Genomic DNA, 144179 nt, shown 5'->3' on the forward strand with positions numbered 1-144179 from the left:
ACGGCACAAGTTGGGAGCACGTAAGACCACTGTATTACACTGGATTACAGTAGTCAAGGCGAGAAAGGACCGTGGAATTGACCAGCACCTTAGTTGCATCTGGCGTTAAGTAGGGGCGGATGTGCGCAATGTTTTTGAGATGGAAGACTGAACATGAGGCGTGAAGGAGATGTCAGCGTCAAAGAGAACACCTAGGCAGCGAGCCTGTGTGGTGGAGCTGATGGTAGCACCGTTGACTTGGAGGGAGACAGACACAGGAGTAGCAACAATTGAGGGAGGAAAGACCAGAATTTCAGTTTTGGTCAAGTTGAGTTTAAGGAAGTGGGCAGCCATCTAGTTATAAAATAGCAGAGAGGCAGTCAGAGACCCTAGTCAAGAGGGATGGGGAGAGATCAGGAGAGGACAGATAGATTTGCGTGTCATCCGCATAAAAATGATATTGGAATCCAAAGCAGCTAATGAGTTTTCCAATGGAGGAAAACAGTAGGAGACCAAGGATTGAACCTTGGGGTACACCAACAGAGAGGAGTTGGGGAAAAGAAGCAGAGCCAGAGAAAGAAAACACTGAAAGAGCGCTGGGAGAAGTAGGAGGAGCACGAGGAGAGAGCAATATCTTGTGGACCGATATTGCGGAGGATGAGAAGAAGCTGTTGATGATCAACAGTGTCAAAAGCCGCAGAAAGGTCAAGGAGAATTAGGATAGAGTAGTGATCACGAGATTTTGCCGCACGTAGATCATTGGATACTTTGGTCAAAGCCATTTCTGCAGAGTGCTTAGCGCTGAAACCAGATTGAAGCGGGTCTAGCAGAGAGTTGGAAGTCTGTCAATCTCGCATACACAACTCTTTCAAGGATCTTGGATGCAAAAGGCAGTAGCGAGATAGGACGGTAGTTGGATGTGGAGTTAGGGTCAAGGTTGGGCTTCTTTATAATTGGGGTTACAGTTGTATGTTTGAAGGGTGATGGAATAATGCCAGAGGAGAGAGAGAGATTGAGAATTTTAGTGAGAGGTAGAGAAAGAGAAGAAGACAGAGTATGGATGAGATGCGAGGGAATTGGATCTAGGGAGCAGGTGGTGGGGCGGGAGGACTAGAGCAGAGCAGAAACCTCTTCCACTGTAGCAGGTGCGAATGAACATCAGAGGGAGTGAGGTTGGGGGAAGTATTGTAAGGGGAAGAAGAAAGATGAGAGATCTCTTCCCTGATTATAGAGATCTTGTCAGTGAAGTGAGTTGCAAAGTCTGAGGCGGTCAAGTTAGTAGTAGGAGGAGGGACAATAGGGCGAATAAGAGTGTTAAATGTGTGAAATAGTCATTTGGGTTCACAGGAGAGTGTGGTTATGAGGGTTTGAAGTAATTTACTTTTGCAGAGGAAAGAGCCAAGCTATATGAGCGCAGCATAAATTTATAGTGGAGATAGTCAGACGCACAGTGAGACTTTCATCAATAGCGTTCAGCAGTTCTGGAGCATTTTTGGAGGTATCAAGTCAGCTTGGTGTACCAAGGTTGTTGTTGGGGGCGCTTGCTGCGTTTAAATGTCAGAGGTGCCATGTAGTCTAGTTGAGTGGAGAGGGTGGAATTGTAGAAGGAGGTTGCAGAGCTAGGACAGGTGAGGTTTGAGATAGGTAAAAGGAGAGTTTGGAGATTAGTGGAGAAATGCTCTAGGTCAAGACATTGGAGGTTTCTGTGAGACTGATGTTCAGAGGATGTATTCTCCCTGCCCCTTCCTCCTTACCCCCCAGGTTCCTATACCCATGTATTAACCCTTCAATTGCTCAGCAATGTACAAGGCATACCACAGGTAGCTAAGAGTTAGTTAACAGCCCAAAAAAATACAAGTTAGTTAACAGCAAAAAAAAAAGGTAAATTAATTGAAATAGAATAGAAGTATTAGGTAGATTGCCATGCCCATAATCCATTGGAAAAGTCAATGAAATGCTGCACACATGTAAGTTTACGTGGGAGCTCTGTGGAAGGGGGTCCGCAGCCCATCGGGAAAAACTAAAAAAAGAGGTCCACAGGCGTCACAACGTAGGGTGAAGGCAAAAAAATATATTTATTGGAGATGAAAAAGGACAAAAAAAGATAAGTTTCGGCCTATAGGCCTTAGTCATGTACAGGAAAAGTAAAACGGATGAAGTATGGAGATGCACAGACTATTTTGCAAAGCAGCACCACAGCCTCCTACAGTAATTAGAAAAGCTTGGCTTATATTGCAACACATTTACTATGGTGTACTCTCCTAGAGAACTGTGGCCTACGAGTATGCGGTGTACACTAGCAGTGTAGTGGTTAAGCAGGATACATCTCTGATGTCTTGGTCACGAAGGGTTAAGTCCTGAGTGCTGCACCCTGGTCACACAAGCTGAGCCAGCTGTACTTGCCCAGGCATGCCTGTACTCTAAGGGTGGCTGTATGTGCTGTAATGCTGGACCACAAGCTATTGTTCAACAGCAAACACCCTCAATTACTGCTCTGCGTATGAGAGTGGGGTCAGGCACACACTGCATTCATTTTCTGTATCTTCCACAGATTCCATTCTTAGATCTGATTCTGTTACATCCTTTTGTGCGAGTGTGTGTGACGTCTTGCACTTGTAACATTCATTGGGGTAACATAGTTCCTGGTTGACCTATGACCCCTGTAGCAATCATTAGGAACTCCTAAATAATGAGTGACACATGACCTTTGTAGCAATCCCCAGACCTTTGGCACCCAGACCGTTGGCACTTTAGACGTTGATGACATGGCATTTTAATATAATGGATCACTAAACATTTTTAAATATTTTTGATCCCCCTTGTTATTTTATTTATTTTTTTAAATTAAAATATGTGATTGGTAACACAATTAAAAAAAAATACATAGATACAAAATGACAATTGTATTTCATGGTGTCTTGTGTTGCTGTAAATAAAAACCACACCTGGCTGGCACAGTAATTTGTATTATACCCACAATTCACCGCAATGTGTGCAGTGATATATATAACGGCCGCCTTCTGGCATTGGTTCCATGCATTGCGCAGTCATGTTGCAGCGGCAGAATGCATGTTACCCACGCGTTTGTTTATTATAGGTTCATTTAAAAACAGTTGTATTGAGCCTTGTTTTGGAGATTTCTTCCTGGACAAAGGATGAAGACTTTAGAAAATCTTATCTTAGCCCGAATTCCTTAATGCTCTTTCCTCTATCATATAAAACGTAATAACCCAGCGATATCTTGCGTTAGTTACGTACAGTCACAAAGTGCTATTATCCCATAATCTGTTAATTGCAAACCAATTTACTGCATTTGCCTAATATCCCAGTGAATAAACAATATCCTGTACTTTTTATTACCCTAGTAAGATCGAACTGCTGTCCAAACAGGTTCATTGTCCCTAGTAAACGTCTACTCCTCTAGCCAATATCCTGGATACACTACAATCTTCTAGTTAAATAATATAACTCCAGAGTGCTCTGGAAAGATTATACCTTATTGCTCTTGTAAATCTTAGATACTATAGCCTATAGGCTGGAGATCCGATTACCCAGGTGTTCCTTTTCTGCGGTAATATAGTTTCTGAGTGTTCTATACTGACTTGATCATGTGATTCAAACTGCTGACTTAACATACTTCCCAACAATTCAAATGGAAAAAGAGGAATATTTTATTTTAGGGGGTGTGATTTAGAAAAAAAACAATGAATCTTATTTACACAGACTGATTTCTAAACACATTTATTGTAGTTTTAAAGTACTGATAGCGGTACGAATACAAATCTGTATTTCTAACGTTATAGTGTCCTTGTCCATAACTTTGTAGGTCCCCCACCTCTGATTATAAAAGTTTAAATTTTTTAAAACTTGCCTGTTACCTCTGTGCTGGCTAGTTCTCTTCCAGCAATGTCACGGCGATGGTGGGACCTCATGTGCATGCGCAGCACTTGCATTAAAGCTTAATTAAGCTTAATTAAATCAATGCTTTCCTATGGGTATTTGAAGATGTTAGGCGTCCTCATGCAAAGAGTGATGACGTCCAACATCGTTTAATAAAGTAAAACTGTAGGGCCCCAGAAGCGCCTCTAGTGGCTGTCTTCCAGACAGCCAATAGATATGGTTTTAACCCGCTCAAAAAAATGATATATTTTACATTGTTGGGTTAAACATATGGGGCACTGTGGGTGCCTATGGTGTCTTTTTAACAACACATTACTGTGAGTATTTTTGCTGTGGAGCTCTGTGATACAATACAAAGCTCATAGAAAAGAGCAGCATTAGGATAGAAAAAAAAAAGGAACAACGGGATTTAGGCCCAATAATGGTCTGTCCCTCCTAGATAGGGACAATTAGGAGGTATGAAGGTCTAATGAACATCACTTTGTATTAACCTCTAAGTTGCATCACTGCCTCAAACTTATTACAAAGCATTCTGAATCCAGCATGTAGTGAGCAATGAGCTACAACAAGACTCTAAACAGACGTCTCTCCCTCTCATACACAAAGGTGGGTGGACTGTCTCCCCTACATTTGCCCATGTATCTTTGGCCCAGCTTGCCTCCCCTCATCACACAATGCCATGCCTTTCACTTGCTAATTATGCTAAATATTTTAAATCAACAAGCAGAATAAACAGTTTGGCTAATCTGTCCCTGTTTGGGAATGCTAATCTACTGCTTTGTCTGTCACAGCTTTCTCTGTACTAAGGCTCCTTCTAGCTCTCCCTGTGAGACAAATATTTCCCTCCCTCTCCAGTTCTTTCCCTCTCTCTCTCTCTCTCTTGACTCATCTTCTCGTTTTACGACAATTAAATAGATAAAAGGCCTCTTACTAAAGCAGAGTGCCTGAATTTAGTAAGTATGTCTAGGTGTGTCCAATTCATCTAACAAAAGTACAAAAGCAATCACATTGCTATATTATAAAACCAAAAACATATATAATAATAAAATAAACTCAACTAAGGTCAAATTAAACAATAAATAAAGCAACTAAAATAAAAGTCGTAGAATTTGCATTATAATACTCTTTAAGTACAATATATGTCACTTGTAAAACAAATCTAGTGGATTTTCTATGGAAGTTTTTTTACAGGCAAAGTATATTTTCTCAATTTAGTTTATTAGTAGAATGGTATAACCAACTCTTTTAACACATGTTTTGTTTTTCATATTTTTTTTAAACAGTGAAAAATATATGAAGGTAGTTGGGATAGTTTAGGAAGAAACACCTTTTACTTTTAACAACTTACCCAGACTAACTTGACGCAAGACGTAAATGGTGACAAACAGGCCACAGCTTTATTTAAAACAATACCATTATTAACATAACACATTAGCATGCCATTCATTAACCGCAACTTCCGTTACCAGACTCCTGCCAACTATTTAACATAACCTGGGCGCTTGCCTCCCCCCTTGTCCATACACCACAATTGGCCTTCCAACTGGCCTTCCAATACCATCCATGCTAACCACTGGCTTTGGCTCAGTGAGCATGTCCTTCATCATAACTTATTACCGGGCTAGGGGAAGGATCAGCCCAGAACCATTTCCACTGGACCACTGGTCCAACCCTGACTGGCAAGGACCTTCATCCGCCTGCTGTGACAAGAAAACACAATTAGCACAACAAAGAACTCCATCACAGAACATAACATAAGGTGGGTGGGTGGGTGGGAAGCTGTTCCCAAGCCAGATAATTAAGATGGCTAAGGGGAACAGAAAATGGCTCCCTCTATATATATATGGCCACTCCCCTTAACTTAGCCCCCCCCCCCCCTTAATACCAATAACTTAAAGGAACACTTCAACCCCATAACAAATTAAGATCATTTAAGTTGTTATAGTGGCAGGATCATATTTGCACTGTTTTCCCTTATGGATTTAAACAGTTTTTCAATAATAATTCAACCTTGAAGTTGGGTATTCAGCACCATTGCATGACACACACACACATACATACTGACGCACACAGAGACATACTGACCTGCCTATGAAATAATGTACATCATGGCTAAAAGTACGGTATTATGCTGCAGAATGCTGCAAACCCTTTTTCTTTTTTATTAAAACTCATTAGATTTAAATGTGAAAAAAAAACACAGCATTACTATGCGGTCCAAATTATGTTCAGGCCTCGAGTATCCTTTGAAGTTGTGTTGGTGGTTCCTTTAAAAGAACACTCCAGTGTGGTTTTACTATTCAAGCTTTTGACGTCAGGCAAGTTACTGAGCAAACCATGTGAAACCCTCCAAATCTTGCTTGGTTTATTCAAATACATCCTGGTCCGTGTCACGGATAAGGACGGTGCATTGTAAAGGGTCAAAAAGCTTTGTTTATCCTGGAAGAATGTAAAAGATAAGCAGGTGTGTGTTATAGAGATCAAATGCAAGCCTATATTCCTGGACTCTATGGTACATCAGGACTGAGAGGCAATATGCTTCCAGAGGGTTTCTGAACTCTGATAATAATTACCTCCATTCTTACCATGTATTTTTCACTCTTAAAGGAACCCACCAAGCACCATAACTACAACAGCACTGTATAGGGTATGTTGCCAGGTGTCACAAAATAACCTTAACCAGGCGCTCCCGCCACTCCTCCAGCCACGCGGGCAGAACGTACCGCGTGGCCGCATTGTCTGCTCCACGTGGCAGCGCGGCCTGAAAATTATGCTTACCTTCGGCCCGCGAACATCTCTCTCTGCTGGACGAACTGCAACCCCTAAAAAATAAAAGATAAAGCCATGACTTCATTACCTTAAAGGGACCACGTCATCTAGGCTACCCACTGCTGTTTGGGCTCGCAGAGATGACGTGGACCAATGGAAGCTCTTTTAAGACTAAAGACTATTTAAGGCTTGTTTTAGCCTCCATTCTTTGCCCTATCGTGATTCCCTTGTGATTTCCTGTGTCTGACCTCAGGTTCGTATTTGATTCGTGATTTCTGGTATCCTGACTCCGGCTTCGTATTTGACTCATTATTTCTGGTATCCTGACCCTGGCCTAGTATTTGACTCATTATTTCTGTTATCCTGACCCGGCTTTGTCTTGACTTCTGTTATTCCTGTCCTTGATTTATCTTAAGCCTGTTTCTTGTTGTATTAATACGTTAGGTATGGCCATTCTAAGGCTCGGTAATACGCCTTTTGGATCCACCTTTTGTGGGTTTCCTCTTTCCTGCGTTTTAGGGCACGACTCCCATGACACCAGGATTGCCTTGGCACCCCCCTTCCCCCCATATCGCAAATAGTCATACCACCATAAAACGGTTTTACGTCTTACCTTGAGTCATAACATCATCTGTATTTTCAAAATGTTACTTCTTCTAGTTTTGAGATGACAATAGTTCTTCTAATCTGCATTCGGTAACGGGGACAATTCAACCCCCAATAATTGCATAACAATCAATACTGCGATTTGCTATTTCATAGAAACAAGAAACAATGTAACAAAAGAAAAAAGTCAAACTGATAAAGTTTTTTGTGTGTTTTAAAAAACATATATTACATAGATATAACCCTTAAGCCAAAATATATAATACAAAACATTTTATCACAAATAAAGAAATTGTATAATTCATTGCAGTATTAACAATGTGCACAATATATTTTGTACTCCTATTAAGGTGTTAAAGGAACACGTTTAGAACACAATCCTGTATTCATAACCCTATAGTACCCCTGTCCCAGTGGCGTACATACCAGGGTCGCAGCTGCGACCGGGCCCGGCCCACCAGGGGGCCCGGCCGCCCCTGCGACCCGGTATGTACCCACAGGGCCAGCCTCTTCTGCTGGGGGGCCCAGGAGCCGGCCACCTCCGGGCGCCCCGAGGCTGGCCCTGCTGTCACCCGGCTGGCGGGCGTGCGAGGGAGCACTGTCCCCTGGGTGCTCCCTCTTCAGCTCCCTCGCGCACCGCACTGAAACCGGAGCCGGAAGATGACGTCATCTTCCGGCTCCGGTATCAGTACGCGGCGCGCGAGGGAGCTGAAGAGGGAGCACCCAGGGGACAGTGCTCCCTCGCGCGCCCGCCAGCCGGGTGACCAGCAACACCACTGGACCCCAGGGAATCCCCCCAGCTCTCACACAGGTAAGGAGGCTGGGGGGATTAAATTAAAAAAAAAAACAGAAAAAACGTGTGTGTGTGTTTAGTGAGTGTGTGTGAGTGTGTTAGTGAGTGTGTTAGTGTTAGTTAGTGTTAGTGAGTGTGTGTGTTAGTGTTAGTGAGTGTGTTAGTGAGAGTGGTAGTGAGTGAGTGTGTTAGTGAGTGTTAGTGAGTGTGTTAATGTGAGTGTGTTAGTGTTAGTGAGTGTGTTTGTGAGTGAGTGTGTTAGTGTTAGTGAGTGTGTTAATGTGAGTGTGTTAGTGAGTGTGTTAGTGTTAGTGAGTGTGTTAGCGAGTGTGTTAGTGTTAGTGAGTGTGTTAATGTGAGTGTGTGAGTGTTAGTGAGTGAGTGTGTGTGTTAGTGAGTGTGTTAATGTGAGTGTGTTAGTGTTAGTGAGTGTGTTAGTGTTAGTTTGTGTTAGTGTGTGTGTGTGTGTTAGTGTGTGTGTGTGTTAGTGAGAGAGTGTGTTAGTGAGTGTGTTAGTGTTAATGTGAGTGTGTTAGTGTTAGTGAGTGTGTTAGTGAGTGTGTTAGTGAGTGTGTTAGTGTGAGTGTGTTAGTGGTAGTGTGTTAGTGGTAGTGTGTTAGTGTGAGTGTGTTAGTGTGAGTGTGTTAGTGTGAGTGATTGTGTTAGTGAGTGTGTGTTAGTGAGTGTGTTAGTGTTAGTGAGTGTGTTAGTGTGTGTTAGTGAGTGTGTTAGTGTTAGTTTGTGTTAGTGAGTGAGTGTGTTAGTGAGTGAGTGTGTTAGTGAGTGAGTGTGTTAGTGAGTGAGTGTTAGTGAGTGTGTGTTAGTGAGTGTGTGTTAGTGAGTGTGTTAGTGTGAGTGATTGTGTTAGTGAGTGTGTTAGTTTTAGAGTGTGTTAGTGTGTGTGTCTGTTACTGAGTATGTTTGTGTGCGTCTGTCACTGAGTGTGTGTCTGTCAGTAAATGTGTGCGTCTGTTCATGAGAGTGTGTGTGTGTGTGTCTAAAGCACTTACCTTTCTCCAGCGCCGGGCTCCCTTGGCGCTGGGGATCTCTCCGTCCCGATCCGCCTCTCAGCTCCGAATGCACATGCGTGGCAAGAGCCACGCGCGCATTCAAACCGCCCATATAGGAAAGCATTACTCAATGCTTTCCTATGGACGTTCAGCGTCTTCTCACTGTGATTTTCACAGTGAGAATCGCAGAAAATCCTCTAGCGGCTGTTAATGAGACAGCCACTAGAGATGGATTAACCCTCAGTGAAACATAGCAGTTTCTCTGAAACTGCTGTTTTCAGCTGCAGGGTTAAAACTAGAGAGACCTGGCACCCAGACCACTTCATTGAGCTGATTTGATCTGGGTGTCTGTAGTGGTCCTTTAAGTGTATGTGTTTATGCATGCACTGGCGTACATACCGCAGTCGCACGGGTCGCAGCCCTGCGACCAGGTGCCCGTCCGCCATGTGTTGCGGCCCCAGCCCGCGCAGAGTAAGCGGGGTGGGGGGGGCCCACAGATCAGTTTTCGCACCGGGGCCCGATGGGTTGTGTGTACGCCACTGCCCTGTCCCTATTTAGTTTAGTCCCCACCATTTGTAATACAAATTAGTGAAATAAATCACTTAACTCTTTTATCCAGTGTTGAGACTTCCATCGTGAAGGCAGTGCATGCCAGGTACTTGATTAAATAAACCATTGCTTCTCATAGAGAGTGCTACACACGCTTTTCCTAGGGAAATAATTAGTTTAATGAGCACCATTTGCTCACGTGTTTAACCCTGCAGGGAACATTTCTACCCTACTGCAATGTTTTGCATCGAAAGGTTAAAATTACAGGGTCGCTGCACCAAGACCACTTCATTGAGATTAAGTGGTCTGGGTGACTTTAATGATCTTTTAAAGAAGATTGTACTATTTTGTTTTTGCCTTTTCTCTTTTTACCCTATTGGCACATATATTTTATTTATATTTTTAACTAAATCAATCATCAGAACCTAAGGGGCAACCAAAAATGTATACAGAGTGTTCTTATTTTATCTTGAAAATTGACCTCCATCTACCATAAACGTCTATCTTTTCACTAAGAGAATGCAAGTATGTAAAAATACACTCTGTCCGGCAGAGTTGTGATTTGTTTATTTTTGGATCAATAGATAGTAGCATATCACTTACTTGGGAGATATTCAGTTTGTACTCCAGACATGTATATTCAATATCATTACAATTTTAATGTTCATTGATTGGATATTTTCTTTGCTATAGTTACCTGTCTAGTAATTTAACAATTCCAGTATTAATAATGTGCTAAGTCGTTTTCTCACTGCTATGGCGGGTTGGCATTTCATCCAGGAACAAAGTTTTCTTGTTTATCAAGCCCCATACAAACGAAGAACGATTAATAATATCAACGGTTTCTCCATGCACACATTTCTTGGGGCTGTTGACCTGATATCTGATCAGGGGTCACTCACAGATTAAAGGAACACTATAGTGTCAGGAATGCAAAAGGTAATAAACCTCTGCGGCTGGCTCTGCCTCTGCACCACCTCTTTATCTAAGCTCATCAAATTTGATGATCTCAGCCAATCCAATGCTTTCCCGTAGGAAAGCATTGGGAGGCTATCGCGCATGAGCGGCAAAACATTGAATCAATGCATCTCTATGTGAAACGTTCAGCGTCTCCATGCTGAACGTCAGTGCTACATATTCTGCAGCATGGCCCTAGGAAGCACGGCACCTTAATTGGCGGTCTGAGTGAGAGGTGTTACTAAGCAATATTGTAAACACTGCCTTTTCTCTGAAACAGCAGCGTTTACATTGAAAAGCCCGCAGAGACAGGTTATAGATATTAGAACAACTACATTAAGTTGTAGTTGTTCTGGTGACTATAGTGTCCCTTTAAGCTAACAGTGGATGGATTTCAATTTCAAAAGAATTTAGAACAAAAGTAAGGTAACCATGAGATTTAAAGAGGAACTGTCACTTCTGATATTTACTTATTTTTGCAAGCGTGCCAAGACATAGCCTGGCATAGAATGCAAATTACTGGTATCACATGTTGCCAAGAAAGTACATACACTCAAGGCATAAGATACCTGAGGATGTATACACTCAGAAGGCAACACGGGAAGATGTCTGTGCCAGGATAAAGAAGCACTTGTGTATTTATACACTGCAAACCTGTGTTGTATTATATACAAAGGCGTACATAATGGGTGGCAGGGGTTGCAGCTGCGACCGGCCTGTTACTCCAGGGGGCCCGGCCGCCCTGCAGACTCCTGCGTCTGGGTGCCCGCCGTCATGTTTTACGACCCCAGCCCGCATGGCAAACTGCCGGGGCTGCCGTTCAAGGGGCCTATTGGGTGGCCCATGCTGTTAGGGCCACCCGGTGGGTATGGATTTTCAGGGGGCATGGTCAGCGCTGTGGAGCTTTAACAGCGCGACCAGGCACCCTGTGATGACATCACACGCTGGGAGGAAGTGACTGCCCGGTCACTCCTCCCAGCATACACAGATCCCGAGCGGGAGGAAGCAGAGGAGGGAGTCAAAGTGGGTACTCTGACTCCCATCAACCTGAGCCACCACTGGACCCCAGGGAAAGTCATCCTCCTGCACCTAAATGGTAGGAAACAGGAGGGTGACAAACATTTTGTATATGTGTGTGTTTGTTAGTTTGTTTGTATGTATGTATGAGTGTGTGTGTGTCTGTGTGTATGTGTGTGTCTGTATGTATGTGTGCCTGTCTGTTTGTATGTATGTATGTATGCTTGTGTGTGTGTCTGTCTGTATGGGTCTGTGTGTCTGTCTGTATGTGTGTATGTGTCTGTGTGTATGTATGTGTCTTTGTATGTATGTGTGTCTTGCGTGTGTCTGTATGTATGTGTGCCTGTCTGTTTGTATATATGTGTGTCTTGTGTGTGTGTGTGTGTGTGTCTGTCTGTGTGTATGTGCGCCTGTCTGTTTGTATGTATGTGTGTCTTGTGTGTGTCTGTATGTATCTGTCTGTCTGTATGTATGTGTGTGTATGTATGTATATGTGTCTGTATGTATGTGTGTGTGTGTCTGTCAGGGGAGGGGAGATAGGGGGAAGAGGGAGGGGGAAGAGGGAGGGGGAAGAGGGAGGGGGGCCCATGGATCAGTTTCGCATCTTGGCCCCATGGACTGTGTGTACGCCACTGGTTGTATACTTTGTCTCACTGTACACATCACCCCACCAAACATCTAGATTACCAGGGTGTCATCTGAGACCCAAAGGGAGCTTGTACCTGAAGCATTTTTACATATCCACATAGTTTATTACATATCACTACAGCTACATGCAGGTAAAGAGGGTGCATAGTACTTTCAGTTCTATCTCCTGTGCAAGGATGGAAAGTTGTTATGGTGTTTATGAGAGTCTCTAAGTTCTGAAAATTAACACGTCTGGTACAGATCCCATTTTATATTTTCATTTGGTTACAGAAGAATCCTCAATAATACCCCAACATTTTTACTTGAATCACATAGCCGGCACAAATCCAGTATTTCAAACCAGACTAGACAGTAGGCTTGCTTTATTGCAATAATCAAATTTGACCTGAGAAAGTTAACGGTTTGTTGATATAGGTATCTTGTGCTCCGGTAAAATCTCAAAGTGAGAAGACCCTCAGTTTAACCATGAGTTTTGCCTTTTTTTTGCTTTGGCCACTTACTTGTTTATTGGGTATTCTTATTGTTGTTTTAAATAAGATCTTACTTAAAAAATAAATCAAATGATTCTTTGTGATGCACATACAATAAAACAGCATCTTGGAAAATAGACAGCACTATCTATCGCTATCTGCAAATACTTCTGCTACTGCTCCACAAGTCACCAATCCTCTGTAAGACTAGTCTATTCTTAAAAAAAAAAAACACCTAAATTCACACAAAAAACTAAACAAAAAAAACACAACACAAGTGTAGACTGCAAGCTAGTTTGGGTAAGTCCCTCTTCACCAACTGTTCCTGTATGTCATAAATGTTTGGTTAAAATTAAATATTTGTTTTGTTTTCCTTTTGTACAGCGCTGCGGAATATGTTGGTGCTATATAAATAATTATAATTGTACTTACTGAATCAAACAATCCTTTAGAATGTAAGCTCATTGAGCAGGGCCCTCCACCTCTCTGTCCCTGTACGTCCAGTTGTCTGGTTACAATTACATGTCTGTTAGTCCACCCATTGTACAGCGCTACGGAATCTGATGGCGCTATATAAATAATAAAATTATAATATAAATTGATAACATGTACAAGAGGACTGAGATACAGTTGTAATGTATCACAAATAAACCTGTGGGTCGAATATTTGCGCCAGTAACATTATAATCCAAGGTGCGTCGTACTCAGTCTGTCTGACATAAACATTATAGATATGTATCTGTTTATTAGCCATTAATAACTGTAACTATTGGTAACTGTTGGACAGTCTGGTAAATTAGATAAATTAGATTTCCTTTGGTTTATATTTGGAATTTTGATTACATTCTAAACAGTTTAAAATTTGCATTTTATTATTTAGTATAACTTAGCTTAATACATTTTATTTTTCTTAAATTTTTTGGGGATCTTTTATACAGCTCTAGATACGTAGAGCTTGACACGGGCAGGATGTGTTCGAGAATAAGCTGAGGGCTATCTAGAACCGGTTTGTTTAGGGAGTAAAGAAGCTCAGAGACGGCCTAAGGCTTGAACAATGTGTACATTTGTGGATGTCCTGTCCATTCGCTGCCTTAGGGGTAGGTAAGTGAGGAGTGAGGTCAGGCATGCAGTCTGGCACAGCACATAAAGAGTGACCATTTACCTAGCAGTGATCACCTGTGAAGCCAGCACATGCTTTAATAGGTAATGGTGTGCATGAATACTATTAAAAGATCCCGATACTTAAAGGGACACTCCACTACCCAAATACAATTATAATTTTTTTTTATTCACTGTTTAGTAGATATACTAAACAAATGCATGTAATTATGCATTTTGATGGGGGTATATCTAAAACAGCTTGGAAAAAGCTGCATATTTCTTATTAGAAACCTTTTCAAGCCCTCCCATTCTAACCCCGTCCAGGCTTTCTGTGGCTGTCCAATCACAGACTACCCAATGCAGCTCAATGAGAAATATTTGCAAGGCAGGTGTGCGGAGCAATTGCTGCGGCTTGAGTTTAGCTCCACTGAGCTGAACAAACCAGGAAATAACAGGATCGGTTGTCTGATTGACAGCCATAGCTGTTACAAGGTTAATCTATCAAAGCACCAATTTATTTAAAATCTTCACTTTTTGCAAAATTAAAAAAAGGGAACATACTCTTACACAGAAAGCTTTCCAGCAAACTAAAGTGCTTTAGGCATCTGGAGTGTCTCTTTAACTTGCATTGTGCTGACAAACACACAAACGTTTCCAGACTAATGTTGGATGAAGTTTTACCCGGATACTGCATGTCCACTAATAACAGTATGAAAATGAACATCAAGCACTGCAGTTTTCAAATTCTACAAATAGAAATTTAAAGGACCAGCAACATTTAGAACTGGTGGAGGCTTTTGAAAAGCTTTGAAAAATACCTATTGGAAGTTGAAATGTTGTTGGAATAAAAAACCTTTTTGAAATAAAATGTCTGGTGCTGCAATCTTTAATTGACTTGTAGTTTTTCCAATATTCTAAATTGCGCAAAACTCAGTCATCTGACGCACATCTTACACTAATAAGGTATCTTGCAAAGTGTTATATCAGCTTATTGAAACTCCAAACCATTAAACTGCACCACATTCAATGATATGCAAATCTACATGAGGGTCCTTTAATCTGGTATATTTATAAAGATGCAATTGCTGTAGTGGCAATTCTAACAAATCACTAAAGATGCACCTTACATATATACTTACATACTAATTTTCCTGCATGTGGGATAAAAATGCATATTAAACTCATGCGGATTGCTTCTAGTTTTTTTGCCCCTACTTAAGACTGTCCTGATAATCTACAGTAAGGAATTCACACTGTGTAAACTACAAACTCGGCACTGCATGACCCAGTATGGGCAGAGCCTGTCCTGATAATCTGAAATAAAGAGGTTACATATATATATATTGGATGTAAACACATTTTTATATACACCTCTTTATACTTATTAACCCTTAATGGGGAACACATGGGATGAGCAGCAGCATTGTAACATAGCTGTGTGATAGAAAAAGTGAATACAAATACAAAAATACAGGTCCCGCGCTCACTCCCATCACTCCTGGGCAGCAGCAATGACCACTTTTTTTTGGTTTTTTACTGTATGTATTGGGGCTGATGTGTACTTTGGATCGTTGCTGCCACCCAGGAGCGATGGGAGTGAGTGCAGGACCTGTTTTATTTGTATTCACAGGAAGAACAGAGCCTGTACTGATAATCTGAAATGAAGAGGTTACATATATTATATATAAAGCCTGTATGGACAGAGCCTGTCCTGATAATATGAAATGGAGAGGTTACAAATATTTGTTCTAAACCCAGGAAGAACAGAGCCTGTCCTGATAATATGAAATGAAGAGGTTACATATATTATATATAAACCCTGTATGGACAGAGCCTGTACTGATAATTAGTGATGTCCCGAACGGTTCGCTGGCAAATAGTTCATGGCGAACATAGCTTGTTCGCGTTCGCAACGGACAGCGAACATATGCGATGTTCGGTCCGCCCCTATTGGTAATCATTGAGTCAACTTTGACCCTGTACCTTACAGTCAGCAGACACATTCCAGCCAATCAGCAGCAGACCCTCCCTCCCAGACCCTCCCACCTCCTGGACAGCATCCATTTTAGATTCATTCTGAAGATGCATTCTAAGTGAGAGGAGGGACAGTGTGCTGCTGCTGATTTTATAGGGAACTTGATAGCTAGGCTAGTGTATTCAGTGTCCACTACAGTCCTGAAGGACTCGTCTGATCTCTGCTGTAAGGACAGCACCCCAAAAAGCCCTTTTTAGGGCTAGAACATCAGTAATCTAATTGCAGTTGCCTGCCTGCCAGCGTGTGTGTCAGGCTCACAGCGTATGCTGTGCCCACTTGCCCAGTGCCACCACTCATATCTGGTGTCACAATAGCTTGCATTTAAAAAACAACAAACTTTTTTGACAGTAATATAATAGCAGTCAGTTTCCTTCACACGTGTGCATTTCAGGGCCTGCCAGGGCACAGTGTCACACCAGTGCAACTCATATCTGGTGTAACAGTAGTGTACATTTAAAAAAAAAACTAGAAATTTGACTGTGAAATAATAGCAGTCAGTTTCCTTCACACGTGTGCGTTTCAGGGCCTGCCCGGGCACAGTGTCACACCAGTGTAACTCATATCTGGTGTAACAGTAGTGTACATTTAAAAAAAAAAAAAAAAAAATTTGACTGTAATAGATTGAATAGCAGTTAGTTGTCTGCAAGCGTGTGTGTCAGGCCTACAGCGTCTACTCTGCCAACTTCTGCCAGTGCACAGTGCCACTCATATCTGTTGTCACAGTAGCTTGCACGCATAGTACCACTAATCGAAAAAAAAATTACAGACAGAGGCAGGCCACCCCGCAGGGGCCGTCGTGGTCGTGGTGCTGTGATTCCCTTTGGCCCTAGAATAATGCCCAATGTTCAGAGGCCACGTACCCTGAACTCGAAAAGTTCTGAGGACATAGTTGACTGGCTAACACAGGACACCTAATCTTCTACAGCTTCCGCTCGGAACCTTGACGCACCATCCTCCTCCAGCTTAGCTTCGGGCACCTCTCAAGTTACCACTCGCCCGCCTGCCGCCACCACCAACACTAGCACCACAACCGCTTTTTTACTGATTTACACATCAGTTGGTAGAAATGAGTGATGTGCAAGCATTATTGCCAGAGGATGTAGATAACAGGGATATGTCTCAGTCACGCAGCATTACACACATGGACATACGGTGTGATGATGATGATGTTGTACCCGCTGCTGCTTCCTTTGCTGAGTTGTCAGATACAAGTGAAGCGGTTGATGATGACGATGCGTCCGTGGATGTCACGTGGGTGCCCGCTAGAAGAGAAGAAGAACAGGAGGAAAGTTCAGATGGGGAGACAGAGAGGAGGAGGAGACGAGTTGGAAGCAGAGGGAGGTCGTCGCAAGGAGCTAGTGGCACAGTCAGACAGCATGCATTGGCACCCGGGGTCAGCCAGAGAGCACGCCAATCAATGCATGCTGTTGCCACCACCAGAATGCCGTCATTGCAGAGCTCAGCAGTGTGGCATTTTTTTTGTGTGTCTGCCTCTGACAACAGCGATGCCATTTGCAACCTGTGCCAAAAGAAACTGAGTCGTGGGAAGTCCAACACCCACCTAGGTACAACTGCTTTGCGAAGGCACATGATCGCACATCACAAACACCTATGGGATCAACACATGAGTACAAGCAGCACAGTTTGAGCGTAAGAAGCCAATGTCACAAAGTCACCCCCTTGCCCAGCGTCTGACAGCTGGCTTGTCTGAACTCTTAGCCCTGCCAGCTTTTACCATACAAGCTGGTGGAGTCTGAGGCGTTCCAAAAATTTGTAGCTATTGGGACACCGCAGTGGAAGGTACCCGGCTGAAATTTCTTTGCACAAAAGGCAATCCCCAACCTGTACTCGATTGTGCAAAAGTAAGTAATGGCATGTCTGGCACACAGTGTTGGGGCAAGGGTCCATCTGACCACTGATACCTGGTCTGCAAAGCATGGTCAGGGCAGGTATATCCCCTACACTACGCATTGGGTAAACCTGCTGACGGCTGCCAAGCATGGAATGCGTGGCTCTGCAGAGGAGTTGGTGACACCGCCACGACTTGCAGGCAGGCCTGCTGCCACCTCCTCTACTCCTCCTACTCCATCCTCTTCCATAACCTCCTCGGCTGAGTCCTCTTCTGCTGCTGCGTCTTGCTCCACATCAACGGCACCTCCCCAGCTCCCCAGGTACTATTCCACATCCTGGATACGGCAGTGTCACATCGTCTTTGGGTTGACTTGCCTGAAAGCAGAGAGTCACACTGGACCAGCACTCCTGTCCGCCCTGAACGCACAGGTGGATCAGTGGCTGACTCTGCACCAACTGGAGATCGGCAAAGTGGTTTGTGACAACGGAAGAAATTTGTTGGCGTCATTGAATTTGGGCAAGTTGACACATGTGCCGTGCATGGCACATGCGTGTAATCTGATCGTACAACGCTTTGTGCATAAGTACCCAGGCTTACAGGACGTCCTGAAGCAGGCCAGGAAGGTGTGTGGCCATTTCAGGCGTTCCTACACGGCCATTGCGCACTTTACAGATATCCGGCGATGAAAAAACATGCCAGTGAGGCGCTTGATTTGCGACAGCCCGACACGTTGGAATTCAACACTCCTAATGTTCGACCGCCTGCTCCAACAAGAAAAAGTCGTTGAGTATTTGTATGACCGGAGTGCAAGGACAGCCTCTGCGGAGCTGGGATTTTTTTTTGCCACGTTACTGGACGCTCATGCGCAATGCCTGTAGGCTCATGTGTCCTTTTGAGGAGGTGACAAACCTAGTCAGTCGCACCGAAGGCACCATCAGCGACATCATACCCTTTGTTTTCTTCCTGGAGCGTGCCCTGCGAAGAGTGGTGGATCAGGCTGTAGATGAGTGTGAAGAGGAAGAGTTGTGGTCACCATCATCACCAGAAACAGCCTTATCAGCATCGCTTGCTGGACCTGCGGCAACGCTGGAAGAGGATTGTGAGGAAGAGGAGTCAGAGGAGGAATGTGGCTTTGAGGAGGAGGAGGAAGACCAACCACAACAGGCATCCCAGGGTGCTCGTTGTCACCTATCTGGTACCCGTGGTGTTGTACGTGGCTGGGGGGAAGAACATACCTTCAGTGAGATCACTGAGGACGAGGAACGGGACATGAGTAGCTCGGCATCCAACCTTGTGCAAATGGGGTCTTTCATGCTGTCGTGCCTGTTGAGGGACCCTCGTATAAAAAGGCTGAAGGAGAACGACCTGTACTGGGTGTCCACGCTACTAGACCCCCAGTATAAGCAGAAAGTGCCTAAAATGTTCCCAAATTACCGCAAGTCGGAAAGGATGCAGCAGTTCCAAAATCAATTAAAAAGTATGCTTTACACAGCGTATTAGGGTGATGTCACAGCACAACGGGAATCTAACAGGGGAAGAGGTGAAAGTAATCCTCCTCCTCCCACGACCACGCCAGCAAGGACAGGACGCTTTACAGACGTGTTGTTGATGGAGGACATGCAGAGCTTTTTAAGTCCTACGCATCGCCACAGCCCTTCGGGAACCACCCTCAGAGAACGACTCGACCGACAGGTAGCAGACTACCTCGCCTTAACTGCAGATATCGACACTCTGAGGAGCGATGAACCCCTTGACTACTGGGTGTGCAGGCTTGACCTGTGGCCTGAACTATCCCAATTTGTGGCCTGCCCCGCTTCAAGTGTCCTGTCAGAAAGGACCTTCAGTGCAGCAGGAGGTATTGTCACTGAGAAGAGAAGTCGCCTAGATCAAAAAAGTCTAGATTACCTCACCTTTATTAAGATGAATGAGGGATGGATCCCGAAGGGACTGACAGTGGGCAATACATTCGACTAAAAAAGGCCTGATGAGGGGGACTACTTAACACACCACTCCTATCTGGTGGCACATTAGATTTGAGGTAGGAGGACCAACTGATAGGAATAGTACTACTTAACACACCTTATAATACCGCAGAGAGAGGCAACGCAGAGAGAGGAGTCTGAAGAAGAGGAGTCAGAGGAGGAAGGTGGCTTTGAGGAGGTGGAAGACCAAACACAGCAGGCGTCCCAAGGGACTTGTTGTCACCTTTCGGGGACCCTTGGTGTTGTACTTGGCTGGGTGGAGGAAGAGACCTTCAATGACATCAGTGAGGACAAGGAACATCATACCTGATGTTTTAAAGCACCTTATTCCAAACAATTTAGGAATGTTAGGTGATTTATGCCCTTTATGGATTAAAACCAGACTCTGCATCAACTATGTAATTTTCCATGGGAGTTTTGCCATGGATCCCCCTCCGGCATGCCACAGTCCAGGTGTTAGTCCCCTTGAAACAACTTTTCCACCACTATTGTGGCCAGAAAGAGTCCCTGTGGGTTTTAAAATTCGCCTGCCCATTGAAGTCTATGGCGGTTCGCCCAGTTCGCCCGTTCGAGAGCCTGTCCTGATAATGTGAAATGAAGAGGTTACATATAGTGAATATAAACCCAGGATAGACAGAGCCTGTCCTGATAATGTGAAATTGAGAGGTTACATATATTGAATATAAACCCAGGATAGACGGAGCCTGTCCTGATAATCTGACATGTAGAGGTTACATATATTATATATAAACCCAGGATGGACAGAGCCTGTCCTGATAATCTGAGATGTAGAGGTTACATGTATTATATATAAAGCCAGGATAGACAGAGCCTGTCCTGATAATCTGACATGAGAGGTTACATATATTACGGTATATATAAACCCAGGATTGACAGAGCCTGTCCTGATAATCTGAAATGTAGCGGTTACATATATATTATATATGAACCAAGGATGGACAGATCCTGTCCTGATAATCTAAAATTAATAGGTTATGTATGTTGGATATAAACCTCTCTTGATAATCCGCTGTCAGGAGATTAACAGTCCATTAGATAGAAACCCCCGGACTGCCTAACCCAGTCCCGATAATCTGCAATTAGAAGATTAGACACAATTAGATAGAAAGACAGCATTGTCTCTTATACACCTTTCCTAAAAATCTATGTCCAGTATGTCACAGTACATTAGTCGTAAAAGTTACAAGTGACAAGGCATCAGGAAATGTTAGATACAATCTCGGTCCTGTTCCACAGGGCCACTCTAAGTGGCATGCACCCTAAGAGGGTAATCCAACCTATTAATTACAGCCTCACTGGGAGACGAGGGACGTAAACAGATATAAACAACCTTCGTAGCATTGCAGTCCTTCAGTTATTTGATGGCATATTTTGCTCCTTCGACTGTGTCTGACCTGAAAGGAACACAATGGGGATGGCAGGCCCAGACCTGCCTGCCACTGAGGGAGGGGGGGGGGGGGGAGGCTGGACGCCAGCCTGGGGAGGCGGCTCTTCGGCCCTTTAGGAATGTCGACTGGCAAGAGGCTAATATCATGGGCGAGGGGGGGCGATCCTGCGTCATTGCAAAGTATAGACAAGTGACATGCAGTGTGACATTATGTACAAGCCAGTGTAAACGCAAACTGTGTTATCTTTAGACCAGCATTAACTCTATTATCAGAAATACAGGGCTGTGCTAAGCTATTTAAACACTGTTTATTCATCATACTATTCTTTAATCTATATTTTCTAATACAGCAACTCTTTTATTGTTGTTATATGTTTATTTACTGAGCACCAATAAATTCCGCGGCGTGGCTTAACTGATGGAAACAATGTATAAATATTTACATATTTAGGCTGGAGCGTAAGAGCAATATTCTGCTTCCTTGAACGTCTATACTCTATAGCGATAAGGAGGTAATGGAGAGATTTATCAAAATGTTGCTGAATAATCTGATCCTTTTTTTTTTTTTAATTCTTTATTTTGGTCACTCAGCATGTTAAAATTGCAATATAAAACAGTGCATGGGCTGTCGCCCTTAAAGTTCACATACATCACTAGGTATATAGGCGATGGCTGATACTTAGTCCCATGCTGAGACTTGAGCGCTCCAGGGGGGTAGAGAGCCCTCTCCGGGGATTTGCAGCCTTGAGTTATCATATTATCTAGCATAAAGAATGAAAGGGGGGGGGGGGGGGGAGAATCGGAGCTAGAGTTAGAGTGAACCTTTCTGGGCTGTAGCCGCGTTATATGCTGGCGCGTTGCCTATGACTGCTTAATTATTAAAGAAAACTGTAAACAAGGTAAAACATCGGCCCACTCTAGTATGTCTGGGTTCTTAAGCTACTAGGGGTTGTGATCTCAAGTGTGGCATGTCAGAATGTGAACCATTAAGCAAAAAGGGAATAATAAAACACATTTGTAACTTGGTAAATATAGTCACTGATTTTAGTGGCGGAATCCGTGGCATCCTTGAGGGTGACAAGTTGTCAGCTTGGTGCGTTATGCTCAGGTCATGTTGCCTGCTGGTGTAGCACGTTGAGACGAATCTGATCCTTTTTTATGATCGTTTTCTTGTGTGGATGATCAATTCAGATGGTCTTTTCCACTATTTAGTACTTCATTTTTTTTTTTATTACTTTTTCTACAGCACATTCCATTACTTAAAGGGCTACTCAGTTCACTCCTGGTCCATGGTTAAATTTACTTTATAATGCCTTAGTCGCATTGCTAACTAGGTCGCCCCCATTACACAACAGTAAATAATAATACATTCATCTGGAATCTAGGGCCGCCCTAAGAGCTTGACTCAATCCCACGCCTCAATCTGACGTCACCAATGGCCTTGCATGTTCCAATGTAAGGCTTTTCATAGAGAAGTTTTTGATTGTACCGTTTTGCCGAGTGCATGCGCGCTCTCTGAGCCGGCATGGAGGGTGGGGGGTTCTTTTTAAATTAATCAAATCAATCAAGAGCAATAGAGAGAGGCGGGAAGTAACATCCGTGGGAGGGAGGGGAAAGAAAGCTTCCCATTGCATGCGTGCCGCCTGCAAGGAAAAAGATGATTACATCTGTCGCTAGAGCACTGTGCGCACTGACAACAGAGGTATTTTTTGCACAGAACTGACATTCGGCAGTCTGGAGAAGTCACATGTACCGGCGGTGTAATTATCAGAAACACTGTACATACAGACGTCTACCACCATAACCACTTCAAAAAGCAGACGTCATGGTGGTTGTTGCAACCCTTTAATATTTATATCTTCTTTTGCACCAGGAAATGATTCTATTTTCTTTTTTCTGTTGCACACCTGTTTTATATTAGCAGCATAATTAGTAAGTGGGACTTAATTGATGAGGCACAGTAATCTATACAAATATACAGAGAAAAAAGGTGACATTTTTAGGCTACTTTTAGGGAGGAGAGCGCCCCAGTGGTCGCCGGTCTGCAGCTCTGCAGTGTGCAGAGCTGCAGACCATGTATCTCGCAAGACCCAGTGAGAGCATTGCCGTGGTAACCCGCGGCAACGCTCTGATTGGCCAGCTCTTGCGGGACACATAGTCTGCAGCTCTGCACACTGCAGAGCTGCAGACCGGCAGCCACGGAGGGGCCTCGCACCCGGCAGCATATCGAGCAAGCCGCCGGGCCCCCTCCTGGTGTCGGGCCCTCGGTCACTGCCTGAGGACCCAACACATTAGTCTGCCCTAAGGCGATTTAGGCGGCTGCGAGGCTCCAGAGAGCGTGAGGCCTTAGGCGGCCGCCTAAACCGCCTAATTGGAGAGCCGCCTCTGGATATAAAGTAGTCCCTACTTTGTCTCAGTATAGTTTTTGAGTGGATTAGAATTTCAGTGATTGGATTTAGATCTGGGGAATTTGGAGGCCAAGGCAACACCTTGAACTTTGTGTCATGTTCCTCAAACTATTCCTGAACAATTTTCCAAAGTGCCAGGGTGCATTATCCTGGCACTGCCATAAGGGAGAACCATTGCCATAAAGGGGTGTATGTGGTCTGCAACAATCTCTGGGTAGGTGGTCAAAGTAACATCCACATGAACGCCAGGACATAAGGTTTCCCAGCACAACATTGACCAGAGCATAACACTGCCTCTGTCGACCTGCCTTCTTCCCAGAGTGCATCATGCTGTCATCTCTTCCCAAGGTAAAGGGCGCACATGTAGCTGGCAATCCACCTGATCTAACGTTCACGTACCAATTGAAGGTGCTTTCGGCAGTGGAAAGGGGTCATCTTGGGCACTCTGACCAGCCTGTGACTCTGCAGTCACATTCCCAGCACGCTGTGATGTACTGTGTGTTCTGACACCTTTCTATAATGGCCAGCATTTTCAGCAATTTGAGCTACAGGAGCTCTTCTGTGTGATCGGACCAGACGGGCTAGACTTCGCTCCCCAGGTGCATCAATGAGCTTTGGGAACACAAGACCCTGACATCAGTTCACCACTTTTGGTATGTATGAACTACAGCACATCAGGAACACCGAAACAAGACTTGCCATTTTGAAGATGCTCTGACCCAGTTGTCTAGCCATCACTATTTGGCTTTGTCAAAGTCACTCAGCTCGTTTTGCTTGCTCATATTTTCTGCTCCAACACATGAAATTCAAGAACAGACTTTCACTTGCTGCCCAATATATCCCACCCCTTGACAGGTGCCATTGTAAGATTATAATCAATGGTATTCACTTCACCTGTCAGTGGTTTTAATGTAATTCAGAATCCCAATATTTTTTGAAAAATACTTACTAAAAGGGTTACATTATTTATGCATTTATTGAAACCTGCGCTTTTTGTAAAATGAAAAGGTATTTGTAGTGTTCCTTTAAGTTTGTTATATCGGCTTATTGGGCGCAACATCATGAAATCAATAAATAATTCATGTGCCAGGCAAAAAAAACCCAAAAAAACAAGAAAAACCTGTTGTTTTGCTAAAAATGTATTCCCCAATAAAAAACCTGTCACCTGTCAAAGTAGTGGATTATAATTGTGGATAATATTAGCAAACATCTAAATCCAATACTAAGAAGACGCAATTAATACCCTGAGTGGTGTATTGGTAGACTCCTCAAAGACTGGGTGTAGGGACCAGTTAGTAACCCACGAATGAGCCTATAGCATTAATCAATTTTTCTGCACAACACCATATGCGTTACATGAGGCAGTTGTAACCTGATTTTGTCTTTTGCAAGAATTAAATAAATTTTATATTGGAGCAATAATTTCTGGATTTCCCGGTGTGACCAATAATGCATCCATTTTTAGGTTTGGGTTTGGTATTTGGGTGCTGGGGAAACTGACATATATCTGCAGTACTGCATCCATAGTTATCAAGAACCATAACCACTGTAATAAGCTGCAGTGGATATTGCGCTTGTGTGTTCGAGTGTTCGTTTCAGATATTGTGAGACACATTCTACCGCAATGATATTGGAAGCACGTCATAAGAGTTTTATTTATTTATATATACATTTCTTGATAAAGAAATTGGCGGGTGGGCTGAACCAGACAGTCTCAGTCCAGAGGAAGGTGCAGCCTGTGCATTTATAGGCTGGGATTTCCACTCCCACAACTACAGGCCCAGCCTTCCATATATATATATGGAAAAATGTGAGAACCCGAAATATTTCAGGTAGTGGAAACTTCTTGGAGAAAACAGGCCACAGCGTTTATTAACACAACCAAATACTGTATAACTAATTTAACGTATAACAAAATAATAAATATCCTAAATTAACATAAAAAGTTTGCATATAGTCATACAGTAACCGAAGAAACCAATATAACTTCCCCAAGGCTCTCACCTCCCCCCTCCTCGGCATAATAAAAACATCTTCCTTTTCAGGGCTCCCCACCAGCTGGTTTTCCGCTCGGTGGGGCCCAACCATAATGCTCCCCACCGGTCGACTTACAACCCAGTGGGGACATGTCCAACCTGGTACCTCCTCCAGGTTCACCATAAGAGACAGGGGGAGGATGAGACCTGGCCATTATCCCCCCTTTTCATCTAATCTACCAAACCATCCCTTATTTGGCAAGGATACACCCCCGCCTCGCCGTGACAACCCCCCCGGGCCCAAAGCAGCAAAGGGAGGGTGGGCAGGAAACTTGTTGCTGGCCCGGCTCCTAAGTGGCACTGAGGTCAGTCTGATCTGTCACCACCCACTTCCTCACATGTCACACTCCCACACATAGCACATAGCCAATCATGCATCATCCATCCCACACTCATACATGTGCCCCTGTCCGCTAAGCAGCGCACTCTCCCTGGGGCCTGAATGACTGGCTTAGGAGCCAGGCAGAACCCCAGATTGTGTCAAATCGCTTACAAAATGATTTGATTTATTGCTCTATAAACAGTATAATGATTTATAGTGGTTATGGTGTTGTTGGTGCCCATTTAACCACCTGTTCAGGACCATTGATCAAATCACTGTCATGTCAATCTGGTTCATAAAATAACCTACTCCAACACTAGACTGCCTACTCTTTTAGTAGTATCAAGGCTCTATATTAAAAAAAATCAGGGCATTCAGTTATGGAGCAGATACTGAACAGTAAATATTGTAATGACGACAAACACTGATTTTTAGTCCTTAAGGGGTTAAATAAACATTTACCCGGAGTCTGAACCTAACAATATACTAGCTTCCTGCACATAATCACAGTAGGTTTAAATGACCGTTCCCCTATCCTGATGTCTAATTACAATATTCATATTCTCTTTCAGTTCTTATGGAGCTTTTATTTCATAGGTATTCAAATTACATTGTTTATGGCTTTGATATCGAAGGAATTCCTTTCTCTTTAGTCATTCTAAATCCCTTTTCATTCATTTACCAAATACGTACAAATAAGGCCGATTAGAAATAGGGAATCAGTAAAGGATTTGTAGATCCCGTTTGCAGATAATTTGACTTCTAATAATTATCCAAGTTCCCCTAAAGGTTTTGCTTATCCATGAAATTCCTGAATTTATTACCGCAAAGATTTATACACAATTTCAGCCCTTCTTTACTTATTTTGACTTAAATCGACACTCTTAGCACAATAACCATCACAGCACCATCTAGTAGTTATGGTGCAAATAGTCTTTGGGTGCTGTCCAACAATTTATTGTCAAATTATTGGCAAAGTGGTTTGACATAAATAAACGTTCTCTTGGCACCCTTAGAACTTAATAATGAGCTAAAACCAGCTTAAGATCTGAGCAAGGACCCACCGAAGGGCAGGCTAATTGAGCTGTTGTCCGTTCTCACCTCTCTTGCTACTTTTTTTTTCTCTCCTTAAGTTTAAAGGGCAATCCAGACGTAGACCCCTTGCTCACGGTGCCTTGAGGGATATTGGCTATACCTCACTGATGATACCTTACAAGGTTGAAACGATCGTCTGGAGTTGCCGTATCTTTTGTGTAGAGGGAACGCTGGTATTTCGGATCTGGATTGCCCGTATGGGTGGGACCAGTCTGATATGTTTCAGAGATGTTCTCTCTGTAATGGCACAAGATAAGCTAAAACCTGCTTGAGATCTGAGCGGAGACCCACCGAAGGGCAGGCTAATTGAGCTGTTGTCCGTTCTCACCTCTCTTGCTACTTGTTTTTCCAATGCAGAATTTACACTGAATTATAAATATCATTGCACAGCAATGGCAGGCCTGTGACACTGACAAATTGCCTTCATTGCCAGAACATTGACATCAGAATAGAGTGACATCTGTCACAGCACTCCTGTATTTCTCTGACAAAGTGTGATAGGCACCCACTAGAGCAGGGGTGGGGAACCTTCGGCTCTCCAGATGTTTTGGACTACACCTCCCATGATGCTTTGCCAGCATTATGTGTGTAAGAGCATTATGGGGGATGTAGTCCACAACATCTGGAGAGCCGAAGGTTGCCTATCCCTGCACTAGAGGGATAATCAAGTAACTACAAAGTTTGTTATGTAGATGTTGTGTGCGGTAAGAGTACCAACCATAGAACGGTTCTCCTGTCCTCTCCTGTCACCCAGTTGTCAGCATATAGAAGTATGCCAAGAAATGATTGACAGATGAAGGCGGAAACCATATTTTTATATTTTTTCTGCTAGCACAATGCAGAGATTACATTTTTTTCTCCATAATTGACACTTATGTATGGCAGGTACAGTTTAAAAGGTTATTCATACTCCACACAGCCTCCGTTACCATTTCAACTTTTAGACGTGGTCATGGAGTAAGCAATCTGGACATGCAGTGGCTCTTCGCGAAACGCTGCACATACAGAGATATTTGCACTTTTGTGTCGGGGGTTAATACACCCCTGTCACACATGACTTGGGCTGCATAATTCTATGCAAAACTTACAGCTGTCACTTCGGGATATATCTATCTGTGAAGCAGGGTAAGACTGAACACTCAAGCACTTTGGTCATGGAACATGTACTGTCAGCGCACTGTGTGCTGGGGATACACAAAATCAGCTTTTACCCTTGAAGACAGCGCATGTGCACCCCACACTCCCTGCCTCTCTCTGCTATGAGCCTGGAGATTGGTCCAATTAAATGCTTCTCTGTGAAGAGCCTTTAAATGTACGTCGGAAAGGCAAGAAGTGGTGCAGTGTGGAAAGGAACCTTGCCCAAAGCTGGATTTCTATTACGTTCATTGTTATTTCACAGGTTTTGGCACTAAAAAAAGGGGGGTAGACAAAGTTACCAGTGCCAAATAGGGTATTCAAAATTAAATAACATGAATAACAAAAAGGGTTGGAGTAGCCCCTTAAGGCAAGGAAATGATAGCAAGTTTTACTATTTATAAAGCACTAACATACAAGAAATACACAAATCGAACTAGTAGACAGTAATAACAGCTTACTTTTACGTTTCAAGAGTATCAGCTACACACATCTGTTCTTATCAGCCATCAGCTACAGCTACTCGATATATGTTCTAGTAATTAATAGTAGAGCAAATTATTAAGGGTCACTTATAAAGGACTGTGAAACCCTTCACCCCACCTAAGCCTAAAAGATTTGTTAGGCTACATTATATAAATAATCACGTGTCTTATCTGTTACCTGCTTCCCGTAAAAGGAACCTGTGCTAAGTTGTATGACAAGGTAATAGTGTTTAGTCAGCCTGGGTCCTATTTACGTGTATTCACTGTGAATCCCTGCATTCAGCGTGAATGATGTCAAGGCATGCCCGGGCAGTGGGTATAGTACAATACTCACACACACACACGAGTGGTTACGCCCACGCCTAGCCCTTGGCTGGGATCCACTGCAAATACTGCGGTCAGAGTAAACTTGTACAAAGGTGTGGGGCAGCTGTGAGAAGTAGCACCTGTTAGTTAACTTGATCCTTTCCAAAGCATTTGTACTGTAAAGGCACCCAGCAATGAGTTGAATAGACACCCCATAGGTATAAAAACAAAGGCCAATTTTAGAAGGGGGTGACGAATCGCCAATAACACTTTGTTCACTAGTGCCCCTCTCGGGCCTACTAAGCTACTTTAAAGAAACACTCCAAGTACTATAAACACTACAGTGCGCTGATGTGGTTATAGTGCCAGAAGTGCCCTGCCCCCCATTGTAAGTAGTCAAACCTGCTTCTATACTGGAGCTTCCATTAGCACTCCTGAGCTAAACCATAATGCTAACTATTCTTAGCCAATGACCGAAGTCCTGCACTGCTGCCTTTAGCTCACTAAGTGAGGTCCGGCTCGCCATAGGAGTAGTGAAGACGGAGAGTGGTGCCAGGCAGACTCAAGGTAAGAAGTTAAACCGTTCTAAAATGGTTTGACTCCTTACAAATGGAGGTCACCAGGGCACTTCTGCAATCATAACCCCATACTGCGTATTATTGTGCTTGCAGTACTGCATTAAAAGCTGAGGGTATGAAAACAACTGATAAATTGAATGTGTAAATGGTTGTCTTTCAGGTTTTGTTGTTTGGTTTGTTGAAGTGAAACTTACAGAGCAAATAACATGCTAATGGTCTGGATTATCAGTATCACATAATTTGTTTTCGTTACATTACTACTGTCCCGCAACCCAGCATTAAGCCTGCATTGTAATCATGGTAACAGCGGATTACTGATCATTTCATTTCATGGAAATTCATGGAAAAGGTGCATATACTGACATAAACGTTTGTCTCTTTGGCACAACCATGTACCTTTTCTGCTCTGTCTTCAGCAACTGGTGCCGTCATCTGCCAGGAGTTAAAGGGACACTATAGGCACCCAGACCACTTCAGCTCATTGAAGTGGTTTGGGTGCTGTGCCCCTGTCAGTTTAACCCTGTAATAGAAAATACTACAGTTATTGGGAAGCTGCTATAATTACAATAAGGGGGTAATTGCACTTCCGGGTCGATAAGCGACTTTTGGTCGCTTATGTGACGCTGGACGTCCTCACGCTATGCATTTAGACGTCCAGCGTCACCCAAAACCCCAATAGGAAGGCATCATACAATGCTTTCCTATGGGGCTGTCCTAACGCGCTCGCCAACGTTGGAGAAGAAGTCAATGTGGAGCCTGACCTTCAGGTAAATGACAAAACATTCTGCGCTGCGGTGGTGGGCACTACAGGGAGTTATGGCAATTTTGTATGCCTAACCTATAGTTTCCCTGCACGCATCCATGTGTCAAGAGCACAAAGCAGGTGAGCTTACAAGAAGGTGGCATTATAAATAGGTGATTTTGCATGTGCAGACTGAGATGTTTCAGACATCTATTACACTCCATACAAGAATACATCAATGTTTAACATCAGCTATTGCTCGCCATGGTTTATCTGGAAGTGGCAAGATGTGGTAGAGAAAGCTGCTTGAAGCACTGCCCATTACCACATCTTATCAAACTTAGATTTGAACACGAGCGTTAACCTTTTCATTAGCAGGATAATACAACATTCGAGGTCATTCGTGATTGAAACTAGAAGTAGAAAAGGTTTTTGCTTACAGCAGAGGAAAGGGATCTATACAGTAAGAACAGTATAGATGCGGAATTCTCTGGCCAAACAGATCTTATGAGATTCTGTATATATTTTAAAAGGTCTGGATGTTTTGGGGAAAAACAGAGTATTCAATTATATAATTAATATATGTGAACAGGTTATTAATCCAAGGAAAAATCTGATTGCCATTATGGAGTCAAGAATGTTTCAACCCCCCCCCCCCCCCCCCTTTCCCTTTTGTGTCATAATTGGAAATGGCTACAATTATTTTTTTTTGCCTTCTTTTGGGGTCAACAGCATAAAAGAACGGGCTTCACAGTTGGTTCTTTTTTTTTTTTATGTAACAAAGTACTCTCTACTTTGTCTTGTGTATATTTTCCTCTGGGTGCATTGCAATTTCATGAAAAACTCCAAAGTGCCGGTGCTGTTTAAATTATGACAATTGATGAAGGAAATATGACAAAAGGAGTGAATTGTGTCAGGAAGGGTGAGTTATGGCAAGTATGGATGAAAAATGGCAAATGTACCGTACTCACATATAACATGCATAGTTTTTGTAATATTGTATATAGACCTTTTAATTAAGTTTCGCTATGAATAAAATGCCACTTAACTTTACCCAGTTGTATACTTATACCATGGTCCTTTTGGGCTGTAAGCTGGCCTGTTTCTCGTATGTCCTACCAGTTACTTGATTGCTTGCCCAGCCATTGTACATTGCTTTGAAATTGCTGAAAATGTATAAATAATAATAAACACCGCAAAAGGATGTGCTAGGAACATATGTAGCTGCCCGAACGATCACTTTCACAATACTCTGCCAATGCATTGTGTTAAGAGCTTGTGTGTCAGCAGCTTCATGTAAGCTCTTTTACAATCCAATCTCCTAAGATCCAGAATTGGAGTCTGGCAATATTTAGAGTATATCATAGAGAGCCACAGCTGTAATACAGACGATAATTTGAGAGATGGATAATATGACCAATTCTGGGCCATTCATGCCATTAACATGGAGCAATCAACATGGATGCCATTACAACATTCCTGCTGAATTCATTTATAAAATTGTAAATTTTGCTACATATTAAAGGGATCATCTAAGAAGCATAGCCACTTCAGCGTCCTGTAGTGGTTATGGTGTTAGGCATCCCACTGTTAAGAGTCAAATCTTGATGCTTACTTGGGCAATATGAATTGTGTCAATCTTTGAACATAATTAATTGGTTAAAGGAACACTATAGTCACCTAAATTACTTTAGCTAAATAAAGCAGTTTTAGTGTATAGATCATTCCCCTGCAATTTCACTGCTCAATTCACTGTCATTTAGGAGTTAAATCACTTTGTTTCTGTTTATGCAGCCCTAGCCACACCTCCCCTGGCTATGATTGACAGAGCCTGCATGAAAAAAAAGAAATGGTTTCACTTTCAAACAGATGTAATTTACCTTAAATAATTGCATCTCAATCTCTAAATTGAACTTTAATCACATACAGGAGGCTCTTGCAGGGTCTAGCAAGCTATTAACATAGCAGGGGATAAGAAAATCTTAATTAAACAGAACTTGCAATAAAGAAAGCCTAAATAGGGCTCATTTTACAGGAAGTGTTTATGGAAGGCTGTGCAAGTCACATGCAGGGAGGTGTGACTAGGGTTCATAAACAAAGGGATTTAACTCCTAAATGGCAGAAGATTGTGCAGTGAGGCTGCAGGGGCATGTTCTATACACCAAAACTGCTTCATTAAGCTAAAGTTGTTCAGGTGACTATAGTGTCTCTTTAACCCCTTAAGGACCAAACTTCTGGAATAAAAGGGAATCATGACATGTCACACATGTCATGTGTCCTTAAGGGGTTAAGAAGCGTCAGTTGAAACTCTCAGCGAATGAATTCCATCCAAACTGTAACTTTAGATCAATGCAGTGGTTATGGTGCCAGGTGTCCAGTAACACCGCCCCACTCTTAACTTGGGTTCTCTGGGTTCCTATAGGCTGGCTCATCATTACAGATATCTCTGAAGAAGTAGCTCCCCTTTCGCTTAAGCAACATTAGTTTTGCACAATTTAGAGTGGAATTAACTGGTTAAGAAGTGTCAGGTGACGGTCAGTCAATGAATCCCATCAAAACTGGATAGAATTGACATTGCTCATATGGAACAGGAACACCTGTTTCAGACGGATCTGAGAATTTGATCTTTTGGATTTCAAATGTGTTACTAAGAAGTAAGCTTTAATTCTCTTTGGAATCTGCACTTTTACCGAGGGAAAAAAAGAGTGCTCTAGCATGCCTGTAACACCAAGTACAATCTTCTGTTTAATCACTCTTTACCCTGCATCTCTCCTCCAATTTACCATACTTCACTAACTCATTACAAAGCTCTGCTATCTTTCCTCCCACTACCTTCCAAGGCTGCGCATGTGCGCAGATTCTAATCTCCTTAAATATACAATAAATAGATGTAAACACATTAGTGAATGTGGATGCCAACTCTGTGTCTATTTAGCTTTGTGCACACAAAAGCTCAGAGCTTCCCCAGCAGAGTAGTGACGGGAGTGTGGGCAGTTTTATGCATTTTGTTGTTAATGACCGAGCTGGCAAACATTAACCAATGGAATGTTTAAGCTGGGAAAGGTCACAGGAACAGCTGTATGAAAGACTGGAGCCCATGGAGACAGTGGTGTATCCTGGTTTTGTGCTGCCCTAGGCAGGACAAAACTCAGGCGCCCCCCTCCCACCCACGCCACCCTCACCCAACCCTCCCCCCCCACCCGCGCCACCCCCACCGAACCCTTCCCCCGACCCGCCTTCTAAATACACACACACACACATTCACTGACAAATACGCATACACTAGGTAACAGAAACACACTCACTAGCAGACACACACACAGTCTAACAGACACACACACAGTCTAACAGACACACACACAGTCTAACAGACACACACTTACAGACACACACACTGACATACACACACACTAACACACACACACACACACACATACAGACATACATACACACACACACTAACAGACACACACACAGACACACTAACAGACATACACACACTAACAGACATACACACACACAAACACACACACAAACTAACAGACACACACACAGACCCACTAACAGACATACACACACTTACAGACATACACTTACAGACATACACACACACACACACACTAACAGACATACACACACACACTAACAGACATACACAGACATACAAACACACTCAATCACTCACATATTTAATACATTTTTTTTTTTTATTTAACCCCCCCAGCCTCCTTACCTTTGGGAAAGCTGGGGGGGGGGGATATCTGTCTCCCTGGTGGTCCAGTGGCTGCTGGGAAGTGCGGGTAGGTGGGCGGCCGGCGAGGGAGCACTTCCTCTGAGCGGTCTGCTCAGCTCCCTCGCGCGCCGCAGAGTGATGCTGGGAGGCGCTCCCAGCCTCACTCTGCGGCGCGCGAGGGAGCTGAGCAGACCGCTCAGAGGAAGTGCTCCCTCGCCGGCCGCCCACCTACCCGCACTTCCCAGCAGCCCGCCGGCCGCCCAGCATGCCTTGTTAGCCGCAAGGCTAACAAGGCATTTGCCCTGGGCATTTGGGGGCGGCTTTTTTTGCCGCCCCCTGAAAAATGCCGCCCAAGGCAAATGCCTTGTTTGCCTCGCGGCAAATACACCCCTGCATGGAGAGCTGACATGTCTGGGTTCACAAACACTATACATGCAAGCTAAGATACATCTTAAAGTCCGTGTTAATTAAAGGCACATCACCTTAAATAGTTACTCTAGGCATCATGACCATTTCAGTGATTTGAAGTAGTTATGGTGCCTGGATTCTTTGCTATGAAATTCTGCTTATACAGAGTTTAACCCTTGTGCTTCCAGAGGTGTAATTCAATCTCTGGCAGCATCATTGGGGTGTCATCCTTCATTGTACACAGGAATGGATTACACATTAGGCAGAGTAGGCATCTGTCTACAGACACGTTCTTTAGGGGGCATATATTTACAGAACTTATAATGTGCCTTTTTGGAGCTCAAGTGGTCTGTTGGGGAAATACAACTACTCTGACTTTTGGATATCTATGCATACATACCTCCCAACTGTCCCTATTAAGGAGTGACAGTCCCTATTTTGGGACCAAATCCCTCTGTCCCTCCTTACTTTCCTAATTTCTCTCTTTTCTGGGAGCTCCATATACTTGGTGTGTCTAAATGTATAACATGAAGTCCTTGGAGTGTGCTCCTTCATTTTATAATTTTCCATTACATTTTTTTATTTACACCTCTTTATCTGTGCAAGATGCATTATTGGGCTGGTATAAAAAAAATTCCAGGGGTGCTTTTTATTCCCAGTCAGGGCCTGATAGGAGACTTGATCAGCACTCAGGGGCTGTGACATCTGCTAATCTGGGATAACCAAGAAATTTTAGAACGGAAAAAAAGAGCAGTGAAGCAGAACACTTTTCGGTTGGAAAAACTGTCTGAAAAATTGGTAATCCATTATGTTGCCTATAAAAATGGCGTATATTGAAAAATTTGTTTTTTGGCTTAAAAGGTGCAACAGATGGGGAAAAAGACAGAATTAATAAATTGCTCCAAATACTAGCCACAAATTAGCCAAAAAAAAGTGTCCCTGGGATTTTTTTTCAAATCTTGACAACTATGGTTTGAAAAAACAGGATGTAAGAGAGTGAACTATAGAACAAAATCATTAAGAGATTAGTTTTACCGATTCTATTTTGTTAATTGATTTCAGAAGCCGATAACTTGTGAAAACTGTGAAAATTCACAAGCATTATTACGGATACGCACAAATGATTCTATTTGTAAAGGGTCTTCTTGGTAGTGAAAGGGATTATTGTGAAATGCTACCAGTGACAGTAAGTGATTAGCCGTTTTCACTGAAATGAAACTTGTATAATCTGTGTACTATTTGCACACAATGGACAGATCTGCAATGCTAAACACCTAGATAAGTGTTTACACAACTTCTCACATTTTCTGTCTTCCTTTCTAGAACCTGGAAGAGGGACTCGCTGACAGCCTGTTTAAACATATTAGTGTGCTGCTAATCAATGTATTGAATAACTGGTGTGAGCGACGGAGGAGAGGCCTTCTCACAATAAGCTTCTGTCAATGATTCCCAGTATTCCAGTCACGGCATTGTGGGCTCTCGGACATGAAACCCTCACTCCACATTGAATTAAATATTTAGTCCAGAGTAGCAGAAATGGAAAAATTCTTCAACTTCTCCAAATCCATTCTGTTTTCAGTTTGACTACTTTGGTCTTACATTTGAAATTCACTTTGAAATCTCTATTCTGTTTTTTTTTTTTTTTTAAGAATAAGCCTGAATATAGTGCAGGCATTTAGAAACTTCTATATTACTTTCCCTTTACAGTATTTATTAGTGTTGCAGGCACTGTTAAAATCGATGCAGATGTATGCTCCCTCCCTCTTATGTGACCTCTCGCAAAAGAATACCCCAGTCCAAAATAACATATATGCATGCAAACACAGTACAACTCTCAAAATATTTTTTGTAGCTTTCTATTAGGGAACAGTCAGACAGATGTGCTGCTACAAGTACGTTCATTCATGAAAAATAAAAAATGAATGAGTGTAAATACATGGCATTAGCACTGATCATTACACTAAGTCTGATAAAACAGTGACACTTTGTATGCTGTTGAGACTGAAGCTGCCTGAACTGACTCTTGAATTGGTAACAATGGGACATAAACGTAAACAGCTGAAATGAGGAATTGGTGGCTCATAACATAAAACTTTAATGTATTCAGAGTCTGTGACAGTTACATTGTGGACCCACATGCACAGAGTCACATACGCACACACACACACACAGAAAACCCATGTGATCTACATGTTTTCAATGTTCTATCCAACTCCCTGCGGCTAGAACCCATTCAACTTGTCCGTCATACACTCACATTCCAATAGACCAAGCCACTTCCTACTGACCTGAAGCAGCACTGTCAGAGTCTGTAATTAGTAACAGCTGTGAGTGGCAGATAACTGACAGGTCCGGATAGTTATGCTGCTCCCCCAACCCCTAGCCCTAACATGCTCCAATGTAAGTATGACCTGTTTAAAACCATGACGTGTACATGAAGTACGTGTTGTAGAGCAAATTACTTGAGTTCTTGCCCTCTGAGTAGGGTTTCCGCAACTTTTTATAAGAAAAAAGTAAATGATTTTAACAACGTTGAAATTAAAATGTGTTTTTTTTTTCATCAAATTCAACAAGAGCAGACATGTTATTATTATTATTATTATTATTTAGAAGGCACCAACATATTCCGTAGCGCTGTACAATACAACTGTATAATAACTTTGAGATAGAATTCGATGCGAACACTGCATATAGGTCTTATCTGAACTACACTTTAAAATTAATTTACGTAATACATGCAAATTATTTATAATTTACCAGAACAAAGAGGATGAGAACTGTCCGGCGGGATAAAAACTGGTCCCCTTGGCTTAATTAAAGAGGTTCAGCCTAAGGAATTTAACCCCTTAAGGACCAAACTTCTGGAATAAAAGGGAATCATGACATGTCACACATGTCATGTGTCCTTAAGAGGTTAAGAAAAGTTGTTTTTTCTCACATAGAGAACCACCCCTTCTCTTTTACCGTTTATATTTTTCTGTTATCACTATAGTGTCAGGAAAACAAAGCGGTTTTCCTGACACGATAGTGCCCTGAGGGTACCCCCACCCTCAGGGTCCCCCTCCCGTGGCGCTGAAGGGGTGCCCCTCCCTCGGCGCTGGTGACCTCTCCTCCCCTGCCAACGTCAGCTCCCCCGTCCGACGTCAGCGGAGCAGAATGCGCATGCACGGCAAGTGCCGCGCGCATTCAAAGTGTCCATAGGAAAGCATTTCTCAATGCTTTCCTATGGACGCTCTGCGCGATGGAGTCATAATATGCCTCCAGCATCGCAGATGCGGATCTAGTGGCTGTCTAGAAGACAGCCACTAGAGGCTGGCTTAACCCCAAATGTAAACATAGCAGTTTCTGTGAAACTTCTATGTTTGCATCTGAAGGGTTAAAACCTGAGGGACCTGGCACCCAGACCACTTAATTGAGCTGAAGTGGTCTGGGTGACTATAGTGTCCCTTTAAGCCCTTCTGTAAGTTTTATGTATAATATATAGCAAGTGATATCTTTATTATGCTATTTCCTACATACATTTGTCTGATCATACATAAAGAATAAAATGTAAAATAAAAATCTCAATTATGACCCTCTATAGAGTTAACAGCTAAATACAACTAACTCTACGTAATACATTTTTTTTAAACAGGACTTCTGTCTTTTTTCTGTTCACCTTAAATTGTTATATTTTATTTGATTTATTGTGTATACCATTGGACTGCACTACGTAATATGTTGGTGCTCTAAATATAACAAATTTATTATGTAACGTGTTTTTTTCCCCCCTCTCCATCCTCGTTGGACTGTGTCGTGTCCCTATTTCCAATTTTTAATGTTTTAATTCATGGCTGCTTTATGAAACATGTCTTAATTTGTAAGAACTCTGAATATATCCTATTTAAAGGCCAATAACTATTAGACTGACATTCACACTTCTCTTAGCAAGCAATGTTTTCCCAGCTGACACACACACAGATATACATACGTTTATTAACAGCTTTCGATTCACACCTACAGTAGCAGTAGTAAGTGTGATTACGTGAAGTTAATGTGTGAAGTATGGGAATTAATTCGAACTTAAAGAGCAATGTGAAAAATTGCTTGTGTGGGACCATGAATTGGTTACATGGGCTTTCACTAGGTGTGAAGTGTCATACCTCCTGTTGGGAGATAAAACACCCCACATTAAGAGGTAATGGACTTGCAAGTGGAGTTTCATGTGACAGCAAGTTGTTGATGACAAACTGACGGTGGGCTTCTTACCTGATACCCGAGGACAGAGCCCCAGGGCTTTTGAGAACAGGATTCAAAACTGGCTCTGTTTAAAGAACACTAACTGTGCACAGATTACACACACTATAAAGGTCTCTGCTCTACAAAGCCATAAATCTTAAAAGGAAAACGAGCTAATTATGCAAAGAAAGCTCTTCAATGTCAGTTTACTTTAGACAATAATTACAAAGCAGTATACGGTTGAGGCCTACTGAGGCTTTAGGCATTCAAAAATTCCACCTTGCGTTTCCTTTTCAAACCTCTGCCTTCTTCATAGTCATATGGGTGTGATTTAAATATTGCAGATACAGACTTAATGCTGTAACAAGCAGCCCATAAAATGGAGGGGAATTGTGTCTGCCAGGGATTTTTATTATTATTTTATTATTTATATAGCGCCATCAGATTCCGTAGCGCTGTACAATGGGATCAAGGTTATTTACTAAAGTGAAAATTTAAAGTGAATTTTACATTTAAGGCCAATGTACCTGAACGGAAAATATAGCTGATTTTGTTTCTGTTCGGTTATTTTTATGTATGTTTCCCTATTACTCTGTATAATGTTTTGCCTTCTTTTATTCATCAATCTAAGCTTTATATAAGGAATACCAAATCAAGTTGATAATATTTTTAATAAGTGATTTAGTGTAAAGCGTTCTGAGCACTCTCAAGCATGATAATGCACTATATATGTGTGATATATATTTACTATATTTATTAAACGATATATTATACAGGGCTTAAACGTTCCACTCACTCCACTGAAACAGTGCTCCCTAAATGCTCTGCCCTCAGTGAACTGGTTGCTTGATTGGCAGGCATCCTGCCCCCTTTCCATGCAGGTCTGCTCGTTTGGGCAAGCCAGCGACGCAATCCTGCAGTGGCTTTTAGGCATGGCTAGTAGCACAGATCTTGAAATGTTAAGCCCTGCATGGAGTGTAAGTATGTGTAAGTGTGTGTCCATTGAAAGGAATACTACGAGCACAATAACAACCATATAGAAGTTATGGTACCATGAATGCACAGACGCCCACACTCCTCCCCCCGTGTAAAGAGTCAAACTATTATTAAATGACTGACAGGCCTAGGGTCTGTCAGTGACTGCTCCCCACCTACACTTAAGTCACCAGTGCTAATCTCTGCAATGCGGGCTCAGCTCATTGGCTGAGAGCAATCAGCTGATACTTATAACTACTAAATACACTGTCGGCCTCCAGAAGCTGTGTTTAGAAGTAGCCCAAGAACTGCTCCCTGTAGCCACACGCTTCCCAGTGCCTCCAGAAATGGCTTAGTGAGCTCCACAGCCACTTTCCCTACACCAAGGGACTGCGTGTAGTAGGTGATGTAGGTGATGTATCCCGCACATTGCTCGCCCTAGGATAAATTCCACTCACTGTTCACTAGGGGAAGAGTGGATATCTTGTTGTGTGGAATTACGTGTATTATTTTCCTATTATCTAATTGTCTACTGTTGCCTTTGGCTTGTTACGGCCCTACAGTGTTCACATTAGTAGCCATCAGGGAGTACTGTAAGACATTCTTTTCTTTGTGGGGATCAGCAACATTGAATTTATTATGAGAGTAAAATAGTAAAAAAATAAGTAAAACCATGGATGGCAGTGACAAGCTGAGAGTTCTGCACGAAAGAAGAAAGGACCACAGGCACTCCAAATTGAAACCGTATGCAGATTTATTAGGAAAAAATGCAACGCCAAGCAACGTTTCGACCAACAAAGGTCTTTTTCAAGCTGAGAGTTCTGGGCTAATTCACAGTGAACATTCTCAGCCTATCTTTGGATAGGTTAGATGGGCTCGCACATGACAAAGTGGGTGCAGAGGAGCGGACTGTGGGTGCCTGGAAGAAGTCCATCTTTGTTGAAACTGCTGTATAATTGTGTGATACAAAAAAACAAGCGATAGAGCCAACAGACTTATAGCAGATACTGGTTATGCACCCGTTAAAGGACCAAATTCACTGTTTAGTAGATATTCCCCCAATGAATACATGCATGCAATTTTCATGCATGTATTCATTGTGGGTATGTCTTAGAAGAGCTTAGAAAAGCTGCATGTCTTATGAACTGCAGCCATTAGCAAGACCTCCTGAATCTTTGCACTCGAGCGCTAACCATCAAAATGCACCCGCATCTGATCTGAGGCTGTTTGATTGGCAGCCAGAGGGGGGTGTTCCATAACTTATTTATAAAAGTGCTGCTTTATCACAACTGTGGTTAAAATAGGATACTCCTCATCCATAAAGTACTCAAGCAAGATGAAGATAGTATACTCCATTTACAAATGTGTTACCTAATAATGTAGGGGTCTCACATTACATCTTACATCCGTGTCACTTTTACTAACTTCACATTGATCAATCGTTAGTCTTTAATTGCTGAATGTATTTGTGCATCTTATATATTGTAAGAACACATCATATTTCTTAAATAATACCCTCTACGAATAGTAGCTAAATAACTGCATTGAGAAAAGTTCCACATAGAGGGGCCCGATTAAATAGCTAGGGAAAGTTAAAGGGACTCTCTAACCCCCTTAGCCATTAAAGTGCATGGTAGTTGTTTTGGTTCCAGAAGTCCCTGAACGCCATCTGCTGGTAATCTGTCATACTGTATTCAAGCAATTTGACACTTGCTGTGTCAGGTCACGGTGCCTGTAGCCATTCCAACATGAGTTGTTTGATGTAGCGGCAGCTCATACTATCTAATTATCATATTAAATCATACCAGGTTTAAAACAGTATTTATTGACTGAGAATGTCAGCTGAACTATTGCTTTACTAGACCAGCTCAGACCGGAAGGACCATGGATACCTGACATAACAAGGCAAGTGTTAAACTGTTCCTAAACAGTTTGACAGACTACTGATGGATGGAGCCCTGGAACTCCTGGCACCATAATCACTACAGTGTACTGTAGTGGTTATGGTGCTAAAAGTATCCCTCTAAAAGAAAAGTCAAACTTGGATGAAACTGGCAGGAAGGCAGGCACACACATTGTGCTAGTGAACTCATTTGTATACATTAAAGTTAAATTTACCTAAGGACTGAAGTCTGCTTCCTCCAAAATGGCCACTTGAAACGCATGCGCCAACAGTGGTTTTAAAAAAATGAGCAGGGCATTCATAAATTCATGGTAAAATAACATTATACATTTGTGCGGCTGGCACAATACAGGGCTATACTTTTCAATAGTACAACTAGACCGGGGTATTTGCCAGCAGTTAAACAAGGGATCACAGGATCTCACCAAAAGCTAAGTAGAGAGGTCAGGTCACTATTTGCTGCTCTGCAAACGAAGTTCCAGTGCTCTGAGTACTGAAATGAAGAGGTAGAGTTGGCCATATGATGTTATGTCCCAAAAACATGAGAGTGTAAAGAACTTTTGGAGAAAGAAAATAGAGGAATGTACAAATAGGGTCATTGGGAAATATAGCAAATTTGTCTCACTGTGAGTCTCATGAGTCTCACTGTGCTTTTTTTGTTGTTGTAATTGTTTAAAGACATCTATGTCACATTTCTAAAATCAGACAAACTTTAAAAGATCAGTTTGATCACCATAACAAAAATGCTCATATTGTGTAGGAGGTCCCCTGTCATTATATATCTCTACACAGTGGTTTATAACTTCAGAAATGTGCAAAGATGGTTGCAACATTTATGACAGCGGAAGAAAATTGTTCATTTCTATTTTGTTGTCCAATATGTGCGTATGGCATGATATCCATGAGAACAGGGTTAACTGCCGAATTCAGAAACCTGCGAACAGGTCCTGCAAATACCATCAATAAGCAATCAGCGTATTCAGTTAAAATAAGTGGACAAAGCTTGTGCGATAAGATCTGGCACCATATACCAGAATACGAGACTCCTGATTGGTGGAGCCTCTTACTTGTCTGGGAAAGAACATATGCCTCTGTAGCATATCTGTGGATTGCCGTTTTATAAAGAGACAACATTTAATTTTGATTGATTGTACGTCAGATCAAGGGTACTGTGTATTGCAGAGGTTTAAAAAGAACAAACAACAAAAATTATTTTCTACACATTTTTGGTTATTATCTGGTCTCTTTAAAAAAAAAAAAAAAAATCCAGTTCCTCAAATAATGATTTTCATTTTCTAAGCACCAAGCACTAGAATGGACCATTATGGTATGGGGTGGTCTAATAGCAAACCCTAGTGGCTACATATGTAAACTGCATTGGTGTCCACCAGCCCAAAGACAACTAGCAAATATCCATAACACGATAACTCTACAGTGCGTAGTGGTCCTGATGCTAGGAGTATCATCATTGTAAGCTCTCTGTTGAAGCTAAGCCTGGCTGTAAGCAATTAGCTTATTGATTGCCAGCTTTCAGCCTATGAGCTAGCCCTGCACTGCTGGCTGTCTGCCGGATGTAGTAAAGACAGAAAGTTGCAACTGGTGAACATTGTGTAAGAAGTCAAACCATTCTAAAATGGTTTGACTACTTACAATGCGGGAGGAAAGAGGGCATCAGGGCACTCCTAGCAGTGCCACTACAGCGCCTTGTAGTGGTTACGGTGCTTGGAGTGTTCCATCAAATGTTACATTAAAGAGCATCTGTCACTCATTAGATTTTTGGCTAATAGCTAACTAAATGTTATCTAAAAGTCACTCTGTAATGGCACAAGTGAGCAAAAACTATTTTGAGACCTGAAATGGTATTTGCCGATGGGCGAGCTTCTGAGTTCCTCTAGACTTTTGTCCGTGTACAATGGTAGGTTCACTCTGTAATGGCCCAACTGATCAAAAACTATTTTGAAACCAGAGCGGGGGATTTACTGAAGGGCAAGCTACTGAGTTTCTCTAAGCTTTTGTCCGCTGTCAGAGTCTTCATAGTCTTTGTTTTAGTTACCTAAAAGTCAGCTACTTAAAAATTAACAATGAGTTCTGCAATTTATTTATTTCAAAAAATCTTGCTGTTATTTTTATTTCATTTACCTGCTCTGCAATCAGTAGGCAGAGTAGGGGCCTGTTTAACGGCACAAACAAAAAAAAAACCTACAAGGTACAAATTCATAGAATTGTCCTCTTAAAAGGATAAATAATATACTTTATATTAGGTTAATATATGTATATTAACATTCAGTATTATAGAGTTCAATAGATCTATCATAATTAAAGGAGTACTATAGGCATCAAAACAACTTTAACTTAATGAAGCAGTTTTAGTGTATAGAATTTGCAGTCTTACTGCTCAACTCCATTTAGGAGTCAAATCACTTTGGTTTATGTTTATGTAGCCCTAATCACACTTCCCCTGGATGTGACTTACTCAGGCCACATGAAATAAAATGTCTAATTTTCAATCAGTTGTTAATTTGCTTTTGAGGTTTTTATCTCCTGCTCTGTAAATATAACTTAAATCACACACAAGAGGCTCCTGTAGGGTGTAGAAGGCTATTAACAGAGCAGGACAAAACACATTTTTAAATTAAACAGAATATGCAATAAAGGAAGTTTAAACATTATATCTCTTTTTACAGGAAGTGTTTAGGAAGGCTTTGTCAGTCACATGCAAGGATGTGTGACAAGGGCTGTGTAAACAAAGTGATTTAACTCCAAAATGGCAGAGAATTGAACAAATACACCAAAACGTCTTCATTGTACAGTGCTATGGAATTTGTTGGCACGTTATAAATAATAATAATGATTAAAACTCAAGTTGTTTTGGTGCCTATAGTGATCCATTGTGTCTAATGATTATTAGTTATGTGTTTTTCTACTTAAAATACCTGACAGATAGAGGTAACACGGAGGCCTATGCCACTTTTATAGATAAGTCGATTCCTTAAATTTCCCTATGAGTGTTAACATGTATAGCTTGGAGGAAAGACGAGACAGGAGGGATATGATAGAAACATTTAAATACATATAAGGAATCAACACAGTAAAGGAGGAGACTATATTTAAAAGAAGGAGAACTACCACAACAAGAGGACATAGTCTTAAATTAAAGGGGCAAAGGTTTAACCCCTTCAGGACGGAGTCAATAGTGCACGTTCTGATCAAAACAAAACGTAAACAAAAACTGGAATTTGCGCTATATGTCTGTTCAACCGTAATTCACCTCTTTCATATTAAATGCACCCACACTTATTATGTATCATTTTGTTCAGGAGAAACAGGGCTTTCATTTCATATAAAATATTTATATATGAAACAATTTATTATGAATAAAATAAAAAAAAACTAAGAAATTAGAATTTTTTTTTAAATTTGTAGTTCCGCCTCACATTTTTGCTGTAAATGTCATAATACTGTTAGGTTTTACTGCAACAAAATGCACATATTTGTAATCAGCGATGTCTCACGAGTACAACAGTACCCCCCATTAACAGGTTTTATGGTGTTTTGGAAAGTTACAGGGTCAAATATAGAACGTTCCATTTTCAAATTGAAATTTTCCAGATTAGTAATGTTACCTTTGAGACGGTGTGGTAGCCAGGAATGAGAATTACCCCCATAATGGCATACCATTTGAAAAAGTAGACAACCCAAGGTATTGAACGTGGGGTATGTTTAGTCTTTTTTAGTAGCCACTTAGTCACAAACACTGGCCAAAGTTAGCGTTCATATTTGTTTTTGTGTGAAAAAGGCAAAAAACTAATATTTGGCCAGTGTTTGTGACTAAGTGGCTACTAAAAATGACTGGACATACCCCATTTGCAATACCTTGGGTTGTCTACTTTTGCAAATGGTATGCCATCATGGGGGTAATTCTTATTCCTGGGCTACCATACGGTCTCAAAGGCAACATAACTAATCTGGCAAATTTCAATGTCAAAAAAATGAAATGCGAGCCTTATATGTGACTCTCTAACTTTCCAAAAAACCATAAAACCTGTACATGGGGGGGTACTGTTATTCTCGGGAGATTTCACTAAACACAAATATTAGTGTTTTAAAACAGTAAAACATATTACAACAATAATATAGTCCATAAAAGTGCCGTTTGTTTGTAAAAAAAAATGCAAAAAAACTTCACTTTTACTTAAAATATCATCGTTGTAATACAATTTACCAGTTTTAAACACTAATATTTGAGTTCAGCGAAGTCTCCCGAGTAAAACAGTACCCCCTATATACAGGTTTTATGGTGTCTTGGAGAGTTACAGGGTCAAATATAGTGCTTGCGAATTAAATTCTCTGCACTTTCTCCCTGTGTTGTCAGGCATGTCAATCAAATTTTAATTAATTAAATGACATAATTATGTTAAAAAATTACTTAAATATACACGTAGAATTTTAATATATATGCATTTATAGGTATTTAAATTCTACGTGTATACTAATGTAATCTTTCATGTAATTATATGTATTTATCTATCTATATATATTTGCGGTTATTTGTATTTTATATATAGATAGATATATATAGAATGTCATTCTAAGTGTATTCTGTTTCCAATATATATATATTAATAACAAAATACAGTTAGAATGAAATTACATATGAATATATAATTTATTTTAAATTTTGTTTCAATATTTTATTTATTTATTTTATTATTTTATTTATTTATTATTGTAATTATACGTATATATATATAATATATATATCGAGATCTATTATATATATAATATATATATACATATTATATATGTAACGTCATTCTAAGTGTATTTTAATACTAATATTAATATTAAAATACATTACGTATGACGTTACATATATATAATATGTATATATATTATATATATAATATATATACATATATTATATATATATAAATACTTGTATTTTATTTTAACATGTGTATTTATTTATTTTTTTACACTACCTACCAGCAGGGGGACTCTCTAATATTTTAGACAGTCCCCCTGCTGGCAGATCCATAGCCAGCTATAGGGGGCCATGTGATCGCTCTTTGAGAGCGATCACATGGCCCCCGGGGGCCTCATTTGCCGGAGGGGGGCTGCCTGGGCTCTCAGGCAGACCCCCAGAAGAGGATCGCGGCGGAGGTAAGTATAGCTTACCTCCTGGGGGCTTCAGCCGTTACGGCGTTCTATGCCGCCGCAACGGCTTTAAAGCCCTTTAAAGCCGCGACGGCATAGAACGCCGTAACGGCGTTAAGGGGTTAAAAATAATATCAGGAAGTATTACTTTACTGAGCGGGTAGTGGATGCATGGAATAGCCTTCCAGCTGAAGTGGTAGAGGTTAACACAGTGAAGGAGTTTAAGCATGCGTGGGATAGGCATAAGGCTATCCTAGCTATAAGATAAGGCCAGAGACTAATGAAAGTATTTAGAAAATTGGGCAGACTAGATGGGCCGAATGGTTCTTATCTGCCGTCACATTCTTTGTTTCTATGTTAGAGTGCCAGTTCTTTCCATGTGGTGATAACACAAATCACTGCTAAAGGAATCTCTATTGTTAGGTATGAGGAAGGCAGGGTTACACACAGGTCACAGCTCTGGTTACCCCTACTGAACTGACCTAGTGATTAGTTATTTTGAGGGGACAGCACATTTACACTGTTATACAGGATGTACACTTACTACTTTACATTGTAGCAGAGTGTCATTTCTTCAGTGTTGTCACATGAAAAGATATAATAAAATATTTACAAAAATGTGAGGGGTGTACTCACTTTTGTTAGAGAGAGTGTGTGTGTATGTGTATATATATATATATATATATATATATATATATATATATATATATATGTTGCTTTTGTTTGAATTTTATTTAAAAAAATTTAATTCTAACTTTATTAAAAAGAAAAAAATTGAGAATGCAATTTTAAGGATCACTATAGTGTCAGGAAAACAAAGCGGTTTTCCTGACACTATAGTGCCCTGAAGGTGCCCCCACCCTCAGGGTCCCCCTCCTGTGGCGCTGAACGTGTTAAAACCCATTCAGCAGCTTACCTTATTCCAGCGCCGGGCTCCCTAGGCACTGGTGACCTCTCCTCCCCCGCCGACGCCAGCGGAGCTGAATGCGCATGCGCGGCAAGTGCCGCGCACTCATTCAAAGTGTCCATTTCTCAATGCTTTCCTATGGACACTCGGGGCGATTGAGGAAGACAGCCACTAGAGGCTGTCTGAACCCCAAATGTAAACCGCTATCTTTGCATCTGCAGGGTTAAAACCTGAGGGACCTGGCACCCAGACCACTTCATTGAGTGTCCCTTTAAGGTATGTATGTGTTGTCACTCATAGTTTTTTTTTTTAACCTTAAACAATATGTTTAACCCCTTAACCCCTTAAGACCGGAGGGCGTACTATTACGTCCTTTTAAAAGCGGCTCTAAACGCCGCCGGACGTAATAGTACGCCCTCCGGTTTTTAGTAACTTACCCGGTCGCTGGCGGTCCCACGCCGGCGATCGCGGTTCGGGGGACTCCCAGGGAGCCCCCCGCGGCACGTCCGCCCTCCAGGAGCCCTCCCGGCCATGTGAGAGTGAGGTCCTTGCGAGGACCTCACAATCACATGGCCGGTATAGCTGCCTGCTGCATTGCCAGCAGGGGGACCAACTGTAATGACAGCTGGTCCCCCTGCTGGCTGAAAATCAAATAATAAAATGTTAAAACAGTGTAAAAAAAAAAAATTATATACTTAGATCATATATATATATTATATATATATGATCTAAGTATATATATACACATATACACACATACACATACACCGTCTAGGTGTATTTTAATATTAATATATATATAATTATATATATATATTTATATCAAATTACACGTAGACTGATACTGATTAAATATATATATAATTATTGTTATATATATATTTATAAATAATATAAAAAAAATTAATATGTAAATACGTAAAAAAATTAAATAAAAAAAATAATTAAAAATAAAATATTAAAAAATATATAGATGTGTTTTATTTCGTTCTAACTGTATTCTGATATTAATATATATATATTTATATCAAAATACACTTATAACGAAATAATATATATATCTATATACATAAATATATACGTATATATCACTATATATATACCTATATATAAATAAAAATATAAAAAAATATATATATATATACGTATATATACACATATGTATATATATACATATATTAATTCTACACATATATTTATGTAATAATTTTACATAATTAGGTATCCTAATTAATTACAATTAGCGGGACCTGCCTGACCACCCATGCCGAAAGTATAGGGAATTTAATTTGCTAGCACTATATTTAACCCTATAACTTTCCAAGACACCATAAAACCTGTACATGGGGGGTACTGTTTTACTCGGGAGACTTCGCTGAACACAAATATTAGTGTTTCAAAACAGTAAAATGTATTACAACCATGATATCGCCAGTAAAAGTGACGTTTTTTGCATTTTTCACGCACAAACAGCACTTACAGGGACGATATTATTGCTGCAATACTTTTTACTGTTTTGAAACACAAATATTTGTGTTCAGCGAAGTCTCCCGAGTACAACAGTACCCCTCATGTACAGGTTTTATGGTGTTTTCAAAAATTACAGCGTCAAATATAAGGCTTGTGTTTAATTTTTTTCACATTAAAATTCGCCAGATTGCTTACGTTGCCTTTATGACCCTATGGTAGCCCAAGAATGAAAATTACCCCTATGATGGCATACCATTTGCAATAGTAGACAACCAAAGGTATTGCAAATGGGGTATGTCCAGTCTTTTTTAGTAGCCACTTAGTCACAAACACTGGCCAAAATTGGCGTTTTTTGCATTTTTCACACACAAACAAATACAAACGCTAACTTTGGCCAGAATTTGTGACCAAATGGCTACTAAAAAAGACTGGACATCGCTTATTTGCAATACCTTGGGTCGTCTACTATTGCAAATGGTATGCCATTATGGGTGTAAATTTATTTCCTGGGCTACTATACAGTCTCAAAGGCAACGTAACCAATCTGGCGAATTTCAATTTCAAATGTAACACGCTATATTTGACCCTGTAACTTCCCAAAACACCATAAAACCTGTACATAGGGGGTACTGTTTTACACGTGAGACTTTGCTGAATACAAATATGTGTATTTTATTGCAGTAAAAGCAAACAGTATTATGACATTGACAGTTAAAATGTCATGAAGAACGAAAAAAATAAAAAAAAATCTTATTTTCTCCCATTTTTTTCATATTAAATTATGTTTCATAGCTAAATATTTGATATTAAATGAAAGCCCTGTTTCCCCTGAATAAAATGATATATAATAAGGGGGGGTGCATTTAATATGAAAGAGGTGAATTACGGTTGGACAGACATATAGCGCAAATGCCAGGTTTTGTTTACGTTTTGTTTCGTTCACAACTTGTACATTTGGCTGCGGTGTTAAGGGGTTAAGGACACATGACATGTGTGATATGTCATGATTCCCTTTTATTCCAGAAGTTTGGTCCTTAAGGGGTTAAACATTTATCTAAAAAAAAACTTGGGATTAAACTGGTCTATTTTGTTTTCATACACAAGGCTTAAGCTTTCCACATATGTCTAAACAAACATCTGTGCTGTTATTTAACGAGCTGACGTATTACAACCTCTCCTCTGCCTATACGAGCTTCTGCCATTTGATATTTTTAAAACACCTAACATAGCCCCATCCTTTCTAATTACATTGTGCTGAGGTTGCCACTACCAGCATGGCGGCTGCAGAGTATCCTGGGTGGGGTAAAACGGAAGTCAGGGCAGATTCCGGACGGAAGTGGGGCACGGTGACAGCTTGTGTTTGCATTTGCCCGGAAGAACGAGAGATATCCATTTCTATTAATAATATTAAACGTTTTTTTATTTTATTTTTACTGCATTTTAACCAGAAAAAAATGATTCCCAACGAGGATATCGGAGGCAGGAAGAGGGCTATAGAGGAGAAGCTCAAGCAGGTTACATTATTATCCTTATATATAGTGCATGCATTATTATTATTTTCCTCCCCACCAATGACATATTTCTTCAGCTTCTCTCATTGATGTAATTTTAGTATTCTAATGTTATTCTACTTCATATTTCATTATAGTCATTTAAGGATACCAATATTATATTTCTCCCTATTGTATTATTGTTGTCATTTCAGTATGCATGTTTTTTATTTTAATATCTTATTAGCATTTATGTAAAACCAGCAATTTTTCACTTTACCATTATACACCAGGGTTATTTAACAAGTCCTACATAATGCTGCCCCCTCCCCTTGCCCCCCCCCCCCCACTTGAGGGTTTCTAAACTATCCATTAATTGCACTGCTTCATCAAGAAATAGCAAATTTATGAACAAAATTAAAAAGCCAGTAACAAAGCTGAGTATGGCATTATACTTTTTTGGGGGTGGGGGGAGGGGGATGTCTGATCATTGGTCTCATACAACTATATTCTTTTTTTTTTTTTTTTTTGTCACAGGAAGAAGAAACCCTGAACTTCATAAGGGAGAGTCTGGATAAGAGCGATCAGTTAACTAACAATATGGTAAGTGTGTATATTTAATTATGTATTATTATTAATATTGCCATGTATCATGGGGAACACCAGGCACCAGAACAGCAACCATGTACCTGATAAAGTATCATGCAAGAACAATACTTATTCATTACAGTATTCTACTAAAAACCAGAAATATATGAATGTTGCAAAAAGTAAACAAACAATCTAGCCATTCTATTTACCAGACCCCCCTCACCAGTAGTGACTTGTTATTTGTAGGTATGTAGGGTAGTGATGTACCGAACAGTCCGCCGGCGAACAGTTCCTGGCGAAATTAGCGTGTTCGCGTTCGCCGTGGCGGGCGGACACATGCGCAGTTCGATCCGCCCCCTATTCGTCATCATTGGGCAAACTTTGACCCTGTGCCTCTCGGTCAGCAGACACATTCCAGCCAATCAGCAGCACTCCCTCCCTTCCACACCCTCCAACCTCCCTCCCAGCATCCATTTTCGATTCATTCGGAAGATGCATGCTTAGTGAGAGGAGGGAAAGTTTAGCTGCTGCTGATTAGATAGGGAAATTGATAGCTAGGCTAGGGTATTCAGTGTCCACTACAATCCTGAAGGACTCATCTGATCTCTGCTGTAAGGACAGCACCCCAAAAAGCCCTTTTTAGGGCTAGAACATCAGGCTGCTTTTTTTTTCCCTGTGTAATGTAATTGCAGGTGCCTGCCTGCCAGCTTCTGTGTGAGGTTCACATTGGATACTGTGCCTACTTGCCCAGTGCCACCACTCATATCTGTTTTAACAATAGGTTAAGCTTTACATTTAAAATAAATATTTTTTTTTCACTGTAATAGAAGAGCAGTTGCCTGCCTGCCAGCTTCTGTGTCAGGTTGGATGCCTTGCCCATTTGCACAGTCAGTGCCACCACTCATATCTGTTTTAACAATTGGTTAAGCTTTAGATTTTAAATAAATAATTGTTTTCACTGTAATAGAAGAGCAGTTGCCTGCCTGCCAGCTTCTGTGTGAGGTTCACATTGGATACTGTGCCCACTTGCCCAGTGCCACCACTCATATCTGTTTTAACAATTGGTTAAGCTTTAGATTTAAAATAAATAATTTTTTTTCACTGTAATAGAAGAGCAGTTGCCTGCCTGCCAGCTTCTGTGTCAGGTTGGATGCCTTGCCCATTTGCACAGTCAGTGCCACCACTCATATCTGTTTTAACAATAGCTTAAGCTTTAGATTTTAAAGAAATCATTTTTTTTCACTGTAATAGAAGATCAGTTAGTTGTCTGCAAGCGTCTGGGTGTCAGGCCTACTTCAGCGTGTGCTCTGTAGACCTGTTCCAGTGTGCTTTGACAGTTGCCAATCATATTTGGTGTCTCTATAGCGTGCTTTTAAAACCAAAATTTGTTTTTCACTGTTATAGATTGAATAGCAGTTACTTGTCTTCAAGCGGCTCTGTCAGTCCTTCCTTCAGCGTGTGCTCTGCAGAACTGTTCCAGTGCACATTGCCAATCATATCTGGTGTCTCTATAGCGTGCTTTTAAAACCAAAATTTGTTTTTCACTGTTATAGATTGAATAGCAGTTACTTGTCTTCAAGCGGGTGTCTCAGGCCTACAGTGTGTGCTCTGCAGAACTGTTACAGTTCACATTGCCATATCTGGTCTCACAGTAGCTTGCACGCATAGTACCACTAATCCCCCAAAAAATGACAGGCAGAGGCAGGCCACCCCGCAGGGGCCGTCGTGGTCGTGGTGCTGTGATTCCCTTTTGCCCTAGAATAATGCCCAGTTTTCAGAAGCCACGTACCCTGAACTTGAAAAGTTCTGAGGACATAGTTGACTGGCTAACACAGGACACCCAATCTTGTACAGCCTCCGCTCGGAACCTTGACGCACCATCCTCCTCCAGCTTAGCTTCAGGCACCTCTCAAGATAGCACTCACCCGCCTGCCGCCACCACCAAAACTAGCACCACAGCCGCTTTACTTGGTATGTCAGAGGAGTTATTCACACACCCGTTTGAAGAAATGAGTGATGCGCAACCATTATTGCTAGAGGATGTAGATAACAGGGATATGTCTCAGGCAGGCAGCATTAAACACATGGAGGTACGGTGTGATGATGATGATGTTGTACCCGCTGCTGCTTCCTTTTCTGAGTTGTCAGATACAAGCGAAGCGGTTGATGATGACGATGCGTCCATGGATGTCACGTGGGTGCCCGCTCGGCAAGAAGAAGAACAGGGCGAAAGTTCAGATGGGGAGACAGAGAGGAGGAGGAGGAGACGAGTTGGAAGCAGGGGGGGGTCGTCGCAAGGAGCTAGTGGCACAGTCAGACAGCATGCATCGGCACCCGGGGTCAGCCCGATAGCACGCCAATCAACGCATGCTGTGTCCACCACCAGAATGCCGTCATTGCAGAGCTCAGCAGTGTGGCATTTTTTTTGTTTGTCTGCCTCTGACAACAGCGATGCCATTTGCAACCTGTGCCAAAGGAAACTGAGTCGTGGGAGGTCCAACACCCACCTAGGTACAACTGCTTTGCGTAGGCACATGATCTCACATCACAAACGCCTATGGGATCAACACATGAGTACAAGCAGCACGCCTACTCTAAGCCGCCATCCTCCTCCTGGTCCAGCATCTTCAGCCACGTCAACCACTGCTGTCCTTCTTGCCCCCTCTCAACCATCCGCCACTCCGTCTCCCGCCTTGAGCAGTTCCCGCTCATCTGCCCACAGTCATGTGTCTGTCAAGGACATGTTTGAGCGTAAGAAGCCAATGTCACCAAGTCACCCCCTTGCCCAGCGTCTGACAGCTGGCTTGTCCGAACTATTAGCCCGCCAGCTTTTACCATACAATCTGGTTGAGTCTGAGGCGTTCAAAAAATTTGTAGCTATTGGGACACCGCAGTGGAAGGTACCCGGCCGGAATTTCTTTTCACAAAAGGCAATCCCCAACTTGTACTCGATTGTGCAAAAGCAAGTCATGGCATGTCTGGCACACAGTGTTGGGGCAAGGGTCCATCTGACCACTGATACCTGGTCTGCAAAGCATGGTCAGGGCAGGTATATCACCTACACTGCGCATTGGGTAAACCTGCTGACGGCTGACAAGCAAGGAATGCGTGGCATTGCAGAGGAGTTGGTGACACCGCCACGAATTGCAGGCAGTCCTGCTGCCACCTCCTCTACTCCTCCTACTCCATCCTCTTCCATAACCTCCTCAGCTGAGTCCTCTTGTGCCGCTGCTTCTTGCTCCACATCAACGGCACCCCCCCCAGCTCCCCAGGTACTATTCCACATCCCGGATACGGCAGTGTCACGCCGTCTTGGGTTTGACTTGCTTGAAAGCAGAGAGTCACACCGGACAAGCACTCCTGTCCGCCCTGAACGCACAAGTGGAAAAGTGGCTGACTCTGCAGCAACTGGATATCGGCAAAGTGGTATGTGACAACGGAAAAAATTTGATAGCGGCATTGAAGTTGGGCAAGTTGACACATGTGCCGTGCATGGCACATGTGTGTAATCTGATCGTACAACGCTTTGTGCATAAGTACACAGGCTTACAGGACGTCCTGAAGCAGGCCAGGAAGGTGTGTGGCCATTTCAGGCGTTCCTACACTGCCATGGCTCACTTTGCCGATATCCAGCGGCGAAACAACATGCCAGTGAGGCGCTTGATTTGCGACAGCCCTACACGTTGGAATTCAACACTCCTAATGTTCGACCGCCTGCTCCAACAAGAAAAAGCTGTTAATGAATATTTGTATGACTGGGGTGCTAGGACAGCCTCTGGGGAGCTGGGAATTTTTTTGCCACGTTACTGGACGCTCATGCGCAATGCCTGTAGGCTCATGCGTCCTTTTTTTTTTTTTCTTTCAACGTATATTAAAATTTTTAGTATACAAATGTAAAAACATATCCCATGCTTTACCCATTTTACAGTACAACTGTACACATGCAACAAAAGAAATCACTGAAATTCAACAACACAAAGCTTACATGGGCTTTGAGGTGTTTGCCAAAATGCATGTATTTGTAGCCCAGATATAACAGTGGCTATAATTAACCTATGTAAACTTGTCACATCTGGCACACTTATACATTACTAAACACAGAATAGTAGTGAACTAAAAAACAAATAAAAAAATTCTGGTATTTGAAGAATATATTCAAATCATTCGTTTTCTGCCTACATTTTGTCATTCAGTTTTCAATTCAGTACAAATAGATGTTCAGTGAATAAACAGCTTAATATGGGGTTGTTGCTTGCTAAAAACAGACAGTTATGCTTTCTTCAGAAAACAATTATTGAACATTTGAAACTTACTGAGACAAATTAAAATTTCAGCTTTGATGTTCAGCACATTACATGTATTTTTTTCAATATTTCGCTAAAACATAACAGTTAAAAAAAACAAAAAAACGTAAATATAACAAAACTACAACATTTATGCAAAAGGTTGAGGTCCTGCAGTAAAATGTTGATCAGATAAGAAGTTAGGTGGTATTATTTGTGAAAGCGGGTAAGAGAAGAGATTGGCTGGGTCAATGGACAATGGATTTACTGCATGAGTAAGGGGCAACATACCATGCCAGCCAGGGTAGGCTGCTTCTGGATACAATGGAAAAGATGGATATGGGAGACCTGCTGGAACAGTATTTGGCACATGGAGAGGTGGCATAATATTAGCACCCTGACTCTCTCCTATAATTACAGAGAATTCTCCTGGGAACTGAAGGCCATTGCTCAAATTTTGGAGCATATTCATGATCTCAGGCATGCCAACTTCCTCTCCTGTATCCTCAGAATTCTGATTCCACTGCTCAAAATTTGGGAAACCTGGAGGAGGGAGCCCTTGCTCGGCCATTTGTCTCTCCTCTCGTTCAACATCTGCTAATATGTCAGAGAAAATATCATCTGGGATATCCAAACCTTCTTTGTTTCTTGGAAGATTTTTTGGGATAAGCTGTCCAGGAAGGATGGCTTGGAAGAAGCAAGATCAGAAGCAGAATAGGATGGTTGTCTTCCAAACCTGGACCTCCCAAAGGACGCAATCTTTGAGGGATGGGTTGGCCGGCAGGTAGAGGCACTAGGAACGCCTCCATGCCATGACTTCTGATGATTGCATATCTCAGCTTCCGATTAAGATAAGAATACAGCCGAGCATATGAAACTGCATCACTTGACGTTCTTTGATTCAGTCGGATCACACACATGTCCTTGGTGCACTCTGGCCAGATACGATCCACATATTCCCAAACAGACTCTTGCAAAATGCATCCTTCGGATGTTAACACTTTTGGTAAATCCTGGCAAAGATGACTGCTATAACCAGACTCTGGCGTGGCTGTAACTTTAAACTGCTTTATAGAGAACATGTGAAGGAATCCCTTCCACACACTTGAGTCTGCTGGATCTGTGAGTCTAGTATCTGGATCATACAATTTCTTGTTCTTCTTTTCAATGCATGAAGAATGTTGATTGCCATTAGTTATATGGTGTTTCCATATTTTCTCTGGTTTCTTGGTAATTACCCATTGGCTTAAGTCAGCATCACCTGGGGGGTTTATCAGCCCTTTGCATATAAGGCAGTCCTGATCTAAAAGGTGGCTCTTGTGTTGGGATGTTGTCCCTTTTCTCTGAGATGCAATCCTGCTGAGAATCCTGAGGCTGCCACACAGAATCAGACAGATCCTCTAGGGTCAAGTTCTGATCGGGCACGGTATCAATTTCAATTAACCCCTTGTGTGTCAGCTTTGTCATCTGAATCTGGTATGGCTGTCTTTCCTCTTTCTCGATTAGTTCCAGTGCATGTTTTCTCTTTTGAATTCTCCAGTTGGCCAGCTCCTGTGCAGCCATTTACGTTGCACTCATTAGAACCAAACACTGTGGGGTGATTTATGGCCCCCACCCACTGCGCAGGAGTGGGGGCCGAGGGGGGGAGGACAGTAGGTCCCCCCATTGTGATTTATGGCCCCCACCCACCGCGCAGGGGTTGGGGAGGACAGTAGCTCCCCCCAGTGTGTATCATGGGCTTTGAGGACAGGTGTCAATCCATACCTGCCAAGTGACCCTATGTAGGAGTAACAGTCCCTATTCTGCTCTGTGTCAGTGTGTATCATGGTCTCTGTGGACGGGGAACAGTCTCTATTCTGCTCTGTGTCAGTGTGTATCATGGACTCTGTGGACAGGGAACAGTCCCTATTCTGCTCTGTGTCAGTGTGTATCAGGGGTTTTGAGGACAGGTGTCAATCCATATCTGCCAAGTGACCCTATGTAGGAGGAACAGTCCCTATTCTGCTCTGTGTCAGTGTGTATCAGGGGCTTTGAGGACAGGTGTCAATCCATACCTGCCAAGTGACCCTATGTAGGGGGGACAGTCTCTATTCTGCTCTGTGTCAGTGTGTATCATGGTCTCTGTGGACGGTGAACAGTCTCTATTCTGCTCTGTGTCAGTGTGTATCATGGTCTCTGTGGACGGTGAACAGTCTCTATTCTGCTCTGTGTCAGTGTGTATCATGGTCTCTGTGGACAGGGAACAGTCTCTATTCTGCTCTGTGTCAGTGTGTATCAGGGGTTTTGAGGACAGGTGTCAATCCATATCTGCCAAGTGACCCTATGTAGGGGGAACAGTCCCTATTCTGCTCTGTGTCAGTGTGTATCAGGGGTTTTGAGGACAGGTGTCAATCCATATCTGCCAAGTGATCCTATGTAGGGGGAACAGTCTCTATTCTGCTCTGTGTCAGTGTGTATCAGGGCTGGGCTTTGAGGACAGGTGTCAATGTTGGGTGATTTCTGCCCTTTATGGATTAAAAGCAGACTCTGCATCAACTGTGCAATTTTCCATGGGAGTTTTGCCATAGATCCCCCTCTGGCATGCCACAGTCCAGGTGTTAGTCCCCTTGAAACAACTTTTCCATCACTATTGTGGCCAGAAAGAGTCCCTGTTGTTTTTAAAATTCGCCTGCCCATTGAAGTCGGTTCGCGAACATTTGCGGAAGTTCGCGTTCACCGTTCGCGAACCGAAAATTTCGGGTTCGCGACAACACTAATGTAGGAGACTGCCCTACTAAATAATCAGTGTCATATTAAGAATAAAAAAAGTCTATTGCCAGTAGTAAAAGAATAAAAAAAAAAAGCGTTAACTTGCATATTTCCATTATAAATTGTAAAGATATTGAAAATCTATAGAGCACTACAGTACAATAATTGAACCTCCCCTTTCTTAAAGCACAGTACAGATTGACTCTGATAAAGATGATGCTTGTCAGGATAAGTTATCGAGAACAACTGTGTTTGTGTATACCTTTGAAAAATTCCCCATCTGGAACCACAGGAAGCTGCCAGGATGAAAACCAATATAATTAACTACTAGGTTATAAGAGAATGTACAGAACAGGGGCTCCCAATAGGTTGATCCCCAGATGTTTTAAAACTTAAAAGCATCATGGTAGTTGTTGTTGTTCTACATCATCTGGGGATCTACTTTTTGGGCAACCCTGGTATAGAAGTATCTAATTCTAAAGCTCAACTGTAATACCAACATTGTGTGTTTGCCAAAAATGTTTCCCTCAGATACATGTACTTTTGTCAATGATAAAAAAGTGTTCTCCAATATCAAACTGTGGATCCGGTCATTTACATGGTTATTAACTGTAGTGAGAGGTGTGCCACACACATTTCTTTGCAGTGAACTGGTCATATCTCTAGTCCTCAAAGGGTTAAACAAAATATATATTTTATTTAAATTTTGACAGCCATTTTAATATTTCAAATTAGTCCAATAGATCAGGAGGGAGAGGGAGTTGAGTCAAATTCCATGGTTATAGTCTGGTGGCATATCATCTATAAACTTCACCAGCCGCTGTTTGCCCCTTTCTTTAACTTTCCAGGCCATAACCAAATGTTAAAGGGACACTTCTGGCCATTGGAGTGGTCTGGGTGCCAACTCCCACTACCCTTAACCCTGCAAGTGTAATTATTGCAGTTTACATAAACTGCAATATTTACCTTGCAGGGTTAACTCCTCCTCTAGTGGCTAGACAGCCACTAAAGGGCACTTCTGTGTGTATAGCACACGAAATGTGTGCTATAGCGTCGCTGGACGTCCTCACGCTATGTGAGGACCTCCAGCGTCTCCAAAATCCCCTTAGAAAAGTATTGAAAGCATTTTTCAGTGCTTTCCTATGGGGAGGTCTAATGCGTGTGCGCGGCAATGCATATTAGGTTTCCCCCGCCGGCGGCCGCTCATGCTCACTAGGTCTCCCCAGCCGGCTGATGTCGGCGGGAGAAGCGTGGGTGGACTCTGACCCAGCGCCGAGGGACATCAGCGCTGTATACAGGTAAGTCACTGAAGGGGTTTTAACCCTTTCAGCAACTTGGGATGGGGGACGGGAGGGAGAGAGGACCTGCAGTGCCAGGAAAATGGTTTGTTTTCCTGGCACTGGAGAGTCCCTTTAAGACCGTGGCCTGAAAATGGTCAGCTATAACTCCTGCTTACTGAATGATGGGTTCATTCAATCATGGCAAGCATACACGTGTACTAGCAATTCTTGCATACTTTGTGTTTTTCTTCCAGTAGCTGAGATACCATAAGTAGCTGCAATAGGTGTTTTTATAAATCTTTGTATTCATTCCTACTTGATATTTCCTATCCTAATGTTTCTAATACCCCACCTCCTATAGACTGTAAGCTCATTTGAGCAGGGTCCTCTTCAACCTATTATTCCTGTAAGTTTTCTTGAAATTGTCTTATTTATTGTTACATCCCCCCCCTCTCAAAATATTGTAAAGCGCTACGGAATCTGTTGGCGCTATATAAATGGCAATAATAATAATAATAATAATTTGTAATGCTGTCATAAACATTCTCTTTTTGCTGTGAATTTACTAGAAGTTGTTATTCTGTTTTCAGGTTATTGCCCAAAACTTCCAGAAAATGTTATTTGTCAGATAATTCCATATCTGATCTGCTGTGACTGTAAAACAAATTGATAATTAAAGGGACATTGAATGCCATATAACCATTTCATCCCATTGAATTGGTTATAGTGCCTGGAGTTCCCTGGCAATGTCCCTCCATTCAGTGTTAAACCATTTTCAATCCGTTTAAAACCGAATGAGGGTCCCTTGCTTACCAGAGCTCGGTCGACACTGGAGCTGTGGTTAAGGCAGAGATTGTATACTTTCTTGTTGCCATACTCATGCCTGCAATGACACTCAGGCAGAATTTGGTCAGCTGACACTCTCAGCCAATCACAGCTGCTCAATGATCTCTAATTAGCTCAAGCAACACCAGGGTGTGCGGGTTGCTGGAACTACTTATTTTGCATTGAAACTTTAAATACTTTTTAATATAGTACCTGCAGTGTCCTCAAATGAGTCTTATTATCTGTTCTCTGAAACATTTCTTTATTTTCATTTTACCGTCCTTCTTTATTTCTAGGTATCTATTCTGTCCTCCTTTGAGAGTAGACTGATGAAGCTGGAAAACTCTATTATCCCAGTGCACAAACAAACCGAGACATTGCAAAGGCTTCAGGAGAACGTGGAGCGCACCCTTTCCTGCCTGGACCATGTCATCAGTTACTACCATGTGGCCACAGAGACAGAGAAAGTCATCAAAGAAGGGTAAAGAAGAAGCTATCTTGCAGAGGCTCTGTTTAATTCTATTAAACAAATACAGAGCCGTGTATTTTGATATCTATTCACTAAAAACTGGGCAATCTAGAAAAACTATAAGCACATGAGTTGAAAATTGCAATTAAACTTGCCTGTAATCCAGAGAGAAGACCTCCTCTTAACAGTAATTTAAAGCCCCTAGCGGCTGTCTGCCACTAGATGTGGGGATTGCAAAAGAAATTGGTGCCATTTCTAAGAAACCGCAGGGCTTTCACCTGCAAGGCTGCAGGTGCTGCTTCTATGCACCCAAATCCCTTCATTAAGATCAAGTGGTTTTGGTGTTTATATTGTGCCTTTAAAACAATGAAAGTGATGTTGATGGGGAAGTGCATTGCACAGTGCAATTATTAATAGGAGGACAAAGATGAAGCAGGTCCTTCAAGTGGGTAATTTATAGGGACTCACTTTGTTTTAAATCGTTTTTATTTTATATGCAAAATGGTAGCAATTATGGAGCAAATTCAAAAAATCATTGCATGGATGCCTGCGCAGAGGCGTAATAAGTCAGGGTAAGTCACATACGGTATTTGGTCGCCTGCGCAGAGGCTTAAAAGGTTGAATATGCAGGCATCATTAAGTCTGTTACAGTTAACAAGTGTTAGCATAGGTTATTGTGCTGAAATGATTTAGTCTGGTTACAACATTTTACTAACATATAACGGCAACGCTAATAACAACCTATATGTTTACAGCAGCGTATATGGGAGCGTTGAACGCAGGTTAAACTGTATTCTGCACTACCATAAATCAGTATAGCATAAGTATCATGCTGTGAGTCATTCAGCCCAGGCTCTACTCCCTCATTCAGTATTGGTAGTCAGCGCAGGTCATGGACTGCCTGACCTGCACTCGGCCATGCGGCATATTAATGTGGTATTATGTCAATAAGTAAAGCCTATAATAGCAATAAGGAACTAAGGTTTAACTGATCACTGTGTAGTCAAGTGCTAAGCTGTCAGTAATTCCTTGCAAAATTTATAATAACGTAGAGAGCATTTGATCATCGTCACTGAGGCATACACATGACATCATGCAGATAGAATAGGCGCATAATGCGAGGCGATCGTGTGTGTGTGTTCTGCAGGCTGACAGGCTAGTTGTCGGGAGAAAGTAAAGCACGATTCTACGCGCCTGGGTGTGCTTATGTACCTATTTTTTTCGTGCACTCCGGGTAGGCCTGATGCGCTTAATGCGTTCCAGATATGTATTATATGTGTGGCGTCCAGTGGCCTGGGCGTGCCCATTAAAATAATAGAACCGCTGTCAGTGGCTATGTGCTATAGTACCTGGTGACAATGCGTGAGAAAAGTGCCAGCCCTAATTGTGTATTTTGGTAGGCGTCCACTGACTTATATAGGTCGCTGCTCGCGGGGAGAGGGCTTTAACTGTTTAAATCAGCCTGTGTGTAGCGCGTTGTGTAATAACAGTTAACTAGGGCCTCTGAGGGCAACGTAAAGCAAATAAAAAAAAAAACACAAAAAAACTTTTTTGTGCATATTAAATCAACAGTAGTGAATTCTCAGCGTGTATAAACTCAGTCCACAAGCATTGGGGGGGCCACGGATACGAGCCTTCCGAGCGGGGGAACCGGCTGCTGATGCATCTGTGGCTGATCCCAGGGGCACCGGTCCTCCGCAGCATCCCCCCAGGCTGCGCCAAGCCTCCATCCGGGAGATCCGCAGCACAGCGGGCACTCGGGGACCCACCAGTCCACAGGACCCCCCACCTAAAGTCCGTGTGCCTGCCAGTCATCCCCTGCACCCCCACCGCGCCACTGGGGACCCAGATGGTCGGGGTGAAGGCCGCCCTGTGTCTCACCATTCTCCGGCCACTCGGGCAAGCGCCAGCCTCCTCCCAGCCACTGGTCCGCCGGGGGCTGCCGCGCTCCACCCTACGAGGGCTCACAGCGTCGGGGACAGCTACCTCCAGGCCCTCCTCAAAACCTGAGGGTGACGGCACTTCAGTCCCCGCATGGCACAGTCCAAGGATCGCGGCATCTGGCCAGCGGGTCCCAGGAAAATCGCAGCAACATCCCGCCTGGCCCCCCCGCCCACGTGCATCGCCTCCAGGGCCCGCTTCACCCGCAGCTGTAGCATCCACGAGACAGCTTCTGAGGGTAAGACAGGGCTGTTGTAGGCCGTTAAGTCCAGGGTGTGTGTTGATCCTGTAGCACAGGCAATAATCGTCCCTTGACTTCGGGTCTAGATAGCAGGCGGCCGCGGTTAGGCAGTCATTGCCTGTACAGGAGGCCTGCGTGTACCCCGGGCGGCTGCGTCCGTCCCAGGGCTTGCATCCTCCATGAGGCCGGGATTACCCCCACCGGCCGGGGGGGGGGGGGGGGGCGGAGCGGGGCCGCTGCTCTCACCCGTGTAAATCTCCACCAGCGTCCACATAGCTGGTGTGCTTTTTCTTCCGGTCAGGCAATCAGGCATCTGTTCTCTGTCTGCAGCTGCCCTCAAGCAGGCTTATGCAGGTGTGTAGGCCGGGTTCATCAGTTTCGGTGCTCCCCGTTTTGGCCGTAATCTGGTATCACATGGGTGCTCGGGTAGTGCCCCATTGTATTGCAGCATGTAATCCGGTCCTGGGGCAGGTTTTTAGCAAGTTTTATGCCGTTTTTTAGGGCTTAAGCTCGGAGCCTCCGTGTTCTGCTGCCATGCTGCTTGGCGGCCCGGCCCCGCCCCCCAGGGACTCACTTTGGATGTGACCGTATCATGTACAAATTCATGTTGAACAAAAGAAAAAAAAACTATGGATAGGGTATAGATAAAATTTCCATCTTTAAAAATTATGTTGCTAATTAAATCACTGTTGTAACGGATCACCTGGCACCCCGACTGGGTACCTCCGTTGAAGGATGCTCCTAGCGCTTACAGAGGCCTCCAAGCGCTCTGCAGACACCAAAACCACCGCAGACCCCACGAACCGCCGCAGCTTGGTTGGGGTCTCGCCGTCTCCTTTCCACCCTGGACCTCCGACAAGGCTCCAGGTTCCAGTGGGTGATCCTCTCCTCCAAGAGAGTGAAGCAGGAGCAAGCTCTTACAAGAGCTTAGAAGTGATTAGCCAAGAGAATATGCAGAGCATAGCAATCCCTTGTAGTGATATAGCAATTCCCCCAATAAGAGACAGGACTCTAGATTGAGGGTGAAGAAGAACTCTGGTTTAATGACAGGGACTCCCCTGCAAGGCAGACTCCCACAGGCAATTAGGCATCAACCAATAAGATAACGGTTACATCCCACATATTCCCTCCCCGCTGCTTGGGAGAGAATTGAGTTTCTTACTGTATCTACTCAATTATCTCCAAGCTAAAACTTATACATTTTATAAATTTTTATAACTCCAAAACTATACATTCCATCTTCATAAAAACCACATATTAATAATCAGCATACTATAAACATAACCAAAAATCACACAAATCCATCCAGTGGATAAAAAGTTAGATGGAAGTCCTTTATGACCGACCGCAAGCACATTTTCCTGCCCAAAACAGTTCCATAGGTTTGGGCTGTGCGGTCGGTCAATTTCATGCAGAAAAACGGCTAAGTCCCATTCGAACCGGAGTTCGAATCTTCGAACGGGACTAAGTCTCCAGCCGCGGTGTCGAAGTAAGTACGGGTCAGCGGTGTTCGTGCATTTGGGTAGCCGCAAACAGTTCCATAGATTTGGCTTCACACATCGCTGACCGCGTTCGAATAAGTTAAAATGGCCGCTGCCACTTGTTCGTTTGTCGAATGGCGGCCACTTCGACACTTCGATGACTTCGGCACTTCGACTGCATTCGAAGTGCCAGTTTAAAGTTGGAACACTGCTCCAAAGTATTTAAAGGGCCAGGAACAGCATTATACAAATCCATTATGCCCAAATGCAGTTAAAGGGCAATACATCCCAGGGCCATAGTCGTAGGGCAGGAGGCTTGCAAACAGGTCCCTCCAAAAAACAGTGGCTAGGTTACTTTCGCCACAACCGTCAAAAGACATACAGGATGAATTGATGTCTCAGCTCCCTATGAGGGAATGTGTGCACGGATAATGAGTTACTTAGATTTGTTTTTACTGCTACACTGGTTTTATTAGCTTAAAGGGACACTATAGTCACCTGAACAACTTCAGCTTAATGAGGTTGTTCAGGTGAGAACTATAGCTCCCTGCAGCCTTTCTCATGTAAACACTGTATTTACTGATAAAATACAGTGTTTACATTGAAAGCTAGGAACACCTCCTGTTGCAGTCACTCAGAGTGAACCAGAGGGACTTCTGAGCTGATGGAGGCATAATATGCCTCCATCCACTCAGATCTGCTGTCAGCAGAGCTCAGGGCAGCACTGTGCATAGCATCCTGTGATTCAGTATCTCCTCCCTCTGCGTGCAGACACTGAACTTTCACTATGAGGAGATGCTTATTGGCCAGGACTGTGTTTGAATCATGCTGGCTCTGCCCCTGATCTGCCTCCTTGTCAGTCTCAGCCAATCCTATGGGGAAGCACTGTGATTGGATCAGGCTATCACATGTCAGCAGACTGCTTGTTTTTCCTGAGTCTAACAGCATGCAGATTTACAGCTTCTGGCTTGAATACAGTAAGATTTTTACTATATTTATGGAGGAATGAGGGGCCCAGGGGGGCTAGATGGTCGTGTTAACACCATAGGGTCAGGAATACATGTAGTTGCACTGGTGATTATAGTGTCCCTTTAACAATGCAAACTGTAGGATAGTGAGGTCATTTGAACCTGCCTTATAATGTTCGGTGATGGAGAATACTCACGGAAAGTTTGAAAGATGACCGATATCTGTTTCTATATAGTAGCACTGTTTACCATCTTATAAGCAATATCATGAAATGTACTGTACTGTTATTGATACTACAGCTCTCATACAGTTTCATTCGGTCTTGCTGTCACAGCCTGATTAGACTGAACAATTAATTTGTAATTGGTCTGTGCTCCAATGCAACAATATTGAACTTGTGTAATGATTGATGTGGTATAACGTATTCCTGTCTTTACCGATAATAAATATACAGCTCTGTACAGGTAATATAACAATGTCTTTGTCTGGTATCCTAAAGGTTTTATTCATTAACCTATGAGTTATAAACTGACATCAATTTAGAACAAAATAGGGATTTAAACAAAAATCAGTTCTGCTGACATGGAAATTATTTTTTGTTGCAAGTCCATATAAATAACTATTTAATTAATAACCCCTTAGAATAAGTAATTCATTCATGACTTACTAAGTATAATTTTACCCAGAATTTGACTTTACATTCCCTGCTGCCTCATAACCATTTTCTTTCTGTCTCTCAGGCCCTCGGGGCGATTGGAAGAATATCTTGGTTGTATCGCCAAAATCCAGAAGGCTGTTGAGTATTTTCAAGACAACAATCCGGACAGCCCCGAGCTGAACAGAGTTGTACGTTCTGTGGTCCTAGGCTTTGATGTGACAGCAAATTATGCATTTATAGTTTTTAATCGCTTGGATTTACAAAGTTTCCATTAAATCTGATTAGTTATGGGTTAGTTATGGGAGCTCAACATTAATAGCAGCTTGGCATTATATGGGGTGTTATAATAGGTACGTGGTATAGTCACTTAAAGGGACACTTTAGTCACCAGAACAACTACAACCTATTGTATTTGTTCTGGTGAGTATAATTCCCTTCAGGCTTTTTGCAGTAAACACTGTTTGATTTTTCAGAGAAAAAACAATGTTTATATTACAGTCTAGGGATACCTTCACTGGCCACTCCTCAGATGGCTGCTAGAGGTGATTCCTGGGGCAGTGCTGCACAGTGTGAAGACTGCATGAATACACTGAACTTTCCTCATAGAGATGCTTTGATTCAATGCATCTCTATGAGGAGTTGCTGATTGGCCAGGGCTGTATTTGGCTTGTGCTGGCTTTGCCCCTGATCTGCCTCCTTTACAAGCTCTGTTTTCCTATGGGAAAGCATTGTGATTGGCTGAGATCATCACTTCTGATGATGTCAGCCATGCAGCAGATCGGGGCAGAGCCAGCACCAGGAGACTAGAATAAAGGTAAGATTTTACTATATTTAGGAGGACCAGGGGGGCTAGATAGTGTTTTAACACTGTAGGGTCCGGAATACGTTTGTATTCCTGACCCTATAGTGCTTAAAATGTAATGATGGGTGTAATTGTTTCTATATGTTTGTGTGACCCCAGACAAGGACGTTTTAGCCGCTAGGCAAACAAGGCATTTGCCTTGGCCGGCATTTTCCAGGGGGCGGCAAAAAAAGCCGCCCCCAAATGCCCAGGGCAAATGTCTTGTTAGCCTTGCGGCTAACTGACATGCTGGTCGGGCTGATGGGCTGGCTGCTATGACGTCATATTCCGGCTCCCGGCCTCACTCTGCGGGCGGTGCACGAGGGAGCTGAGCAGACAGCTCAGGGGAAAGTGCTCTCTCGCCAGCGCCTCCCGCCCAGCAGTCAGCCCATCAGCCTGAGTGGCAGCCCCAGGGAGAGGGAGAACCCCCCCCCCCCCCCCAGCATTCCTAAAGGTAAGGAGGCTGGGGGGGGGGTTTAAAAAAAAAAAAAAGTGAGTGTTAATGTGAGTTAGTGTGTGTGTGTCTGTTAGTGAGTGTGTGTTTGTCAGTGAGTGAGTGTGTGTCTGTTTGTCAGTGAGTGTGTGTGTGTGTGTCTGTTAGTGAGTATGTGTTTCTGTCAGTGAATGTGTGTGTGTATTTAGAATGCGGGGAAGGGTTGGGTGGGGGTGGCACCTGAGTCTTGTCCTCTTGTCCCAAAACCAGGATACACCACTGACCCCAGAGAATAAATATATATATATATATAAATAACAAGGGCTTGCACTCCTGGTTAAATCCTTGATGCCTGGTGCAGGTCTGGCAAAATCATGTAGATATAGTAGAAAGGACCGCACTCCAAGGTCTTTGTGATAGTTTTCTAATAAAATGTAACTGTTATTTAATCCATATAAAAGTCAACATTTCAGCCCCCACATGGAGCTTTCATCAGGACATCTTGTCCTGATGAAAGCTCCATGTGGGGGCTGAAACGTTGACTTTTATATGGATTAAATAAGACCTTGGAGGGCGGTCATTTCTAATATATTTTATGTTCAAACCATAACAGGAAATTCACTTTTTAATTTCTGTAAGTTCAACCTATTGTCTTTTTGTTGTGATTCTTAGAGAGTGGTATACTGGTATATTTTTGGTCTTGTACTGCATTGGTGCAGAAGAAGTTGAGAAAGTATTGAGACAGCAGCATGTTTATCTGTCTTGGTCTTTGCAGAAATCTCTGTTTGAGAAAGGGAAAGAGTCTTTAGATGCTGAGTTCCGAGGCCTCTTGCAAAGACATACTAAGCCCGTGCCACCTATTCTTATCTTGGACTTGATTGGCACTGACGAGGAGCTGGATGCTCAGGACGAAGGAATCCTGGAACATTTGCCAGAAGGAAGTCTGCAGGATGTCATTCGTATATCCCAATGGCTAGTAGAGTACGGAAGGAACCAAGGTAATTTGTTTGCTGTATGAGTCAAATTAAAGTATTGACTTTAAACAGAAATCATCCTATTTTTCTCTCTATTTGTTCTCAGTTCCCTTGGACTCCTACTTATTCATTCCATTGATCCTCACTTTCAGATGGATCTCTGTTCTGTCTGTAAAAGTCTTTACATTTTTCTCATGTCTCTATATTTGCATGCTTTCTACTCTAGATTTCATGAACGTATACTATCAGATACGCTCCAGTCAGCTGGATCGTTCCATCAAAGGTTTGAAGGAACACTTTCGGAAGAATAGTTCATCTTCAGGAGTGCCCTATTCCCCAGCTGTGCAGAACAAGAGGAAGGACACTCCTACCAAAAAGCCAGCCAAGAGACCAGGTCAGACAAATGTTGAGATCACTTACAGAAGTAGCTTCTCAGAGCATTCTCAAGTATACACCTCCATATGTTTCTTTAGAACATTTTCTAATAACTTTTATTTTCTCCTTAAGGGGCAGACTATGCGTCATTACCATTGCAACACACAGTAGTGGTTATTACCAGCAGTGCCTTGGTACCATCCCATGCTAAGTAGTCAAATCATTTTATATATCCCATGGAACCTCTGGTCTAACCACCTATCCTGGCCTAAAATTTGCTTGTTTATACGGAATTCATTGGCTAACAAATATGGAATTGATAGAACTGTCATCAAATGAGGCAGAAACAGAGGTATCAGGGGCCCTGAAACAGTTGATCTGTTTGATTTCTTACTATGGGACAGTGCCAGGACACTCCTGGCACCAAAAACACTACATTGGGTTTTTGGGTTGTATTGATTAAGGTGTCTAGGCTGACCTGTTAATCCACGAGTTATGTTGTACTTCATTCCATCGTTTTTCTTCATGTGCATATAATCATTTCTAGCATGGGAACTGTGCACCGAGATGTGTGTGTGTGTGTATAAGTAACCTAAAGATAGTAATGTAAACCTCATAACAGGAGCCACGTGAATCAGACCTATAAAATTGGATAAAATCAGACCTGGAAAATTGGATTTATGAGAACAAAATGTGCTGGAGGGCACTCCTGTAAAAAGCCATTTTCTATTGGATGATTTTTTTTATATTAATAGTTACATGAAGCCCTACCAGCAAACTCCAGTGAGCAACAACGGTACCCTACTGTATGCTTGTGTCATAGTACAACATGTAATCTACACTATGGCTTATAGTGTGCTCATGTGTAATCTATAGCAGATGGTCCCTTCCCGATGCTCTACAAGAGTGGCATACTAGTGAGCAGGCAGATACCTGCTTATATTTTAGGAGAAAACAGAAATTATGATTATATTTCATCAGACATTGACCGTATTGTTTCTTTTTTTATATGTCCCGTTCTCAGTCTTCATACCAGGTAATGCATTTATTCCTTGCAGTGTGCTAAGGCATTAACCTAGATTAAGCATCATATAATGTCCATGCCGCCTCATTTAACACATCCGAGGCATGTGTAACACCAAGCTTTGAGCCAGCTTCTTTGTTTTAATATGACGTATCCGTGTTTTAATGCCATTATAGCTTTCTGTAAGTCTTTGCACTGGCAGAGGAGTCAGGCCATCTAGGATTTTCCTATTGGCAACACAAGACTTGTTTCATTCACTTGTGTTTTTTTTTCTGTTCTCATTGTCTTTTCATCTTTCTCTTTAGCAACTGTTCTTGTGACATTAATCCATTATTCTATCAGCCTGCAGCCACCCAAGAGAACAGGCCTCTCCGAGTGTCCAAATCTAGTGGGGGAAGGAGCCCTTTTCTGTTCCCCTCACCCCACCCCACCCCACATGAACTGGTGGCTTGAGTCTTTACTCTGATCCTAAATTTCTCCAGGGCTTTCTTTAATGCTCCAAGCATGCTGTCACTCTGTATAAAGGCAATAGTTTTATAGCTGTGGGTTCCAACCACAACTTTATAACCAAATATCTGTTATAATAATAGACGCACTTTAAAATCAAGGTAACTGTGAGTCTGCAATTAAAATTAAAGGACTACTCTGGGCACCATAACAACTTCATTGCAAAGAGGGTGCCATCTTACTTTAAGGCGATAAACCATTATAATACTCCGCAAATATTTGTTTTTATTTTTTTATTCTTTATTTGTTGTGCAATGTTTGACATATAACAGAATAACTCGCTGTGCCCCAATGGCATTAGCAAGCATATTAAATACACTGAATGACATAGTTGTTGAGAAGTCAGAGCAATGTGAATAAACAGTCTGCGTATGCTTATTTATACAGCTATGACTTGTACATGCTTGGTATGTATGCGTTTATGCACCGTGGCACTCAGGAGTAACTTGCACATTTTATAGTATGAAAAACAAGAAAAAGCATAGATAGGGTAAAACAAGATGGAGTAGAGTAATGGCATGTATGTTATATAGACCGGTCAAGTTTGGGTAGTTAGAACACTCCAGGCCAAGCTAGTGCACTGCTTAATTGAGATGTATATACACAGGTCAGCGAAGAGTCAAATAGCACAGCGAAGAGTCAAATTGCATCCTCTAGAGCAGGGGTAGGCAACCTTCGGCACTACAGATGTTGTGGACTACATCCCCCATAATGCTCTTTCACCTATTATGCTGGCAAAGCATCATGGGAGGTGTAGTCCAAAACATCTGCAGTGCCGAAGGTTGCCTATGCCTGCTCTAGAGTATATGAGCTGAGCTAATAAACACTAACTTACTCCAACTGGCATTAATGGTCATTATTATAGTGAGTACATGAGTAGGTATGTGGCGTTCACTGATTGTAAAATTAAGTGTGTAACAGGAGCTAGGCTCTTAGCAAATAAACAAGCTGAATAACTTAAGTGTCCCAGAACGTTTCTTCGCCCACGCCAGCAGCAGGTATGGTATTGTCCCCCAGAGTAGCATTGTCGGTGGTGTTCAGAATTATTTCCCACAGAGCGCCATTGTGTTCCACAGCTATGTATTTGACATTTTAACTCACAATCATGCGGTCTCATTTTTATGTAGACGTTAACGAGATTCTTTGCTAAGTGTGTCAAGTCATTCTATACTGTAATGCATAGCAACTAATAGGTTGGTCAGCATAGTGTAGATAGAGTTTAACGGTAGGCCAAGGAACATGCATGCCGTGTGTACTGTGGATAAGCAATATATCTCGCTCAGTAAAGAAATAGTCACAGGATTAACAAAGGGCACGTCATGCATTATAGTGCCACAGCAATAGTCACTGCTGGAGGCAGTGTAGCCGAGTGCTTTGGGTCGGTGGGGACCGGGATGACCCCCGCCGGTCCATGGTGGGGGGAATGGAACGGGGTTCCACACTGGTGTGTACAGCAAGGTGTTGTGGTGGTTGGGGAGCGGCCGTCTCCCTCGCACCATCCATGCTGGTAGGCCGTGTTAGTCGATTAGTTGAGACCGGTGAGTAACACCACATTTTCGGTACTCTCGTGTAGGTCCTCTGTCATTTGGGCAGCAAGATGAGCCGACTCTTGACCTTTATCAGTGCAGAAATCAGGCGATTTAGCTTGGCAGTGCTGGAGCTGCAGACATACACGTCTGTTCGGCGCTGCAGTCAGACCCCGCCCCTTCCACAAATAGTTTAACCCCACGCTTTGGAAGACGGTGCCCTAACACTCTTTTCAGATACTTCCTTTCTTGTTCCGAGTCTTCAATCAGAATACCTTTGACCGGGCAACGCTGTTAGACCGAGAGTGTCAGCCTATCACTAGCTCCCCATTCAGATAAGTGCGTGAAAAGAGTATATATCTTGCTCACTCACTTTTCCGAATGGGGAGCTAGTGATATGCTGAAGATGTTCGTCTCTGCCCGGTCCAAGGCTTCTCTGTTTTAAATTAAATTAAATTGTTTCTGGACTACATTTCCCATGATGCTCAGCTAGTTTTGAAAATGTAGTCCAAAAACAATGTATGATGTCAAGGTTAGCCATCACTGGTTTAAAGCCTCAGACCAAGAAAGGAAATAGCTGGTCAGATTGATCGAGCACCGTCTTCCAATGTCTGTGACTGAACCGCTCATTAGCGGTTTAACTCCTTGAAGTTCGTAGGCACCTGTGACGTCCTTGCACTATATCAACTTTATTGCAATGCAGTTGTTATGTTGTCTATAGAAACCTTTTAAGCTACCAATGTCAGATCTATTAAAGGACCTATCACTGCGTAGGATATTAAGTATTCAGAGATTCTTACAGAAACATTGCTTCATGCCCTAGATTATTTTTTTTTAGTTATTGCCAGAAATTCATATATTTCAGGCTAGAAATGTTATTAGATTAAGATTTACCTTGTCTTTTAAAAGAGAAGCCCTCGAGATGACATAGTTCCTGCATATCGATAATTTAAAAATGAAACACATTGGTAGAACAAAATATAGAAATTCACCAATGAGGACCTGGAATCTGCACATGTTTTGTTATTCCATGGGATGTACATTTCAGTTTAGGTTTATGGTTTTGTTTCTATATGGAAGGTGCAGTTTGTCAGATAGTGTAAGTTTCTGTGTTTCCTAAATGGAGTAGCGTCTCCTTTCTGCAGTTTTCAGCATGCTTTGGCCATTGGTTGCTACAGCACAGTGATGTTTTCGGAACTAACTCATTTTAAGATGGTCGTGTGATCTTGGGCTGGGGATTGTCTCTATCTCTTCTTCATTTTGGTGTCTGTGGGTTTTCCTGCTCACTCTCCAAGTTCTTGTTCCCCTCCCTCTTCTTTCTTTTCTACACTTTTTGGTGACAGGCACTATCCGCAAGGCTCAGAACCTCCTCAAACAGTACTCACAACACGGGCTTGATGGGAAAAAGGGAGGGTCCGGTCTTGGAGTCCTGGAAGGTAATTTGCATGTCTTTCATCCTTTTCTTGGGTGATTGGTTTTCAAGGGCCTTGCTCGCGTTGAATCTCCGATCAGAACACCTTCTCGAGTCGTGTTCTAGATGAAGATTTTAAATCAGTAGTGGTTGAACTCTGAATTAAATGGCATAGCTTTCAAGTGCAGGCTGCATCCTTTAGAGAAAACGTTACCTTTGCTCAGCCCATAAAGGCAAGGCAAAGTGTTAAAAAAATTATAGAAAAACTGAATTTGAAAATGGCTACATACAATATATTGTATACAAAAAAAAAAAAAAGACAAATAATGGAAAATTATTGCTATGTTGTCAATTGAAACGGATGTAGCCTGCAGGGTTTGAGAGTTATATTATCTGACGCTAGAGGGAGCACATCTTGCCTGCACGTCAATCCACCCAATTCCACCTTTTTCGGACACCGGACAGCCACTCTGAGTGACCTAGGCCTGTCTGTGACATGCCAGATAACTCTATCCCCTGCCTCCCCACTGAGCAGGTCATGATCAAGAATCTCGTGGCCGATACCACGGAGAGACCGTGGGAGAGAAACATGGGTCAGTCACTGGTAAGTACTTTGTTCAGATGGGACATACAGGATAGTCTTCTCACTGTGAGTCATACAAGTTTTTTTTTTTCCTAAATGTCTTGGAGAACATTACTGTTACATGACAGAGAATACTACTGCCTATAGGTGAATGAGCACAATACGACTGTGTTCCCTGAATTTTTATGATTCAATCTAGGTAAGGAAGATGTGCTGGATCTGGAAACCGACACCTACATATACTGTATCAGTGCTTTTGTGCGCCTTGCGCAAAGCGAGTACCTGTTACTGATGGACATCATTCCTGAGCACCACCAGAAGAAGACCTTTGATTCTCTCATTCAGGTGGGATACCTTCTACATTGCAATCCCCTTGATGCTTGTGCAAAAATGAGAACTTTCTTTGATCATGGACCTTATCTTTTAGCCCATTGAACCTACCTGTTTTTTTTTTTTCTTTACAGGAGAGCTTAGATAACCTCATTTTGGAAGGAGAGAACATTGTCTTGGCCGCCAAGAAAGCCAACTCTAGACATGATTTCACGTCTGTCCTTAGTATCTTTCCCATCCTAAGACACCTCAAGCTCACTAAACCTGAGTTTGATAAAGTTCTGCAGGTTCGTATTTAGAAAGGGGACATCCTCTTTAAATTCACAATGTCAAATTTCAAAGGACTCACAGAGTAGTGCAAATAGGAAGGAATTTTATTCAGGATCATGAGAACAAAATTCTATACAATGTTTCGGTGTCAAACCTTAATCATGTATGACGCCGAAACGTTGTATATAATTTTGTTCTCCTGATCCTGAATGAAAATCCTTCCTCTTTCCACTACTCTGTAAAGCCTTTGGAAGTTGATTTTTTAAAAATATTTCTAAGGGACTGTAGGTCCCTTCCCATGGTGCTCTAATGGGTTCTTTTTGGAATTGAATATATTAACAATGTATTCTCCCTTCTCAGGGCACTGCCGCCAGCACTAAAAACAAGCTGCCGAACCTTATCACCTCTATAGAAACAACTGGAGCCAAAGCCCTTGAGGATTTTGCCGATAGTATTAAGGTAAGGCACCCCACACATTGCGTGGAACATCTATCTACTCAGTGTTATAAGGTTTGGTATGACTTCAGAAATGTCCTTTCCGTTTCCTACAGAATGACCCTGACAAAGAGAACAGCATGTCCAAGGATGGCACAGTACACGAGCTGACCAGTAATGTAAGCACAAATCATTGAGATTGGATTTAATGTCGTTATGTGTGTGACAATACAAGTAACTAAGCTACTTACCCTCTTCTTCTTGTTGTCCAGGCCATCCTTTTCCTGCAACAGTTGCTTGAGTTCCAGGAGACTGCAGGTGCAATGCTTGCTTCACAAGGTAATCCTGTGCCACCCCTCCCTTGTCGCATGCTGTCCCTTCATCAATCCAGAGCAACCCTGGCTTTCTTTTTATGGAAAGTATGTTTTTGCTGTATGTTGTCATATAGGTCACCTCCTTCAAACATCAACTTCATTATTTGTTTGTATTGAAGGAATGAGTCATGTCGGGAAGCATCAATATAATATAAATTGAATTATATTTCTGTAAAACATTTTTAAATGTCCTTTTGAGAATATCATCTACTTTAATCTCATCATTCTCTAATAATAGGCGTCTAACTTTTTGTTTGTTTGTTTTTCTGATTCTTGACTTCTGACTTATCCTGTATACATAGTATTTTTGAAAATGAAGATGAAAAATGTAAATTGTTTCACACAATATGCACCTACCTCATATTATTTGTGTCTTAGCGGAGTCACTCATCGTTTTACATTTTCGGCTTTCTTTTCCTTCTCGTATCCATCCTTTCCTCTCGTACACTTTCTAAGTCACTGTGTTGACTATTTTTCTATTCTGCTTCCCCTCTGTGATTCACAACTTTTTAGTTTTACCTTGTCTCTCTCTCAAACTATGTTGCATATTTTCATCTAAGTGCTTTTGAGTCTTTTTAGCTTGTCTGTCTCTGTGCTCTCCATCCTAGTTGTCCTGTGTCTCGCTGTGCTTTCCAGCCAAGTAAACTATTTCTACCTCTGTGATTCCCAGACAGATACATTAGTCTCTATCTCTTTACTCTGTTGCCTGATTATCTTGTTTCTGTCTCTGTATCCTCCAACCAATTAGCCTTGTCTCTGTGCCCTCCAACTAAGGTGCATTGTCTCTAGCACTGTGCTCTCCAACCAAGTAACCTAGTCTGTGTCCCCATCCAGATTATCTCTAGGTCAGCCCTTTCTAACCAAGTCTTACTAAACATTTTACAGTGCAGGATTTTGGCATATCCTTATTTAAGCAAAGGTGAAGTAAAATAGTAGCAGCTCTCTGGCTGGATAGAACAGTGAGCTCACTGTCTCTGATGGCACTGCTTTCTGGTTTTACTGCATTGCCAGTCTGTGATATAAAAAGTGCCTTAGAATTCTATTGTTAGATAGACGAGGGTCATCATTGAGCTGTTAGATGCCACCCACGGCTGAATCGTTTATAAGTGCTGATTTAGACTGGGAGTTTCCGAGATAGGGTGACCATACCTGGTCTATGGACAGGATGTCTTCTGTTCATCTGGATGTTTGAGACCATGAACCTGTTATAGATATTATGTTTATTTATTGAGGGAGCGGGGAAACAACTGGTGAACATTGAATGTTGTTTGTTCCTCTTGTAACTTTAGAATCATCAAAGTCCAGGTGTCTTTAAATAGCACAGTCCCGGTTCCCCAATTTAATTTGCCTAACTTGTCTTCCAGTTCTCCAATGCATACTACAATCATAGGTTTGCAGATGAATTAGCAACACGCTGTGCATGCACAGTTAGTAAAACAATGAGCAGAAATCCCCTATAATGCACTCATAGAAGAGGCCACCGTACCCGTCCTTGCATGACTAGTCGGTCTGTTTGCTGGAAAGTACTGCATGTTTCTGCTCCTGGCAGTTATCCTGAATAGCAACTGTATTAAGTTTGTTTTTTTTCTTTTGTTTTTTTTGTATCCCACATTTGTCCATACAGCTGCCCCTTCTATTTTGTTTCACCAACATTGTGTTTGGTTTCTATACTCTTGCTTTCTCTTTATTCTATGTTCTCGACTCAGTTCCTTAATCTATTTCCATCTTACATCTCTCAATTTACATTTACTTTTCTGCCTTCCACTTGCCTTCTCTTACTGGCATCCCCTATATTATCTCCTTTCCGACTGCACCCATAACTTTTTGCTTTAGTAACTTTGTCTTTTCTATTTGCTGCACTAAACTGATTTATGTTCCTCCCCCTCTTGTTCTTCCGGACCCTTTCCCCACTTTGCTTCTCTCTCCTTTCTCTTCCTGCTCTATTCTCAATAGTTCTGGGGGACACTTACAATATTCCTATCGATCCTAGAGGTAAGCAGTGTAATATTCCTAGGGGTTCCATGAATTCTGTTCCCTGTTTACTATTTAAATTCCCAGTTTGTGGTGATAAAGAAGACATTAAACTATGTATATATTTGGCTCACTTGATATTTTATTTTATTTTTTTAATTTGTTCCCCATTGAGAAATTTTTTTTATTGTATATATTAAGTCTGCTGCCTATATATTTAGAATATAATTTCTCTTTCTTTGATCTGACCCCTGCCTTCCTAAATGTCAAGCTACGGACAGACACTCTAAGCACCATAACAACTTTAGCTTAATTAAGTAGTTTTGGTGTTTCGATCGTGCCTCTGCACTCTCAGTGCTCAGCTTTATCCCATCTGGGAGTTAAATTACTTTGTTTATACAGCCTTAGCTACACCTTCCTTGGCTTAGACTCTCACAGCCTTCCTACACACTTCCTGAAAAGAGCTATATTTTTATAATTGCAAAGTGTGTTTAATTTAGACATTTTTAATCTCGTGCTCTGTAAATTGCCTGCTTGAATCTGCAGCAGCCTCGTGTGTGTGTGTTTAAAGTTTTCAGGAGATGAATGCTGTCTGCACATGCTTTTTGAATTTAGTTGATCAACAGCTGTTGGACGTTTTGTCATTTGAACTCCCCATCATTAGACGTACAAAATAGGAGTGTGACAAGTATTCGTTAAACACGTGCATTGTCTGTTCTACAGTGATTGTCTTATATGCATACAATTTATAGGTGCTGTTATTTTGTAGTAAATCTACTACTTCTCTGTGACGGTTACTATAGAACATCTGCATCAGAAGCAGGCAGCCTTTGGCACTCCAGATGTTGTTGACTACATGTGCCATAATGCTGGCAAAGCATCAGGGGAGATGTAATCCACAATATCTGGAGTGCCGAAGGTTTCCTATCACTGATCTACATGTATCACTCCCACGCACTGAAATCAGTGCGTGGGAAAATCTAGCAATTATTTCAAAATGATTTAAATGTGTGAGAGCTATGTCGTAAGTCAGCCAGATTCTAATTTGTAAAGGATGTTATTTTTTTTTTTTTTGCTGCTAATTACCACTTTCTAGTTAAGAACAATAAGAATGTTTAGGCTGTGCATTGTACTATCCTAAATAACAAATGTTTGTTTTTGGAAGATGGAACAGTGGGTAAACTTTATGGACCAATTGCTCATCAGAAGTTGTCATTTCTATTAAGTACCAGAAGGGAGCAGTATATCACCACTCCTAATATGTGGCTTATGTGTTTTATGAGACTGTGATTTTAAACTGGTCTTATTTTCATGGGTAGGGGTGGGGGCAGTGTAGCAAATGGCTCTGTATTAAATGTGATTTGTATCTGTGTCTGGCAGATATACTTTGATTGCTCCATCAAATTCTAATTTTCTAGTAGTGAGCTAGAGTTGTCTTTTGATGCGCAAGGCTCTCCGGTGTCTGCAACAAACCTTTTCACCAAAAATATAAATTACCATACACTTTCCTTTTTTTTTTTTCTTGGTGGCTACGTTTTTGGCATTTCTATTACTGTTGGCCACTTCAGTCTCTCTTCCAAGTAACTGTATTGTTTAGTCGTTCAATAACTTTATAGGGTCTTTTTTTTGGTGATTGACTGCAGTGTCTTTCATTCCACCTTTGGCTATTTTGTTTCAGAAACCAGCACGAATGCTAGCAGTTACAGCTCAGAGTTCAGCCGCCGTTTGCTGAGCACCTATATCTGTGAGTATAATGGGCTTCGCTAGCAGGATTGGCGAACAGAACCCTTGTGGCACTTTGAGGTTATTAAATTATCCATTCCACCTGTCGCTAACTTCCTCTACCCCTTGCAATCCAGGTACATCCCATCTATCAGGGTTATTGTCTAAAGTAAAATTCCAAGTGAATTCAAGATGTACTTGGAATTTAAGGCCAGAGTAGTTGAACTGAATGCACAGCTAAGAGAATTTGTCCAGATCTATTTTGGGCTTAAATGTAAATTTCACTTAGAATTCTCACTTTAGCCAATGTGAGATTTATGGCATAGTTCACCCTGCCTATCATCCTTCTCTATCTCACTCTCTTGGCATTTTTGTCTTTTTTTTTTTTTTCCTCTGTTCTGAGCACTATTGACTATAGGACTTTCCTGTGTTCTGTTTTTCACTCATTTCTACACCCTATTATAATCTACCATATTTTATTTTATTTTTCTGCTATGTGTCTCACTTTGCATATTCTGCACTATATACAGGCAAAGTACTTGGCAACCTGCAGCTGAAACTTTTGTCCAAGTCCAAAATGTATGAAGATCTGGCCCTGAGTGCTATATTCCTTCACAACAATTACAACTATATTTTAAAATCTCTTGAAAAGTAAGGCAAACCTTCTGAATGATATGAAATATTTACTGGTTCACTATCGTTTTTTTTTGCTTGTTTTTAACCCCTTAAGGACACGACGTGTGTGACATGTCATGATTCTCTTTTATTCCAGAAGTTTGATCCTTAAGGGGTTAAAGAAAAAAATGTTTTGCTCTTAAATTGCTATTTTTTTTTTTTTTTTTTAAAGGACCCAGTCCAATGATCTAAATAGATCAACTAACCTTCTAATGTTAAAAATAATTGTATTTATATAAGCCAGTCTGCCGACACGTAGATGATATTTCTGGATCTGGCAGAAAAAAATGTTTCTCTGACAAATGAGACAGTTATGGAACAAAAGGAAAATAAATGGTTCTCTGCTTGATGAAGTCTGATTGTCTTGCTTTTTAAGTAAAAAACTAAATTTAAAACAAGTATATAAATTGTTGGAAGGCAAGAAGTTAACTCCATATTGCTTTTATTTTTTTCCTATCTCTGCAGTGGTGCTGGTTTCTAAGAATATGTTTCTTTCCATAAGAAAGAACAAAAGATAATTAAGGGGGGCGGTGAGCGGGCAGCCTTTCATAACAAATGTGTCCCCTAGGGAGCGTAGTTTGCCATGGGCTAAATTAGAATTGTAAGTGCGGAGCATATGAGTGGAATGGTATATAGATCTAAGTAAGCCACCTCACCTTTTAATGCATATAAATATAGAACTTATGTTTGCATTTTTAGTCTTGCAGTTTAATAATTTTAAAATCATGGATAAGATAACCATCTCCTGTTTAATTTTTCTCATCTTTTTTAAAGGGGCACTGTAGGCACCCAGACCACTTCAGCTCATTGAAGTAGTCTGGGTGATGTTACCCTTTTGCACTTAGTGCGGAAATGTAAAACATTGCAGTTCCAGAGAATTGCAGTGTTTACATTGCAGCACTAAGTCTCCCAGACAGCTACTGGGGGCGCTTCCGGAATCCTTGCAGACTTTTGGTCTGTTATCTGACACTGGACGTTCTCACGGACCTCCAACGTGAGATTTTCCCCATAGGAAAGCCTTGAATATTGCTTTCCTATGGGGAGGTCTAATGCGCACGCGGCCATTGCCGCACATGCGCATTAGATCTCCCCCACCGTCTGATGTCTTTGCTGGATTCAGGTTAGTGGCTAAAGGGGTTCTAACCCCTTCAGCCCCGAGGGAGGGGGGACCTATTAACCCTATAGTGCCAAGAAAACTGCTTTTGTTTTCCTGGCACTATAGGATACCTTTAAAAAGTAAAACATGATTTTAGAAGCTACATAATCATTACTGTGGGGATTTTTCGCCTTTCAGCCTTATGACTAGATTTAGTTTTGGTCAGATTCACTCTCCCCCCCCCCCCTCCCCTCCCCCCCACATTTCATACACCTAGAGTGTGTATCAATGCACATTTCAGTATTATACTTTCATCAAGGGCCTTTTAAATGATTTGCGTTTCTACTGAATGAGGGACCTTGCATGAAAGGTTGTCTTAATCTAAGAATTTAGGCACATCCTTTGTTCTCAATACAATCTCTTTGAATAATGTAATTCAAACCTAATCCATTCCGACTCTAGGAGTCTGTATACAGGGTCCTAGCTACAGCTGTGTGTGGGCTTGTGAGCTATCATGTTAATATTCTGTATAGTTCTCAGTTCTGTCTTCCAGATGCCTGGAAATAGTGATAACTATGCATGTGGCTGAGTGTCTGTGTATGTCCTCAGATCAGAACTTATGCAGTTGGTTTCTGTGACTCAGAAGAATCCAGACAGTCTATATCGTGAGCACATTGAACAGCAGATTCAGATCTACCAACGCAGGTAAGTTGAAATAAACATCCCATTTTCCTCATAATAATTTCTACTTTTTAGAACACCTTTTACATTAATCTTAAACGATTTATACTTGAAGCCCTGCTTTCTTTCTCCATCTGATATATTTCATGCAAGCATGAGAGTACAGCACAGAGGTCTGTGCAGTAGACCACAAGATCATGGCATTCTCTATACACCAACTTATGTGATTTGCAAGAAGATGATTGATTTCCAGAGCCATCGCTAGCTGTGACAAACTTAAAGACAAAAGTCAAGTTTTCTCCACGTCCTGCTTGATCACAAGACAAAGTAGTCCCTACTTTCTCGTACATCTTCAAATTGAAAAAAATAAATATCCAGGCACACCTGAAGTTTCTTCTAAAGGGCAGAAAAAATAAAACAATGAGACAGCGCTGGTCAACTTATAAGCAGCAACCCTTTAAAAGGAATCCCTCAAAACCATTTAAAACAAGACAGGTGTAAAACAATAGTAAAAAAGGTTGCGCCACAAAATACAAAGTAAAAATGTAAGTAATGGAAAAGTAGTAGTTAAAAAGTCTTTTGGGGGCGGGGCCTGACCGCAGAGCCGTGAGGACGCTCACCACAGCAGCTCCTGCTAAACTCGGCACTTAACGCTAATTTCACAGACCCACAGGCACTTAATTGTGAATGTAAAGCTACCACTCGAGAGCAGACACCGAGGGGAATAGAGAAAGATACCTCTCCAGCGACGAACCGAGCACAACTCACAATTGGGCCTACAAGCATGGCGGGCGCAGGGGAGACGGCCGCTCCCCAGCTGCAAAGCCACGCCGGGAATCTGTCTGCATGCCCTCGTTCCCCCCCCTCTGGACCGGTGGGGGTTATCCCGGTCTACCCCCAGCCGACTCCCTGGCAAAGCGATGGGCCAGTACCGGCTCCGTGGAGCCTGAAACCAACCGACCCAGCGGTCTTTAATATGGCGGATGCCTCTCACACCTCCGACGCATGGCGGGAAACGGAGATGAGGCTGAACAGCATCTTCGCTAATTTCTGGGACTCCCTGGAAGCCCGTATGAGAGCCTCAGAGTCTGCAGACCCACTCCAGACTTCACCACAGCGCACCTCACAGGAGGCCAGACGGAGACAGACAGCAGCGCAACCCCAACGACAGATCCCTCACAAGGGTGACGCTAACCCGAATCGGAGGGGGCAGAATCGAGTTACAAGGCCCAAAAAATCAGTAGCTGGACGGAAGTGGAGGGTCAAGTACTCTCACCCCCCATGCAAAGCAGTGACACGGAGGGGACCACCGAAGCCGAGCACAAGACCTCCCCAGACAAGGCAAGTGAAGCGGAGGGGAGCTCGATCAGGGGAGGTGACTGCCTCAGGAAGGTACATACAATGCTACCTCAGCCCAAGACAGGCGAACCTTACCCGACACACAGCTTGGTCGGAGCTACACTCAGTGCCTTCAGCAACTCTACCTGGCCCAGGGGATGTCAGCGCCTTCACACCGAGGAGACTGCACCAGCTGCACGGACCACCACATGAGGCACATACACAGCCCCAACAAGGCATCGGCTGACCCCCCAAAAGGACTGAAACTCAAAGCCAGGCATAGTACCATCTGTCACACAGATTAATACATTACTAGGCACGGCTATGTCCAGGCTAATATGCCCCTTGACATTTAACTCACACTCAGCAATTGTATTAATAATATGCCTATTGTACCTGACCTACTCTTGCTTCACTATAACTTATAGCCTATACACTCTTTGCAACTCCAAGTCAGTCTAACCTAATACCTACAAAATCGACTGACTGCACATAACTGTGTTTTTCCTACTGAAGTATAATCAGACAGTTACCTAGCTTGCCATCACCTTGAAACTAATCTCTATATGACACTGCATCTAGTTTGTTTTATAATACCTTACATTACTTCATCTGAATAATCGTCCTAGCTAGGCTATTTGATAGTAAAAATGCTTAGCGTAACTTGTGTATTTCACCTATGTCAAATGCTTAGCGTAACTCATGTATTTCACCTATGATGCTTAGCGTAACTCGTGTATTTCACCTATGAAAAGTGCTTAGCGTTACCCGTGTATTTCACATATGTAGCATGTTTAGCGTAACTCGTGTATTTCACCTATGTATAATGCCTAGCGTAACTCGTGTATTTCACCTCTACATAATGCTTAGCGTAACTCGTGTATTTCACCTATGAAAAGTGCTTAGCGTTACCCGTGTATGTCACATATGTAGCATGTTTAGCGTAACTCGTGTATTTCACCTATGTATAATGCCTAGCGTAACTCGTGTATTTCACCTATGAATAACGCTTAGCGCAACTCGTGTATTTTCACCTATGAATAAGGCTTAGCGTAATTTGTGTATTTCACATATGAAACACGCTTAACGTAACACGTGTATTTCACCTATGAATAACGCTTAGCGCAACTCGTGTATTTCACCTATGAAAAAAGCTTAGCGCAACTCGTGTATTTTCACCTATGAATAAGGCTTAGCGTAATTTGTGTATTTCACATATGAAACACGCTTAACGTAACACGTGTATTTCACCTATGAATAACGCTTAGCGCAACTCGTGTATTTCACCTATGAAAAAAGCTTAGCGTAACTTGTGTATTTCACCTACTAATAATGCTTAGCGTAACTCGTGTATTTCACCTATATAAGATGCTTAACGTAACTCATGTAATTCACCTATGAAGACATGTCAATACTATAAAAAATGTGCCTGTACATCAAAAAAAAAAAAGTGCAGTATTATGATGCCAAATTGTGAATATTGATACATACATTATGCGTGCTGATGTGGCACTTTACTCTTGTTTGTTATATCCATGCACAGAAAAAAAAAAAAAAAAAAAAAAAAAAGTCTTTTAATAAAAGATAGCAAAGTCCAAGTAAAAGCAGTCCAAATGGTTAATCCTTACGTATGATCTTGAGATCTTCAAGTGTGATAACGTGTCCACTTATATGAAAGATAAAAGACGGGGACAAATAATAGTGCAATATGTATGGCTCAAAAATGGGCATAGAAAGTAAGGATGGTAGAGAACTCACATTTACAAGAGCTATAATCCAGCTCTGGGGTAAAGCGCGTACAGCGGTATAATCCCCGCTTGTGGGATATGTCGCGGGTATCTCTCCGTTTCTGATGCAGCCAATAGTGCTCACCGTATAACAATGTCGATATAGGTGAAAAATAAAACGTACTTACAAATAGAGAGCAGACCGACTGCTCTATGATGTCAGCATAGGTGGATTGATCCCCACCTAGGATTTCTTTAAATACAGGAACCTTCCAGGCAGATATTTAAAACCAATAAAAATATATAAAAGTAGTAATAAAAGGCCAGGATAGAATATGAGTAAAATAATATATATATATATGTGTGTGTATCTAAAAAAGGTAATTGGCACAAATAAATGACTAAAATACTTTAATATTTAAAATACACAAAAGTTTCCATAACGCGTTTCGTCAACACTACCTGGCACATGGTATTATGTAAGAACATAGGTGATTTGAATTTTGGCGCCAAAATTGGTACCAGCCAATGAGAATCAGTTAAAACAAAATTAAATAACACAAGTTTAAAACACATATTTAATACTTTAGCTAGATTCTTTATAGTAGCCCAACCTATTTGGGCTTTAAATTTAATGAAAACGAGCGTGGGAAAGTATAAAATTTAGTGTTTAAAATCTGTCACGTGACTTGCGGCACTTCCGCATTTCGGGAGTTAGACCGCACAGCATCTTGGGAAATGTAGTGAAAAGCGGCCGTTTAGATTAGAGCAATAGAAATTTGATATTATTAAAAAACCAGATAAAACCATCTTGGGAGATAAAAAAGAGGATATATAAGAAGCCATATTAAAAGTGGCAGCTAAGAATTCGATATTATATATAAATAAAAACACATTGGATAATAACATAGAATAGAAGTAATTAAAGAGGTAGCAACCTAATTTAAACAACTAAGAAACATAATAAATAATAAAAAAAAAGAATCATTATAAAGACTAAAAGAGTATTATGCAATTATAAGAGATTATTTATATACATATAAAAGGCAGATTAATATAAAAGTATAATGTATATAATTATAAAAAATTGTGCAAATCAAAGTCTGCATTAAGACCATGGGGTATAAGGGTCTTAAGGTTATACACCCATTCCATTTCTGTTTTTCCAAGTATCTTTTTTTATATCTCCTCCACGCCAGGGGGTGGAACATTTTTTTTATTCCGATACATTTAAGTAACTGTGGGTCTTTATTGTGCACAATAAAATGTTTGGATACTGTATTATTCAGATATTAATTTTTAATATTTCTGCAATGTTCGCTCAGTCTTATCTTTAAGCACCTTGTGGTCATCCCCACATATTGGAGACCACATGGGCACTCAAGCAGATAAATAAAATTTTTCGTATTGCAACAGATAAAATCATAAATATTATACACATTATTGGTTATATTAGACATAAATTGAGTAACTTTTTAGATGGGACAGAAGGGTCTGTGGTTCTGCATACTATACATTGTTTACATTTAAAAAAGCCCTTTGTCTGAGGAAAAAAAGAAGAAAAACTTTTAATCGGGGATTTATTAGTAAAATTGGTGGTTAGAATTGATTTAAAATTGGGTGCTCCTCTAAAAACAATATTTGGGTGTGTTGGTAAAATAGGATTAAGTATCTCATCATATTTGAGTATATGCCAATGTTTTTTTATTATTTTTTTGACATTATTACTTTTATTGTTGAAATTAAAAATGACCGGAAGGGATATAGATTCATTTTTTTCTTTGTTTTTGTACATCAGGAGGTCTTTGCGTTCTTTTTGTTTTACTGTATTGATTGTATCATTTAAATCTGATTCTGATTAATTTTTTTCAACAAATTTATTTTTTAAAAGGTCTGCTTGTTCATTAAAGTCATTGATTTCAGAGCAATTTCTGCAAAGTCGCAAGAATTGACTTTTAGGGGCACTTTCTAGCCAAGGCTTATAATGGCAGCTCGATTTATCTATCGCCGTATTAGCGCTCACTTTTTTAAAAAATGTTTTCGTTTGGAGTTGTCCTTTTTTGATAAAAATATTTAGGTCTAAAAAATTCATAGATTTCTTGCTGTATTCGTGTGTAAGAATAATACCCCTATTATTAATATTTAAATGATTGATAAAAGCAACAAGGGTATCTTCTGTACCATCCCAGATAAAAAAAATAGGTCATCTATATACCTGAAATATGAGACTAGGTTTGCCCGCCATATATGATTACCCCAAATGGCTTGGGTTTCCCAGTCTGCCATAAATAAATTGGCATAGCTAGGGGCAAACCTAGTCCCCATAGTAGTACCTCTCTTTTGTAAGTAAAAAGAATCTAAAAAACAAAAATAATTGTTTTTTAAAATAATATTAATACCTTCTATTATAAAATCTATTTGGATTGCAGGAATTTTTGCTTCTGAAGCTAAAATTTCTCTAACAGCCTGACATCCGATATCATGGGGAATAATGGTATAAAGTGACTGGACGTCACAGGTAACTAATATAAAATTGGATTGCCAAGTAAAATTATTTAAAAATTTTAAAAGTGACATAGAGTCTTTTAAATAGGATTTCATAAGTTTGACAGAAGGCTGGAGAAGGGTATCGATATATTGGGAAAGGTTGCATAAAAGAGAACCTATCCCAGAGACAATTGGTCTACCTGGGGAGTGGTGTTCGTTCTTTTGGGGAGAAAATAAATTACAGGGGTAATGGGGAACTCTTTGTTTAAAAAATTAAATTCTTGTTTATTTAAAAAATATTTAAGTTTAATCCTTTATTTAAAAAAGTGGATAAAATTACTTGTATATTTTTTGTGGGATCAGATGTAAGTTTTTCATATACATTTGTATTGTTCAGTTGCCTATGAGCTTTGTCTATATACATTTTACTGTACTGTATAACTACTCCACCACCTTTATCGGCTGATTTTATTACAATTTCTTTATCTTTTTGTAATTCTTTAATAGCCATCCTTTCAGCATTTGTAAGGTTATTGGGATCATATTTCTTGTATTTGATTTTTTTCAAGATCTTTTTGAACAAGTTTTTCAAATAAGATCAAAGGGGCTGATTTGCAGTGGGATGGGTAGAATTTAGATTTTTCTCTAAGATGTGTATTTATGAAGGGCCATTGTTTATTTGTGATGATGGGAGTGGGGTAGAGATTTCATCGCTTTTACTTATAAAAAATCTTTTGAGTGTAGCTTTTCTAACACATTTATTTACATCAAGCAAAGCTTGGAATGCATTAAATGAAGAAGTGGGAGCAAATGTAAGACCTTTGTTGAGGACAGACAATTGAGCAGCGGATAAAACTTTATGTGAGAGATTAAAAATACCACTGTAAGAGTCTTTAGGGGGTATTATTATCTTTCCAATCTTTCTCTTTTGTTCCCGTCTTCCACTTCGTCTTCCTCTATACTTAAAATTGTTTTTTGGGAACGTGATGGGTGTGGCGTCTGTGCTAGTGAGGGCTGGTGGGTACGTATTTCTAAAAAATGATCCTCATTATCAAAATCTGAATCAACTGACAATAGTTGATACCTATTAGGGTGATTTGGGATGGTGGGTGACTTGGAGTAATTGGAATTTTCATTGTGGTCATTTGTGTATCGTGATCTTTGGGGTTTTGGTGAGAAATTGAAACCAGAGGAATTGTGGTATTTGGGGGATTGTGGTACAGGATTATAAGCGTGATGAAAAGGTTTTCTTTGCTTATAAGAAGGTAATTGATATATGTTGGTATTGCTTTGATAAGGTAATTTGGAAGGGGCGTTATATCGGTGGACTGCAGTTTTTGTAGGTCTTGTTGTGGATGGGGACTGATAGTGAGATTTCCGTGTAGCATAGTTTTGATATTTAGAGGGTTGTTGGTATGTTGTGTTGTTGTAGGAGTTGGAGTGAGTATACATATGATTTTTGTGATCATGATAGTTAGTTCTAGAAATGTTGTTATCTGAAGTATGCTTTTTCTTAAGATGATAAGTTCTCACTTGTTTGTTCGAGGAGTCAGTTATATCTCTGATGTATTTCTTAATTTTCAGATGTTTTGTGTCTACTTCAACTTTTTCGATTTTGTTCTGGATTAGTATGGAATTTTGTTTATATGCCTTGGTTTCAGTGAATGGAAGAAGTTTCTATCTAAGATCATTTATTTCAATGTCTAAAATAGACAGTTTTTTACTTTTCTTAATTATTAGTTATATTATCTTATTATTAGTTTCCATCAAACCAAAAGTGCATAGTTCTAATTTGCTATTCCATTCATCCATAAATTCAAGATCATCTTGATCAGAAGTGGGTAATTTGAGAAGTCTTAAACCACGGGGAGTTATCTGCTCGTCTATATATTTTTTAAACGTGGCAATTTCCCATTTAAGTTTTTATGGCTTCTTATATATCCCCTTTTTTATCTCCCAAGATGGTTTTATCTGTTTTTTTAATATCAAATTTCTATTGCTCTAATCTAAACGGCCGCTTTTCGCAGCTGTTTTTTACTACATTTCCCAAGATGCTGTGCGGTCTAACTCCCGAAATGCGGAAGTGCCGCAAGTCACGTGACATATTTTAAACACTAACTTTTATACTTTCCCACGCTCGTTTTCATTAAATTTAAAGCCCAAATAGGTTGGGCTACTATAAAGAATCTAGCTAAAGTATTAAATATGTGTTTTAAACTTGTGTTATTTAATTTTGTTTTAACTGATTCTCATTGGCTGGTACCAATTTTGGCGCCAAAATTCAAATCACCTATGTTCTTACATAATACCATGTGCCAGGTAGTGTTTGTAATTCCATTTGACAAAGTCTGTTGATGAAACGCGTTATGGAAACTTTTGTGTATTTTAAATATTAAAGTATTTTGGTCATTTATTTGTGCCAATTACCTTTTTTAGACACACGCACGCACGCGCGCGCGCGCCCCGCCCGCGCCCCGCCCCGCCCTTTTATTACCACTTTTATATATTTTTTTTATTGGTTTTAAATATCTGCCTGGAAGGTTCCTGTATTTAAAGAAATCCTAGGTAGGTGGGGATCAATACACCTATGCTGACATCATAGAGCAGTCGGTCTGCTCTCTATTTGTAAGTAAGTTTTATTTTTCACCTATATCGACATTATTATACGGTGAGCACTATTGGCTGCATCAGAAACGGAGAGATACCCGCGACATATTCCACAAGCGGGGATTATACCGCTGTACGCGCTTTACCCCAGAGCTGGATTATAGCTCTTGTAAATGTGAGTTCTCTACCATCCTTACTTTCTATGCCCATTTTTGAGCCATACATATTGCACTATTATTTGTCCCTGTCTTTTATCTTTCATATAAGTGGACACGTTATCATACTTGAAGATCTCAAGATCATACGTAAGGATTAACCATTTGGACTGCTTTTACTTGGACTTTGCTATCTTTTGTTAAAAGACTTTTTAACTACTACTTTTCCATTACTTAAATTTTTACTTTGTATTTTGTGGCGCAACCTTTTTTACTATTGTTTTACACGTCTTCTAAAGGGCAGTCTTTTCTTTTTTTTTTTTTTTTAAACAAGGAAGTGGAGAACAACGTTTTGGCTCCTCTCTGAGCCTTTATTAAGTCTCAGAGAGGATAAAGGCTCAGAGAGAATCCGAAACGTTGTCTCCACTTTTAGAAGAAACTTCAGGTGTTCCAGGATATTTCTTTTCTTCAACTTGATGTCTTCAGGGATTGACCCTGCCTTTCGGAAGCACCCTGCAGCAAGTATTCCCTTTTTATTTTGTGTGTGTGTGCATTTTTCTTTTTTTTTTTTTGCAAACAACTGGAATTCCGATTCAGTCAGAATGAGTATTTCATATTAACTTTATCTTGATAAAATACTCTCATAAAACTAATTTCTCATGACTTACCATTCCGTCTCGTTTTTTTTGAACTGCTGTGACGTTTGTTTATTTATACCTGTAGTAAAACATTGTTTTAATCAGGATCATAGCTGAAATCACTCCTTTTAACAAATGTAAAGAATCAGGATTTTCAGCTGGCTTATTTTTAAATTGATATATGAACGGCAAGCAATCCCTCTTCTTAACATATGACAATGCTCTCAGCTATTTAATACAGTCTAATGCTCATATGAATTGTTCTGGTCATTCTGTAATGTGAACTTCCACATTATCATAAGAATTCAGGATGATCAAGTGTACCCGATCGAGTGTCTATCGCTATAGTTGCACAGACTTGCTCCGAAGCCTCAAAAAATTTCTCTCTATGCCTGCCTCCATTGGACTCGACTGTGCTCCCCTTACCCATTAAGCCGACAACTCTTCAGACCTTATCTTCTTAATCGTATTAATTGTAAGTCTTGTTTTAACTTTTGTTCAGTGCTGTGGAGTATGTTGGCGCTATTTGTATAATTGTAAATTTAGAAACCTATATAGTACAATAGAAATTATGGTGGGGATGAGGGGCATTACCTTTTTTTTAATTCATGTGCAGAGATGGCTGCAAGAATTCGACGATTTGAGCGCATCGGTGTATTTTGTGCCATGATATATATATTTTTCATTTATAAATGTTGTTTTTTTCACAAAGGAACATCACATAATCACTGTACATTGTTACCATAAATTGTGATAGCATGACTAGTACTTCAGCAAGGGGAATCAGGTTTTTGAATGTGTTAAATGACACATTCATGTCACAACTGGTACAAGCACCAACTAGAAAGGACACTTATCTGGATCTCGTTTTAACAAACAAGGTTGATCTTTTGACCAACATTCAAGTAGGGGAGCATTTGGGAAATAGTGATCACAATATGGTAACTTTTGAAATAAACTCAAAAAAGCAAAAGCATGTGGGGTATATTAAAACGTATAATTTTTAAAAAGCCAATTTTAATAAGAGTAGGGCAGCTCTACAACATCGACTGGCATAAACTCCTTAGTGATAAAAACACTGAGGATAAATGGAAACTATTCAAACAAATATTAGAAAGGTACATTTCACAGTATGTACCATTGGGTAATAAATATAAAAGAAACAAATTGAAACCACTGTGGCTTAGTAAAGAAGTAAAACAAGAGATTAAAAATAAGAAAAGGGCATTTAAATCGGACAAATCCAAGGCATCCTATATAAGATATAAGGAAGCCAATAATGCTTGCAAAAAGGCAATTAAAGTGGCTAAACTAGAAAAATGAGAAATGGGTAGCCAAAGAATGCAAAACCAACACCCAAATATTTTGCAAGTACATCAATTCTAAAAAACAAAAAATGAAAGTGTAGGTACACTGGAAACAGAGATGGGTCTGTTTCTTAATAAAGACCAGGAAAAGGCAGACATTTTAAATAACTATTTTCTTCAGTATATATTAATGAGGGTCCTATGGCAAGACATATGCAAATGATTGCTGCAAGAACCTTGCAGATAACTTGTGATTGGATGACTCGAGACAAGGTGCTACAGCAGTTAAAGAAAGTTAATGTTAACAAAGCTCCGGGGCCTGATGGTATTCACCCATGAGTACTTAAGGAGCTAAGTGGGGAAATAAGTGAACCTCTGTATTTAATTTGTCCAGATTCTTTTGTTTCAGGTATTGTACCGGAGGATTGGAGGAAGCCAGATGTCATTCCAATATTTAAAAAAAAAAAAAAAAAAAGGGTTCAAAATCCTTGCCTGGAAATTATAGACCTGTGAGCTTAACTTCTGTGACAGGGAAAAAGCGCTATTAAGGGATAATATTCAGGAATTCATTGGGAAGAACTTTATTAGCAATAATCAGCATGGTTTTATGAAACTTAGGTCATTTCAAACTAACCTAATTGCATTCTACGAAGAAGTAAGTAGAAGTATAGATCAGGGTGTTGCAGTGAATGTGATCTTCTTGGATTTTGCCATGTCATTTGATACGGTTCCTCACAATAGGTTAGTCTTCAAACTAAAAGAAATTGGTCTATATGAATATTCTTGTTCTTCGGTAGAACATTGGCTTAAGGATAGAGTACAACAAGTTGTCATTAATGGTACATTTTCAGGCTGGACAAAAGTAGTAAGTGGTGTCCCTCAGGGTTCTGTTTTGGGATATTTAACATATTTATAAATGATTTTGAAATCGGCATTGAAAGCCATGTTTCAGTGTTTGCAGATGACACAAAACTTTGTAAAGTAATAAAATGTGAGCAGGATATTGCTTTACTGCAGAGGGCTTTAGATAGATTGGGGGGACTAAAATGGCAGATAAAATTGAATGTAGAGAAATACAAACTTTTGCACTTTAAGGTCAAGAATGCACAAGCAACTTACACCCTAAATGGTAGTGAATTAGGCATAACCACACACAAGAAGGATTTGGGAATTGTTATAGACCACAAATTAGGCAACAATATGCAATGTTCATTTGCAGTTGCTAAGGCCAGTTTTTGTCATGTTTTGTCATGTATAAATAGGGGCATAAATTCTCGGGATGAAAATATAATTTTGCCTCTTTAGAAATCACTGGTAAGACCAGACCTTGAATATGCTGTGCTATTTTGGGCACCTGTTCTAAAGAAGGATATCATGGCACTAGAAAAGTGCAGAGACGAGCAACAAAATTAATAAAAGGAATGGAGCATTTAAGTTACGAAGAAAGGTTAAAATATTTAAATCGCTTTAGTTTGGAAAAATGGCGCCTCAGAGGGGATATGATAACATTATACAAATATATTCGGGGTCAGTACAAACCATTATCTGGAAATCTATTCATAAAAAGGGCTATACATAGGACACGAGGTCACGCATTTAGGCTGGAAGAAAGGACAGTTCAACTAAGGAAAAGAAAATGTTTGTTTTTTTGTTTGTTTTTACAGTAAGAGCAATAAGGATATGGAATTATCTGCCTGAAGAGGTGGTTTTATCAGAGTCCATACAGATAGTTAAACAACAATTGGATAAATACTTGCAAAAACACAACATACAGGGATATAATTTCTAATTAGTGGGGTAACAGCTGCTTGATCCAAGGAGATATCTGACTGCTATTTTGGGGTCAAGAAGGATTTTTTTTCCTAGTTTGTTGCAAAGCTGGAAGAGCTACAGACTGGGTTTTTTGCCTTCTTTTGGATCAAGAGCAAAAACATATGTGAGGAAGGCTGAACTCGATGGACGCAGATCTCTTTTCAGCTATGTAACCTATACATGCAATCTAAATTGACATCAATCGTAACACTCGGTTAATGTACAATATAAATGTAGTGCTTGTTTGTTACATTCAACCTGAGACAATTATTATTATTTTATTATTTCCAAAGCGCTGTACAATGGGTAAAAAATTGCATCTTAAATCACATTTTTTTTTAAAAGGCTTCACAATTTGCATGTCCCTGTAACATAATGCATACTCTCCTAAAGTGAATGCACCATAAAGATCCATACATGAGGAAATGATTTAAGATTTAACAAAAAAATTGTGAATAAAAACTTTAAAACAGAACAAAACACAGCACTGTTCAGCTTCTCAAATATTTGTAACACTAAGGTGGGTGTTCACACTTTTCAGAGTAAATGTTTTGGGTAATAATCATCTATTCTGGTAGTGCTACTAGAGACCAGATAAGATCTCCTGTCAATGTATTCAAGTTGTCTACCAATTAACGTTGGGTGATATACTGCTGCCCCAATAGTTAGATCCTGGATATGTTGTCGTCCATAGTATTGTTCTTCTACTCCCTACCCCAATCCTTTCAGGGTTCCCCTCTGTTAGTATGGTACATGTGTCTTTTTTTTACAAGTTCAAGTATCCCCCTATTTTTATCAGTTGTAATATGCCCTTCTCCCCTTATGAGTATCCTTTGTTTTTTCCACGGTTCCCATATTTTGTCATATGTGTATAGGTTGTTATTTGAGGACCATCTAATTTCCTCCATAACCCTCAAGTTTTCTATTCTGGATAACCATGCCCCACGTGAAGGTTGGATATTGTGCCATGATATTTATATGCTGCTAAATACCTAGTCTCTAATACCTTCTCGTTTCTCCTGCAGCTGGCTGAAAGTCACAGATTATGTTTCGGACAGGAACATGCCAGCTATTCAAGGACAAAAGGTGACTAAAACGCACGTTGAATAGCACCTGCATTTCTTTGTTAATCCCAAATACATTGATTAAAACCCTCAATATGTCTCTTTTTCAGCTGAAGGATAAAGAACGACAGATGATTAAAGAGCGTTTCAAGGTGAGGAGAGAGTTGGGCGGGATATGGCCTAAGTCAACCATTTTTCTAATTTGCTGTCAATGCAAATACTGTATGTTAAAATCTATGTATAGGGCAAGTTGTTCGAACAAAAAAAATATGAAAAATTGTAAACTAATGCAGTCAGTAGAAGAAAAAAGTATAAGGATTTAAAATAAGCATCTAAAAGACTTACCTACCTAGTAATGATCGTAAAACGCTAAACCTTTTCAAGCCTGTATAGGAAATCCATCTTTCATCTGAGCTGATAATTGCAGACAGGAGCCTGTGTTCTTGTGCTGTAACATCAATTACAAAACACCTGGTGAGAAATACAGGGGCTCGCTTACATACATCATCGATGCAATAATCTCCTAACATACCAAGTGAACTGCAGTTCTCAGTGTTAAGCTTTAGATACAATGAATTAGCTAGTTATTACAAATGCTTTATTTATTTTTTCTTTCTTTCTTTTCTTTCTTTCTTACTTTTTTTTTTTTTTAATATAATTTTTATTATTTTCCAAGTATATGGGGTACAGAAGAGAAGGGAGGGGTTAGGGGGGGTAACAATCATAGTATGTCATATGATATATTAGTTTGTTATACAATAAGTAGTAATACTGTACACTAGTACGTTACACAATAAGCGTAATGCAGTATAACCGCTTAGCATTTGTAAATGTTAGCACAGCAAATCCTCCTTATATTATATAAGTGGTAACATCGTATGATAGCTTAGGACAACACAATTGTTAAACCTGAAGGTAGTATTGTGGTGAACAGGGGTGAACAGGACAAACGAGGTCGGATAAGGGTGGGGAGGGTCGTCTCTATAGGACCCTGAATACAAGAGTATAACCATTGAAGGCCTCAGGTCAGGTCATGTATTGTTAGGAGCCTTCTAATAGCTCGGTTCATGCCAATCGATTAGTTTAGGTTAGGTAGGGGTCGTGTCCCTGTCAATAGATAGGGTCTGATCTGTCAAGAAGTCACGTAAGGAGCGTTAGGGCACCCTATAAGGATTTTAAATGGTGAGTGCTTTAGCGTATAGTATTCGCCAGGGTTGCCACATAGATGTGAGTCGGTGTGTTTCGGCACTGTGGAGTGTCGTCATGCTTTCATATATATGGTACTGTTGGATCTTGTCCCACAGTTGGGATTTAGGCGGGCATGTCTGTGATTTCCAGTTCAGCGCTAGGAGGTTTCTGGCAGCTAGTATGGTGAGAGCACATATTTGTCTGTGGTCTTTAGGGAGGTTAGTAGGGAATAGGAGTAAAAGATAAGTTTTTGGGTTCTGGGGAAGGTTCTCGACGCCCAGCGACTCCAGCAACCTCCCGACCTCTGTCCAGAGGGGCTGAATCACTGGGCATGTCCACCAGATGTGGAAGAACGAGCCTGGCTCTTTGGAGCACCTCCAGCATGTCGGCGTCACAGTGGGGTAAATTTTGTGTAGCCGTAGTGGCGTCATATACCATCTATACAACAGTTTTCTGTGTGCCTCAATGTGGGTGTAGCATCTAGTGAGTTTTGAGAGATTATTGAGAGCTTGTATCCAGTCTTCGTCAGACAGTCGGAGTGTGCAGTCTTCCTCCCATTTCTGTTTGCATAGGGGGTGTTGTTGAGGGGCCACACTCTCCCACAATCTGTAGCATAGGGAAATGGTCTTAGGTTTTCCCGGTGTAGCCCAGCAACGGTCAATGATCCCCTCAGCTGGGAGAATCTTCTCCTGCTGATTGTCATGTTTGTGTACATGAGTCAGTATGGTGCCTTTGAGTCTGAGGAATGTGAATAGTTCCTCTGGTGGCAATCGCCATTTGGCCTGTATATCTGCGAATTGCATCACCTCTCTGCCTTTTAATAGTTGCTGTATGTTGGTGATACCCGCTGTAACCCACTTTGCTATGGGCAAGTCTGGCGTCGCAGCGCCGAGGGCTGACAGAGGCGCCTTGGCGTGATATAAGGTTTTACATCCTAGCTCGGACAGGAACGAGTCCCAGGTGCTGAGCGTGAAGGTGGTGGTGGGGAATAGGGCCATCCCAGAGGCCCTGAAGTGTTTAGGTGTCCACAAGGTGTCTACTATGTTCCCTCCCTGAACCTGTTTGTTCTCCATATCTACCCAGCTCAGTTCTCCCTTAGGGGAGTGCAACAAGATTCCAGCTGTCAGTGCTGACGCTTTGTAATATTGTGCAATATTTGGCAACCCTACTCCCCCTTGGTTGACCCGTGTGTACAGGAGTTTGGTAGGAATCCTAGGTCTTTTATTATCCCAAATAAAGGCATTGCATGTTGTCTGAAGAGCCTTAAGGAGGGGTTGTGCAATCTTTAACGAAAGCATGCGGAAGACGTACAAAATTTTGGGCAGTATGGTCATTTTGAAGGCGTTAATGCGTCCTAGCCAGGAGAGCCGTGTGTGTTTCCACTTCAATATCTCTTTCCTGCACATATTTGGGAGGGGCGAAAAATTTAGTTGCGTAATTTTGTGAACAGAAGTTGCAATTTTAACTCCCAAATACGTGAGGGAGGATGACCGCCAGTCAAATTGATGTTCCTGTTATAGAGCTAGTGTGCGGCTCGTGGACAGGTTGACTGCTAGGGCTTGGGTCTTGTCTTGGTTCAATTTGTAATGGGAGACTAGGCCAAAGTCTCTAAGGGTTTGTATGAGGTGTGGCAGGGACCTTTCTGGCTCCTCCAGTGTTACTAAAACGTCGTCGGCGAATAGCGCCAGTTTGTGTTCCTGTCCTAGTACTTGCATTCCCTTAATGCCCTGGTGCGTCCGTATTTTTTGTGCCAGGGGTTCTAGCGATAAGATATATAGAAGGGGGGACAACGGGCAGCCCTGACGTGTCCCATTAGTGATATGGAATTCATCAGAAATGAAGCCCCCATTTGAGACCCTGGCTGCCGGTGCGCTATAAAGTGCACTTATCCCGGCTATCATCTCTGGTGGGAATCCATAGGTCTCCAGGACCCTGGACATATATGTCCAATTGAGGCGATCAAAGGCCTTCTCCGCGTCCAGCGCAAGGAGGAGGCCTTCGGTGTTGTCCCTGTCAACTCGTGCTAGTATATTAAGAATGCGTCGGGTGTTATCCGAGCCCTGCCGGCCACGGACAAACCCCGATTGATCATAGTGTACTAGTTGTTTAAGAAAGGGAGCTATTCTATTGCTAAGTATCTTGGCATAAATTTTGGCGTCACCATTCAGCAACGAAATTGGTCTGAAATTTTTGCACTGTGTAGGTGGTTTCCCTGGTTTGGGAAGTGTTGAGATGTGGGCCAGGAGGATCTCTGCTGGTAGTGCCCCTCGATCGTTACTTTGTCTATATAGTTTCAGTAAGTGAGGTGAGAGGACAGTTTCAAACAGCTTATAGTAGGTATTGGTGAGACCATCAGGCCCCGGTGATTTGCCCGTAGGCAACGCTTTAACCACTGATGTGATCTCGTCTAACGATATAGGCTGTTGCAAGGACTGGATTGCAGTTGGGGTCAGCGAGGGTAGGTCTACGTCTGCCAGGAATTTGTCTATGTCAGTCTGCGTCGGGACCTTCGTTGTGCCATCATGCTGGAGGTTATACAGTTTACTATAGTATTCTGCGAAGGCATTTACTATCCCCTTGGGGTCAATAATCTTGTGGTTGCTGCCTCCTTGGAGGTAGGCAATCCTGGAGGCGACCGTTTTTTGCTTCAGTTGTGCTGCTAATTGAGCTCCTGCCCTATTCCCTGCTGCAAAGAATTTGTGTTTAGATTTCTGTAGGAGGTAGGTGGTTTTAGCTAGTTCCACATCTCGTAATTGAGATTGGAGCGCCAGTAATTTTTTCTGTAGAGCTATGGTGGGCGAATGTTTGTTTTCATGTGTGATAGTCTTGATCTCGTTAATGAGAGTCAAGTACCGTGTCTGTTGAGTCTTCCGAATGTGGCTAGCGTGTTTGATAAAGCTGCCCCTAATAACCGCTTTATGGGCTAACCAGACATATTCGGGGTTGATGTCCTGTCGGTCATTGTCCTCAAAATAGTGCTGTAGGTCTAAAGTGACTTGTTTGATAACGTTGGGTAGTGTCAGTATTTTATTGTCTAGTCTCCAAGATGTACGGCCGGTATTAGGGAACTTGTCTTTGAGTGTCATTGTGATAGGGGCATGGTCTGACCACGTGATATCCCCAATTCCTGTGTCTAGTATGTTTGGTAATGATGTGGTCCTAACCAAAAACCTGTCTATCCTGGAGTAGCTGTTGTGCACAGCTGTGTGGCAGGTATAATCAACTTCAGTAGGGTGCATGATTCTCCAGGGATCTACAAAATCGTGTGTCGCTAAGATGTCCCTGATGTTACATGATTGTGTGAACCGCCTCTTGGAGGTGGTGGTCGCCACCGTGTGTGAGGCAGACGAGTCCCTAGTGCTGTCTAATAAAAAGTTGGTGTCGCCTCCAAGAATTACCTCCCCAAAGCTATACAAATTCAACATTGCAAATACCCTACACATAAATTCCTCTTGGTTATCGTTAGGCCCATATATGTTCATGAGGGTGAAGGGGTTATTGTTTAGGTGGCATTGAATGATGAGGTATCTGCCTTTCCTATCGCTGATTTTCCGGACCATTCTCTTTCTTACTTTTTAATTTCTCTCTCTCTCTTTCTCTCTCCCTCCCTTCCTTCCAAGACAGCTTAATTTAGTATTTTTTGTTGTATATATCATACCACCTCTATCTAACTGCCTAGTTGTAATCTGGAATTCAATAAATGTGTTTATGCAGCCCTAGTCACACCTCCCCTGCATGTGACCTACACAGTCTCCCTACACATTTCCTCTAAAGAGAGATGCAATGTTTAAACTTCCTTTATTGCACATTACTGTTTAATTCAGAATTTCATATCTCCTGCTCTATTAATAGCTTTCTAGGGCCTGCAGTAGCCTCCTGTATGTGATTAAAGTTCAATTTACAGAGCAGAAAATTAAAACTTCAAAAGTTAAATACACAAGACTGAAAATAAAACCATTTTTCTGCAGGCTGTGTCAGTCACAGCCTCACAACCAGGTGAGGTATGGCTAGGGCTGCATAAACAGAAACAAAAATGATTTTACTCCTAAATGGCAGAGCAGTGAGACTTCCAGGGCATGATCTGTACACACAAACAGCTTAATTATGCTAAAGTTGTTTAGTGCTTAGAATTGTTTTTGGTACTTAGAGTATCTCTTTGGTACTTAGAGTATCTCTTTAATCTCCTTTGCTAAAAACTGATCAGTAGATCAGAAACAAAGTTGATGTTTTGAATATAAGCTCTCTCATTGCTTTTGTGTTTTGCTAATATCATTGAGCTATCTTGGTCCTTTTAAGTGGATTTCTATTAGCAGAATTCAAGAGTTGAGAATGTTTGTAGCGGATATATAGTCCTGTATCCATCCATTGTTTGTGCAAATTACAGTCATCTAAAGACATCTAAAGTCACCCAGACTACGTCAGACCCAGTGGCCTGTCATGCAGCAGCCCTCTAATTTTAACCCTCAAATGTAAAACATTGCAGTTTTGTCGAAAATTGCTATTTTCATATTGCAGGGTTAAACGCACCTCTAGTGGTTGTCTTCCAGACAGTCATTAGAGGTGCTTTTACAGCATTGACAGAGTGACCAATACAGCTCACAGGAAAGCATTGAATGTAATGCCTTCCTTTGTGAAACATTTGGATATGCGCTCGCCACACATGCACATCGGTCCCTAATGAGAATTATTGGATTGGACATCTGTGAGATAGCCAGGTAGCATTGCAGGCGAAAGAACGTGTGGCAGCACTGAGGGTCCATGTCACTATACTGTTAGTAGTACAGGTTTTATATTCCTAATGCTATGGTGCTCCATTAACTAGAAAGAGTGACATTCTAGCAAATGCATAAAATGTTTGGGGAAAAAGAACTAGTTGCTTTTTAACAAGTATTTTTTCTTTCTTTCTAATGTGGTCATAGGGATTTAATGATGGTTTGGAAGAGATATGTAAAATCCAGAAGTCATGGGCCATTCCAGACAAGCGTCAGCGGGAACGAATACGTCAATCCCAGAAGAGCATTGTGCAAGAGGCATATGCAGCATTCTTACGCAAGTAAGAATCAGGAGGATATTTGTTTTTTTTTTTTCTAATCAACAAAAACATTTTGCTCTTTTCCCAGGAGCCCATGATCTACCTCTTGATCAGAGCTCAGAATTTGCACTTGCCCAGTAGCTAGTAGTGATTGAGAATTCAGCCCTGAAAAGTAGAGATTTATTCCTGATGTGTGGGCCATGGACTCCCCAGGCTTCTAGTGACAAGTAACCTTTAGGCCTGTCTAGCAGCAGAAAACTTGACATTTTTAGCCTCCTGCTATTGATGTTCTCCAAGTTCTTTCTACTTGCCTGTGTTGCCCAAAACTTTTCTATTTTAATTGATGACTTTTTTTTTTATTGTCACAGTGTAATTCAAGGATTTAAAGACAAAACTGAGTTTTGGTATTGCTGCTTGCACCCCCTAGTTGTCGTGTTTGTTGAATCCATTATTCAACCGTATCTCATATCATTGCCGACATGTTCAGTTCAGAAAATGCTATTCTTCCTTATGCCCTCTCCTAGTTCAGCCACCCTCGTTCAGTCTTGCACACTGTTTTGCTACTTTTGAGGTCAGGTTTAGAAAAGGAAAAAAAACACTCCCAAGTACCTCTGAGTACTTCCAAGCACTCTACCAGACACATCATCACCGTAGTTCCCACTTCCAGCGTTACAGCTTGGCTGGGGTATCGGTGGCCTCCACCCACCCTGGACCCAAGACCAGGATCCAGCTTCCAGTGGGCAGACCTCTCCTACTCCAGAGAGTGTAGCAGGCTGCTCTTACAAGAGCAAGTGATTATAACCCAGAGGAATATAGTGATATAACAATCCCCAGAGGAGATACAGCTGTTCTCTCCCCCCCCCACCACCACCACCACCACACATACGATGAAACTCGATGTTGAGGGTAGGCAGGAAACAGGTAGTTTATTGGCAGCCACAACTGGCCTTATATTCAGGTCCCCATGCAAGGGGCACTCCCCCCTGAATCTGAGAGTAGACTACAGTAAAAACAACCACACAATGACATTGGCTCTCAGGTCCAGGACACTCCCACACACAAATAAAATAATCCCTCATCTGTGCCTGGGAGATAATTGGACTAGATTAGTACATTTCCTGGTTCAATTATCTCCAAGCACAGAAAAACATACTTTTTAACAGTACCCTGAAAGTACCCCCAAAACCCATGGAAACATCACAAAAGTTACATCACCTAATAGCCCCGATCCGGGTGACCAACATATCCAAATCACCCAGATCGGTTCAGGAATTTCCTGGAAGTCATAATTTTGACCGACCGCACGCATGGTCCCATGCCCAAAACAGTTCCATGAAATAAGTGCTAATGGTCGGTCAACTTCGGTAGTCTTTTACAGGTTTTCCTGCAGGGCCCATAGTCTGTGGGCAGGTGGCTGCATACAAGCTCCTCCAGGAGCTCGTGGCAAACTCACGTGGAAAGGGGAGTTTGTCACAAGAACCATCAGATAAGATGCGCTAGTTTGATCCTTGACTCCCGTTAAGATTTGGTTCTATAATACTCTGAAACACGAAGTGGCAAAATTGTTGACAGCCCTCCTCCACTTGTGTGTCCCACCACTCATCTGTCCTTGCTTTGTTTAGAATATCTAATAGAGTAACCTCAACCTAGTTATTACCTTTAATTGGCTAATTAAAAACCCCTGGTCACTCTTTGGATTAGCCAGGCTACTGTGGCTTTCACAAATGGTTGCCAATATTCTATATATTTATTTTTAAATTAAATGTAAATTATAATTCTTGTGCTTCTTCCTTTCTTGCAGGTATGGCACTGGTGTTAATTTCACCAAGAATCCTGATAAATACATTAAATATTCAGTGGAGCAAGTTGGAGACATGATTGAGAGATTATTTGACACATCTGCATGAAGATCTTAACTTCCTTTTGATAACTGTATATATTATATATAAATATTCAACCTCCTAAATCTGTATATACACTAAGAACATAACTCATTAAACTCTAACCTCATTTACCTGGTTCGGTCTGTGTATCTTGGTGTTCTAGGGGTGCAGGATGCAATAAATGATTTGAAAAATAGCCCACCTGGCGCATGTAGTGCAGTACTGGACATTTGATCTTAATGAAGGATATTTTGGATGTGGAAGTGCACAGGGAAACGACAAGATTATTATTGGGAGATTTATATGTCTAAAGAGGATGTTTTATCAGATGCTGTATGAGCAGAATATTCAACGATGTAATACTTGTGTAACTTATTATTTAGTTATTGTGGATGTAAAATTATTTGTAAGACAGCATCCCAAATTGACTTATACCTTCCTCCTTTCAACCGGCCCTATTTGGGATGCACATCAATGACCCTCAGAGCCTTACATCCCCTATGACACTGACATTCTACCTTTGTTGCCAGAGCATCATATGCCAAAACAAAAAACTTGAGCGTACCACAGAGTATAGCATCAACTACAGGGCATTGCCTTTCACATGCTGTGTTTATTTTTAAGGTAACAAGTTAATTCCGTCCCGACATTGGGGTGCTATGCTGTGCTACAATAGGGGGCTTTAGAGCCATTAAGGCGCATAGCACGCCATAACGACCTGGCCCTCCCTTTGGACCGCCTTTTTTATCCATGCTGCCGATCAAAATCAGGTACCTGCCTGGCAACTCAGGCAGTCTCCCTGCAGCCAATGCCAGTAATCCGAAGCACGTGATCACAGTGACAACCTGTCACCGTCATCACTGTTACTATGTCTCAGCCAATGATTTGTAACATTCTCTGCCCCTCTCTTTCCTCACTCTGATCTGATGCGAGAGACAGAGATGTCATTGCTACAGTGTGTGTGAAAAGTAATAAGATTAGTACTTTTAAAGGGACACTACAGTCACCAGAACAACTACTGCTTAATGTGAGGCAGAAACAATAGAGGCTCACCTTCAGCTCTGTGCCTAAATGGGATGCTGACACTGCGGTACCCAGTAAAGAAATATGTGTATGTTTTGCCTACAATGCACAACAAAAGCACAGTGCCAATGTCTGTCAGAGGAAGAACTGAGCAGCTGCAAAAACAGAAGCATATTGTAGACTACAGCAAGTATGCAGGGGGAGTAGACTTTGCTGATCAATGTCTACAGCCTTATCTAGTGAATGAAAAACTAGTCCTGGTATAAGAAAATAGCAATCTGTTTAACCCCTTAGCGACGGAGGACGGTTCAGGACCGTCATCGGCATTTTTGCGTTGCCGGCCGGTGACGGTCCTGAACCGTCCTAACGGTCTTAGTTACTTACCAGATCGCCGTTGCTCCCGGTGTGGGGAGACTGCCTGCAGCCCAGACAGTCTCCCCATGGTGGATTAGGACCCCTGGGGCCATGTGATCGCTCAACAGAGCGATCACATGGTCACAATAGGTGTCCTAGTGTCTGCCTGCAGGGGGATTGTCTGTGCTGACAGGCAGTCTCCCTGCATGTGTAAAATCATAAAAAAAAAATAAGTTAAAATTAATAAAAAAATATATAATTATTATATATGTGTGTGTGTATATATATATATATATATATATATATATATATATATATATATATATATATATATATATATATATATATAGACATATTATATCTATATAATATGCCTATATATCATATATATAATGTCATGCTAAGTGTATTTTTTTATTAATATGTACATATATTAATATAAAAATACACTTATAATTAAATTACACACGTGTGTGTATGTATATATATATATGTATATATAATATATATAATAACTATATATATATTGTATATATATATTATTATAAAATACAAATAAGTAAATTAAATAAAAAAAATAATAATTTAAAAAAAATTATATATCTATATGAAATTTTATTCTAACTGTATTTTGATATTGAAATATATATATTTATATCAAAATACACTTAGAATGAAATTGTATATATATCTATGTATATATAAATAAATAAAAATAATACGAATTATACATATGTCCATATACAAAATTACATAAATAATTATATAAATATACACGTAGACTTCAAATATATAAATATGCATATATATTTAAATTCTACATGCGTATTTATGTAATATTTTTACATAATGAAGTAATTTTATTAATTGCAATTTGAGGGACCTGCCTGCCAACCCAACCCAAAATTCCAGAGAATATAATTTGCTAGCACTGTATTTTACCCTGTAACTTTCTATGACACCCCAAAACCTGTACATGGGGGGTACCGTTTTACTCGGGAGACTTCACTGAACACAAGTATTAGTGATTCAAAACAGTAAAACCTATCACAGCGATGATATTGTCAGTGAAAGTTACTTTTTTGCATTTTTCACACACAAACAGCACTTTTACTGATGATATAATTGTTGTGATAAGTTTTCCCGTTTTGAAACACTAGTATTTGTGTTCAGCAAAGTCTCCTGAGTATAACAGTACCCCCCATGTACAGATTTTATAGCGTTTTTGAAAGTTACAGGGTCAAATATATGGGTCAAATATTTTTACATTGAAAATGGCCAGGTTGGTTACGTTGCCTTTGAGAGCGTATGGTAGCCCAGGAATGAGAATTAACCCCATGATGGCATACCATTTGCAAAAGAAAACAACCCAAGGTATTGCAAATGGTGTATGTCCAGTCTTTTTTAGTAGCCACTAAGTCACAAACACTGGCCAAAATTAGCGTTCAATTTAGTTTTTTTACTTTTTTCACACACAAATATGAACGCTAACTTTGGCCAGTGTTTGCGACTAGGTGGCTACTAAAAAAAGACTGGACATACCCTATATTGTATACCCTGGGTTGTCTACTTTAAAAAAAAATATGTACATGTGGGGTGTTATTCAGAGACTTTTGGCAGATAATAGCGTTACAATTTCACTATTGATAAATTTGAAAAAAATTTATGTTTTGAAACCGCAATATCCTACTTGTACCTATAGCCCTATAACTTGCAAAAAAGCATGTAAACACTGGGTATTTTAAAACTCGGGACAAAATTTTGAATCTATTTAGCAGTTTTTTTTTTTATTCGCTTTTGTAGATGAGTAAAAGATTTTTCAAGTAAAAGTCAAAAAACAGGTATTTTTTTAAATTTTTCATCATATTTTTTATTTATTTTTTTAAATTAAATGACATGGGATTATATAAATAATGGTATGTAAAGAAAGCATTTTTTGTCCTGAAAAAAAACAATATATAATTTGTATAGGAACAGTAAATGAGAGAGCAGAAAATTACAGCTAAACACAAACACCACAAAAGTGTAAAAAGAGGCCTGGTCTCAAATGTACAACATCGCAAAAACAGTCCAGTCCTTAAGCCAGGTTGCGATTATTAATTCCTATGTGCTATATAAAAATAATCAGGCAGACCATATCTATTTGTTGAGTTTTTGTTGAAACGTGTCTGATATTTTATTTACCAAATCCCTCACCCTCGCTCTTTGGAATCAGGAGATGTCCAGAGACTTGGTGGCAACCACTTTTCTTCCCGAATCCCCCACTCAGCCTGTGAGAAAGTGCTGTGTTTACTATTAGAAAATAGCCCTTCCCATCTCTACCTGGTGTCTGCATAACCGACTGCTTCAGAGTCTACCATACGGAGCTGAACTATTGAATCACTCGTAATGTGAATTTGTTAGTTATTCTGGATTTCTGGCCTTGGCTTGTCCTTACCAACTTGTTAGCTTGTTATACCGACTACTCTGACTTCTGGATTCCCCTGACTCTGACCTGTGCCTGTTTACAGGAAGTCCAGCCCTTATAAATTGATTCAAAATACTACGTTTAGAGTACTTGTTAAAATGGTATGCCATCATGAGTTTCATTTTATTAGTTAGGTTGCCATGTTCTCTTAAAGGCGACAGGCCCAGAAAATCACTTTGTCAATTTTACAAGTTGAAAAGGGAATCTTTATCTTTAAAGGAAAAATAGAGTGTGAGGAGCATAGACATCTATTTCTAACCCTATAGTGTTAAAAACACGATCTGGCCCCTTCCCCCCCCCCCCCCCCGCCCCCCTTAAATATAACACAATCTTACCTTTTATTCCAGTTTGCTGCTGCTGGCTTTGCCCCTGATATGTCTGCTTGGTTGACATAATCAGAAGTGATTCTCTCAGCCAATCACAATGCTTTCCCATAGGAAACCATTGAATTGGCTGAGACTGTCAAGTATCAGATCAGGGGCAGAGCCAGAACAAGCCAAACCAGCCCTGGCCAATCAGCATCTCATCAGAGATGCATTGAATCCATTCATCTCTATGAAGAAAGTTCAGTGACTCCATGCAGAGGGTAAAATAGGTAGATGCAGTCTCTGCCAACACAGTGCAGGACTCTGTGAGCCTCACAGCGTTACACAGATTTTTGTTACACTAGTGTAGAAAAATCCCCCTGGCTGTCCAGTATATTTCACTTCCATTGTTTTCCCCATAGACTTTCGTGTGAATTAAATGTTTGTCTAATGGTTCCCCTAAACTGTACTGAAATACGTTATTCACCATACGAACACAAACTACCGAACACCGGACCACCTTGATGCATAAGTGTGCCTTCAATTAACCTCCCTGTTCGCTTCATTGAAAAGCATGAACTTGTTGTTAAAGTCCCTGGGTGGCCGCCATTTCGGGAGCTGAACACGTGGCGGCGGCCATCTTAAACTCCCCAACAGCGGTGTTTTGCCGTTGAGTGTCGTGAACTAAAATCGGACACTCGACTAAGCAAACACCGCTGAGACCTCCAGAGCTATGGAAGAGACTGATAGAAACTACCAAACGGCCTGCCGTTCGGTAGTTTGAATCTCACTAACAAGGGGATTCATCTGTATGCAAACATAGCTCTGCATGACATTGAGTTCGGACTTTTTAGCCACAGAAAAGAGACCGACCGCAAGGCCAAAACTCATGGAACTGTTTTCGGCTACAGTTGCCTGTGCGGCCGGTCAAAACTTTACACCTCCATAACTCCCGAACCACTGGTCTGATCTGGGTGATTTTTGCATATGTTGCTAACCCAGATCCGGGCTACCAGGGGATACCACATTTAGGGGTGTACCTATCATATTTGGGGTACATCCAAGAATTGGGGAAAAATATGTACATTTTAATTGTGTTATCTGTTAAGCTGAGGGGAGGAGATGTGTGGGAGGTAACGTCTATGTGATTGGTTACTGTAGTAATTATTGTGGGTGTCTCCCTTGCAGGGGAGAACCGCATAAAAACAGGGGTTGTGGGATTAAAGAGCAGTTCTACTCCTGATACTGTGTGTCGTCCAGTTATTGAGAAAGGTGATGGGATATTACTGGATTACCTTGCTGATTGTGCTTGTTAACCTATTGGATTTACTTCTTGTTCCTGAGCCATTCTAGGATACCAGCGGAAATAGGCTGTGGGAAACCAGCTCTCTGCTACAACTAGTATTTTTTTTGTTTTATTTTTTGTGCTGTGGCCGATGTGGACACCCTTGTGGTTTTTGTTTTTGTTTTATTAACCCCTTAAGGACCAAACTTCTGGAATAAAAGGGAATCATGACATGTCACACACGTCATGTGTCCTTAAGGGGTTAAAGTAACTTTATTCCAGAGCAGGGACAGTCTCCTTACTCTAGCCCAATTCACTTCTAGTGACGTTATCAATCACAATGGTTTTTATCCAATCAAATGCTGTTCATAAAGACGCGTTGAGGGAACAGTGCTTGCACGGCAATCGCTTCAATCTGGCAATCCAGTCCTTCTTACAGAGAAATATTGGACGAACACAGTATCTGGTATCTGCATCTTTGGCATGCTGACACTAGAAGTCAAATAAATTCAATAATTGCACTTGTTTTTTCTTGGAAGCCTTCCTAGGGGGCTTCCTAGGGGTCTATCTGAGAGCCACTAGGTGTGTGGAGTTTGCAAAAAGTAAACAGTCTGTTTCTCAGAAACTTCAAGTTAATTTGCGAGGCTGTAGCTCAGCATCTATACCGCAAAATCACATTGTGAAGAAGTAATGTTGGTGCTTAGATTGTCCCCAGGAAAACCATCATCTTTTGCATTTAATCTTTAAAATGTATTTGATGAATAAGTAGCAGCAGGGTTACAAGATTATAAAGATTGATTGTGACATTTGGCCCCTGAGCTGTTGAATCATTCATTGTGCATATTCAGAATCTGTAGACAATATATTGAAAATCTTTGTGTCATACCTCTTTTCATAGCACTCCCACTACTTCTCGTATGCTATTTTATTATGACCAGGGGTGAAGACTTTGGTGCTTTTATAATTAAGGTACATCAATTAAGATCTTATTTTCACAATATTTTTATTAAATTTGTTACAATTGAGGAAAAATTTGTTATTTGAAATTCGGAACAATGAGAGAATCGGAACACAGGGCACTTTATAACTGCTGCGTAAATAGTACACAAACAAATGACTATAGAACTACTCTGCGATCATTTTTAGTCTTTGGAACCACAGGCAACAATGCATAATATAAACAGGTATTTAAATAGACTCTATAGTCACCAGAACAACTACAGCTTATTGAATTTGTTCTGGTGAGTAGAATCATTACCTTCAGGCTTTTTGCTGTAAACACTGTCTTTTCAGAGAAAATGCAGTGTTTACATTACAGCCTAGTGATAACTTCACTGGCCACTCCTCAGATGGCTGTTAGAGATCCTTCCTGGCTCATGGCTGCCTAAAATGCATCCAAACATTCAGTATATCCTCCCTCTGCATGCAGACACTGAACTTTCCTCATAGAGATTCATTGATTCAAGTCATCTCTATGAGGAGATGCTGATTGGCCAGAGCTGTGTTTGAATTGTGCTGGCTCTGCCCCTGATCTGCCTCTTTGTCAGTCTCAGCCAATCCTATGGGGAAGCATTGTGATTGGATCAGGCTACTACTTCTGATGATGTCAGCAGACAGCTTGTTTTTATGAGGCAAACAGCATGCAGATCTACAGCTTCAGGCTTGAATATAGTAAGATTTTGCTATATTTATGGAGGCATGAGGGACCCAGGGGGGCTAGATGGTGGTTTTAACACAATAGGGTCAGGAATACATGTTTGTGATCCTGACCCTATAGTGATCCTTTAATAATCACTGATTTAAACCAGGTGCTGCTGTTCCACACAGGGTTAAATAGATCCTGAAACTGGAAATTAGATCCTAGGATTTCTTGCAGAGCATTTTATGGAGAGGCACAACAAATGCTTAATGTTTACAAAAAAAACATCAATCAGCCTGCATGTTGATTTAGTTTCAAGTGCTTTTTATTGTCAAGTATCGATGATATCCATAAGTAAGATAGTCATAAATATTGCATTACACACAGCAAGTTGGATATTGTAGCTATCACATAGTTCATGACTTTTTATATGGATAACATACAGAATCTATAAAAATAATATAATATGCTGAGCAAAACATTATAACTCTAAATTAAAGGAAACTAAATTAAACATGCTTTCTTTCATGTGTTTCGGGTATTTATACATGGATTTAGGGGTGACCAGCTTGAGGTTTCCTGTTCTGGGGAATTTACGTTAGTCACCCAGACCACTTCAGCTGAATGAAGTGGCCTGGGTGCAATGTCCCTCAGGTTTTAACCCTTCACATGTAAACATAGCAGTTTCAGAGAAACTGCTACGTTTACATTTGCGGTTAATCCAGCCTCTAGTGGCTGTCTTCTGGACAGACACTAGAGGCGCATCTGCGACGCTGGAAGCACATTTCGCCTCCATCGCGCAGAGTGTCCATAGGAAAGCATTGAGAAATGCTTTCCTATGGACACTTTGAATGCGCGCGCAGCCATGCGCATTCAGCTCCAGTGACGTCGGATGGGGGAGCTGACGTCAGACAGGGAGGAGAGGTCACCAGCGCCGAGGGAGCCTGGCGCTGGATTAAGGTAAGTAACTGAAGGGATTTTAACCCCTTCAGCGCCACGGGAGGGGGACCCTGAGGGTGTGGGCACCCTCAGGGCTCTAAAGTGTCAGGAAAACCGCTTTGTTTTCCTGACACTATAGTGATCCTTTAACCTCCCTGGCGGTATGATTATGTCAGGAATTTTGTACCAAAAGCGGTACCATTTTTTTGCATTTGAATTACCCGCCCAGTTCCGCCCCCATGTCAGGCATGTCAATCAAATTTTAATTAATCAAATCACATAATTACGTTAAAAGATTATTTAAATATACATGTAGAATTTTAATATATATGCATTTATAGGTATTTAAATTCTACGTGTATACTAATGTAATCTTTTATGTAATTATATGTATTTATCTATATATATATATTTGCAGTTATTTGTATTTTATATATATATATAGATATATATAGAATGTCATTCTAAGTGTATTTTGTTACCGATATATATATATTAATAACAAAATACAGTTAGAATGAAATTACATATGCATATATAATTTATATTAAATTTTGTTTCAATATTTTATTTATTTATTTTATTATTTTATTTATTTATTATTTTAATTATACGTATTTATATATAATATATATATATATGTACATCTATTATATATATAATATATATACATATTATATATATGTAACGTCATTCTAAGTGTATTTTAATATTAATATATATACTTATATTAATATTAAAATACACTTTGTATGATGTTACATATATATAATATGTATATATATCATATATATACATATTATATATATATATAAAAATATATTGAATTTATTTTTACACTTGTCTTATTTTTTTTTTTTATACTTCCCACCAGCAGTGGGACTGTCTGATATTTCAAACAGTCCCCCTGCTGGCAGATCCACAGCCAGCTATAGAGGGCCATGTGATCGCTCTTTGAGAGCGATCACATGGCCCCCGGGGGCCTGATTTGCCGTGGGAGGGCTGCCTGGGCTGTGAGGCAGTCCTCCCAAAGCGGATCGCGGCGGAGGTAAGTACATCTTACCTCCGGGGGCTCTGTTATCTACCCCGAGCGTGACTCGGGGTTACCGCTTCTGGCAGCGAAAATTAAGTCACGCTCGGGAATACCGCCAGGGAGGTTAAGAGTTTAAGGGGTTATTTTGGCCTGGGGAAGCCAAATGGTTATACACCTATGCTCTAAACCAGGAGTAGACATCCTTTGCCACTCCAGATGTTGTGGACTACACCTCCCATGATGCTTTGCAAGCCCTAATGGAGATGTAGTAAAAAAACAAAGGGAGTGTCGAAGGTTACCCCTGCACTAAACCAAAAATATATAATACAGTTCCTACCCCATAAATATAATATTTAATGCTATAATATTTAATGCTCTCATCCAACCCCCTTCCCTTCACAGTTCCTAATAAATATATTACAAATATAATTCCCTCACCCCTGTAGCCCCCTCTATTTACATTTCCTTCTACACACACACACACACACATATATATATATATATATATATATATATATATATATATATAAAATATTCATTGGGCCACAAATATAAATGTAAAAAATATAATCATTGCCTCATCTCAAATTCCCAATTCAGATCTTTCCCGTCCCCCCTGCCCCTATCTAATACACTGCTCACCCCCCTCCCCCTAATATACTGCTGTCACCCCCCTCCTCTAATATACTACTGACCCCTCCCTCCCCTAATACACAGTTTACCCCTCCCTCCCCTAATACACAGTTGACCCCCCTCCCCTAATACATTACTGACCCCCCCTCCCCAATACATTACTGACCCCCCTTCCCAATACATTACTGCCCTCCCCCTCCCCAATACAATACTGCCCCCCCTCCCCAATATATTACTGCCCTTCCCCAATACATTACTGCCCCCCTCCCCAATACATTACTGCCCCCCCTTCCCCACCAATACATTACTGCCCCCCTCCCCTCCCCAATACATTACTCCCTTCCACAATACATTACTGTCCCCCCTCCCCAATACATTACCCCCCTCCACAATACATTACTCCCCTTCCCGAATACATTACTGCCCCCCCTCCCCTCCCCAATACATTACTGCCACCCCTCCCCCCAATACATTACTGCCCCCCCCCCCTCCCCAATACATTACTTCCCCTCCCTCTCCTCCACAATACATTACTGGCCCCCCCTCCCCAATACATTACTGCCCCCCCCCTTCCCCAATACATTACTGCCCCCCCTCCCCAATACATTACTGCCCCCCTCCCCATTACATTACTCCCCTCCCGAATACATTACTGCCCCCCTCCCCCTCCCCAATACATTACTGCCCCCCATCCCCAATACATTACTGCCCTCCCTCCACAAAACATTACTGCTCCCCCTCCCCTCCTCCCAATACATTACTGACCCCCCCTCCCCAATACACAATACAATAGGTCCCCCAAGCCCCTTTATTCTTACCTTCAACAACAGTTCAGGGAAGAGAGGCCGCGATGCAGTCACTGTAGAGCCGCCGCCGCGCAGCCGCCGGATGTGACGTCATGTCGTCATTTGCCGCTCACATCCGGCGGCTGACAGGAAGTAGCTGTGCCCTCGCACAGCAAGCAGCAGCGGCCGGCGCAGGTGTGGCTGCGGCCGTGCGGTTGTGGCTGCGGCCGCACGGCCGCATAATCAAACAGAAAAAAAAAGTCATGTCTTGTGGCTGAGTGCAGCCACATGTCAAAGCGGCCCCAGGGCTGGCTGGAAATTTCCCGGTATCCCCGTAGCCAGTCCGGCCCTGTCATAGTTACATAGTAACATAGTTACAAAAGAGACTTGCGTCTATCAAGTTCAGCCTTCCTCACATATGCTTTTGCTGTTGATCCAAAAGAAGGCAAAAAACCCAGTCTGAAGCGCTTCCAATTTTGCAACAAACTAGGAAAAAATTCCTTCTCCACCCCAAAATAGCAGTCAGATGTCTCCTTGGATCAAGCAGCTATTACCCCACTAATTAGAAAGTATATCCCTGTATGTTATGTTTTTGCAAGTATTTATCCAATTGCAGTTTAAACATCTGTATAGACTCTGACAAAACCACCTCTTCAGGCAATCCTTATCCTTATTGCTCTTACTGTAAAAAAACCTTTTCTTTGCCTTAGATGAAATCTCCTTTCTTCAAGCCTAAATGTGTGACCTCGTGTCCTATGCATAGCCCTGTTTATGAATAGATTTACAGATAATGGTTTGTACTGGCCCCGAATATATTTGTATAATGTTATCATATCCCCTCTCAGGCGCCGTTTTTCCAAACTAAAGAGATTTACATTTTTTAACCTTTCTTCATAACTAAATTGCTCCATTCCTTTTATCAATTTTGTAGCTCGTCTCTGGACTTTTTCTAGTGCCATGATGTCTTTCTTTAGAACAGGTGCCCAAAATTGCACAGCATTTTCAAGGTGTGGTCTTACCAGCGATTTATAAAGAGGCAAAATTATATTTTCATCTCAAATTTATGCCCCTATTTATACATGACAAAACCTTACTGGCCTTGTCAAGTAACATTAAGTAAACTCAAACGTGGTTTTGATTCTAGATAGGTTTTTAAGTAAGAAAAAAAAATTTGGTAGCATACTTTTATTTAAAGGGACTCTCCAGTGCCAGGAGCCTACGCTCCTCCCCCGCCGACGTCACCCGGCGGGGTAGACCTACTGCGCATGCGCAGCCGGCGGCAGGGAAGACCTAATGCGCACGCACGGCAATGCCGCGCACGCATTTTAGACCTCCCCATAGGAAAGCATTGAATAATGCTTTTCAATGGGGATTTCTGCGATGCTGGAAGTCCTCACATAGCGTGAGGACGTCCAGCGTCGTTTTAAAACACTTTTCGTGTTCTTTGAAAACGGAAGTGTCCTCTAGTGGCTGTCTAGTAGACAGTAAACAGACACTGAAAACTGCAATAATTACACTTGCAGGGTTAAGGGTAGTAGGAGTTGGCACCAAGACCACTTCAATGGGCAGAAGTGGTCTGGGTGCCTGGAGTGTCCCTTTAACAAGGTTTCTGTTCAGCCCATGTGCAACAGAAAGAAGACCTTTGTGTGAAGCAAGGATAATTAGGGGGGGAGTGGCAGGTTTAACTGTGCATTGTGCACTTATGTTCAGTGGCTAAGATTATACAGACTAATTTCGGAACATGGTTTGATTCTGCTATAGTTAATCCTAGTGTTGCCAACAATGAAGAAGTCTGGAAGGATCTACCTAGTAATTGTTATACATCATTGTCTACTTTTTCCAAGAGTACCTTAATTTAAATTGATACCGGAGAAACTGACGGAAGCCAAGCACAGAGAGATGGACACAGGTTTCTTCAGGAAGGAAGAGATTCTTTATTGGATCACCGACCGGGGCTCAGAGGGACTTATGTCACCAAAATACAGCAAGATCTGAGCCCAGAACTGACTGTGTAAATGCATGATATAGACATATAGCTCCTCCTATAGTTAACTCTACCCACATATACTCTTTACACAATCAGCTGAACAAAGCCTAACTTCCCTTACCTGTTAGACCACATGGCTCACCCAGAACAATGGAGGAGGGGAAGTGTTTTCAGTTTCTGCATTCCTGCATTTGCTCAATACAGTGTTGATTGTATCTTAGCTACGTGTAACTGATACACCAACATTTACACATATGCCACATGGCACTCTTGTCCTAGTAAATTTATTTTTACTGAGATTCCACCACATTCCCCCCTTTGATGCTTCTGATATTTCACAATTCCAGATGCATCACTTAACCATAGTTTGCTTACACCTCAGGTTGCCATGAATCAGAACAGACCTCGTAAGCATCTTAGCATCCTTACAAATTCCTTCAGCACTCCTCATTCTGAATATATTCTCTCTGGGCTAAGGGTTCATACTTGCAAACAGCCATTACATGCGCAGCTGGTTTCCTTTCTGTCGTGCTCTCTATGACACTCTGTATGGACCTAATTACCAATGGAACCAAACATGGTAGAAAGAGACACACTATAATCAACATGACTCCTCCTACCAATGTCTTGATCCCTCCAAGCTGCTCGTACCTACTTCCAAACCAACTACTAGAATTGTACCCGTTCCAGGCTTAAGTCGGTACATGCGTCAGTTTAGCCATGTGGCTTGTGAGATCAGCCACTGCCTGCCCTTCATCATCTATGTGCAGACAACAGTTGCTGAGATTGAACTTTCCACATACACCTCCTTCTATTTGCATTGGAAGTGAATGGAGGACTTTATCAACAGCCCAACTAGTTTACCTGGTAAGAAGGCTATGTGCTTTACAGAGGAATCCATAATTGCCTAATGGTAGAATGAGGCTTGAATCCCTGTTTTAGAATACAATAACACTCCATGGGCATACAGTTTGGCTGTTAACCAGTTCCCTCACATATTACATCCCTCCTATTGGCAATGAAGCGCGCTAAGGTAGCCAGTGCCACTCATTATCTTCCCAGCTACCTACATTCAAGGATGCTAGCTTCTTTTTATGATTCACATCATAAACTTTAACTCCCAAGGTCTCTCCTGTTTCAATTGGCAACAAGAAGAAGGATGGTTTGAGCATACCTAATACACATGCCCCTTCCCAGTCCTGTGGTAACTCCGAATAGGCTTTCTTACCACAGATCCAGTACAAATTTGCTGGGGCTTTCCAACTAGATGTAGCAGATAGGTCAAACCACACATCCTTTAAATTGGCGTATCTAGCAAACGGGTTAGATGGTTCTGAGACATTTGAAGCCGACCACCAAGTTGTATTCTTTGTATCATCATCATAAGCTTTTTGCCCTAGACAAGTTAGTTCTCCTACAGATGTGTTAAACATTATTATTTTCCTTGCTATGCAAACATAACCTATAATGGAGGTCTTTAATCGCCACTCAAATTTACCTCTAACACTCACTTGATAATCAGTTTGAGAAGATATTAACTGTTCAATTGTCTCAGAACCGGAATACATTACCTCCTTTGCTTCCCATGGCCATTGGTCTCCCATGTTAGTACCTCCACACACATAGCAGTTGGTAACATTAAGACTACCGGCAATACTTTCGGTTAAATCTATGAACAGGTTTTTAGCATTATGGGGGATCTTATTATCTATACTCATCTCTTCATAAAAAGATTGGAAAACCTGATGAGTTTGGGATGCTACGGTATCGGTCTCTATCCCTATAAATAATATTGTCCCAGGATCTAAACCCGTCCCATATATTTGGAACCCAAATAAGTTACCGAACCTATCTAAGAACTTGTCGGGGTTATTTATAAGTATATGGATTGGATTGCATTCCATAGACTTCCAGTATGGACTGGTAGGCAACTTAGTCACAATCATGTCCTTGTCTGCTGTCTGTCCCCAAGTTGCCCACCCCACACAAGACCAATATGGGCAAAAGTTATAATCTCTATTTGGGCATCTAGGACTTACATATTTATTTTTACTACTGGGACAAATATATTTATCGTTAGACCCATACGTCCTCTCCCATCTAAGATCCCCACATACATTCCACGGCTTTCTACCACTTGATATCGCTTTACACGCATCAAATAGCAGAACACCTGAAGAATATACGGATTCTAATACCGTCTTATTAATTAGGGTCCCCTGAGGATCTCCATTCCTGAGAGTCAACCAAATTGTACGGGGTTGATACTCTGGACTGAAGCACTTAGGTTCTCCTACTCCTAAATGGCACACACTATATTCTATATTTAGGTATCTACATCTTGATACATCTCCTTTACACTCATATTGTGAATGCCAAATTAGGGTCTGGGATATATGGTTACCTGTTCTTGTAGTCTTAATGCATACCTCACAGCTAGGAGTGTCGGTACCTCTACCTTCCTGAATATAAAAAGACACAAAAATATACATTATCAAAAGCACTTCTTTCGACATCTTCATCCTCAGTCTTCGTCCGTGCGATGGCACCTCAGCTTCCAGGATGTAAGGGCTGCAGGGAATGGAGTTCTGCTCGTCTTCACAGGGGTCCCTTCGAGACTTTCCTGGCTTTTAATAACACGTTGGTGAGCGGACAGGCGTTATTATGGCCGTCAAAAACACTCACTTGTAGATCTTTGTTGATGTTCCCTTTTAACAATATTATCTTCGCAAAAAACACTTTTAATCCAACTCGATCACACGCTTCAACTGGATCTTGCAAGGATTCTCTGGATCTATGGTAGCTTGTCAGGAATCTGCCGCTGCTGGTTTAACCCTGGAGTGATGAATCCACTGAGTCACTTCTACAACCTTTACAACTGTTGGGGTAGATTAAAGAACAACATAGGGACCTCTCCACTTGGAACCTAATGGAACAGTGTTCCATTCTTTTATCCACACTTGATCCCCTGGATGGTAAGAATGAACAGGTGGATAAATATTCACAGGTACTTTACACACTTATCCACATAGGTTTGTATATTTTCCTTAGCCCTCTATAATATATGGTACTAACTAAGGCTAACAGGATACGCTCCAAGCTTTAATTCAATGTGTATTGGTGGAATATTGCGAGCAAGTCCTGGAGGATTATTCTCTGTCCATATTCTTGAAATGTCAAAAAAGGATTCATCACTCTTAGGGTCTGTATTTGTTATTATAGAGTAGAAGTGCCATTCTTCTTCCCTTTGCACCGATACTGATATTATGCCTGGTGATCTATTAAACTTCAGAGACGTTGATCCGTTGGGTTTAAAAGTTATCTGGGCTTGAAGCTTTGATAATAGATCTCGTCCTAGAAGCTGAACTGGACACTCCAGCATATATAGGAACTGGTGCTTAACAAAATGGCCTCCTAGAATACAAGTATGACTCCTGAGAATTGGTCTAGCAGCGCTTTTCCCAGTAGCTCCTATCATAATTATAGTCTTCCTGAAGGAGGAGCAACTAGGTTAGTTACCACAGAGTACTCAGCAGCAGTGTCAATCATGAAAAAGCTCCTCTTTCCCTCTATTGATACATCGACCATAGGCTGCACTCAGCTAAAGGGGGATGGAGCCCAGTCGGTATCAATAGTCTTCCATGACAGTGTCAGCCAGACCAAAAAATATCTCTATCTTCTCTATCCCTTAATCTCTGGGTAGGGGAATAGTATCTACTTCCCTGAACACCTCCTCTGTTACTACTGTCATTCCCTCCAAGACTTTCTCTATAGCCACCTCTGTAACCATCTCGTAACCTTCTCTCTTGTCTTATCTATAACTTGCTTTATATTCCCTCTGTGGGCAGTCACTTCTCCAATATCCTTCCTCTCTACAATACGCACAGTGATTCCTACTTCCTCCCTTACTCAGCCTATTCTCAACTCCTCTATTCACCTCCCTGTTCATATACACCTGACTTGCAATTTCCATTAACTGTGATATGGACATTCCTACAAATCCCTTTAACTTTAGCAATTTTCTTTTGATATCACCTTGGGTCTGGCTGACAAATGCTGAGTTGTTCATTTGAGAGTTCTCAGGGGCCTCTGGATTAAAAGGAGTATATAATCTATATGACTCCAGCAATCTCTCATAGAAAGCACTAGGTGACTCGTCAGCTTTCGTAAAGGAATTATGGGTCTTCCAATTAAACAGATCAGTCATGGTGAACGGGACATAAACAAATACAGGGTCTGCCAACTGTAATTGACCATTAATATCAATGTGTGGGGGACCAGGGGTAAGATGCAGTGGCATTTGTAAATGTCAAAGTTGGAGGGCACCGGTCATTTGTCAGGTTAGGGTGGGACTTAGATAGTGTTGTTTAGTCATAGGTTCCGGTCGGGGAGTGGTGAGGTAGGTGGAAATGGATAAATTAATTTTACTGGGTAGTAAATCGGTTAACAAAATGTTTCGGACAGGGCTAGGAGGAGCCTGACCAGTAACCAAAAATGGTAAAAGTGTATTCCAGCGTCCTATACCATTGACCATTTCATCCAGTTGTATTTCAAAACTAATTTACTGTTACTAAAGGCACACAAGGCTCAGTAATTATAGTGTTATGTCAGTGGTTATGGTGTTTTCAGTGATTATGGTATTATCAGTGGTTATGGTATTATCAGTGGTTATGGTGTTTTCAGTAGTTATGGTGTTTTCAGCGGTTATGGTATTATCAGTGGTTATGGTGTTTTCAGTGGTTATGGTGTTTTCAGTGGTTATGGTGTTTTCAGTGGTTATGGTATTATCAGTGGTTATGGTGTTTTCAGTGGTTATGGTATTATCAGTGGTTATGGTGTTTTGTAATTGCTGAGAATTATCTGATTTCAGTGGATTCAGTTACTGTTATTAAGAATTCTCCTCACAATTTTGACTGCTAATAATAAAACTGAATACAAAGAACCAGTTGGGGGGGGGGTAGGTAGGCACAGAAATAGGAGGGGACAGGCATCTGAGAGCCAGAGACAATTAGAGCACAGGGGGACATACCAGCTGCACCAGTTTTTGCTAAAGAATTTAGTTGAGGGATGGTCAGATGGGTCAGATTCCATTGGGGATGGACAGACCAGTTTTGATAACCATCTAGTAACACAAACTGTGTTAACAGTCAAAAACTGGTCATTCTCTACTACATAAGGTAGTCCCCAAAATCACACACATTATATCCCTTTTTAAAGTTATTTAGCATACATTCTAAGGGATCAACAATCTTTAAATTCCGGCGCTGCCATACTTAGCAACGGAGCGTCTAATTCAAAGAAACACAACAAACACACCTCCAACAGTCACACTCGTTTCCCTGGCAACAGCGCCATGTGGCACAGTTACTAGGTCAAACTCATACAACAAAACATACAGGGAATTCCCGTACACACACAGCTGTTACACCAGTCACTAAGTAACTAATATTATGCCCTTTGGCGAAACTATACAGTCACCCACGCTATAATTCTCTATATATGAATTACCCGTCTATAACACACCCCAGTAACATCGTCTTTTACAAATAGCGGTTACAGTACGGTTAGCATAGGTCAAAGCACAATTTAAGGTCACAATACAATTATTAGTGGTTATGGTGTTAAACATGCAATAGAAGACAATGATTAGTACTTATATACAGTGTCAGTAAATATACAGGGTTATGGTACCGTGCACTATGATACAGCAACACACTATTAACACTCTCACTAGACGGCTGAGCTCGCGCTATCTAACAAGATATACACTTTACTAACAATCTTTAACACATTTACAATCCCAACTAAACTATTGGCCAGTACCTTGAATGGACTACCTAAAACTATATACACCCGTTTTGGTTAGCCACACTGCCCAAGCACCACATATAGCGAACTAGAGGACCGAATTTACACAGACGCCTCTTAGTCTATTACTCTATCAAAAATCTAGTGGGTTCCAAATTTACACGCCTTCCCACTTAGCCAAGATAGGTTGAGAGCTAGCGAACCGAATTTACACAGACGCCGCTTAGTCTCCCGGTCCCTCCGACCTAGTGAACAAAATATACACCCTAGAACGCTAGTCTAGACAAGACACCGGTGTCCGGCTAGGGCTATTTACACCAGAACCCCGCCTGACTAACCAAATCAAACGGTCTTACTAAAGAGCGTTCGATTGAGCGGTGCGCCTTCGCTCCTTCCCTCCGACAGAGGGGGCAGATTCCGTACACAATTCAAACCCCTTATGGGCCTACCGCACAATCGGTATACCCCTAGTGGGTCCGCCGTCTAAAACAGCAGTCGTCTTACCTCCTCGTTCCTGAACCTGGGTTCACACTCATCGACGGGGACACCCCAGCACTTACTACGTAGAGGCCGATGATCTCCTGGACAACAGACCAGTGGCGCCGAGACGAAGGGAGGTCCACGCAGAAGTTCAGGGGTGCAGCCGTAGAGAACGTGGGCAAAGATAGACCGTCTCACGCCTCTGCTTCTCAGCTACCGTTGAACGATGAGCTTCCCGGCCAATGCACCAAATGATACCGGAGAAACTGACGGAAGCCAAGCACAGAGAGATGGACACAGGTTTCTTCAGGAAGGAAGAGATTCTTTATTCGATTCACCGACCGGGGCTCAGAGGGACTTATGTCACCAAAATACAGCAAGATCTGAGCCCAGAACTGACTGTGTAAATGCATGATATAGACATATAGCTCCTCCTATAGTTAACTCTACCCACATATACTCTTTACACAATCAGCTGAACAAAGCCTAACTTCCCTTACCTGTTAGACCACATGGCTCACCCAGAACAATGGAGGAGGGGAAGTGTTTTCAGTTTCTGCATTCCTGCATTTGCTCAATACAGTGTTGATTGTATCTTAGCTACGTGTAACTGATACACCAACATTTACACATATGCCACATGGCACTCTTGTCCTAGTAAATTTATTTTTACTGAGATTCCACCACAAAATTACATCTCCAAAAACATATATCGGTCTGCTCCTTTCGTCCCACATCTTTGGCAGCTGGATGAGCTCCTGAGCTTTAAGGAGAATAGTATTTGAAGGGAGTAGTATGCTTGATGTGCGATCTTTAAATGCATTTCTTGATAAGAAGTGTTTTTAGTGGTGGAAAGTGTGTTACTGTTAACCATCTTGACAGTCCTGATTGTGTAGTTAAATGGTCCAAGTAAGGTCTGATTTGAGAATAAAGTAAGCTGATGGAATAGGATGAAGTTGCTGGTTGTGTGGGTAATCTATGGAGTGATCCCAAACTTCCTGTCTAAATTGTGGGAGGATTGTGTTGATTAGGCTACATGTCTGTAAGTATGTGAAGAAGGGAACATGGAGGGCAGGGAAATGTGTTTAACTTGTTGAAATGATAATATAAATGTTTTGTATTCATCCAGGAAGTTAGATATGGTGGTGTGGCCTTCCATTTCCCAAGAGTGCTATGGATATTGGGCTTCACCATCCTAAAAGTATGGGTTGCGTAAGAAAGGGATAAACCTGGTATATTGCCATTGGAGTCCCATTAGTTTTCTTACCAGTTTTTATGTTTTAATAGACAATTATCTTGTGCCACTTTTGGAAGGGAAACAATTGGAAGAATGCCACATTAGGACAGAGCTGCGTTTCTATATATACTAATGTGAATTAGCCTGATCATTTTATCCAGTCTAAGGCGTGGCGGCAGTGTGCTGCTAAAGTGTACAATTTTGTATTTGAGATATTTAAACCCAGGTTAAATCTTGGTTGATATAGCTTGTGCATAGCTATTCGTGGACATTTTTGTTTCCAGAAAATTTTTGAAAATAGTTGATTTAGGGTTTTTTCATCTGAACGTGTGAGTAGTATCGGTAAGGCTTGGAGTGAGATATAGGAGGTTAGATAATAACACTGATTTTAAAAGGTGTCTCCTTCCGAGAGAGTTAAAGGGAGGTGCTCCCATGTGGAGAGAAGGTCTTTCACTTCAGACATCAAGTTTGAGGATGTCCACGATAAAGTAGTTGGTGTTTGTAAGTGTATTGGTGGGCCTGGACCTAATCTCAGGGGCGTTGCCTTGGATCAGTTAATTTGGAAGCCTGTTATCTGGCCATATTTTTCAAAGAGGTCAATTGCATTTGAGAGAGATATTTCAGAAATTGAGAGGTAAAGTAAGAGATAATCTGCGAAACATGTGAGTTTGATGGTACGGGGGCCTATTTTAATTCCTTTTATGTCTTCTGAGGAGTAGATGAATCTAATAATAGTGTCTAGGGCCAAATGAAAAAGTGTAGGCAATAAGGGGCTTTTTTCTCTGTTTATTTTTGTGGATTGTTGGGTATATAAGGTTTTCGTAAAACTGAAGAACGGAATACCAAAAATAACCTGAGTATTTTAGAATTCTAAAGAGATGAGGCCAGGATACCTGCTCAAGTTCTCTCTGGGCATTTAGATGTAAAAACTACTTGTGTTTTGTTGAAATGATTGCCATATATAGAAGCTCAATTTATCACAGTTATTATTCATTGGATGGATTTCCTGCCTCTAGTAAATCCCAACAGTTGAGAGTGTAAGAACTGTTGAAGTATATTGGCCAATGGGCAGTATTTTAGTGAGGACGTTAAAATAATTATTTGGTAACTGTCAGGATTCCTCCATATTGTCTCTGAACTTATCCATGTTGAATTCATCCCGATCGGCATTACCCAGTGGTGTATCCTGGTTTTGTGCTGCCCTAGGCAGGACAAAACTCAGGCGCCTTCCCCCTCCCCCCCCGCGCCACCCCCACCCAACCCTTCCCTCCAACCCGCATTCTAAATTCACACACACCCACACATTCACTGACAGATACACATACACTAGCTAACAGAAACACACACTCGCTAACAAACACACACAAACAGAAACACACATAAACTAACAGACACACTCACACTCAGTAACAGACAAACACACTCACTAACAGACACACACTAACAGACACACTTACTCACTAGCAGACACAAACTAGCAGACACACACGCTCACTAACATGCACACACACTCACAGGCAAACACACACACTAACAGACACACACAGTCAGACACACACACACACTAACAGACACACACAGTCAGACACACACAGGCACTCACTAACAGACACACTCATTAACAGACAAACACACTCACAGGCAAACACACTAACAGAAACACACTAACAGACACAGACACTAACAGACACACACTAACAGACCCAGACACACACTAACAGACACAGACACACACTAACAGACACACACACTCACCCACCCACATTTTGTAAAATTTATTTAAACACCCTCCCCCCCAGCCTCCTTACCTTTGGGAATGCTGGGGTGGGGGAGGTCTCTTCCTCCCTGGTGGTCCAGTGGCTGCTGGGTGGGCAGGTGTTCTGACAGAACAGCGGCACTGGCTGGTGGGCGGGCGGCTGGCGAGGGAGAACTTCCTCTTAGCTGTCTGCTCAGCTCCCTCGCGCGCCATATTCCGGCTCCCAGCCTCACTCTGCGGCGCGCGAGGGAGCTGAGCAGACAGCTCAGAGGAAGTGCTCCCTCACCAGCCGCCCACCAGCGCCGCCCGACCGCCCAGCATCCCAGCATGTCCCAGCATGTCCCACACAGACTAACAGACACACTCACTAACAGACACACTCACTAACAGACACACAGACACACACTAACAGACACACACTAACAGACACACAGACACACACTAACAGACACACTAACAGACACACACACTAACAGACACACACTAACAGACACACACACTGACACACACTAACAGACACACACACTAACAGACACACACACTAACAGACACTCTCACTAACAGACACTCTCACTAACAGACACTCTCACTAACAGACACTCACACTAACAGACACAGACTAACAGACACAGACACACACACTAACAGACACACACACTAACAGACAGACTAACAGACACACACACTAACAGACACACACACACACTCACCCACCCACATTAACACATGTTTTTAAATTTATTTAAACACCCCCCACCCCCAGCCTCCTTACCTTTGGGAATGCTGGGAGGGGGTGTCTCTGCAGAGGTGTGTTTCCCTGGTGGTCCAGTGGCTGCTGGGCGGTCGGGCGGCGCGGGCGGGCGGGCGGCGAGGGAGCACTTCCTCTGAGCTGTCTGCTCAGCTCCCTCGCGCGCCGCCCGCAGAGTGACGTCATATTCCGGCTCCCAGCCTCACTCTGCGGCACACAAGGGAGCTGAGCAGACAGCTCAGAGGAAGTGCTCCCTCGCCGCCCGCGCCACCCAGCATGTCTGTTAGCCGCGAGGCTAACAAGGCATTTGCCCTGGGTATTTGGGGGCGGCTTTTTTTGCCGCCCCCTGGAAAATGCCACCCAAGGCAAATGCCTTGTTTGCCTCGCGGCTAATACGACCCTGGCATTACCCCCTGTATGACTTCTGGGTTTCGCCGATCAGTCTCCTCCCATGCGCCTGACGTCAAAAGGAAGCCGCGACCACATCTAAAGTGCTCAGTAAATCTTTGTGGTTTGATGTGCTCTCGCTACTACTACATTGTTGCCGCTTCGCTCCAGAACTCTGCTAACCTGATTTCCTGTGTACCGAACCTCTGGCTTTGATCCTGGCTTCTCTCTACTCAACTCTCCCTCTCAAGGAACAGACTTAACTTCGGATTCCTGCCTCTCTTCACTTACTACAGGGAACTATATTTCATTTTACTCTGATGAGGACTTCAACTCCCATCATTCATGAAAGGAAAGATAAATTCTCCAGTGATCGCAATTATTAATTGGTTCTTACCTTAAAGGACCACTCTAGTGCCAGGAAAACATACTCGTTTTCCTGGCACTAGAGTGCCCTGAGGGTGCCCCCACCCTCAGGGACCCACTCCCGCCGGGCTCTGGGGGGAGGAAGGGGTTAAACTTACCTCTTTCTCCAGCGCCGGGCGGGGAGCTCTACTCCTCCTCCTCTTCTTCCTCGCGACGTCATCGGCTGAATGCGCATGCGCGGCAGGAGCCGCGCTCGCATTCAGCCGGTCGCATAGGAAAGCATTCATAATGCTTTCCTATGGACGCTTGCGTGCTCTCACTGTGATTTTCACAGTGAGAAGCACGCAAGCGCCTCTAGCGGCTGTCAGTGAGACAGCCACTAGAGGCTCTGGAGGCTGGCTTAACCCTCAGAATAAACATAGCAGTTTCTCTGAAACTGCTATGTTTATAAAAAAAAAGGGTAAAAGCTAGCTGGACCTGGCACCCAGACCACTTCATTAAGCTGAAGTGGTCTGGGTGCCTAGAGTGGTCCTTTAAGTCATAAGAGAAGGATATGGAATACTAAAGTCTGCCTTCTGGGATTCTCCTTGCTATCTCTTTTGAATGTCATTTGCCAAATTACTCAAATGTTAATTATTATTCTTCAAAGAAAACTCAACTGCTGGAGTGAACCAGACTGGTTAAGTATACGACTGGATATAATGAACGAAAATACTGATAATGTTAAAAATCCCGTCTAGTGAAACACCAGTAAATAGTAGTGAAAATCTAGCCAAAATGGCTTACCTCTATGTACAAAAAATGAATAATACCTATGAACCTACAGAGCTCCAGAGTAGCTTACTGGCTGGTGACTTTAATAAGTAGAAAGAAATGGTCAAACCCAGAGCTAGGGGCCCATAAGGTAGGTATGAGTCAAAATGACAAACATAGGTATCAGGGGTGCTGTCACGTTCAGCTAAACACGGTGCTGGATCGTGCTGCTGTAAGATGGTCTATAGACTTGGTGACCAGTATAATGTAAAATCTGGTCGGCTGGTATACCAAGCAATAGTACCACTGTCAAGGGGGGGGTGTCATAAATGGATGATAAATACTTAACATGAATGACATAGGGAAAGAGGCATATAGATAGGACCTCCCCCTATATAACTCGATAACTGTAACGCTGAACAAATAATGGTTACAGTGTATAATCGAGAAACCCCAGTTGGTACTACTGAGTAATGCTCAGCAGATACCAGACGTGACCCAAACCCTAGTACAAATAGGAGGTAGAAAACACACACAAAAGGGTGACTACATGTGCATAACCATACTTAGTGTGTTGGTTGCCTACACATGGTGATAGAGATCCCTAAGTGAAAAAGTAGAGTGAGTAGAACAGAGAGCCCTTAGAGCCCGACGCGCGTTTCGGTGCTCGCTCGGATGCACCTCGGAAGCACTCTACTTTTTCACTTAGGGATCTCTATCACCATGTGTAGGCAACCAACACACTAAGTATGGTTATGCACATGTAGTCACCCTTTTGTGTGTGTTTTCTACCTCCTATTTGTACTAGGGTTTGGGTCACGTCTGGTATCTGCTGAGCATTACTCAGTAGTACCAACTGGGGTTTCTCGATTATACACTGTAACCATTATTTGTTCAGCGTTACAGTTATCGAGTTATATAGGGGGAGGTCCTATCTATATGCCTCTTTCCCTATGTCATTCATGTTAAGTATTTATCATCCATTTATGACACCCCCCCCTTGACAGTGGTACTATTGCTTGGTATACCAGCCGACCAGATTTTACATTATACTGGTCACCAAGTCTATAGACCATCTTACAGCAGCACGATCCAGCACCGTGTTTAGCTGAACGTGACAGCACCCCTGATACCTATGTTTGTCATTTTGACTCATACCTACCTTATGGGCCCCTAGCTCTGGGTTTGACCATTTCTTTCTACTTATTAAAGTCACCAGCCAGTAAGCTACTCTGGAGCTCTGTAGGTTCATAGGTATTATTCATTTTTTGTACATAGAGGTAAGCCATTTTGGCTAGATTTTCACTACTATTTACTGGTGTTTCACTAGACGGGATTTTTAACATTATCAGTATTTTCGTTCATTATATCCAGTCGTATACTTAACCAGTCTGGTTCACTCCAGCAGTTGAGTTTTCTTTGACTATTCTAAGCTATAGGGGTTAAGCCCCAGGACACCCCTGGAGTGTCCCAATAGGTGTTCCTCCACCAGTGAAACGGTCCATATTTGCTCGGACCCTCCTCACAGGTGGAACATTTGTTATATTCATTAATTATTATTCTTTGAGTCAATTGACTACAACCACTTCGCATACCAGGACATTTCGTTACCAAGTTTATTTTTTCAAGTTAAAAGACTGCTACTTTGTACAACAGGAATCACCTGCTCTCTCAATTTTATATTGAAGTTTAATGGCCTTTACAGCTTGTTGCCAATTAAGCCTTTAGCAACCAATTACTATTTACTTTGTGAAGCTATACTTAACCAATATTCCCATTCTTCATGCATTATTATTTTAAAACATTATTGCTGCAGAAGACTGCCAAGGTTAAAGTACTTTATTTAAATAAAATATATTTTCTTAAAGTGACAGTATCCAATTAGTATTTTCACCTGCGGTCGAGTTCCAAATACATTTCTCTCGGCAGTTTTACAGTAACATGATTGGTCTATAGAAGGTTAAGAGGGCAGGGTCTTTGTCCGGTTTTGGGAGTAAGATTGGTTTAGAGTCCGTATGAGGTGTGACCAGTATTTTATCTATGCATATGGCTTTTAATAATGAGGTTAGTGTGTTGATTTAGAGTTTTATAATAATCAATTGTGGGCCCGTCCATCCCAGGTGCTTTTTGCTGCCATACCTGTTTTTATTGTGCATGCTACCTCTTCCTCCCTAATGGTGGCATTAAGGATATCTCTTTATTCGTTGATTAGTTTTGGTGGATTTGCTCTATCCCTTTCATCAGGTCATCTGGTTGAGAGGCAAAAATATCAGAATAGGTATTTGTTTTTCACTGGGTCAGAGGGTCTGTAGTATGTGTCCCATGAGATTTAGGTATACAAGTTATGCTATGAATACCTGGTTTGGGTTCGGCTAAATGCATAATAAACTTTCCCATTCTCTCTCCCCCCCAGCGAAAAAAATTGTTTTTGGAGAATTCTAGTTGATACTTTGCTCTTTCTAGTCAGAAATAGTCTAAAAGTTGTTTTGCCTCCACATAGGTGTGTTTTTTTAATTTATTTTTTATATATAGCATCATTAAATAATAGCTATGTACGCCAGATGGGCATTCACTAATTTTGTGTTAAGTTGATCATACTTTTGATTCTATTTGTCTTTATAATTTGAGATGTATACTACTATGCGGCCTCTAATTTTTGCCTTAGAAGTTTGCAAGAATAGCATTGGGTTATCTACATGATCCAAGTTATCGTTTGTGAAATCAGCTCAGGCTCCCACCGGCATATCTTTAAAGTATTTGTGTGTTGTTAAATAAGTTGGGAAGACACCATTGTGGGGTGGGCCTATATTCAGAATCAAATCAATTGGTGTATGATCTGATATTAAAATGTTGTGTATTTCTGTTTGTGTTACCCTGAGTACCAATCCAGAGAAAATCAAGAAAAAAAATGAATCTAAGTGAGATGTTCGGGCCTCTGTTTATTCCTGACATTGATATTTCGAAACTTCCATGTGTCTGTGAGATAAAGCCTCTTTTGAAAGTGGAGAAGTTACAATTCTTCCTGGGAGTGGGACGACGGAGCAGAGACAGATCTGTCCACCCAAACATCCAGTACCACATTGAAATCCCCTTCTATGATTATGGTAGAATCTGCAAAAGGAATTGATACGCTAAGCAATGTCATACAGAAGAAAGCATTTGCATTTTTTGGTGCATATATATATTGACCAGGTTATAGCGGGTGTTAGCTAAGGTTACATTTAAGATGCAAAATCTCCCCTCTGTATCTGGAATTTGGATTATGGATGATCGGGGTCATCGATTTGTTAAGCATTATGGCGACACCTCTCAAGTTGGTTCTGGAAGTGCTGAAAATGCATGTGTTTATCCACTTAATTTTAAGGGTAGAGGTGTTTTTTCCTGTAGTTTCCTGAAGAAATACCACTTGTGGGTTATGTTTACGCAGTTTGGATAACATTAGTTTACATTTGATTGGGGAGTTAAGGCCATTTATATACCAGGATAGCAATTTAAGCCCTTGGTAGGAGACTGGTATTGCCGTTGGTGTTAAAGGGTGAGACGTTAACCTGGGTCAAAAGGGTAAATTTTAGGATGGGCTTGAAAGGTATTGATTTGCTTTCTCCCTAGGTCCCAGCCAAAGGGGAGAGCAAGGTGAAGATAGCTTGCTAGTTGTCCCCTATGCCTAATTGTCAGGGGTGGCGGTCTGGTGACCGGGACCCAGTATGCCTGATCTTGATAGTAGGAGTCACTGTGTGGAAATGGATTATCAGGGCCTGTTGCAGGGTAACCACACGCCCCCTGGTGTTGAGCACCAGCGTTTGTACGGCCACATACCAGGGCCCTGGTGCAGCTTCTGTGGATCCCAGGTGCCAGATGACACTATGCAGAACTCCCAGGAATTGGATAGGGAGGCTCTGCAGCAGACATGTATCCAGTACAGAAACAAGGTAAGACTAGAATAGGCACCAAACAAGAAAACAAGACAAAACTAGGAGAACCCAGAACCGGAGCAGGAGAGAAAGCAGAACATGTACACAAGACATGAGGAAAACAAGAACAGGGCAGGACAGGAAACCAAGAAAAACTAAACAAGAATTGTAAAAAGAATACTGGATACCAGAGGCCAAGGACAGACATCTCCTCAGAACAGAGCAGGATTTAAACACTAATGAAATAGTGAGCACTAATAGAGAGCATAAGAATAAACAACATTAAAGAGAAACATTTAAACTCTGAGAACTGTAATTGGAGCCCCTGTATATGGCACATCTTCAGCTGGTTGAGACGATCCCAGAGCCACCAGTCTCTATAGGTGAATAAACTTTGGGATCCATATGTCGGATGACACAGGTTAGGTCAAGAGTATTGATCAATTCCTGCGCTGCAATAGTAATAGTCTTCCAGATCACTATGCTTTTGTACGTGTTATCAAGTCTGGTGGAATTAACAGCCACTTTGCCGACCAGATCACCAATAGTGTGTTGTATGGGTCGAGTTTGCCTCCAGTTTAGGCCACAGTAAGGCCATGATATCATCTGCTAGTGAAGAAGTGTTTTTTGGGAAGGCCTGGCATCACTAAAGTTTATACCTGTTGGAGAGTTTTCCAAGATACAATGGCTTTCTTTATTATGGTCAGGACCAGCTGGAGATGAGCAGGTATAGGTTGGGGGAAAAAAGTGAACAAGGTATTTACAAGTTTTTCTCTTGGCGATAGTGGGAGACTTGAGTGGACATATGGTGTTGATCAACTTGAGTTAAGGGAACTTTGTGGTTGGGGGTTTGGGCGGTGATATACTGCTTTCTCCACATGATGTTAGGCCGTGTGCCTGTAGTGAAATGAGTGCTTGCCTACCTTCAGCCCAGTACTTAATTCGTTGGTTGTTTCTGGTGCTATTCGTTGCGCTCGACCAGATACTCAGGAGTGTGTGGTAAGCTGGTTTTAGGTTTTTTTCCCTGTCTGAGCGCCAAGATGGCGTCCAGCATGCTCGTAGCTATACAAGCTGGACTTCTGGTACTCTCTGAACCGTGAGGTTGTGGTTGGGAACCTGCATGCAGGCGGCTTTGTCAGCAGGTCTTAGTTCATCGGGGTGCTAGATGTGAAGGGTTGGGAAAGTGTCGTAAGGCTGCTGTTGAGATGGGTTAGTGCGGAGCTTCCTTGCTTGCGTCCGCTAACATTGGCTCCTCCCCCAGATGTCCTACATGTTAATTTAAAGCAGCTTTGCTCTGTGCTCTAGGTAGCATCTATTGTCCCAGTTCTAAAAGTCATGCGGTTGTCATGGATACAAGTTATTTAAAATGAGAATGTGTTGCTCTCTCTGCTATTTTGAGACGAAGAAAGGGTCTTGTGGCTGCCTTGTGTAAAATGAAGGTTTTTAAAAGTTAAGTGAACATCTGTTTACCGGGAAACGGGTCTCTGAGAAGTGAATGATGTAAACAAGTCTTAATATATAGATATGTATCCCTTTTCACGTAGAAGTAGAGATAGCACAGAGTCGCTTTGCTATCCTAGAGATTTTTTTGGCAAGTGTCACAATCACTGCGACATTCATCTAATCATCTCATCATACAAAACAGGAGGCATAAAATGAGCATCGATTTTTCAAATACCCCTGAGTACTAAATATGTAGCATTTGGATAGAAGCATGGGCAGAGATTAAATGAATTTCATTACCAAAACAGCTGTTTGTTATGCCTCGTAAATCAATGTTATGTAAATAAAAAATTACAACCAATAAATCAATAATATAATTATGCCTATGATTAAGTAGAACAGATGTAGTTTTTTCTGATGATAGTCTCAATGTACATTATGTAAATAATATCTAAAAATTAGGTTTATTAACTAAAATTTGAAAAATTAGATGCTTTTCCGAGGGTACATTTTGCCAACTGAGTATTTACGTAAATCCAGCAAATTTGAGCATTCTAAAAATAGGACAGTATGGTAGATTATTCCATCAAATAAAATTTTATCTGAAGCAAAAAATAAAAAATACATCTGCAATGTACCTTTAACTATGCTTATTACACATCATTTTTTTTATTTAGCAATTGATAGTTTCTTGAATTTATCACCAGCCTGAGAACACGAGCTAGTGTGCATCATCTCTCATTGTTGATTCCACGTTCGTCACAGAATGTATCATATTTCATTATGCGTTTGAAATGAGGCTGGAACTTGACCAGGCAACTTGACCAGCCCATCTACTCAATTACCTGCTTAATTAATAATTGTAATATAATAGCATTTTACCATGCAGAATACATTTTGGTTTTTAATCTAATACTGCAGTGTGTTTAATACCCAACCTTATGGCAATATTAAAATAGAAAAAGTTAAAAGGGACACTCAAAGAACCCACAAATGTTAGGTGATATGTGTACTATAAGTTATGTTACAGTTAGCGGTGCTGTTTTGTTTTTTTAATTATTAAGTTTTATTTATTTTTTTAATAATAATGAATAGTCTTGCTTCTTCAGCTCACCCTCTCGGGCCCAACCGTCAGTGTTTCCCTTTTTGTTCTGACATTAAGCTGGATATTATTTATAGCAAATGTTTCTGGGCGTTGTAATCCAGCTGTTTTTTTTTTAGTTTTAGTTTTTTAAATGACAGCATATCACACATGAGAAATTTTATCAGCATACTTCAGCATATCACCGAAACAGATAAACAATACAAGTAAGTACCTGTGCTATATAGAGACATCTATAAGCATAGAAGTGTGCCATGAGAAAAAAAAAGTAAATAGGCTTAGTGACAATATGAATATGTTTAAGCCACTGGGAGGCCACCTACAGTGAGGGAATAAAGTATGTGATCCCCTGCTGATTTTGAACGTTTGTCCACTGACAAAGAAATGATAAGTCTATAATTTTAATGCTAGGAGTATTTTAACAGTGAGAGACAGAATAACAAAAAAAGAAAATCCTAAAAAATGCATGTCAAAAAAAGTTATAAACTGATTTGCATGTAAGTGAGTGAAATAAGTATTTGACCCCTTTAACTTTGTACTTGGTGGCAAAACCCTTGTTGACAATCACAGAGGTCACATGTTTCTTGTAGTTGGCCACCAGGTGTGCACACATCTCAGGAGGGATTTTGTCCCACTGCTCTTTGCAGATCCTTTCCAAATCATTACGGTTTCAAGGCTGACGTTTGGCAACCAGAACCTTCAGCTCCCTCCACAGATTTTCTATGGGATTAAGGTCTGGAGACTGGCTAGGCCACTCCATGACCTTAATGTGCTTCTTCTTAAACCACACCTTTGTTGCCTTGGCTGTGTGTTTTGGCTCATTGTCATGCTGGAATACCCATCCATGACCCATTTTCAATGCCCTGGCTGAGGGAAGGAGGTTCTCACCCAAGTTTTGACGGTACATGGCCCCGTCAATCGTCCGTTTGATGTGGTGCACTTGTCTTGTCCCCTTAGCAGAAAAACACCCCCAAAGCATAATGTTTCCACCTCCATGTTTGACGGTGGGGATGGTGTTCTTGGGGTCATAGGCAGCATTCCTCCTCCTTCAAACACTGCAAGATGAGTTCATGCCAAAGAGCTCAATTTTGTTCTTATCTGACCACAACACTTTCACCCAGTTCTTCTCTGAATCATTGGCAAACTTCAGACGGGCCTTTACATGTTACAAACAATATTTCTTACGAAAATATAAATGGGTGGATTGGCGCTATTAATGCTAATATAAAGGTGGTAAAACAGCAACTACCCCCAAGTGCCCAATAAATCACCAAAAGGCACTATCCAAATAGGTTAAAGAGAGAAAAAATATATATAAGGGGGGTGCTATATAGACATAATATACTTATATCTGTACATCAATAGATCCCTCTGCAGTTTACCGAATCAATCTAGAAAAAACATAAACAGAATGCACATAGCATAATACTGTATGAGGAAAAGAGTATGAGTTATTGTGGTATTGGGTCACTCACGATAAGCAGAGCCTATTATAGCAGGCTCTGACTGTATAGGCTCCTCAAATCTCCTGTATGCTGTATACTCCAACAGGATCAGCTCCAACCGCCTCTTAGTATTCCTCCGGTCACACCACACCACGGCTCAAAACGACCAAGTGGTAAAGTATAAAGGAATTTATTGGAAATATTTTTATAAAACAAATTGTATAAAAAATATATATATATATATTATGTTTACATGGTGTTTACATGGTATATATATTTTTTTATACAATTTGTTTTATAAAAATATTTCCAATAAATTCCTTTATACTTTACCACTTGGTCGTTTTGAGCCGTGGTGTGGTGTGACCGGAGGAATACTAAGAGGCGGTTGGAGCTGATCCTGTTGGAGTATACAGCATACAGGAGATTTGAGGAGCCTATACAGTCAGAGCCTGCTATAATAGGCTCTGCTTATCGTGAGTGACCCAATACCACAATAACTCATACTCTTTTCCTCATACAGTATTATGCTATGTGCATTCTGTTTATGTTTTTTCTAGATTGATTGGGCCTTTACATGTATTTTCCTGAGCAGGGGGACCTTGCGGGTGCTGCATGATTTCAGTCCTTCACGGCGTAGTGTGTTACCAATTGTTTTCTTGGTGACTTTGATCCCTGTTGCCTTGAGATCATTAAAAAGATCCTCCCATGTCGTTCTGGGCTGATTCCTCACCATTCTATTGATCATTGAAACAAGGTGAGATCTTGCATGGAGTACCATACCGAGGGAGACTGACAGTTATTTTGTGTTTTTTTCCATTTGCGAATAATCGCACCAACTATTGTCACCTTCTCACCAAGTTGCTTTGCGAATGGTCTTTTAGTCCATTCCAGCCTTGTGTAGGTCTACAATCTTGTCCCTGACATCCTTGGACAGCTCTTTGGTCTTGGCCATGGTGGAGAGTTTGGAATATGATTGCTTCTGTGGACAGGTGAATTTTATACAGGTAACGAGCTGAGGTTAGGAGTACTTCCTTTAAGAGAGAGCTCCTAATCTCAGCTTGTTACCTTTAAAAAGACACCTGGGAGACAGAAATCTTGCTGATTGATAGGGGATCAAATACTTATTTCACTCATTGACATGCAAATCAATATATAACTTTTTGACATGCATTTTTCTGGATTTTGTTTTTTGTTATTCTGTCTCTCACTGTTAAAATACACCTTCCATTAAAATTGTAGACTGATTATTTCTTTGTCAGTGGGAAAACGTTTAAAATCAGCAGGGGATCAAATACTTTTTTCCCTCAGTGTAACTTTGGTCATTTCATTGGTGAAGATGACTTAACAGAGAGGCACAAGACATAGAGAGACACAAGTGAAAACACAAAGAGGCAGAATTATAGGCCAATGAAATTCTCCTAAATAAATGAATATTAAGTTTTTGCAAGTATTCATCCAGTTGCTGTTTAAACTGCTGTACATCCTCTGATAAAACCACCTCTTCGGGCAGAGAATGCCACATTTTGAACTAGACAGATTATTTTTTTTGCCTAACCTTTCTTCATAACTACAATCTTGTATTCCTTTTATTAATTATGTAGCCTGTTTTACACTTTTTCTAGTGCCATAATATCCTTCTTTTGAACAATTGCGCCAAAATTGTACAACATATTCAAGATGTGGTCTTACAAGTAATTTATAAAACAGAAAAATCACATTCCTGGCTAATCCATGGCAGCATTACAGTAGGGTTAGCTTCATCCACTTGGCTCTTTAGCACAGGAAATACAGTTGCAAGAAAAAGTATGTGAACCCTTTGGAATGATATGGATTTCTGCACAAATTGGTCATAAAATGTGATCTGATCATCATCTAAGTCACAACAATAGACAATCACAGTCTGCTTAAACTAATAACACACAAAGAATGAAATGTTGCCATGGTTTTTATTGAACACACCATGTAAACATTCACAGTGCAGGTGGAAAAAGTATGCAAACCCTTGGATTTAATAACTGGTTGAACCTCCTTTGGCAGCAATAACTAGGCATGTGCATGGGGAAAATTTTCAGTTCGGTTAGGCATTCCGAAATTCGGGATTTTCGAAATTCGGGATTTCGGCAATTTGGCACTTCAACACTTCGGCACTTCGGCACTTCAGCACTTCGGAACTTCAGCAGTTCGACACTTCGGAAATTTGGCAACTTCGGAACTTCGGCAACTTCGTAATTTCGGAACTTCGGAATTTCGGGACTTGGGCACTTCGGGACTTCTATTGCAGCTGCTTAGTAGATAACTCCCTAATTCCCACGGCATTAGGGAGTTATCTACCAAAAGGCTGAAAGACCTAAATTGGTCTTTCAGACAAATTTACTAATACTAAGTAAAAATGACTTAGTATTAGTAAATTTTGCCCCTACTCGCTATACCGCGAGTAGGGACATGTCTAGTAAACAGTGATCAGCCTGTGGCTCCCCCTAATTTTCCCACGCTGTGTAATTTGACTCATAACTCTCTGATTGGTTACTTAATCCACCAATCAGAGAGTTATGAGTCAAAATACACAGCGTGGGAAAATTCCAAAGAACTTTCCCACTCTGTGTAAAATGACACAGAGCACTCTGATTGGTGGATTTCAAACCAACCAATCAGAGTGCTATGACAGGTGAATGTAGAGACTTACCTGTCAGTCTCTTAATTCACCTGTCAGAGCACTCTGATTGGATGGCTTAAACCCACCAATCAGAGTGCTCTGAGCCTAATTGCAGGGTGGGGCAAGGCTATAAGCCTTCCCCCGCCCTGCTGTGCTCAATCTTTATTTTATTATTATTTATTTATTATTTTTTTTGCGCTCGTTTTTTTTTTTTTTTTTATTATTGCGTCGGTTATTATGTTTTTTTATTTGGCCTTTTGTGGGGCTGAAAAAAGAAGATTTAAGAAGAAAGAAAACATTGAATGGTAAGTTGTTGTTTTTCATCACAGTCTGCTTAAACTAATAACACACAAAGAATGAAATGTTGCCATGTTTTTTATTGAACACACCATGTAAACATTCACAGTGCAGGTGGAAAAAGTATGTGAACCCCTAGACTAATGACATCTCCAAGAGCTAATTGGAGTGAGATGTCAGCCAACTGGAGTCCAATCAATGAGATGAGATTGGAGGTGTTGGTTACAGCTGCCCTGCCCTTTAAAAAACACACACCAGTTCTGGGTTTGCTTTTCACAAGAAGCATTGCCTGATGTGAATGATGCCTCCCACAAAAGAGCTCAGAAGACCTACGATTAAGAATTGTTGACTTGCATAAAGCTGGAAAGGGTTATAAAAGTATCTCCAAAAGCCTTGCTGTTCATCAGTCCATGGTAAGACAAATTGTCTATAAATGGAGAAAGTTCAGCACTGTACAATGAGATCTGTAGAGGCCTGGTAGGATGGTTTAATTTGTGTGCGGATTCTGTAGAAGCTGTCAGTGAGAGGGCTTTTGGCCTGCTTATGAGGTAATAGGTGATGAAAATGGCATCTCAAGAAATGTGGTAGCTCCATCTGGTCCATTGTATCTGGTATGGCCGGGATTTTAATATTCTTGTGGCAGTCATGATCCTCTTGCTCCCCCAACTTCTGCGCTATATCAACTTGAATAAGCGTTAAAAATGTTTGCTCCACAGTTACTGAGGCCTGCTCTGCCCTGAGGTGCAGTGAGTCCTCCTATGAGGTAAGGGTATATAGTTTGTTTCTCTTGCCGTATTAATATGTCGGCTTGGAATATCATGCAGGGGCGTTTTTATGTCGCTCTTTCTGGCTTGAGTGTTGGCTTCCTCATCTTAGGGCAGGAAGGGCATATTTCCTGTAGTGGGCATATCATCCAGTGTGTCCATGGAGGGTTCCTCTGCAGACGATGAATCCTCCGCTAGCTAATCCACCATCTTAGGTGAACGCAGTAGGCCTCCATGTATTCCGCGGTAGGCCTCCGACGATATTCCGGGATCCAGAGCCCATAAAAGGTTTCTTTTTCTTAGCACGCTTATCCATAATGATTACGTATATATAAAATGCTCTTTAAACAGCAAAACACCAGTGTGGCTAGGTTGAATTGGCTTGTAATTATGGAGCATCAGCTAAACACATTTCAGGCAAATTTCAGTGTATTTTTGGTGTGCTTTCCGCTGTTCTCATTGGTCTGCATTCCACTCAGCTACTTCTGTTACGGATCACATTCAAATGTCCCGCCTAACGCGTTTCGTAAATACAGGTTCACTTCTTCAGAGGCTGAGATTGAAGCATAAGGATGGCACTTATATACCACATAGCTCATCAATTAAACTAACAGGCATATCCTTAACTGATACTAAATATTAACATCTCAGCCAATCATATAAAACAGACTTAATACATTATAATAAAACACGAGAGCATTACAAATATGGATTAATCTAATTTTAATATGAAATAGGTACTTTTTCTACTTTCTATATTTTACTATTTGGCATTTTATGAGTTTTATGGTGACTTTTTTTTACCAGTTGTTTTAGAAAGGTGATTAGTAGATAACCCCTTTTCTCTTATCCACTAACTGATTTCCATTTTTTTTTAGTTTCCAGTTTTATATTTATATAGATATGTTACCTCACAACAAATTCTATGTAATATAGGGTCATATTGAGCACAAAGTATAATAGAAATGTCCAAGAAGCGCAAAAAATACTATCTAGTCTCACATAGGTAATAAACATATTAAACATTTAATCTTATTGAAATCTAAAAATATATAAAATCACAATGGCAAAAAAACACTGTTGGATAATACTGGTGCTATATTGAGTACACTATAGATCAGATCACAGATGAAAGCAACGTATGAACCCAATGTATTGTGCTTATCATATAAACTGTATTAAGATTATTTTTTCATTCATAAATCACTTCTCTATTAAAATGCACTAACTCTGCACTGTAACTCCTGCCGGGCGTCTAGTGCCCCCCTTGAACACATTGTTCTGATTACTACTAAGTTGTTACATTAATGATTAGTCGATTCTTACACGTTCTCTGCTATTTTCCTTTTTGATTGAGTCACATTACTGGCTGCACTTTTCTTGATTATTATGCTGTAGATTTGTATTTCTAGGTCAAACCTTACAATGAGATGACAAGCAGCAAGACCAATAACTGTTCCAGCTCTCGGTACAAAATCATCAAGATATTTGAGCATATATAAGGAGAATAAAAAGATTCCAAACGGATTTGATTCGAAATCAAGATGTAAGAGGAAATATTTAAAGAGACTCTATAGGCACCCGGACCACTTCAACTCAATGAAGTGGTGTGGGTGCCATGTCCCTGTAGTTTTCACCATGCAACTGCAAACAAAGCCATTATGCAGGAATGACTATGTTGACGTTGCAGGTTTTAAAGGTCTCTAGTTGCGGTTATACTGATAGCCACTAGAGGTCCTTCCTCCATAATAGCTGAGTAAAACTCGTCTTTTTGAATCGATTGGTTTCAAGGAGACCTTTTGATTGGAACACCACAGAGTTTTGCCGCACATGCACTATAGCCCTCCAATTATTTCCTATGGTAGAGCATTGGATTGGCTGAGATCATCGAATTTGATGATCTCAGCCTTGGAGTGGGGACCAGCCACAGTGTGAGCTATGCATTTGCAGTAAGATAGGTAGAGTAGTTTTTTCTCAATATGACCACTAAAGGCAATAAATGATATCACTGAGACACAGCATTTTGAAAGTACGGAAAGTATATTAAAGCTAAGCCCCGTTTTTATAATATTTTTTAAAAAGGGGCATAAAGGGAGAAGGGGAATCAATGAATCAACAGTTAGTATATTAAACATTTTAATATCTGGCTTCTTAGCATGCAATCAGCAATAATTTGATTGTAAAATAAACCCCAAGATAATAACGCTCATTCCTTTCAGCCAAAACAAACTGGATTTCCTTAAAATGGCTGATTTCAAAGATCTTTGTTAATATTGCTCAAATGCAAAACTTTTAAAGGAAACATGGGGATCAAAGATCAGCCGACATTTTGAGTTTGACATATTTGTAAATTACTACATTACATACCTGTGCCTGTGCTTTATCCATACTCTTATTGTGGTGGAATCTCGGTAAAAATAAATTTAGTAGGCCGAGATTACCACGTGGCATGTGTACGTGCATATGCTGGTGTATCGGTCGGTTGGTTGCACATGGCAAAGATACAATCAGTAGTGTACGGAGCATGTGCGAGAATACAGGATGTAGTATTCCCCTCCTCCATTGTGCTGGGCAAGCCATGTGGTCAAACAGAAAGTTAGTTCTTGTTCGATTGATTGGGTAAGAGTATGTGTGGGTGGAGCTAATTATGGGTGGAGTTACATGCCTATATAAGGAACCTACACTATTGTCCGGGGCTCAGATCTTGTTGTATTTTGGTGACATTAGTCCCTCTGAGTCCCGTTCGGTGAATCGAATAAAGAATCTCTTCCTTCCTGAAGAAACCTGTGTCCATCTCTCTGTGCTTGGCTTCCGTCAGTTTCTCCGGTATCATTTGGTGCATTGGCCGGGAATCTCATCGTTCAACGGTAGCTGAGAAGCAGAGGCGTGAGACGGTCTATCTTTGCCCACGTACTCTACGGCTGCACCCCTGAACTTCTGCGTGGACCTCCCTTCGTCTCGGCGCCACTGGTCTGTTGTCCAGGAGATCATCGGCCTCTACGTAGTAAGTGCTGGGGTGTCCCCGTCGATGAGTGTGAACTCAGGTTCAGGAACGAGGAGGTAAGACGACCGCTGTTTTAGATGGCGGACCCACTAGGGGTATTGGATACCGATTGTGCGGTAGGCCCATAAGGGGTTATTTGGAATCTGCCCCCTCCAGTGGAGGGAAGGAGCGAAGGCGCACCGCTCAATTAAACGCCCTGTAGTCAGCCCGTTTAATTTTGGTTTGGAGTCAGGCGGGGTTCTGGTGTAAATAGCCCAAGCCGGACACCGGTGTCTTGTCTAGACTAGCGTTCTAGGGTGTATATTACGTTCGCTAGGTCGGAGGGACCGGGAGACTAAGCGGCGCCTGTGTAAATTCGGTTCGCTAGATCTCAACCTATCTTGGCTAAGTGGGAAGGCGTGTAAATTTGGAACCCACTAGACTATTGATAGAGTAGATAGACTAAGAGGGTACTGTTGTAAATTCCGCCCTCTAGTTCGCTATATGTGGTGCTTGGGCAGTGTGGCTAACCAAAACGGATGTAGATAGTTTTAGGTAGTCCATCAAGGTACTGGCCAATAGATTAGCTGGGAATTGTAAATATGCTAAAGATTGTTGTAATAGTGTGTATATCTTGCTAGATAGCGTGAGCTCTGCCGTCTAGCAAGAGTGTAAATAGTGTGTAACTGTATTATAGTGCACGGTACCATAACCATGTATAATAACTACTGATACTGTAAATAAGTACTAATAACTGTCGTCTATGTTGTATGTTTAACACCATAACCACTACTAATTGAACTGTGACTTTAAATTGTACTCTAACCAATGCTAACCGTACTATAACTACTGTTTGTAAAGACGATGTTACTGGGGTATGTTATAGACGGGTAATTCAAATATAGGGAATTATAGCGTGGGTGACCGTATAGTTTCGCCAAAGGGCACAGTATTAGTTATTTAGTGACTGGTGTAACAGCTGTGTGTGTACAGGAATTCCCTGAGTGTTTTGTTGTGTGCGTTTCGCTTAGTAACTGTACCACGGGTGTGACCGTTGGAAGAGTGTTTGTTTAGTTTCTGTTGGAGACGACGCTTCATTGTTAAGTATGGGCGCGTCAGATTCAACGGTTTTGGATCCCTTAGGATGTATGTTAAAAAACTTTAAAAAGGGATATACTGTATGTGATTTTGGGGTAAAGATGTCTCCAGCACGCCTGACTACTTTATGTAGTAGGGAATGGCCTACTTTGGTTGCTGCATGGCCACCACGTGGCAGTTTGGATCCTAATCTGGTACAGCGTGTACATGTGGCTGTATCAGGTAGGCCTGAACTTTACGGCCAGTTTCCATATATTGACTGTTGGAGGCAGGCCGTAAATGACTCGCCAAAATGGATCCGAGTATGCCACGAGGAACAATGTCGCCTCATGGTGGCCAGGACTCGCTTGTCCACTAAGGCCGTAAATACGCCCATTTTGGACACGCCCCCTGAGTCTGAGATCCCCATGCCACCGGAAGAGGAAGAGGAGGTGCTGTTGGAAACGCTCCTCCCCTTACCCCGTTGTCCCCACCTACTCCCTCCTCTAGCTCTGAGCGCAGCCCTCTTGTTTCAAACCCTCCCCTTCCGATACCTACTTCCGTTAACTCCACCTACCCAGATTTGGCGCCATATCTAGTTTCCGGTCAGGCTCCTCCTAGCCCGGCCCGGAATATTTTACTTACCAACCTTCCCCTTAGTAAAGCGTCCCCATCCCCTTGTCTTACTACCCCTCGACCGGAACCCCTAACTGACGCATCTCAACGAAGCCCCATACTAACCCGACAAATGACTGGTACCCTACAACCCCGACATTATCAAATGCCTCTTCGACTGACTCCTGGCCCGACACACATTAACGGTGACGGCCAGATACAATATGCTGATCCAGTCTTCGTCTATTTCCCTTTTACAACCACCGATCTATTTAATTGGAAAACCCATAACTCCTCTTACACCGAAAAGCCTCAAGCCATGACGGATTTGTTTACCTCAATAGTCCAGACACACAATCCCACTTGGGCTGATTGCCAGCAATTGTTGATGACATTGTTTAATAATGAGGAAAGGACAAGGATAAATCAAGCGGCAATTAAAGCGCTGGAAGAAGTGGCCCGTACACAAAATCGGGCCAACCCGGCAGCATGGGCCGCAGCCCATTATCCAAACACCGATCCAAATTGGAATGTCAATGGCGCAGACATGGTCCATTTAAAAGCTTACAGGAACGCTATTATTGCTGGCATGAAAGCTGGAGGAAAGAAGGCGATTAACATGTCCAAGACGGCTGAGGTATTACAGAAATGTGATGAATCGCCCAGTGTCTTTTATGACCGATTATTGGAGGCATACCGTTTGTATACCCCCTTTAATCCGGAGGCTCCTGAGAATTCCCGGATGGTTAACTATGCCTTTGTCAGCCAAGCCTACGGAGATATAAAGCGCAAGCTACAAAAGTTAGAAGGGTTTGTAGGGATGTCCATAACCCAACTAATGGAGGTAGCAAATAAGGTATACATGAATAGGGAAACAGAGACAAAGAAGGAGGAAGAGCGTAAGATGCGTAGAAAAGCAGATATGCTAGCGGTAGCTATCGCAGGCGTAGATAGAAGGGAAAAGGAAGTGTATAGGGGAACGGATAAAGGTGAGAGTAAATGGAATAGGGAACCCTTGAGTAGGAACCAATGCGTATATTGTAGGGAAGAAGGGCATTGGAGAAGTGAGTGTCCACAAAGGGAACAGTATGAGAGAGACAGGCCTAGGGCAGGATATAGTAATTATAGAGGTAGAGCGAGAAGTAGAGGAGGTCCTGGAGGGAATAGTGGTAACAATAGAGGAAGTGTTAGTGGAGACAGGTACTATCCAGCAGCGCAGAGACCCCGCGATAGAGAAGATAGGGACTTTGTGGGGTTGGCTGACACAGTCATGGAGGACTATTGATACCGACCGGGCTCCATCCCCCTTGGCCGAGCGGAGCCTATGGTCGATGTAGCAATAGGGGGAAAAAGGAGTGCTTTCATGATTGATACTGGTGCTGAACATTCGGTGGTGACTGACCTAGTTGCTCCTCCATCTGGAAGAACTATCACCGTAATAGGAGCAACTGGAAGAAGTGCTGCTAAACCGGTTCTTAAAAGTCGACTCTGTACATTGGGAGGCCA

At 41.4% G+C, this 144179-nt stretch overlaps 1 protein-coding gene across 11 annotated transcripts; it reads left to right on the forward strand.

Moving 5' to 3' along the window:
• Positions 1 to 50289: 50289 nt before the first annotated feature.
• On the forward strand, positions 50290 to 102526 carry EXOC7 (exocyst complex component 7). 11 transcript variants are annotated; one of them, XM_063459012.1, is made up of 22 exons: positions 50290 to 50467; positions 50981 to 51046; positions 60467 to 60651; positions 66012 to 66117; positions 67979 to 68201; positions 68404 to 68571; positions 69577 to 69588; positions 72953 to 73045; positions 73556 to 73624; positions 73803 to 73948; positions 74068 to 74220; positions 74564 to 74662; positions 74755 to 74817; positions 74911 to 74977; positions 76966 to 77004; positions 78662 to 78727; positions 79236 to 79356; positions 81086 to 81181; positions 94254 to 94314; positions 94403 to 94444; positions 100400 to 100533; positions 102314 to 102526. In XM_063459012.1, the coding sequence occupies exons 1-22, from the start codon at positions 50408 to 50410 to the stop codon at positions 102417 to 102419; spliced, it is 2175 nt and encodes a 724-aa protein (XP_063315082.1). In that variant the 5' UTR covers positions 50290 to 50407; the 3' UTR covers positions 102420 to 102526. The 11 variants fall into 11 exon arrangements, with proteins under 11 accessions (XP_063315082.1, XP_063315074.1, XP_063315083.1 ...); XM_063459004.1 differs by lacking the exon at positions 73556 to 73624; XM_063459013.1 differs by lacking the exon at positions 69577 to 69588.
• The last annotated feature ends 41653 nt before the right edge of the window (positions 102527 to 144179 follow it).

This window comes from Pelobates fuscus, chromosome 6, assembly GCF_036172605.1.
Source record: "Pelobates fuscus isolate aPelFus1 chromosome 6, aPelFus1.pri, whole genome shotgun sequence".
In the NCBI taxonomy this organism is placed as follows: domain Eukaryota; kingdom Metazoa; phylum Chordata; class Amphibia; order Anura; family Pelobatidae; genus Pelobates; species Pelobates fuscus.

Excerpts from the sequence above, each read along its gene's own strand:
- EXOC7 (XM_063459012.1), top strand. The coding sequence starts at position 50,408 with ATGATTCCCAACGAGGATATCGGAGGCAGGAAGAGGGCTATAGAGGAG. Across the intron at positions 68,202-68,403 it reads AGAGTACGGAAGGAACCAAG|ATTTCATGAACGTATACTAT; the intron begins GTAATTTGTTTG and ends TTTCTACTCTAG. Across the intron at positions 81,182-94,253 it reads ATTCAGATCTACCAACGCAG|CTGGCTGAAAGTCACAGATT; the intron begins GTAAGTTGAAAT and ends TTTCTCCTGCAG.